The sequence below is a fragment of the Haliotis rufescens genome, unplaced genomic scaffold (genome assembly GCF_023055435.1).
Source record: "Haliotis rufescens isolate VD_foot unplaced genomic scaffold, xgHalRufe1.0.p SCAF_3, whole genome shotgun sequence".
NCBI lineage: Eukaryota > Metazoa > Mollusca > Gastropoda > Lepetellida > Haliotidae > Haliotis > Haliotis rufescens.
Genome location: NW_025964001.1, coordinates 62,464,604 through 62,608,782, shown reverse-complemented (window position 1 = coordinate 62,608,782; position 144,179 = coordinate 62,464,604). Strand labels below are relative to the sequence as shown.

General features: G+C 42.6%; 7 protein-coding genes across 8 annotated transcripts in view; 3 read left to right on the top strand and 4 right to left on the bottom strand.

Annotated features, from left to right (window-relative positions):
* LOC125384412 (putative nuclease HARBI1) overlaps positions 1–877 on the top strand; it is a 2,378-nt gene extending 1,501 nt beyond the window's left edge. Inside the window, exons 3-4 of the mRNA XM_048403472.1 lie at positions 61–195; positions 449–877. Of these exons, the coding sequence (XP_048259429.1) occupies positions 61–195; positions 449–671 (358 nt within the window). The 3' untranslated portion in view covers positions 672–877. The remainder of the gene's footprint in view (positions 1–60; positions 196–448) is intronic.
* A 144-nt stretch (positions 878–1,021) lies between these two features.
* On the bottom strand, positions 1,022–3,697 carry LOC124138061 (nuclear apoptosis-inducing factor 1-like). The gene is made up of 7 exons (XM_046504571.2): positions 3,244–3,697; positions 2,727–2,792; positions 2,416–2,512; positions 2,056–2,125; positions 1,641–1,775; positions 1,288–1,329; positions 1,022–1,127 (listed from the first exon to the last, which is right to left on the bottom strand). The coding sequence occupies exons 1-7, from the start codon at positions 3,417–3,419 to the stop codon at positions 1,045–1,047; spliced, it is 669 nt and encodes a 222-aa protein (XP_046360527.2). The 5' UTR covers positions 3,420–3,697; the 3' UTR covers positions 1,022–1,044.
* A 9,694-nt stretch (positions 3,698–13,391) lies between these two features.
* LOC124132358 (probable ATP-dependent RNA helicase DDX28) lies at positions 13,392–50,700 on the bottom strand. 2 transcript variants are annotated; one of them, XM_048403239.1, is made up of 15 exons: positions 50,274–50,700; positions 43,014–43,124; positions 39,759–40,034; positions 31,800–31,913; positions 30,474–30,531; positions 29,851–29,993; positions 27,838–27,909; positions 26,596–26,677; positions 24,541–24,647; positions 24,319–24,432; positions 23,236–23,332; positions 21,169–21,320; positions 17,856–17,948; positions 14,892–15,044; positions 13,392–13,782 (listed from the first exon to the last, which is right to left on the bottom strand). In XM_048403239.1, the coding sequence occupies exons 2-15, from the start codon at positions 43,074–43,076 to the stop codon at positions 13,678–13,680; spliced, it is 1,629 nt and encodes a 542-aa protein (XP_048259196.1). In that variant the 5' UTR covers positions 43,077–43,124; positions 50,274–50,700; the 3' UTR covers positions 13,392–13,677. The 2 variants fall into 2 exon arrangements, with proteins under 2 accessions (XP_048259196.1, XP_048259195.1); XM_048403238.1 differs by lacking the exon at positions 50,274–50,700 and adding an exon at positions 44,168–44,292.
* Positions 50,701–67,944: 17,244 nt separating this feature from the next.
* LOC124132427 (FMRFamide receptor-like) lies at positions 67,945–69,087 on the bottom strand. The gene has a single exon (XM_046496338.2). The coding sequence runs from the start codon at positions 69,085–69,087 to the stop codon at positions 67,945–67,947; it is 1,143 nt and encodes a 380-aa protein (XP_046352294.2).
* Positions 69,088–82,149: 13,062 nt separating this feature from the next.
* LOC124132357 (trafficking protein particle complex subunit 6b-like) lies at positions 82,150–93,205 on the bottom strand. The gene is made up of 6 exons (XM_046496243.2): positions 92,959–93,205; positions 91,423–91,484; positions 91,053–91,170; positions 90,358–90,441; positions 85,376–85,469; positions 82,150–83,797 (listed from the first exon to the last, which is right to left on the bottom strand). The coding sequence occupies exons 1-6, from the start codon at positions 93,121–93,123 to the stop codon at positions 83,766–83,768; spliced, it is 555 nt and encodes a 184-aa protein (XP_046352199.1). The 5' UTR covers positions 93,124–93,205; the 3' UTR covers positions 82,150–83,765.
* An 898-nt stretch (positions 93,206–94,103) lies between these two features.
* Positions 94,104–107,285, top strand: LOC124132356 (pinin-like). Its single transcript, XM_048403237.1, has 9 exons — positions 94,104–94,251; positions 96,152–96,220; positions 96,589–96,648; positions 97,528–97,603; positions 97,897–97,994; positions 98,272–98,347; positions 102,331–102,486; positions 103,510–103,648; positions 104,237–107,285. Exons 1-9 carry the CDS (start codon positions 94,130–94,132, stop codon positions 105,559–105,561), a joined length of 2,121 nt encoding a protein of 706 aa, XP_048259194.1. The 5' UTR covers positions 94,104–94,129; the 3' UTR covers positions 105,562–107,285.
* A 4,904-nt stretch (positions 107,286–112,189) lies between these two features.
* LOC124132354 (UPF0692 protein C19orf54 homolog) lies at positions 112,190–139,116 on the top strand. The gene is made up of 7 exons (XM_046496241.2): positions 112,190–112,327; positions 121,161–121,360; positions 129,085–129,162; positions 130,397–130,518; positions 131,602–131,722; positions 132,400–132,470; positions 135,562–139,116. The coding sequence occupies exons 2-7, from the start codon at positions 121,182–121,184 to the stop codon at positions 135,900–135,902; spliced, it is 912 nt and encodes a 303-aa protein (XP_046352197.2). The 5' UTR covers positions 112,190–112,327; positions 121,161–121,181; the 3' UTR covers positions 135,903–139,116.
* The last annotated feature ends 5,063 nt before the right edge of the window (positions 139,117–144,179 follow it).

The following is a 144,179-nucleotide window of genomic DNA, read 5'->3' as shown; positions in this document are numbered from 1 at the left end:
GTATTTCAATATTTAATGGTATGGTCAGTATGTTTAACAGATTTACAATTTTTCCATCAGATATGCATGTCGCCCATGGCTGCTTACGCCAATAGTTAACCCTACAACACCGTCTGAGGAATGTTACAACACTGCACACTGCAGAACACGCAACACTGTGGAGAGGGCCTTTGGACTCCTTAAATCCAGGTTCAGGCATGTATATGTTCATCCCTTATTCTACACAAGCATATAATATCATTTTTCAATATTTGAGACATTAGTATGGCATATGTTTGTGCTAATGACAGATTAAGATGTTATGCTTTAAGATAATACTCATACTTTAAAGTAAATCAGAGATATGGTCTTTTAAGAATATTTCAAGTTTTACACATCATAATGCGACTAGTCTATCTTATCTGCATTCTGAACAAAGGGTAATGTTTGTGTTTATATACATTATTAGGTGCCTACATAAATCAGGTGGCTGCCTGCCGTTCACCCCCCCAAAATGCCATCAAGTTGTGTATGCAACCTGTCAGCTGCATAACTTCTGCATCAGCCTAAGATTGCCAGCTCCTCCTACACAAGAAGACCTGATCCAAGAAGATGGGATAGCTTACCTGGGACCTCTCAATGACGGCCTCAAAGTCCGACAAGCTGTCGTCAATAACTGTTTCTCTAAATGATTGTATGATTAAGATAAACGACTTTTTGTAACCGATGATAAATGACAACAGAAGCTACATTATCAGTATGAATTTTTATATTTGGGAAAATTAATCAAAGTTTAAAGGAACTGAATAACTGGTGATACATTCAGTTGGCCAGAGTGGCCAGCTTCCAGAGAAATGATGTAGGCCAATTTCTGTTCTTCCACATGTAATCTCTTTTTTTCGAGGGGCGGTCGGGTAGCCTAGTGGTTAAAGCGTTCGCTCGTCACGCCGAAGACCCGGGTTCGATTCCCGACATGGGTAAAATGTGTGAAGCCCATTTCTGGTGTCCCCCGCCGTGATATTGCTGGAATATTGCTAAAAGCGGCGTAAAACCATACTCACTCACTCACTCACTCTTTTTTTCGACCTCAAGAAGCTCTTTCAGCACATTCAGTTTCTCCCTCTCTATGTTCAGAATGTTATCTTTGTCTGAAAGAAATTTTCATTTTACATAACACAAGTCTCACAGCAACAGTTATGTCTCCTCCATCTGTATACAAACTTTATCAAAACAAAAATCAGGGTTTCTTGAGTAAATTACATTTTTTCTCTTTCTATCATTTCAAATTTGATGTATTGCTGTACATACCACTGAGAGTCTTTGTGGCCTTAACATGTGAAACTGCATCAACTGTATTAAAGAAACAAATCATTTAACTGAGACATGTGAATGTTTTATTTAAAACATATCCACAGGAATATTAAGTAAACACCTCTCTCCCTATAATACATAATACATAAACACATACAGAGATTGGAGATACAATTAAAATCCATGAACTGTATTTCTAAGAACTGTGATGTTGTTTACATGATTTCATCTTATCTTGTGGTAGGTATACCTGCAATAAACTTTCACAGTTGCAAATCTCTCCCCACCCAGAACCTTGAAAGTTTTATTAAATTTATTGTGCAGTATTTCCATTATGTATATGGTAATACCTTGAGGAACATCATCTGCCGACATCACACTCTCTGAGTACATGATGTATGTTGGTGGCACAAAGGCCCCATCACAAGGCAAGTCCTGCAGGGCTTGAAGAGTCTCTGCAAAAACTGGAGTTGCTGGGGTAGTGTCTGTAAGTAATATGATACATGTAGTTCCAATTTACCAATTTCTCTGCAATGAAAAGAGGCAAAATCTACAAAAAGTATGGTTATTCATGGAACTATTAATCCAATTTCAAAATCAACTTTAAGTTTATACTTCATCTTTTATCTTACATGATCACAATTACCTTTACTGTATGAGATAATCTATAATATATCTGACATATGGTCATTAACATAAACTATGATACCGGTTAAGTAAACAACTGCACATACAGCCATTCACACAACCAATTACGCAACTTACTTTCATATTCTTCACTTTCAAGGCCACCCTCACAGCCTTGAATCGAGCAGGGAGGTATGAATGATACAACCTGAAATCAATATTTCTTTCAATGCATGTTACAATGTTAATGTTCTCTGTAATAAGGAATGAAGTACTTTACCTAATAACTTATTGGTCAAAAGATTACCTGTTTGTTATAATCACAATCTATCTGCTCCTTTAAGAGCTTTTCATATAAATTGTAAAATTACAATTCAACAGCAACTTTATTCATTTGTACTTGTTGAGTACTCAATATGCCCACATATAAGAAAAAAAACACACCCAATGATATAGCATTTATGAAATTCAAGATTGAAAAAGAAACTGTAGGCTCACCCGCTGTTCCATTTCAGTGAGGTTGGATGGTGGAGGCCCCCCACCAGTTCTCGTTGCCTCCCTCCTTCTTTCAGCTTCTTTTTTCCTTGTTTGACTCCTGATGGAACAAAATGTATAAATGAGCAAACACACCTCGTATTATCTATAAAAAAGTACCAGTATAAACAATTTTAATTTATATTTAATAACAGCTAAATATGAATGTTTCACAGAACATGTACATGTATGTCAGGACAAGCACATGTTTTATACCATGCAATGAGTAATTGTTTACATAAAATAATGTTATGTTCTAAATTGTATACACATACTTGTAGTCCATCCACTTCTTTTTAACATCTTTGGTCAGTCTCTTGACACCACTGTTTGCACTGATGCTGAAACAAGATCAGTAAACTTTAATAAATTGTCAAGAATACAAGTAATAGAGTGAAGGGTTAGAACTCTAAAATCCCAGCAACATAATGTACCGAGAATGTCTCGTCTAAAATACGGAGAGAGTGGTGTCCCTTTCTAAGTGACAAAATGGCTGCTCGTGACACTGCAGCGCTAGTTCCAGCTTATGTATATCCTTTGCATCAAGTTATTACCAAAGACGGGTTGATGAAGTAACACCCTGTTGACAGGTTGGTGAGATAGCCTACAGATATTTACCGCCAGAATGCTTTCCTCGCCCTGCAATATTCAACATAAAACATCGATGTATTACGTGATCATTTTTTACATATTTGTACTCCAGTTTATACCAGACATATGACCCCCCCTCTTCCACACACACACACACACACACACACACACACACACACACAATTTCATTGAATCACTCACCTCTGTGAAATGTCCTCCCATGCTTTCTTCTTCATTCTGTTCGTCAAATTGTTGGTAAATGACGAAAACAACACGTTTTTCTTCGACTGTACACCCTCTATTAGAAGGGCTAACTCACTGTTAGTCCAGTTCTTGCTCCTTTGGCGTTTCAATGTCAATGGTTGACTAGCATCCATGATCGCTTGATAATACGACTGGCGTCGTCTGCTAATACAGTGAAGGGATTCCCCTGTAAATTAATGACGTCATTGGGGAATCCCCCTATATTCTTACCTCCATCACAGGAGAGCGACAATCTTAATTTACGACAATGATCGTAAGACGATGAATTTACGAACGGATTAAGAACGCTTTGTGGATCGGTCGTAAATATTAGTAAAATTATCTTAATTTCAATCGTAAACTCTTACGATATGTGTAAGTTACGAAGGCTTTGTGGATCGGGGCCCTGTATTCTAAAGGTGCTCCCTGGCAACGTCGTCTCATAAGCATCAGGATGGTTGCCAAGGGAAGATTGTTCCACTCTTCAGTGAGAGTATTGCCGAGTTCCTGTAAAGTTTGCGGAAGGACGGCGTCGTGAGAGGGCGATTTGCAGCCCATTCCACAGTGTTCGATAGGGTTGAGGGCTGGTGACCCGGCTGATCACGCCGTTGGTATCCCGAAAGCTCCTCTATGCCGCACTCTGGCACGACGATCTAAAAGTATCTCAATTCATCAGTGGAGTACTGGAGCCAAGTCCTGGTCTGTCCAATTGACGTGGTGTTCAGCCCAATCCAAACGTGGCCGCCTGTGATGACGGGACAGTTGGATGCGAATGCATGCCTTCCGTGACCGAAGACCAGTAGCCTCACAGAGACGATTACGCACCGTCTCTAGATCTATTATCGGCAGCTTCGCTTATATATAAGCGCAAGCCGCTAAGAGGCATTTTTGAGCCATATATTAAGACCCAAAACATGAGCTGGACGTAAAAATTATGGTCTAAACCTCCGCCCCTATTGGGTTAGGTGGTTTTACGATAGAAATTCAAGCCGTATTCTCGTGGTGTCGACTTCGTTTTGTTTGTGGGCGGGACATAAATGACGTAAGACGTCACGTGTCTGATCATGTGATATTCCTTATATGGACTCGTTACTACGTAGTACTTTTCGCGGCTGGTAAGTCTTTCATTATTTGTCACATTGTATTAATTTTCAAGTATGTCTTACAGTAGGATTGTGTGTGATGAATTCTATGACTTTTGGACTGGTTAGAGGATGTAGGTGTCGCGGGTTCTGCCAACGATGTAATTGAGTGAACTGAGGCGATGAAAATGGGTTATAAAAGGATTTATTAACTGTAAAATGATATTATAAATGACATTAGTATGAATTGATGAGTCGAGGGAGAAAGATGGTCTTCGCTCGGTAATGGCGTGACAAAAAGTGGCATTTCAAAGTGTCCACGTCACACTCCAGGTATGTGCACGAGATACTGCTGGTAAGACAACCAGGAGTAAGAGTGAGAGATGAAGCGTCCGTTAAATGAAATAGAGATGACTTTTGGTTGGTTGTTTGTTTGTTGTTTAACGCCTCACTCAGCAATATTCCAGCTTTATGACGGCGGTCTGTAAGTAATCGAGTCTGGACCAGTCAATCCAGTGATTGACAACATGAGAATCGATCCACGCAATGACAGGCATCAACCAAGTCAGCGAGCCCGTTAGTCGCATGGGTTCCTGAAGACCTATTCTACCCCGGATCTTTACTGGTGGCACATCATCTTAAACGGTTAAACTATGAAACATCAAGTGACAAGTGACAAGTCTATTTGCATTTGAGGCCACATGGCCCATAGTGCTGCACATAAAAAAGACATACTAGTATGTAAAACATCGTAAAGATTGTTAACTCGATACTTCCTGCATACAAACCAGTGCAATGAATTAACAGTGTTTAATCATTTGTTTCACACGATACGGGGGACAAATTGCCTCAAGTTTAACTGAAATGAACGTTCGCTGCAGATGCTGGATATCCTTACATGTGATGGAAATAAAACTGCTTCGCCTCAGAAGACAGGGCCACTCGCACCCAAACTGCAGCCTTGATACGTTACTGTGTGCATGCGTCTTGCGCCATCAGACGGTGCACATCGACTGAGGCCACCTGCATCCATCCATGCAGCTCCAGAATATCACAATATATGCACTGAACATCCAACCATTTTTCATCACAAGAATGTTGGTTGCTTTGATACAAGAACTCGGCAAGTTACTGCAATAAGACTTACATGTACCTTCGTTCTAACACACACCCTTCACCCCTAGAATATAATGCGGCTTTAGACAACCCGCATTATATTCTAGGGGTGAAGGGAGTGTGTTATTCATCGAGGTCAACAGGCGAGTTCAAGCTGTTCTACCCTGTTAACTTGTATCTGTTTGATTGTTGTTTAACGCCGCACTCAGCAATATTCCAGCTATATGACGGCGGTACTTGTATCTAGATTTATGAGTTGGATACCAAGTCGAAAGTCTCATATAGATAAACACACTGTGAAGTAAAAAATATACCCCTCGGATGTTGGTGGGAACCCCGTTATAGCCACCCCACAGGTGTGACCTACATATCTATTAATATTATTTGGATTGGACTCGTCCAACTTTTCGCGCAGTCAGTACAGTTGAAACTCCAGCGCACAGACATTCAAATTCAAACAGGTCGGAACTACACGTGGATGTATCATGGACTTTTACAGAATGGTTGAGGCTGCAGATCGATGGTTATTGATGATCAGAGGTACGTGTGTGAATTATCATGTTGTCCAAACAAACAGGATTAGGCTTATTTCAAATGGCTTCATGCAGTTTTAGTGAAAAAAACACTAGGCGGGAAATTGACTACTACCTGATTCATTCATAAGTTAGGAACAATTAGCTGACGCAATGAGAAAACGGAAAGAGTCGTATGCTGAATTGGTTGAAATCATATGAATAAATCTCATTTTCTTAAGCGGTTGGTTGGTTGATTTGTTGTTTTACGCCGCACTCAGCAATATTCCAGCTATATAACGGCGGTCTGTAAATAATCGAGTCTGGACCAGACAATCCAGTGATTGAATTGAATCATGAGCATCGATCCACGCAATTGGGATCGATGACATGCTTCAACCAAGTCAACAAGCCTGACCACCCGTTTAAGTTAGTCGCCTCTTTGGCGGCAAATGTCAAAACACGATACCTTGTAATATGGGTATCGTATGACATCAAGCGATGGAGGTATTTAACCTGAATTAACATATATTCATAATTTGTTGTTTGTTGTTTAACGCCGCACTCAGCAATATTCCAGTTTTATGACGACAGTCTGTAAATAATCGAGTCTTGACCAGACAATCATGTGACTGACACCATGAGCATCGATCCACGCAATTGGGATCGATGGCATGCATCAACCAAGTCAGCGAGCCTGACCAACCGATCCGGTTAGTCGCGTCTTACGACAAGCATAGTCACCTTTTACAGCAAGCATGTGTTGCTGAAGACCTATTCTACCCCGGATCTTCACGGGTCATATGTATACATAAAGATTACACATTCAGTTGAAAAGTTTGCGCATGTCAGTGTTAAAACGAATCTGATTATCAGATTTGAGCTGTAAAGATAAAACTGTTTTATGAGTATTCTATTACATAGCCAGGCAGTGTATCCACAGCTTCATCAATGGCTATGTACATTCAAAACAAAGGGAGGAATTATGTTCATTTTTGAAGGTAAGTCTTTTTTGTTTGTCACTGTTGTTCTTAGAGAGAAAATACGATATTTGGGGGAACATAACGAACATGTATACAATGTGCAAACGTGCGAAATATGTTTTTTTTCTGTTAAAAAAACCATCAAAACATTTGACTCACATGTTTAAGTGTCATGTCTGATAGTTTGGGGGTAAATAAAGCAGGTGAGGTGAAATGGGGTTTAAAGTCGCGTCCAAGATAATTGCACTTATATAGCGACGTGCATGCAGGTGTGTGTGTGTGTGTGTGTGTGTGTGTGTGTGTGCTTGTGCCAGTGCGGACTGATGCCGATTTAAAGTGCTAGCCCGCTGAGATACCATGCCACAGTTTAACATGAATACTCGACTCAGATACAGTATACACAGTACTCCGAGCCGACCAGTCCTTGTTTTAGCCTCTTGATGTCGAGCGCCAGGGTAACAAGTGCCATGGTTTAACGGGTTTGTTTTGGTATGACGCGGCCGGAGATCGAACCTCGGACCTCTCGCTCTCCGGGCGGACGCTCTTCCACAAGACCACGGATACATTCAAATGCACAATCAACTGTGATGATATATGAATTTATTGATAACTAAACATTAATAATACTTATGCAAATATGGTCTACTAATACTAATACTATCATAATAAGACATATACTAGTATCTAATCACAACTTTGTACCCAACTAACGACTGTCCAAGACAAATCTGAGCAGATTGTTGTCGCCTGAGGTAATTGAAATAGTCCCGCCTGAAATTCACGTTATCTTTTTTACTACTATAATTTCTTTTAAAAGAATGAACGCATCTACACATTTCAAAATAAAATGTGTAAATAACACAATTTTGCCAGCAGAATTTGAATTTGAAATTTGTTTTAATTTTAAAATTTCATAAGAAAGTCATGGATTCCTCTTCAGCGCATGCACTTAACACCAACACACAGTAGATCGCCTGTAAAATAGAGGAGTTTTAAGTTTTGTGCTTTTACGAAAATCTGAACAAAGCTACTTTTGCCATTGAGTATAAGAACACATGATGTCACTGAAGATGAGTTCACCCCTCCAACGTTTCTGTCTGAAGTAAGCGAATCCCCCCTTGATAAAATGGAAAGTACGTCTCGGGACCCAATCTAAGTGATAGGGAGTAGATGGTACAAATAAGTCATACATCGAGACAGATTTCACTATGCATAAAATCCTATTTTTGCGATTTTCCATTCTCTCTTTTATTAAGAGGGAACGACCTTAATTAGAATGAATATGATTATGAATTGCCCAACTCATTTCGTTCCAATATATATAACAATAGTAATCAATAAGCATGTGTCTACATTTATTATTTTGAGTGATATATAAAATATGCCGTGTACCACAGTGGATGTTTTTAAAAAAAATAAAAAATGGTTTCATTGCGAGACAGATGCTCTCAAATAGACATATGATAGTTAATCTAGACTCAGATTAGAAGCCTCTGATTGGTTGTCCTGGGTGACGTCGGTTCGAGTCCGACCAGAGGGTGTATGACGAGTCTAGAATTTAATTATTTAATTACTGCAATAAGTTTACACGGTTCAATTAACATTGCATCCTCAAATATAATAACTACCTGCATATGGATTGAATTGAAGCTACGACTCTTAGTAAAAATGTGAATCCAAAATGTATGATGGGATACTGCAATACACTGAGGAAACATTTTTGTATCATAACAAAGAAGTTTACATACATAGGTTCTCTTCCCTGACAAAATACATGGAGAAAACTCAGCTTCCCTGTCAATTTATATGTTATATGTGACCTGACCAAGTAGATATTTTTATTTTTGGCGTTGCGGTTGGGAAAACGATATAGTTATGTCTTTAAGGTACGTAGGTCCATAAGGGACATGGAGTATGGTTTTCAATGATTACGTTAACAGTAGAGAGAGAGAGTTTTAGAGATTTTACGATCGCTTCAGCCATCGGCTATTTCGCAGTCCGTATACGGTATCACGATAACAGTAAGTGAAATATCAAAATATTGAAAAACATACTCCATGTCCCTTATGGGCCACCGTACTTTTCAGCGATACCCATAAGTTCTCTTCCCTAACGATATAGTTCATTTCCACCATGACCAAAACATTATCTTGAGTTGCACCCGACTCGCCTAAAACAATCTGACCCGACTCGCCTAAAAAATATTAATATTTTGGTATGCGTTTGGCAAATATAACTTAGGTTAGGCCTAATGATCACAATTACTAGTATATTCATACACAAGTATGTAAATAATATTAGAAAAACAACGTATCATCCATAGAATTTGTCTTCTGTCATATTTACATCTGCACTTCATGTTGAGTCAGTGAGTCAGGGCCCAGTCGGTTACGCTATTGGGACCGAGGCTACAACACTAACATTTAGGTACATTATGTGTATAAAATGCATTACTATATATTTCTGATAGTTACATACTTATTCTAAAATACAAAAATCGACCGTAGTTCGCTCAAAATCTTTTTAGGCGAGTCGGGTCAAAATCGGGTCCAAATAGAAGTTGGAATACTAAGTAAGCATAAGATATATGGATGAACAACTTCTTTATCACAATTAGGAGAGCGGTTTTATCATCTTGTTGTCACTTGTCTAAAAATATAGCAAGAGTGTGAAGTTGCATTTGATTGGTTAATAAACAGGTAATGTAAAAGTGTAGCGCCAGCGCCGCATACCCAGGGAACCAGGCTGAGTAGCGATTGGCAGTAAAGCGGGCAGTATGATCTGCGAGTTCCAAAGACAGGTATGTCAGCTTCAACTTACGAGGGGTGTTAAAGATTTCCCCTAAACCACTTAGGGTTATCATATTTGGTTGAAATTTCACATGTGTAATGATACATGTATCTATGGTTTATGTCTGAATTTGCGGCACCGAACTATTAATCTTACCACTTTTACAGGTGTTATGATCGAGTAGGGTGTGACAATGGAGCCAGTAGAATACCGAGCAGGTTTTTATATTTGAAAGGTCGCACACCAAAAGAAACTTTCGATGAAATGAAAGCAACTTATGGGGAAGATGCCCCATCATATGACGTTGTTAAACACTGGCATCGCCAGTTCAAGTGTGGTCGCAGTTCAAGTGTGGTCGGACATCTGTGGAAACAGCTGCCATTCCTGGTCGCCCCCATTCAGCCATTGATGAGGACACTATCTATCAAGTGGAGACCGCCAGTTTGGCAGACCGACGTATAACTGTTCGCCAGTTAGCACAAGATGTCAAGATCAGTGTAGTGGAAAAAATCATCCATGACAATTTGAACATGCATAATGTGTCTGCACGATGGATTCCCAGGTTGCTCACACCTTTCCAAAAGCAGGAACGAGTCAGTTGCTCAAAGGATCTTTTGGACATGTGCAAAAAAGACCAGGCAAACTTTTTTGACAGACTTATCACACAGGATGAAACATGGGTCCATCACTATGATCCTATGACTAAAGTTCAGTCGATGCAATGGAAGCATGTGGAGTCACCACCCCCAAAGAAGGCACGTGTCCAACCCTCTGCTGCCAAGGTCATGCTCACGGTGTTTTTGGACCAGCACGGAGTAGTGATGATGGATTTCTCGGCAAAGGGTACCACAATTACAGGAGCTTATTATGCTTCACTGCTGCGGAAAGAGGCGTGGCATGCTGACCAAGGGTGTCCGTCTCCTGCAAGACAATGCTCCAGTACACAACTCTCATGTTGCCCAGACAGAAGCGCGGTCCTGTGGCTATGAAATCCTTCCACATCCTCCTTACTCTCCTGACCTTGCACCATCTGACTTCCACCTCTTTCCAACCATGAAGTCATTTTTGAAGGGAAAACGTTTCACAGATGATGAAACACTGATTTCTGAAGTCAAGTCCTGGTTTGAGACGCAAAATGAGGGCTTTTACAAGCGAGGTCTCCATAGTTGCATAAAACGATGGGAGAAGTGTGTAACTCTTGGTGGTTCCTATGTGGAGAAAGACTAATACCTATGCCAAGTTTCATTCCACTAGGTCCATCGGAAGTGGGTCAGGGGAAACCTTTATGAACACCCCTCGTCTGTGTCAATAGTTTGTGTAATCGTACTCACATTATTGTAGGTAGCACTCTTAGAATATTTGTCATGTTATATTCCTATAACAGTGTAAGGAATGTTACGGTAATACAGACTAAAGGCGTTATATTCCACCATTTACTTATGTGGTCTACCCTAGGTGCACACCTATAACAGTGTAAGGAATGTTACGGTAATACGGACTAAAGGCATTATATTCCACCATTTACTTATGTGGTCTACCCAAACTGCACACCTATAACAGTGTAAGGAATGTTACTGTAATACGGACTAAAGGCATTATATTCCACCATTTACTTATGTGGTCTACCCAAAGTGCACACCTATAACAGTGTAAGGAATGTTACGGTAATACGGACTAAAGGCATTATATTCCACCATTTACTTATGTGGTCTACCCAAACTGCACACCTGCTGAGAAAATCATGTTCCCATTTCCTAGGCGATATCGACAATGAAAGGTAATTTAATAACACAGGTTGATCTGATACATGTGTACGGTTTCCACATTTTATATATACAGTCGCTTCTTGATCCATTTATATGGGTCTCATTTGAAGTGCTGCGTTTTTAGTAATCACTGTGTAGATCTTATGATTATGTACTGTTACGAATACCTATAACATGATTTTTGTGGGTTTTTTATGCTTTGTTATCAGTCATGAGCCAAGAGTGCAGTGGACCAGCCCCACCCTACAGCCCGACCATCACGATGGGCACGTTCCAGGCTCAGCTGACGGCTCAGGCCCAAGCTGTGCCCCAGGGGAATCAGCACCAGCCAGCACCCGACGACTACCCCCATGCCCCCCTCACTGAAAGAGATGAAATACTTCCGTCCTGTGTTGAGAAACCCAACCTCACTTCAGCATTCAAGTCTGCCTATGTGTTTGGTTGACCATCCTTGAAGACCTGGATGAAATATGTGTGATGAGGTCCAGATTGAGTGACCGCCCCTTAGGGTTCTTAGTTACCTTTTAGACGGTAACTAAATAACCACTGGGGCCTCTACTGTGTATAGAACATGTTCTTAAAGTGAAAACATTGCCCCTTCAGATGATGGTCTTATTACTAAAACTTAAAAACCCAAAGTTAAAGAACATTAAAGTTAAGTCTCCAAAGTTGACTCAAACTCAGCTTCATCAGGCCATATCCATGACAACCCAGCCACAGCATCCAGATGGAGAAAGTCAAAGCCCTCACCAGGAACCGCAAAGACTTCAAAATCAGGAAACTACACAAAGCCATCAACATCAAGACTCCAACCACCAATCAACTGTGATCAAGGCCATTACATACCCCCTGCTTACCATCAACTCATCAAAGACCCCAATCAGCCATAATCCTTTTGTTTATACTACTGGCTTCACCAGTTGAGATGTGTATCTTATATCACTCTTTTTGTGTACATAACAGGCTTCTCCACTCCAGTGTAAACACATCTTGATGTTGTTCCACTGGATGTTGTGGTCGGGGTGGGTTTGGGTGTCGTCGGAGATGGCTGATTTTGAGTCATATTTGTGTACTGAGGTCTTGTGTTCATTTATTCTAATGGGTAGGGGCCTGGATGTTGAACAGTGGAACATCAAGATCCTGGCCAACAATCAGCCAGACTACAAAATCAGAAAACTCCTAGAAGCCATCTACATCAAAAGTATCCAGCTAGCAATGAACAGAGATGTCCATTAGACAATTCACTGGCTCCCAATCATCCCAATCAGCTTCCGTGGTTGCTTACCCTGTCCCATTAGTCATCCACTGGCGCCCAATCATCTTAATCAGCTCTCTGTGTCCATTAATCAATTTACTGTATAAACATTGTTGTTAATAAGTATATATATCTATGTTGTTCAGCACTATCCATCACTTGCTTGATAAAGGTGTTAGGATCTACACTGAATTGTGATAAAGAAGTTGTTCATCCATAGAACTTGTCTTTCTCAACTTTTAACAGTGTTCCAGTCATAACACGGCGTGTCAGCTTAATGTGGGAGGAAAGCCCCAAGTGATGCAGGTCTTAGATGTTTACCACTTCGGTGAAACCCACGAGCAGGTATGGTGCTGACAAACCTAGAACCATAATCGGGGTGAACCAGGATTCGAACCCACAACAATAGGTTTATGGCGTGCCCAAGGGATGCAACTCAGCACAGCGAATCGCGGCGCCTTAGACGACTGTGCAACCCGTGCCCTTTCTTATCCAATGAGATACTGTGCCACAGTTTAACATAGATCTCCACTGAGACACAGCATAATGACAACAAGCCGTCCCATCCCTGTTTATATTTACACAAACATACAACAACATCATCACTGTATGCTAGGCTTTGCTAGCTCAGTTTTATTTACACTTACTAAACATGCTCTTAGCAATGATATCTGCACTCCAATAGCTTGTAAAATGTTTATTTTGATTAGTATGGATCATTGTTCATGCTTTCAGTCACTGGTTTGTGTGGTCCAGACTTGGTTATTTACAGGCCATCCTGATGTAGATGTGTATTGCTGGCTCTGGCACTGAACAACATTCACTCGCTCACTCTACACAGGACACGGTTCTGACTTTCTGACAGTGTCTAGATGAAGGTGGAGACTTCTAGTATACATCTCTATGTGGGAATTTCCGAGCTATAACAGATGATATCTTCCTCTTGATATTGGCATTGACATTGTGCAGGGCCTGGTGCTTCCTGGCGGCAGTCTGCAACAAGAGATGAAGACATAGAGGATATTTCATGAGTTTCATGTTTCCCTCATCAAGTGATGAGGGGGAAAGGAGATATTTTCTTGTGAAAATATCTCCTTTCCCAACCACAAGATGAAACAAACATGATATTTCACGAGATATATGAAATATCCTATTTATTATATATTTTTTGTGTAGGTGTCTTTCAGGAAAATTAAAGTATTTCATTACAAATGTAAAATCTTGAAATGTTGAATCTCCCCAGCCAACACACAGGGACAGTTCATCACCCCTTGTATTTTCGACTTAAAAGTAGTTCCATGTTTGCACAATCTTAAACAGTATAGACAAAATTATTTAGTATTTAGGTAAGTAGGGTCATGATGCATGAAATATAATAATGTGGCAAGGAATGATATCCAGTTATATATGACTGTTTAATAATCTCATACCAACTTTGACTGGAGTAGGTCCGATAGTTTTTCAGATATGGTAGTAAACGTCAGTACCTAAATTAACTTCCAGACTATAGCTGAGAACCTTTTTGTTGACAATTGATGAAATGAGTGTGTATACTGTATATTGAGAATAGATCTTCTGTGACAGAAGTGAATTCTTGTACATGTTACTGTAAATTATATCCTGCACTTCCAACAGTTAGTGAGTGAGTGAGTGAGTTTGGTTTAACACCGCTTTTAACAGTATTCCAGTTATCTCAGCGTGTCAGCTTAATGTGGGAGGAAAGCCCGAAGTGATGCAGGTCTCAGACGTTTACCACCTCGGTGAAACCCACAAGTATTGTCCTGACAAACCTAGAAACATAATGGGGGATTCGAACCCACAATCTTAGGTTTCTGGCGTGCCCAAGGGACGCAACTCTGCACAGTGCATCGCGGCACCTTAGACGACTGGGCCACCCGTGCCCCCTCACTTCCAATAGGTTAATCGTTTATCTATACCAACTAAACCAGCAGACTCAAAAATCTTTTTGTGAAATGCACTAATAAATACCGAGCTAAAAAAGTCATATTAAGGCTAGCCAAGCTAATAGGTAAGCAAAAAAATAAAATAAAATAAAGCCATGAAAGTATTGTGGCCTTATATTAATACAAGGCAAGTAATACCTCAATCTGCCACAGGAGGTCGACCTCCCACTTCTTGGTGATGAAGGTCGTGACTTGTCCCGGAGTGTGTGACCCCACCCGACCCACTCTCCCAGCACGGTGAATGTAGTCCGACACAAACGGGGGGAAGTCAAAGTTGATCACGTGATGCACCTGTAGATGAGGTGAAGTTATTTACTTCATAGGTATCTCCGTATTTCTTTACAAACAGATCATAAGTGTAAACTTTGTTCTCATCAGGTATGTTCTGTAATACTACCAACCCGGTTCTGGGAAACACAGGGACATACAACAAGCATGACATACAGTGTACTCATATGCCCATTGTGTCCAAGGCAAGAAATATTGTACGGTTTTCAAGAGCTACTCCGGAAACAAGCACTACCACTATTTTCAATCTCAGTCAAAGTCATTGCTATTGAAACTCAAAAAAATTTCTTTTTTAAATTCCAAAGTATCAACCAGTTTGCCACTAGACTTATCTATGTTTTAAGTTTGGTGAAGAAATATTGTTCACTTTTCAAGATCTTTACGGAGCACTACTGCCAGTCAAAGTCGTTGCTTTGGAAACTCAAAAATTCTTAAAAAATTCTTAAAAAATTCTTTAAAAATTCCAAACTATCAAAAGGCACCTGATCACCACTAGACCTATCCATGTGCCAAGTTTCATTAAGATATCTCTCACAGTTTTAGAGTTCTGCTCCGTAAACGAAATGTGACGGATGAACCCAGTGTATTACATCACCACTCTGGGGCGGTCGGGTAGCCTAGTGGTTAAAGCGTTTGCTCGACACCCCGAAGACCCGGGTTCGATTCCCGACATGGGTACAATGTGTGAAGCCCATTTCTGGTGTCCCCCGCCGTGATATTGCTGGAATATTGCTAAAAGCGGCGTAAAACCATACTCACTTACTCATCTCCACTGCCAAAATCAGTCCTCTTAACAGTTGAGGTGAGATGAGATGGGGTTCAACATCACATTCACGATTATTACACTTATTTAGCAACATGCATGGACATGAGTCTGTGGCTGCTTGAACTAGTCCAGACTAATGCCTGTGTCATGGTGCCAGCCCACAGATATACCATGCTGCAGTTTCACATGGACACACCATTCAGACACAGAATACTGACTCTGAGTCGACCAGTCCTCGTTATGTCCTCTTAGTGCCGAGCGCCTGGCAGGGTAACATTTGTTTGTTTTGTTTGTTTGTTTAACGCCGCACTCAGCAATAATCAAGCTATATGACGGTGGTCTGTAAATAATCGAGTCTGGACCAGACAATACACTGATTGACATCATGAGCATCAATCCAGGCTATTAGGACACAATGACATGCATCAACCAAGTCAGCGATTCTGACCACCTGATCCCGTTAGTCGCCTCTTACAACAAACATAGTTGCCTCATACGGCAAGCATGGGTTGCTGAAGACCAACTCTACCCCGGATCTTCACAGGTCTGGCGGGGTGAAAAAAGTACCATCTTTAAATGTCTTTTAGTATGACACAGCTTTCCTATCTCCAGCACCCTTGGGGCGCCCCATCCTAAAAATTTCACTGTTCTTTCATGTATTTTTACAAGTTGGCTTGTCTGGCTCAGTCACAAATACAACAGTGAACATACATATCTGCCAGGTGAAAGTCAAATATACGAGAGTCTTCTTGTTCAATAAAATATATCGACGGTTCACTTTACAAAGCGACAATTTAATTGTACATTTGTGCCAAAAATGTTGATTGGATAATTTTTTATATGTTGTTGATTTCAATTTTATTAGTGGGATGGAGAGCTGCAGAGGGTGACATTACTTACAAAATGAAGAGTGGTGGTATATGGGTCCAGGGTATTTAACTGAAAGGACTTAAAATACACTGGATAAAAGAGGATGACCTCCAACACAGGTGATATTACATCTGCTTATATACCAGTATGTTTCACTTCGGTCTACTTATATGTGACATTCTTATTATCACCAGTCCTTCATAATGGGATTAGAATTGGCTCCTAGCATCCCTTGGCTGAGGTAAGAGCCCGTATAATTAGAAATTGGGAGGAAATCTGGAAGAACTACTTTTCTTCCAAAAACTTAGGCTATACAAAATAATAGTCTTGGTTCTCACGCACCACCCGCATCATCACAAAGTTTGCTGCACGTTTCGTTTTTATTTCCATTTTTAAAAAAACAAAAAATCCTTAAATATTCCATTTCCAATGGTAGTCAAGTACTGTATTCCAGTAATTTATTCATTAAGGAATACATTTATGTAAGGAGCCTTTTCCCAGGTTGATTGTACACAACTGCTTATTTGGTCACACAACTGTTTATTTGGTCACATACTAGTTTGAACACCCCACCACCACCAAATAAAAAAAACACCGCCCACCTGCACTATATTTTAAAAAGCCATTGCCTGAAAACCAATTCTTTTATTTTTTTAAGCCTTTTATACATAAACTACTTGTCAAAACTAAGCTGTGGACAAGATGAAGTTAACTCTTTATATCAACCAATGGTCTCCATGCAACATTGGCCACTAGTTGGAAGCCTGAGTCTGGCAAAATGTTTGCCCACTATGTCTCCTAGCAGCCTATACCTTGACACAAAAATCTCTAAAATTGTTGTCAACAGACAAGTTCAGGCTGGTTGACTGACCTTGTGACACAGACTGATGGACTCTGACCACTACTTGATGACCCTTGAAGATCCGGGATAGGATAGGTCTTCAGCAACCAATGCTTGCTGTAAAAGGCAACTATGCTTGTCGTAAAAGGCTATTAACGGGATCGGGTGGTCAGGCTCGCTGACTTGGTTGATACATGTCATCGGTCCCAACTGCGTGGATCGATACTCATGATGTCAATCACTGGATTGTCTGGTCCGTTAAACAACAAACCAACCAAAACCAACTTGATTATCTACGGTTATTACTACGGTGAGATCACATCAACAGTGAGTTTACCCTGAGTAAGTCTAGACCCCTGGAGGCGATGTCTGTTGCCACCATGACATCCGTCTCTCCGCTCTGGAACCGGCTGAACAAACTGGACCGCCTCTGTAACAGATTGATACACATACAGTTGAGAGGATATAAACACCATGAGGTTCGTGTAGTCATCTTGGCTTGACGACAATTCAGTAAGAATCACCTCATAAAATCTGTACTATTTCTGCTGGCGTTTGTGTATTTGTTGTTCATCGCAATATTTGACTTATATGATGAAGGTCTGTAAGTAATCAAATCTGGACCAGTCAATCCATTGACTGACATCATGAGCATCGATCTATGCATTTGGGATACGATGACATGCATCCACCAAATCAATGAGCCTGACCACCTGATCCCTGAGTCGCCGCTTATGACTAGCAAGGGTTGCTGGAGACCAGTTCAAGCCCACAAAAACATTCCATCACACTTGGCTCAAACTTCCACCATACTGTCATCATACATGAATCCCCCACCCATCCCCCTGGCAGTGAACATTGATATCACATCAGGCACCCGTGAAGATCCGGGGTAGAATAGGTCTTCAGCAACCCATGCTTGCTGTAAAAGGCGACTATGCTTGTTGTAAGAGGCGACGAACGGGGTCGGGTAGGTCAGGCTCTATGACTTGGTTGAAGCATGTCATCGATACCAATTGCGTGGATCGATGCACATGATATCAATCACTGGACTGTCTGGTCCAGACTTGATTATTTACACACCGCCGTCATGTAGCTGGAATATTGCTGAGTACGGCGTAAAACAACAAACCAACCAACCAACCAAATCACATCAGGCAAATTTTTAAAAGAACAGAAGATACAGTTGTTTCTTTATACACTGAATATGTGTATTTCAATATTCCCTGTAGGGCTATGCATAGATGGGAATGACCTTTCAACTCATCATTTATTTAAAGGAATGGGGAGCTACGAGGATATTCTCTGACTTGAAACGCATCCCCTTTTTCAGACTTTGACAAAACATTCTCTTGTGGAAAAGAAGTCTTTGTAGTCAGTATATATTTAAAAATAGTTAATTTCTCACTGTTCTGTCATGTTTGTTTGTTGTTTAATGCCGCACTCAGCAGTATTCCAGCTACCATGACATGCATCAACCAAGTCAGCGAGCCTGACCACCCAATCCTGTTAGTCGCCTCTTACGACAAGCATAGTCGCGTTTTACGGCAAGCATGGGTTGCTGAAGACCTATTCTACCCGGATCTTCTCAGGTCGTTCTGTCATGTGTCGCCAGAGCTGAGTTTGACTGTGACACATCCTCAATCATTCAATTTGCTATAGTTAACATATATCCCCTTAAATTATTATCGTGAGTAAGCCAGTTTTTGTAGTCAGCTTACTTTACGTGAGCTATAAACAAGTAGGAACTTGGCCACACATGAACCTCACTGACAGTTTCAACCAGATGAAGCACCCATAAAATCTCCCAAAATTCACAAATTGCTGATGAGTTTGCTGATCTTCATGAACAATTGTGCTCATGCCAGGGATGTTTGTTTGACGTAGTCTAAGAAGGAAGATGCAATGTAATTTCTCCATTGCATCAGTCGTGATGCAGACAATTCAATCTTTCAAAATCAATAACTTGCACGATAACATCAGAATATCAAAATTTGACACAAATCCCATGACAGAAAAATCAAACTGATATCTGGTTTGTTTTTTGCTGAAAAACCCAATGTCTTAACACAGAACAGCCCCCTTGCAAGCTCTCACTGGAAACAGAACTAAGTTTCAACACTTGCCTAGTGGAGCGCTCGTATTTCCTAGATAGTAACAGAGGTCTTATAATAAATGTTCAGTCTGAATGGCTTCGTCATATGGAATTCCCACATCTATCAATGAAAGAAATATTATGTAACAAACTTTCAGGTCAAAGATATGCAGCATAATGCAGTACACATCGTCTTCCTGTTTAATGCTAACTAGTTTAAAAATTTGTCCATGACATAATACAACACTGACTAAATCTAGTTCCGAAATGTCATAGATGCCATTAAACAACAGTGAGTGAGTGAGTATGGTTTTATGCCGCTTTTAGCAATATTCGAGCAATATCACGGCGGGGGACACCAGAAATGGTCTTCACACATTGTACCCATGTCGGGAATCGAACCCGGGTCTTCCGCGTGACGTGTGAATGCTTTAACCACTAGGCTACCCGACTGCCCCCATTAAACAACAAATCTAATCACTTACCACTTGACTTCAGAAATGTATTACTCTCATGTTTTCAGGTCAATTGAATTTTGTTGGAAAAAATATAACACATAATTTATTGCGTACAGTACTGAGTCTAGGAAAGACATGTGAAAAAGTACAATATTATATAGCAGTTGCTTTACTTGTCTACATTAGGGCTGGGATGAGTCCAAATTTACTAGCCGGGTACCTGACCCCCTATTGCCCGACCCTTCCCTCATACCCACTGCAGGTCTCAAGAGTTGGGAACAAGATGTCTGATTAGGAATTTACCGCAGCCCTGGCCCAAACTATTTAGATACATGTATCAAACGATCAGATCATGTGTTCACTGAAGTTGACTGAAGCTTTATCTTTACTCAAACATATACAAGTCAAAGGAATGTGTGCATAGTCAGAAAAATGCAAACATTAGCGACTTGTAGTTTAACCACTGACCTATAGTGAGTTTTTGTCATTAAACACTATATCACGTGACTTTCCACGGGTCCAGGTAGTCCTGTGGGCACCCGGGTCCTACTCGGGAACCACCCAACCCGAGTACCCTCCGTCCCAGCCCTAGTCTACATCAATCTGTTATCCACAAATACAATAAAAAGTATGAGACAACAGATTAACAACTACATAGATGGTAGATAAATACCTGACCCGTCAAGGTCCAGGGTAGTATAGGTCTTCAGGAACCCATGCTTGCCGTAAAAGGCGACTATGCTTGTCATAAGAGGCGACTAACGGGATCGGGTTGTCAGGCTCGCTGACTTGGTTAATGCATGTCATCGTATCCCAATTGCGTGGCTCGATGCTCATGATATTAATCACTGGAATGACTGGTCCAGACACGATTATTTACAGGCCGCCGTCATATAGCTGGAATATTGCTGAGTGTGGCGTTAAACAACAAACCAAACCAAAAGATAAATACCTAAAACAGGATCCAAAAGCAGGATTAGTGGAATGAGGTAATATTCTGACATGAATGACTATCTTGCAAAACTGACCCCCAACAAAACGACGTAGGGAGTCATCATGAACCCCAGTTTAAGACGGAAAACCCGGCTCCTGTTTACCTTCTCCTGTATCACAGCATTCATCAGGACGTTAGACACGGCGTTCTCTCGCAGGAGTTCACTCAGCCAGAAGCAGGTCTCGCTCCTGTTGCTGAAGACGAGGGTTGGCAGGCCCTTCTGTTGGTTTGTGCGGGCCAGCTGCACAACTGTCTCTGTGGAGAGAGTCAGAAGTCAGTGTTACAGTCAGAAGTCACGGTCAGCTCAGAGATGAAGTCAGAAGTTACAGGCAGTCACAGGATTGTACAATCACTGCAGATGTCAGTCACTCAGTATTCTGACCTAAAGGTGCAGGAAAGTCCACAAAGGTCTGAATAATTACCTGCTTTCTGCGAGGGTTTCAGTTTGAGGAAGGTCTGAATAATTACCTGCTTTCTGCGAGGGTTTCAGTTAAAGAAAGGTCTGAATAATTACCTGCTTTCTGCGAGGGTTTCAGTTTGAGGAAGGTCTGAATAATTACCTGCTTTCTGCGAGGGTTTCAGTTAAAGGAAGGTCTGAATAATTACCTGCTTTCTGTGAGGGTTTCAGTTTGAGGAAGGTCTGAATAATTACCTGCTTTCTGCGAGGGTTTCAGTTAGAGGAAGGTCTGAATAATTACCTGCTTTCTGCGAGGGTTTCAGTTAAAGGAAGGTCTGAATAATTACCTGCTTTCTGCGAGGGTTTCAGTTAAAGGAAGGTCTGAATAATTACCTGCTTTCTGTGAGGGTTTCAGTTTGAGGAAGGTCTGAATAATTACCTGCTTTCTGCGAGGGTTTCAGTTAGAGGAAGGTCTGAATAATTACCTGCTTTCTGCGAGGGTTTCAGTTAAAGGAAGGTCTGAATAATTACCTGCTTTCTGCGAGGGTTTCAGTTAAAGGAAGGTCTGAATAATTACCTGCTTTCTGTGAGGGTTTCAGTTTGAGGAAGGTCTGAATAATTACCTGCTTTCTGCGAGGGTTTCAGTTAGAGGAAGGTCTGAATAATTACCTGCTTTCTGCGAGGGTTTCAGTTAAAGGAAGGTCTGAATAATTACCTGCTTTCTGCGAGGGTTTCAGTTAAAGGAAGGTCTGAATAATTACCTGCTTTCTGTGAGGGTTTCAGTCGTAGGAAGGTCTGAATAATTACCTGCTTTCTGCGAGGGTTTCAGTCGTAGGAAGGTCTGAATAATTACCTGCTTTCTGTGAGGGTTTCAGTCGTAGGAAGGTCTGAATAATTACCTGCTTTCTGTGAGGGTTTCAGTCGTAGGAAGGTCTGAATAATTACCTGCTTTCTGTGAGGGTTTCAGTTTGAGGAAGGTCTGAATAATTACCTGCTTTCTGCGAGGGTTTCAGTTAGAGGAAGGTCTGAATAATTACCTGCTTTCTGCGAGGGTTTCAGTTAAAGGAAGGTCTGAATAATTACCTGCTTTCTGCGAGGGTTTCAGTTAAAGGAAGGTCTGAATAATTACCTGCTTTCTGTGAGGGTTTCAGTTTGAGGAAGGTCTGAATAATTACCTGCTTTCTGCGAGGGTTTCAGTTTGAGGAAGGTCTGAATAATTACCTGCTTTCTGCGAGGGTTTCAGTTAAAGGAAGGTCTGAATAATTACCTGCTTTCTGTGAGGGTTTCAGTTTGAGGAAGGTCTGAATAATTACCTGCTTTCTGCGAGGGTTTCAGTTAGAGGAAGGTCTGAATAATTACCTGCTTTCTGCGAGGGTTTCAGTTAAAGGAAGGTCTGAATAATTACCTGCTTTCTGCGAGGGTTTCAGTTAAAGGAAGGTCTGAATAATTACCTGCTTTCTGTGAGGGTTTCAGTTTGAGGAAGGTCTGAATAATTACCTGCTTTCTGCGAGGGTTTCAGTTAGAGGAAGGTCTGAATAATTACCTGCTTTCTGCGAGGGTTTCAGTTAAAGGAAGGTCTGAATAATTACCTGCTTTCTGCGAGGGTTTCAGTTAAAGGAAGGTCTGAATAATTACCTGCTTTCTGTGAGGGTTTCAGTCGTAGGAAGGTCTGAATAATTACCTGCTTTCTGCGAGGGTTTCAGTCGTAGGAAGGTCTGAATAATTACCTGCTTTCTGTGAGGGTTTCAGTCGTAGGAAGGTCTGAATAATTACCTGCTTTCTGTGAGGGTTTCAGTCGTAGGAAGGTCTGAGGCACGTGAGGCATGAGGTGGTGGACGTGATCTGATGTCACTCTGTGAAGACTGTCGACCTGGTTGGGAGAAGCATGAACCATGTACCCAGTAGAACTGACACAAGAACCATTTACTCAGTAGAACTGACAAAAGAACCACCTACCCAGTAGAACTGACACAAGAACCATTTACTCAGTAGAACTGACACAAGAACCACCTACCCAGTAGAACTGACACAAGAACCACCTACCCAGTAGAACTGACACAAGAACCACCGACCCAGTAGAACTGACACAAGAACCACCGACCCAGTAGAACTGACACAAGAACCATTTACCCAGTAGAACTGACACAAGAACCACCGACCCAGTAGAACTGACACAAGAACCATTTACCCAGTAGAACTGACACAAGAACCACCTACCCAGTAGAACTGACACAAGAACCACCTACCCAGTAGAACTGACACAAGAACCACCTACCCAGTAGAACTGACACAAGAACCATTTACCCAGTAGAACTGACACAAGAACCATTTACCCAGTAGAACTGACACAAGAACCACCTACCCAGTAGAACTGACATGCCTCTAGACTAGAGGTCACAAGCCCCAAAGTCATGCATTTAGCTGAAAAGCAGTCACACAATTGTGTCTGCTTTCAACAAGATTTTATGCATGTCAGCAAAAATCCAAGCAACATCAAAGCAGCCTGTAAAAACTAGTGGTTGATAGCATGAATAATGATCCATGCTGACGTGTGGCAGGACAATAGCATAGGACACATCTTTCTCTCACAGGACACCACTGACTCTCACATAGGACACCACTCACTCTCAAACAGAACACCACTGACTCTCACAGGACACCACTGACTCTCACATAGGACACCACTGACTCTCACACAGGACACCACTGACTCTCACACAGGACACCACTGACTCTCACAGGACACCACTGACTCTCACACAGGACACCACTCTCACTCACACAGGACACAACTGACTCTCACATAGGACAGACACACTACTGACAGTTATTTCCATTTAAAAATAATGGACTCACTGCTATGGTGTCTCCAATCTTCTCCTCCAGGCCTCGGGGGATGGTGGCCCCCACAAGTGTGAACTGTGTCCCATCCATATGTCCAGCTGCTGCGTGACCACTGCTCGCGGTAACCTGGCAACAAGACACATCCTCAACATAATGAAGGCTTGAATTCTTCGGCAGTTTGGGAAGAGAATGGGGACATTCATGGGGTACATTCTAGATCTGGTCTACCCTTACCCTTAGTTTCTGCAGAATAGACAAGACTTCGGAAGAAAAACTATCATCCAGGAGAGAGTCGGCTTCATCCAGAATCACATGCTGTAGGAATCCAGATCTCATTAACCCTGCAAGGAGGACGTTGATCATAATCAGGGCATATAGGAAAATCACACTCACAATCAACAGATTCTAGGTGTTAGGGATCGCAACCCATTACCCTGGGTACCGAATCAGCGTTCCACACTGCTTAGGAGCAATGCGTGAGGCAAGGGCGTTTATTGACTATAGAAATATAGCTTTCGACCTTGCCGAACGAGGCTTGAATTTCTAAGCTTAATCGTAGAGCCACCAGTGGCTATTACCAGTTATGTCCCAAAAGGTAACTCTGGAATTCCAGCTAGTTCAGCAAGGGTGGACACTGGACATTTTTGGTGAGTAAACACGCTTGCCTCTTGAAGATGTAATTAATCAAACTGGGTCAGGTACACCTCCTTGGAATTATGACTCACAATCAAACAGTCCTACACTGTAACCAAATCTTCAATCAGCTTCATCAACAAGCCTGCTGGAGGCCTAAACTGCTCTCAATCTCAATAAAATCAGATCCTAGTTCTACCGCTAAACAAAGATCTAAGGACATCACATTACAGGTCATGTCAGACCGACCTTCCGCGAACTTTGACCGACCAATGGAATGACTGACAAGAAGTCAACATTTGCCAATCAGAAGGCTGTTTAATCGAGGTTAACGGCACAAGTTTCAAGTTGGTGACTACGCTTCAAAACATATTTTGACATATACTCCATTAAAAAATCAAAAACTGAACAAAAGAACATTCTGGAATGGCTAATAGATGGTCTGGATTGTATCAATACAGACATAAAGCCCATTACTGTCGTTCGGATTACCCGGTATGTCTTTTTATCCCGAGGTTGCGTGATCAAAAATCACATTCCAATTGTCACTTTCATGATCTGATAAGAGACGCTCTGATTGGTCATATGAATGGTCGGTCTGATGTGACCCGTAATGGGATGTCCTCAGATCTTTGTTTAGCGGTAGAACTAGCATCTGATTTTATTGAGATTGAGAGGAGTTAAGGCCTCCAGCAAGCTTGTTGATGAAGCTGATTGAAGATTTGGTTACTAAGATCTGATTTTAATGAGATTGAAACTGCTGCCAAGTCTAGATGATAGACAGACAATTCCCAGATAAACATCTTACACAGAGCGCCGGTTCAGGTGAGCTACAAAATCTGATATTCAGAACTGCTGTATTAATCTAACATTGACGAAAACGTTGGCCATAGATCTGTTGAACTTGGATGCTGTCATTGATGGACCATGTCGACAACTTGGATGCTGTCATTGATGGACCATGTGGACAACTTGGATGCTGTCATTGATGGACCATGTGGACAACTTGGATGTTGTCATTGATGGACCATGTGGACATCTTGGATGCTGTCATTGATGGACCATGTGGACAACTTGGATGCTGTCATTGATGGACCATGTCGACAACTTGGATGCTGTCATTGATGGACCATGTGGACAACTTGGATGCTGTCATTGATGGACCATGTGGACAACTTGGATGCTGTCATTGATGGACCATGTCGACAACTTGGATGTTGTCATTGATGGACCATGTCGACAACTTGGATGCTGTCATTGATGGACCATGTGGACAACTTGGATGCTGTCATTGATGGACCATGTCGACAACTTGGATGCTGTCATTGATGGACCATGTGGACAACTTGGATGCTGTCATTGATGGACCATGTGGACAACTTGGATGCTGTCATTGATGGACCATGTGGACAACTTGGATGTTGTCATTGATGGACCATGTGGACAACTTGGATGCTGTCATTGATGGACCATGTGGACAACTTGGATGCTGTCATTGATGGACCATGTCGACAACTTGGATGTTGTCATTGATGGACCATGTCGACAACTTGGATGCTGTCATTGATGGACCATGTGGACAACTTGGATGCTGTCATTGATGGACCATGTCGACAACTTGGATGCTGTCATTGATGGACCATGTCCACATCTTACCTGCACCCAGGAACTTCCGTAGAACACCTGGTGTTGCCATCAAGATATCCATGTTGGCCTTTTCACCCCAAGCCAATCGATGCTGGAATAAAGGAACTTAACATTTTTATCAATCACTTGCACTTTTTTTAATACATGCTGATGGGGATCCCAGAAAATATATAGAGCCCTGAACAAGGATATACATGTTTAACTGTTTTTTTCTCTCTAATTGCTTTAAATACGAACATTTTTTTTGTCATTACATACCTTTTATATTCTTAGCTTTTAAGGATTAAGCAAGTATTTGAAAATATACAATCATGTGTCACCATAGCCGAGGTCAACCATTAGATGTCCTCAAATCAAATAATAGGTCGTAGATCCCTGCTAACGACAAAATTTGAAATAATTCACTTGTCTTAACATGAGTGAGTGAGTGAGTTGGGTTTTACGCCGCTTTTAACAGTATTCCAGTTATATCACGGCGTGTCAGCTTAATGTGGGAGGAAAGCTCGAAGTGATGCAGGTCTCAGACGTTTACCACTTCGGTGAAACCCACGAGCACGGGTATGGTGCTGACAAACCTAGAAACATAATCGGGGAGAACCGGGATTCGAACCCACAATCATAGGTTTCTGGCATGCCCAAGGGACGCAACTCTGCACAGCGAAACGCGGCGCCTTAGACGACTGGGCCACCCGTGCCCCCTGTCTTAACATGAAAAAAATTAGTTCTGGCCATTCCAGGTGTAAATGAATTGAAATGCTGGTTCAGGTTAAAGTGTAACTGACAAACAACTCTCCATTTCTGAAAAATTATTGAGTGTTTCAACAATAGAATGACATCACAGAAGAGAATGTTTTGTCAAAGCGTAAAAGTTGGGATGTGTTTTAAGTTGGGGAATATCCTCGTAACTCTCCATATTGCATACCTCAGTTCTACACCCTCCACATGTTGCATATCTCAGTTCCACATATTGCATAACTCAGTTCCACATTTACATAATTCAGTTCCACATATTGCATAACTCAGTTCCACATATTGCATAAATCAGTTCCACATTTACATAACTCAGTTCCACATATTGCATAACTCAGTTCCACATATTGCATACCTCAGTTCTAAAGCCTCCACATATTACATGTCTCAATTCAAAACCTACCACATATTGCATTTCTCAGTTCCACATATTGCATACTTTAGTTCCAAACCCTCCACATATTGCATACCTTAGTTCCACGCCCTCCACATATTGCCTACCTTAGTTCCACGTCCTCCACATATTGCATAAGGCTGTATATCGGTGTATTCACACAATCTTTGGCAGACATCCTATAAATAGAACAATACATAAAAGAAAACGTTTTTACTATTAACCTTAAATAAATCAACAATTATATATTATTAGTAAAATCTAAATATTTTTTCCATTTGCATACTTATCCTGCATTTAATTACTCCTTAATGCATTCACTGCTTACATTACAACAACAACAACAACAAGAGTTTGCCACTAACGTGGCTATATCCCCCACCCCTGTTGCAGAATTTATGACATAATTAAATCTAAACAAACCCTAACCTTTTTTAACCAAGGTGGAACTTGTCATAGAAATTGTAAAAAAAAGGCACCAGTTCAGCATGTACCTGACAAACCTGCAAAGTTTGATGAAATAATATTGAACGGGTTATGAGTTATGCTCCGGAAACGAACCCTCCCCTCACAGAACCTAAGTCCATCTTGTTGCCATGGAAACATAAAAAATATAAATTTCTAAAATTTCTAAATAGCAAAAGGCACCAGTTCAGCATGTACCTGACAGACTTGCCAAGTTTGATGAAAAAATATTAAACGGTTTCTGAGTAAGGCTCCGGAAATGAAACGTGAAGGATGGACGGCGACGGAGCCCGTTTCTATATCCCCTGCCAACTTTGTTGGGCGGGGGATAAAAAGACAGCAGTGGTCTTGGGTGAAGAAATATAGTTGTTTCAAAGTTCCACTCCTGCTTTTTGCTTGGACCGTTGCCGCGGTCATGTGAAGTCACCTTCCTCACATCACTGCCTGTTGCCCGAGCTTTTAAAAAAATACTTTTGAGGTTTCTGAAGCCAAAGTGGGGATACATATCAGGATGTGGTCAGTGATTTTGGGATACATATCAGGATGTGGTCGGTGAGTTTGGGAAACATATCAGGATGTGGTCGGTGAGTTTGGGATACATACCAGGATCTGGTCGGTGAGTTTGGGAAACATATCAGGATGTGGTTGGTGAGTTTGGGATACATATCAGGAAGTGGTTGGTGAGTTTGGGATACATATCAGGATGTGGTCGGTGAGTTTGGGATACATATCAGGATGTGGTCGGTGAGTTTGGGATACATATCAGGATGTGGTCGGTGAGTTTGGGATACATATCAGGATGTGGTCGGTGAGTTTGGGATACATACCAGGATCTGGTCGGTGAGTTTGGGATACATATCAGGATGTGGTCGGTGAGTTTGGGATACATACCAGGATGTGGTCGGTGAGTTTGGGATACATATCAGGATGTGGTCGGTGAGTTTGGGATACATATCAGGATGTGGTCGGTGAGTTTGGGATACATATCAGGATGTGGTCGGTGAGTTTGGGATACATACCAGGATCTGGTCGGTGAGTTTGGGATACATATCAGGATGTGGTCGGTGAGTTTGGGATACATATCAGGATGTGGTCGGTGAGTTTGGGATACATATCAGGATGTGGTCAGTGAGTTTGGGATACATATCAGGATGTGGTCGGTGAGTTTGGGATACATAGCAGTGGTTGGTGAGTTTGGGATACATACCAGGATATGGTCGGTGAGTTTGGGATACATATCGGGATGTGGTCGGTGACTTTGGGATACATATCAGGATGTGGTCAGTGAGTTTGGGATACATACCAGGATCTGGTCGGTGAGTTTGGGATACATATCAGGATGTGGTCGGTGAGTTTGGGATACATATCAGGATGTGGTCGGTGAGTTTGGGATACATACCAGGATCTGGTCGGTGAGTTTGGGATACATATCAGGATGTGGTCGGTGAGTTTGGGATACATATCAGGAAGTGGTTGGTGAGTTTGGGATACATATCAGGATGTGGTCGGTGAGTTTGGGATACATATCAGGATGTGGTCAGTGAGTTTGGGATACATATCAGGATGTGGTCGGTGAGTTTGGGATACATACCAGGATCTGGTCGGTGAGTTTGGGATACATATCAGGATGTGGTCAGTGAGTTTGGGATACATACCAGGATCTGGTCGGTGAGTTCCCGGGAGGGGGTAAGGATGATGGCCCGTGGACAGTTGGGGGGGTGGTCTCCACTGAGTCTTTGCTTCTGGTGGTGGATCATCTCCAGGGCTGGCAGCAGGTAAGCCAGTGTCTTACCACTTCCTAAAACACAGGAGTTCAACAATGACTAACTCAGCATCTAGAGATATGCAGGCTAATACGGGGAACATATAATCCACTAACATTATGCAGGCCTCTCACAGCACTCCCTCTCCCCCCTCACAACCCTCCCTCTCCCCCCTCACAACCCTCCCTCTCCCCCCTCACAACACTCCCTCTCCCCCCTCACAACCCTCCCTCTCCCACCCCCATAGCATCACAACACTCCCTCTCCCACCCCCATAGCATCACAACACTCCCTCTCCCACCCCCACAGCATCACAACACTCCCTCTCCCACCCCCATAGCATCACAACCCTCCCTCTCCCCCTCACAACTCTCCCTCTCCCACCCTCACAACACTCCCTCTCCCACCCCCATAGCATCACAACTCTCCCCCTCACAACCCTCCCTCTCCCACCCTCACAACACTCCCACCCCCATAGCATCACAACACAGCAGACTGTCACACTGTCTATGTACCTGTCTCAGCAGCACACAGCACATCGTCACCTTCTAGGATGGCTGGAATTGTTTGGGACTGCAAGGAAACAAACATGGATGAAACCTACAGTCCAAAGACATTTCAAATGTTACAAGAAAATCTTATATATTCCTAGTTTATTAAGAGCAGGCCCCATGTGGACTCTGGGTTAGAATAGGTCCAAGCAATTGCAACTTAAGGGATTGATGACAAGGATCGTTGATTGTAATATCACTGGATTGTCTGGTGCAAACATTTAAACTTCCAGGTGCATGGAGACATAAAGACTAGGTTACACTTATCAATAATAGATTGCACTGGTGTGAGTTGTATATAGTTAAATCGAGCCTTGGTTATTCATAGCTTGAATATTGCTGAGTAAGGCATTAAACAACAACCATAATTAGATTCAGAAAACAAATATACATACTACCATGTGAACATGATCAGCTGTATCCTGACATCACCTGTATGTACCCTGACATCACCTGTATGCACCCTGACATCACCTGTATGTATCCTGACATCACCTGTGTGTACCCTGACATCACCTGTATGTACCCTGACATCACCTGTATGTATCCTGACATCACCTGTATGTACCCTGGCACACCTGTATGTATCCTGACATCACCTGTATGTACCCTGACACACCTGTATGTATCCTGACATCACCTGTATGTACCCCGACATCACCTGTATGTACCCTGACATCACCTGTATGTACCCTGACATCACCTGTGTGTACCCTGACATCACCTGTATGTACCCTGACATCACCTGTATGTATCCTGACATCACCTGTATGTACCCTGACACACCTGTATGTACCCTGACATCACCTGTAGGTACCCTGACATCACCTTTATGCACCCTGACATCACCTGTATGTATCCTGACATCGCCTGTGTGTACCCTGACATCACCTGTATGTACCTTGACATCACCTGTATGTATCCTGACATCACCTGTATGTACCCTGACATCACCTGTATGTACCCTGACATCACCTGTGTGTACCCTGACATCACCTGTATGTACCCTGACATCACCTGTATGTACCCTGACATCACCTGTATGTACCCCGACATCACCTGTATGTACCCTGACATCACCTGTATGTACCCCGACATCACCTGTATGTACCCCGACATCACCTGTATGTACCCCGACATCACCTGTATGTACCCTGACATCACCTGTATGTACCCCGACATCACCTGTATGTACCCCGACATCGCCTGTATCTACCCTGACATCACCTGTATGTACCCTGACATCACCTGTATGTACCCTGACATCACCTGTATGTACCCTGACATCACCTGTATGTGTGTGGGCTCTGTGTATCCCAGCTGATCAAGTCCCTCCTGGAGTCCAGCATGGAGTTCAAAGTCTGTGAAGTTTGGATGATGATTTCTTCCTTCAAGAGCAGGGTTCTGAAACAGAATGTTTATGAGAAGCTGTCTGAGCTGCCGTTTGAACATTGCTGATAATTGTGTTATAATATGACCCACATTCAAATTTCAGAAATATGGGTTTTTCAGATTAAAAACGATGTTTTATTGGTCTGTTTTCAGTCGTACAAATGGGTATCTCTCATACCCTCACGTCTAGTCGCATGTTTAGAGGAAGCCAGAAGCTGGAATGTAAACATTAAACTTGTTTCCGTCCGGTTGCGCACGCACCTCCCTATGACATGTCACAAATCTCGAAGAATAAGCCATCAAGCAGGACTGGACTGGATTACTTCCCTGTGGGGATGGCTGGGTGGGAACGTACGACTGAAAACAGACCAATAAAACATCGTTTTTAATCTGAAAAACCCACGTTTTAGTCTGTTTTCAGTCGTACAAATGGGTAGAATTCGACGGAACACTGGAAGGAGGGTCGGGAAAGTAATCAGGCAGTGACCACTTTCACGTCGAATGTACCAAGTTCCTCACCCCTGTAGTGACAATAGAACATTCGACCAGATGCACGGACGAGACAAGTTGTTTATCACGAACGCACAGCATGGTTAATGCTCTTCGACACACAACTAATTATCGATGCGACAGGCCAACTGCACGCGTCAGTTGAACTGCGATCGAAGTGTGGTCGACGAATAGTTTAGTTACAGAGCAACTCGCAGTATACAAGGTAACTAAAACAGCATGTTTAATGCTCTTCGACTCACAACTGATTATCGAAGCGACAGGACAACTGCACACGTCAGTTGAATTGCGATCGAAATGTGGTCAGCGTATAATTTAGTTACAGAACTCGACAAGGTAACTAAAATAGCATGGGTAATGCTCATCGACACACAACTAATTATCAATGCGACAGTACAACTGCACACGTCAGTTGAACCCGGATCGAAGTGATGTCGACGCATAATTTAGTTACAGAGCAACTCGCAGTATACAAAGTAACTAAAAAATACGAGCAGTACTATAATGTATGGGAAGACGATGCATACACCGAATAACCATAATAAAAAGCAGAAGTACTGCACGCAACAAAAAACCATAAGAATGCGTACATTCACCAACAGATTTTATTGTAACCTGTAGTATGTCACGAAGTGTCGAGCAAAAACTCCAAAGTGAATAAAACACAAATTCACTGTCTTTTCTGAGAGATCTGTTGTGCCACCACGAGTGGACCAAACTGTTTGAGTCCTTCAACCTCTTCTGTGGAGATATCTCTGAGATAATGCGAAGCAAACACTGAAGTAGATCTCCAAAAGCAGCCCACCATAATAACTTGTAGCGAACAATTACTGTGGAGTGCTAATGTTGAAGCGAAGGCTCGAACTTCGTGCGGATGAGATGAGGTGGGAGGTGCGAGTCCTTGCGCCTCGTAAGCTCTGAGAATTACCGCTCTCAACCAAAATGAGAGAGTATTACGTGTAATCTCTTTCTTTGCTTTGGTTGAGAGCGGTATGAACAGCCGTCGAAAATGTTGTCGTCGCTGTTCAGAACGCTGCAGGTAAATACGAAGCGCACGAACTGGGCACAAGGTGAGATCAGCGTGATCACGAGGGCCCATAATGGCAGACAAGGAAGGAATGTTGAACATTCTCGGATCTTGGCCAGGAAGTGAATTTTTCGCTAAAAAATCCCATCGGAGACCAAGATGGACGTTGCCATGGTTACGCTGATCGAACGTAATCCGACTGACATCAATGGCATGTATTTCCGTAATTCTCGCAGCCGTAGCCAGCGAGAGAAGGAAAAACCGTTTTCTGAGACAATAAGTCGAACGCGACCTTATCGAGAGGCTCGTAAGCCTGACTAGACAGGTTGCACAGAACGACATCGAGGTCCCAGGCCGGCGGTCGGAATTTACGTGACTGATCTTCAACCATGAAGGCACGTAGAATCTTCTGCAACTCCGGTACGTTAGTGAGCTTGTCGCCCGTAGGAGACGGCACTACTGAAGCCAAAGCTGCCAGATATGTCGAGATCGTCGACCCTTTCAGACGCCGAGATGACCGGAGAGAGACTAGGAATTCCGCCACCTGTGGTGGGGTCTCTACCGCCGGGTTGAAGCCATGAGACCTGGCGAAAATGGAGAAAGTGGTCCACTTGTCATCTTACAGCTTACGAGTCGTAACTCGATGTGCAGACGAGACAAGCGCTGCCGCTTTAGCCGAATAGCCTTTCTTCATTAACGAGGTCTGAAGCAAACCCAGGCGTGAAGCTGGAAGTTCTTTATCCCCGGATGCAAGTCGTCGGTGTGAGGATGAAGAAGGAGGTCGTCTCGATCTGGCAACGGGAACAGTGGTTGAACGATGATCTGAAGAAGTTCCGGGAACCATGTTCTGGCCGGCCAATAAGGCGAGACCAAAAGCAGACGTAGGTTGGCCGTTTGACGAACTTTCACCAGTTGCGATGGTAACAGCACCGTTGGTGGAAACGCGTAAGCGTCTAGACCCCCCACGATATCGCTAGAGCGTCGTGGTCCCATGCCCATGGGTCTGGAACCGGCGACACGAATCGAGGGAGGCGGTTGTTGTACGGGGCAGCAAAGAGATCTACTTGGGGCAACCAGAGTCGATCTGTCAGCAGATGAAAGACTGTCGGATGGATCATCCACTCCGTGGGAGACGGCCTGGATGGTCTCGACAGGGCGTCGGCAATCACATTCTTGGCCCCCGGGATGTGACGGGCGCGTACGCCCATGTCCAAGTCGTCGACGAGGGCGAAGAACCTGAATGTCCGGTCCAGAAGGGCCGCCGACTGAGTTGTTCCCTGTTTGTTGACGCAGTGGACGACTGTGGAGTTGTCCGACTGTATCATCAACCGTTTCCGACGGAGTCGAAGTTTCCAAAACTCGACCGCCCGAATCACTGCTTCCATCTCGAGGTAGTTGATGTGGAGGACCTTTTCTACTGGCGACCACCGCCCGGCCGCTTGGTCGTCCCCGAAGTGCGCTCCCCAGCCTTCCAATGACGCGTCTACGAATAGGTGTAGTATGAACGGAGGCTCGCTCATAAAGACGCCCTCGCAAACGTTCGACAACTGGAGCCACCACTCCAAATGACAACGTAACTGCGCCGGAAGTGGAACCAGGAGATTGGGAAACTCCAGGTGGGGGTACAGCAATCCCTGCAGCGGACGAAGTTGAAGATGACCTCGACGGGTCAAGTCTTGGGCCGATGTCAACAGACCGAGGACTTCCTGCCACGTGTGCACCGACGACGAGGCATGTAGACGTCCCGGAACGCTGCTGACAATCTTGTCCCAACGGTCTTGAGGTACCTGGACCAGATTGACTCCCGTCTGGAAGCGTATCCTAATGTACTGTAGAACCCGAGGTGGTACCAAGTCCGACTTTTGAAAGTTGACGATCCACCCGAGGTACCGTAGTAGACTCAGGGTGGTCGCCAACTCACCTTGAAGGGCTACTGTAAACTGGTGAGCTTGGAGCTCGTCGTCTAGGTAGAAGGCGACCCTGATCGCCTGCCGATGGAGCCATTCTACGACCGTCTTCATGATCCGTGTGAAAAAGCACGGGGCCGTAGAAATTCCAATCGGGAGGGCCGCCCACTGGTAATGAATACCTTGGCATTCGAATCGGAGGTACTTCTGGAACTCGGAAGCTATTGGTACATGTAGATACGCGTCCTGAAGGTCTAACGAGACGAGGAAGTCGTTCGGTAATATCATCCGACGCAGAGAGCTGAGGGATGTCAAGGTGAATGTGTCGGGTGGTTGGAGGTATGTTGCCTTGAGGAAAACCAACTTGTGGGCATAGTGACGAAGTCGCCCCCCTACCGGTAGCTCGTCTAAAGGTAGTGTCACCGGGGGAGACTCCAACCACGGCGACGGCGGGGGAAGGGACCTCACTTCCTCCCCCGCTGGTACTTTCCCCCTCTGGGAAACTTGGAAAAGGAGACCTGGCGACCTTACCTGTCTGAACCTCCCTTGCGGGACGGCTGTCGAGGCACGTCCCTACGGAAGGCCCGTTGCACATTCTCGTTTCGGTAACGTCGTCGTGGGGCGTTCGAAACCGGTGGCCGTCTGGACAGGCTGGGTGAAGCCGAAATGATGATGTCACGCTCGGCTTCCCTGGAGTACTTGTCCAGAACGTCGTTGGTACGACCGTCGAACAACTGTTGCGATGTCCACGGGGCCCGTAAGAGTGACCTGCCATGACGATAAGGTAGGTCAGTGCAGTCGATGTAACCATGGCGACGCGCCGTAGTAATCTGGCCCGATACATATCGGGACTGGGCGAGGACGTCCTAGATCCTCCTGTGGTCCTCGTCCTGGGGTTCTTTCACCTCAAAGTACACTGAGAGGGCCTTGATCGCTGTCGACAGCATAGCAAGCGTTTGCAGCTGGTGACGAACAGCAGTGCCCATGGATTCCAAATGTGGAGGGTGCTGGTCTCTTGAAGAGTAGCCCCCAGTCCAAATCCCTAGTCATGGGTGACGAAAACGGCATGCCATAGATCGGGTAACGAGATCGACCAGGCGGCTTGCAGAAGCTCTGCCCAGGCAGAGCAGAGCCAAAGTTCTGGTCCATATCGTGAGCCATGGCTCTGAAGACATCGGGAGGAGAAAACTGAAGAGACTGCGGTGTATCTCCGACCTTAAAGCCCGCACGCGTCGGGTTGTCATCGTTCTTTGCTGGCTGTCGTCACAATCCATCGTCGACGTTGAGTGTGGAGGCGTAGATGAAGGAGCTGCTGTACTAGTTGACGGGCCATGGACCCCTGACGTAGTCGTATCCTTCTTGGTCAACGCCGTCGAGGCGAGGACCGCCGCCGTGATCTGGGCTATCAAAGCCGGGTCGATATGAAAGTGAGACGAGGTCGTCGTTCTGTCACTATCTTCACTACGACGCTGAACCCCCAAACTCTCCCTGCGAGAACGTCGCACGTCCCCGTGGGGACAAGGGCTACGATCTCTAACTGTAGAAGTACTACGATCCCCATTGTAGAATAGTTGACGGGCCATGGACCCCTGATGTAGTCGTATCCTTCTTGGTCGACGCCGTCGAGGCGAGGACCGCCGCCGTGATCTGGGCTATCAAAGCCGGGTCGATATGAAAGTGAGACGAGGTCGTCGTTCTGTCACTATCTTCACTACGACGCTGAACCCCCAAACTCTCCCTGCGAGAACGTTGCACGTCCCCGTGGGGACGAGGGCTACAATCTCTAACTGTAGAAGTACTACGATCCCCATCGTAGTTATCGTCCGAATCGTACATTCGACGACCACGATGACGATGAACGCCCTCGTGTCGTGTACTGTCTCTCGACGAGGCACTCATCCTGTCGTCCCGACTTGAACGGGAACGACTTCTGTGTCCACTGTCGTCCCGCACGACGTCCCTATCGTCGTTGGTAGAACGAGATGCGGACCGACTTGGGACCATAGTCCCCTCATGGTCCTCGTCACCACCCGGTCCCGTCGTAACGGGGGAGGCTGAGTGATGCTCTCGATCAACTGAATGACGAAGACCAGTCGTGCGGGTAGTATCATCAGCAGGCGAACGGTCACGTGTCTTGTCGAAAACTGAAGTTGACTGAGGCGGGTCTTTTTCAACTGATTTCTGAGGTGTGGTCGACTCGCCACCCCCAGGGCCTGATGCTGAGGGTGCAGAGTCCAAGGATCCAACCAATGACCATCTCCGCTTGTAGCGCTGGTCAGCGGCCCGCTTCGCCAACGCACGAAGATACAAGTTAAAGTTTATTGAAGACAAGTTCTCACATATTTTACAACGTTTATTCCACGAATACGTTGAAAACCCGTCCTTAATGATGCAGGAAGGACAATACTTGTGAGGGTCTACTTTAGACAGTTTTCGTTGACACGAGGCACAAATGCCCGACATATTGCCACGTGTAGAATCACTGTCAAACAGCGAAACACGCGTTGAACACAAACAATGGATTACCAAGGATTACATTCCAGGAGTCTACAGGTAAGACATATTATGACTTTATTAGAACAACTGTAGATAAGCGATAAGTACTAGTAGAATACAAACTAGCAGTCTACCGCGAAAGACTTTCTCAAGCGACCAGCGCAGAGGCGCGCTGAGAGATTTGTGACATGTCATAGGGAGGTGCGTGCGCAACCGGACGGAAACAAGTTTAATGTTTACATTCCAGCTTCTGGCTTCCTCTAAACGTGCGACTAGACGTGAGGGTATGAGAGATACCCATTTGTACAACTGAAAACAGACTAAAACAAATCTTTTTAAACTACATTGGTATTACCAAACCTGATACCAATCTGGCCATGTCAGACCCTGTCACAGACACCTACCTGGCCATGTCAGACCCTGTCACAGACACTAACCTGGCTATGTCAGACCCTGTCACAGACACTAACCTGGCCATGTCAGACCCTGTCACAGACACTAACCTGGCCATGTCAGACCCTGTCACAGACACTAACCTGGCCATGTCAGACCCTGTCACAGACACTAACCTGGCTATAAGGGACCCTGTCAGCGACACTAACCTGGCTATAAGGAATCCTGTCACAGACACCTACCTGGCCATGTCAGACCCTGTCACAGACACTAACCTGGCTATGAGGAACCCTGTCACAGACACTAACCTGGCTATAAGGGATCCTGTCACAGACACCTACCTGGCCATGTCAGACCCTGTCACAGACACTAACCTGGCTATGAGGAACCCTGTCACAGACACTTACCTGGCTATAAGGGGCCCTGTCACAGACACCTACCTGGCCATGTCAGACCCTGTCACAGACACTAACCTGGCTATGAGGAACCCTGTCACAGACACTAACCTGGCCATGTTGGACCCTGTCACAGACACCTACCTGGCCATGTCAGACCCTGTCACAGACACTAACCTGGCTATGAGGAACCCTGTCACAGACACCTACCTGGCCATATCAGACCCTGTCACAGACACCTACCTGGCCATGTCAGACCCTGTCACAGACAGTAACCTGGCCATGTCAGACCCTGTCACAGACACTAACCTGGCTATAAGGGACCCTGTCACGGACACTAACCTGGCCATGTTGGACCCTGTCACAGACACTAACCTGGCTATAAGGGACCCTGTCACTGACACTAAATTGGCTATAAGGGACCCTGTCACAGACACTAACCTGGCTATAAGGAACTCTGTCACAGACACCTACCTGGTCATAAGGGACTCTGTCACAGACACTAACCTTGTTATAAGGAATCCTGTCACATACACTAAACTGGCTATAAAGAACCCTGTCACAGACACTAACCTGGCTATAAGGAACCCTATCACAGACACTAACCTGGCTATTAAGGACCTGTCACAGACACTAACCTGGCTATAAGGGACCCTGTCACAGACACTAACCTGGCCATGTCGGACCCTGTCACAGACACCTACCTGGCTATAAGGGACCCTGTCACAGACACTAACCTGGCTATAAGGAACCCTATCACAGACACTAACCTGGCTATTAAGGACCTGTCACAGACACTAACCTGGCCATGTTGGACCCTGTCACAGACACCTACCTGGCTATAAGGGACCCTGTCACAGACACTAACCTGGCTATAAGGAACCCTATCACAGACACTAACCTGGCTATTAAGGACCTGTCACAGACACTAACCTGGCTATAAGGAACCCTATCACAGACACTAACCTGGCTATTAAGGACCTGTCACAGACACTAACCTGGCTATAAGGAACCCTATCACAGACACTAACCTGGCTATTAAGGACCTGTCACAGACACTAACCTGGCTATAAGGGACCCTGTCACAGACACTAACCTGGCCATGTTGGACCCTGTCACAGACACTAACCTGGCTGTAGGGGACGAGGGTGAAGTGGTCTCCTGCCGACTGCTTATTCTTCCAGCCGTGGGATGCAAGTATCTTTGGATCAAACCCACTGTAAGTCTGGCCCTTGTGGTGATTAAACTGCTCTCTCTTGCATGATATCACCAGTGGGGACTTGAATGTTGATCGGCGCTTCTTTTGCAGTGCCAATAGTTCTTTTCGTTCTTTGGCTTTTTCAACCTTCTGGACCATTTTCTGGGGAAGTGTGATTCTTGGCAGGCTGTTATTGATGATATTGGTCTGAAAACAGAAAATGAGTCTCTGGTTCAATGTAATATTTTTTTAAGATAATTTATACCAGAACTTGCAGCGACAGTCATCTTCCCGAGGCAAGTGAGTTAACTGACTGTAAAAGTCCAGTTTCCACCCTTGCCAAACTGGGCTGGAATTTCTGGGATCGATCACAGCGCCACCAGTGGCTATTACAAGTTATGTCCCTTCTATGTCACTCCTAAGAGCCAATCAGATTACACCTCTCATATCACTTGCATTTGCTTCAAACAAAAGTGCAGCACCCAATCAAGACGAACTGATCGATACTCAAAATCGTTTTTGTAATATAAAGGGCCTTACTTCGCAGAGGGCATAAAATCACATGAGCACTTTGATTAAAAACATGAAAAGATTTGGAAAATATTTTGTTGACGCTGAGGTTGTGGTACAGATGCTTTGCAAATCCTGTAATTGTAAATCTGTGCAGTCAGTGTGTGAACCGGATGTCAACTTCATGACACAATTTTGATTGGAGTATGCATTTACTCTTCAGTCCAGCCAAAATTTAAATCCATAATACCAGCCTAGTTCGGCAAAGGTGAAAAACTAGACATTTATTGTCTGTTGACTCCCTTGCCTCGGGATGCGATACAATGAGTGAGGAGAATCAACAACACAGAGGAGTCCTGAGTAAACAAGATAAAAATAAGTAACTGATTCTGTATTTAGTGATGAAACATTGTAAAACATTGTAATCTTACATGAGACTCCACATATATAATTAAACTATTATGTTCAACATAAGGTCATGAGTGAGTGAGTGAGTTTGGTTTAACGCCACTCTTAACAGTATTTCAGTTTTATCACAGCGTGTCAGCTTAATGTGGGAGGAAAGCCGGAAGTGATGCAGGTCTCAGACGTTTACAACTTCGGTGAAACCCACGAGCACAGGTATGGTGCTGACAAACCTAGAAACATAATCGGGTCAAACCGGGATTCGAACCCACAATTATAGGTTTCTGGCGTGCAGAAGGGAGGCAACTCTGCACAGCGAATTGTGGCACCTTAGACGACTGGGACCCCGTGCCCCCCAGAAGGTCATGAAGAGTAGTAAGAAAATATATCCTGAAAAGAACACTTGTCCTCTCTTTACTGAGTGGCCCCATAAACTTGACATATTCATGAGTGTTTGCAACACTCCTGAACACTCCAACTTTGTCAGATGTTATGGCCAACGTCACTACTTTCATGTAAGGGAGGTTAAAATGGCTGTGGCTATAAATAAATATTGTGTCATAAAGACATTGCAATGGAGTGCTACATAGAAGCTTGTTGCTCTTGTTCTGTGGAGTAAAATACTTTTCGATCCCAACAAGTGTCCAAAATGTAATTAATCCATCTTGAAAGTTGCAGCCTGCATTTGTATTTACATGCTTGAGTAGAAATCATCATTTTCTCAGGTTTACAGATACATTCACAAAGGTAGCTCCTCCTCTTCAGGGTGTGGGACACACATCAATGTCCATCTTCCCGAGGCAAGAGAGTTAACTGACTTTAAAAGTCCAGTTTCACCCTTGCCGAACTAGACTGGAATTACTGGGCTCGATCGTAGCGACACCAGTGGCTATTACCAGATATGTCCCCTCTAGGCATCTCCTATGGACCAATCAGATTCCACCTGTCGTATCACTTGCGTTTGTTTCACACAAAATAGTGGCGCCCAGTCAAGACGATCTGATCGATAATCATCGAAATGCATCAAATCACGTGAGCACCTTGATCAAAAACATGAAAAGATTTGGAAAATATCTGCTGACAACAAGTTGGCGGTGCACATGCTTTGCAAATCCTCCAATCGATCAAAATCTGCACGACAGTTTTCGATGATTTCGATTTCGGTGCGCGATTTTGATTGGACTATGCAAAGACTCGTTAGTCCAGCCAAAATGTAACTCCATAATGCCAGCCTAGTTCGGCAAGGGTGGAAACTGGACTTTTATAGTCAGTTAACTCTCTTGAGTCGGGAAGATGATCAATGTCGGACTCAAAACTATCAGTATTAGTGGTGCAATCCTCATAGTCATAACTGACTTTAGCAGTAAGAACACTAAGTGCTGGAATTTGCCTGTCAGGCAGGCAGGAGCAAATGTAGGCAGATCCAGAGGGGGGTCCACCACCCCCCACACCCCCTTTTGAAAACCAAATGTAGTATGTTGTAGGCAGTAAAATTATCTGAGAGGGGATTTTGATATTTTGGACCCCTCCCTTTTAAAAATGCTGGATCCGCCCTTCTTGTTGACACTTGTGAACTCATATCAGCTGAAACTTGTGTCTCCATCTGCAGCTTTAGTAAACGAATCAATGTTCAGACTTATTCCAAGATCCAATCATATCAGTCCTGTCCCTACATTGGCTTCCAGTCTCCTTTCGTATAAAGATATGTATCATCACTCACGACTGCCTCAACAATAGCGACTACCCAGACTATCTCAAAGATCTTATATCCCTGTACTCTCCAGAGCGTGCTCTCCAATCCTCTGGTGGAACTCTACTGTATCAGCCTCTGTCTACTTCTGCTATGTCTGACCGTGCCTTCTCCTTTTGCAGTCCACAGTTATGGAACTCTTTGCCTTTGAATCTGAGAAACTCTGCTTCTAAGGAAACGTTTAAGTCTCTCCTCAAAACCCACTTCTTCACTTCAGCTTTTCAATAGATCTCCTGATTGTTGGCATATGTACATAGACATTACATTTTAACTTTGTCACAGCGCCAGTGAGCAACTGTCGATGGATATTAGGCGATTTACAAATCAATTATTATTATTATTATTATTGTTATTAAACTAATTTTTGCAAATTCAAGATAAACATGATGAAACATAAGCAGAACATTATCATATTTTTCAATATTTGATGGAAGGTAAACAAATGTGCGGGCCAGCTAAATAAAGTTTAGTTTAGTACTGTAATGACACCCTGGTTTAACCTTCTGTCATAGCATACTTACAGATGACAGTCTGTGACACCTGATGATCTGATCCAACACCCGGAACAGGTAGGATCTCTCCATGTTGCCGTAGTGCTGATGTGTATGCTGTTAGCTAATCACTGTTTTTATCTGAAAGAAAGAATATTCAGGATAATTGCATGTGATTACCCATTGGGAATCAAAAAAACCCTGTGCTTGTCGTAAGAGGCAACTAAATTGATTGGGTGGTCAGGCTCGGTGACTTGATTGACTGCATGTCAAACAGACATTTTGTACTGAACTCTTGAGACCTACTGTTGGTACTTGGGTAGGGTTGGCTAATAAGGGGTGGGGTACCCGGGTAGCATATTTGGATCGTCCTAGCCCTAATGTCATTGTACTGAGACGGCGTGGATTGCTGCTCACAATATCAATCACTGGCCTATACTTGATAGTAGTGGGAAGATACACCGATGGATCGCGATTATTTACTTCACGATAAAAGTGTCCATCACATGCAGTAGCACATGCACGTATCGCGATACTCACAGTTGGCGTATCATCCCAGCCTAACTTGATTGTGTTATAAAATTTAAAATTACTCAGATAACTTAAATCCTTAGCCATCACATACATAAAATATGAACAAATTCTTATTTCTTAGCACATGTACAGATGTATAGTCTCTAGTAAAGATATCAAAGAATATTCTAAATGTTCAATTAAACTTTGTTGTGTTTGTTGTTTAACGCCGCACTCAGCAGTATTCAATCTTTATGACGGGGGTCTGTAAATAATCGAGTCTGGACCAGACAATCCAGTGATTAATATCATGAGCATCGATCCACGCAATTGGGATCGATGACATGCATCAACTAAGTCAGCGCGCCTGACCACCCGATCCCGTTAGTCGCCTCTTACGACAAGCATAGTCGCCTTTTACGGGTTGTTGAAGACCTATTCTACCTCGGATCTTCACGGATAAATATATAATCGAGTCTGGACAATCCATTGATATTACGAGCATTGATCCACGAGACTGTGTGGCACTGGTCTCTGGCAGTAGCTACTCTGTACTCTGCATAGCGTAGTAGCACTAGTCGGAGAAACGTTATCGGAAATAATAAGAGCTTAATTGCTTCGGCTGTATCGATGAAATAGTGAAGAACAAACCGCGCAGAACGAAATATTACCTCATAACCTCTATCTTTAAACCACATTCATCCACATGTTGGTGTACAGGAACTCACAGTCACGAGCAGTGAGTTATTTATCCGTAAAAGTGCTTAGTAGGAATCGCATTGATCCGTGTATGGAGTTTGATCCGTGTATGAAAAACTCTTTACACCAAACGCAATGTTTGGAGTTTGCGAGCATCTGTAAAAGTGGAGTTTTTTCATTGACGTTGATGTACGTTGTATGTATATATTAGCGATAGGTCACGTTTTGGAGTTTGTAAAATGTGGACAGCGGTTGCAATATGTGCGAATCTCAGGTATGAATGAACAGTTAGTCAGGAACTTGCTGGGAGAATGATAAAACAAAATCGACAATAGCAGCGACACGTGTATGCATTTAATGTGTTGTGCTTTGGAGATGTGTATATGGTTTAAGATGAGTGCGCAAAAGAAATGCAGATATTTATTTTGGAAGTTTGTTTAGATTAGAAAAGAAACGCACAGGTAGATTTTTAGTAAATTTATTGTACCTAATAAAGTCGATATATTTTATTCAATATCATAGATACAAATATGAAATTTTGGAGCTCGATAGTGGTCACATGTTGTCGTTGTACAAAGACATTGAAAACTGTTCATTGTCATGTCACATAAGGCCACAAGGTTACGCTGAACTCAGTATCTCGTGTGACCTCCCTGGGCAGAAATCACGGCTCTGCATATCCCCGGCACTGACTGGATAAGTGTACGAATTCTGTCCTGTGGGAATGTCTGAGGCGTGTTCTGACGTTGACGTACACGTCGATCGAGTTCATCCCCGAGGTGTTCGATTGGGTTGAGATCTGGAGATCTCGACGGCCAGGGCAAGCCGTTGATGTTGGCACTGTGAAGGTAGTCTACCGTGACACAAGCTGTGTGCGGTGGAGCGTTGTCCTGTTGAAACAGCTCCCTCTGGCAGTCAATGATTGGAAGAAGGTGAGGTTGAAGAATTTGATTCATGTAGCGATTTGCTGTCGAATTTCCCTGAAGCTCAACCAAGTCAGATCTGGTGGTGTAGGATATGGCCCCCCACACCATGATACTACCGCCACCGGAATTGTCGAATTCACGTACACAATGTGGGGCAAAACGCTCATTCGACGACGATAAACACGTTGTCTTCCATCTCGCCGCTGAAGAAGAAATCACACTCGTCTCCAGTTTCACAAATTCCAAGGATGTAAGGTATGGCACCAACGCAAGCATCGCTGTAGTTGGATCTGTTGCAAAACAGGGACCATAACTGGTCTTCTGGGTCGGATTCCAGCCTCGCGTCCGATATCCTCCTCAAGCCAGGGATGCGTCCTGCAGTCTCCGTAGCTGTGACATTGCGATGAAGTAGGTGGAACAGCCGCATGTAGCGATCCTGAACAGGGGTGGTAACTCTTGGTCGGCCGGCTCTCGGACGGTCTGCAGTGGAATTGAACTATGTGTATCGGTCCCAAAGGCGGCAAATAGTGCTGTGATTGCCGTTGAAGTGGCTGCAACAGAAGACTGAGATTCCCCTCGTTGGATACGTCCTATGGCGATGTTCCGATCGGCAGCGCTGAGTCTCGGCATTTTCGAACATGAAATATGTCGACAATTGAATGACGAATTATTGACTTATGCTTGCCTTTTTATAGCCACAGTCACGAGTTACGGATGCCATAACTTGCACGTGCATTTTACTTTACTGATTTCCCCTATAACATTTTCTAACAAGTGTGAAAACAATGCTGTTTAAGACATTGCAACTCGACAATGGCTGAGTTTTGACGCACCGTTTGTCGAAAATCAGGCCACCAACATTTTCCAATGACATATATCCAATTAACATGCCGGATTTTTTGTGTAGTCAGGTTCAATGAACGACATACTACCTGTGCGTTTCTCTTTTGTTTTTTCCATATATAGATGACAATAAAACCGATCGCCCAAATGCATCAAGGCAACGTCAATGATAACCCGATGCACGTGAGTTCCGTGCAAATTGAAATGCACATGCGTTCCCCCATTTCTTGCCCTATAATAATCCATCCAGATCGGATAACATTCATTCGTTATTGAATTGCTACCACATGCCAAGATTGACACGAAATCAGCGACACCAAGCCCTTGGACGATTGCAAGCTGGACAAACCGCCCTGCAAGTAGCCAATGCATCCACGTAAGGATCATATACAGGCTCCAGCAACGGTACCAGACCACCAACACTACAGATGACCGACCACGTAGATCCAGCGTCAGGATCGTCAGATTCTTCGTCAGCATCTTCAAGATCGCTTTGTTACTGCTGCGGAAACTGCTCGACAGACCATTGGGGCACACCAGCGACACATTAGTGTGGTCACCGTGTGTCGGCGATTGACGAGCAGACACCTCCACTGCCACAGGCCACACCGAGGACCCATTCTGACACCACGTCATCGCCGGGGCCGTCATCAGTGGGCAACACAGCACCAGCATTGGCGCCACCAGCAGTGAAGAAGAGTCCTCTTCTCGGACGAGAACCATTACTGTATCAGGCGTTCCTCAGAGTGTGGGCTCAAGTGCCTATGGCCTTCATCAACCGCTTCATCTGTTCCATGTATCGACGATGCACGGCAGTCATCAATGCACATGGCGGACACACGAGGTACTGACTTGTGTTGTGTTTCACTTTAAGAACATTTGACACTTTAATTTCAACCTTGATGATCAGTTTCATCTTTTTAATATGTCTCAAAGTATGTTTACAGTGTTTGGACAAATAAGGTTTCTCATATATCTATCCATGATGACGTTTCTTTTGCGGTCCGGTATAAAAACCATCTTATGAAACTTACAATCCAAATTAACAGGTTCTTCTAACTGTTCATATGTCATCAATCGTTATGACCAAAGGAAAACTGAAACCCATTCATTCATTCATTCATTCATTCATTCATTCATTCATCGATCGATCGTTCGTTCGTTCGTTCGTTCGTTCGTTCGTTCGTTCGTTCGTTCGTTCGTTCGTTCGTTCGTTCATTCATTCATTCATTCATTCATTCATCGGTGTTGCCAGCCTTGCATAGTGACCACTTGGGATTTACTTATTCACTTTGTTAGGTGTGTGAGACAATAGTGACTGAGTGGTGTTGGGTTAGGTTGCCGAATTCGGATGATGTGAGATTGGGTTATTTTCAGATCTATATCAGGTGTGTTATTAAAGAAAAAAGGCATTCTTTTCATTTAGTTTGAGATTAGTTTCCTGCAATACAAACTTATGATGAAAGGTGAGGTGGAATGGGGTTAACCTCGCGTTCAAAATTATTGCACTTATATCAAAATGGAGTAGGGGGTCATACGACAAAGTCACAAAGTCAATAACGGGTATGACCACCCTGTGCGTGAATCACAGCAGTGCATCGGCGACGCATGGAGTCCACCAAATGGGCATGGAAGGCGCAGTCCAGGAATTGTCTGGGACGTCGTTACTGCCGTTTGGAACCTGTGTCGGAGATGTGTAACTCGAATCCATCTGTCCTGTCTTGGCGTCGTTACTCGGGGACGTCCTGAACGTGGGTGGTCGGCAACGTCATTTGTGTTCTGATAACGCCTCACCAATGCCGATATCGTGTTACGATGGCATTGGAAATGTGTTGCCACCTGTTGTTGCCTCATTCCCGCTCGGATCATTCCAATGGCTTCATGACGCTGTGCAGCTGTCAATCTTGGCATGATTTGCTTGTGATATGCTTGTGTCTGCGCCTGAGAAGTTTTGAATTTTTGAATGACCACAGATCATGCTTTCCAAAGTGACAGCGAATTTTGAGTTGCACATGCTGTGTACAGCTGCACAGGATGCACGTGCAGTAACACATTGCACGTCCATAGGCCCCCATCAATGACGTCATATCGCATGGCACGTGCATGAGCGTTTGAATGTCTCCAATAATTGCTGTGTTCAAACCTATATTTCATATATGGACGGTGTGCCCTTATATCTATATTTTCTCCGTGCACAGTTTCTTAATGTGGCTAGTATATATTGTGTACAGATGTAAAGTAACTGAAATCGACTGTCTTTTTAGAATATTTAAAAGAGAACTAGAAATACAATACAGTACAAAGCCCACTGGGATACCATGCCGCATTTTAACACGAATACCCCACTCAGTAACAGTATACTGACTCCGAGACGACAGTCCCTTGTATTAGCCCCTTAATGCCGAGCGCCAGACAGGGTAACAACAAGTACCATCTTTTAACGTATTTCGACGACTGGCATCAAGGCCCTTCAACTTGGTACCTTTTTTTGACCAAGTGGAGGACGTATGGGCCGACTCCATCATAGAGGGTCCTAAGTGTCCAAAGGGAGAACAAGTGGTCAAGTACATGGACCATATCACAACTACTTGGAATGAAGGTCCCTGGGGTCCCGGGAGATTTCAACCATGGAAAATACCAATTGTAAATAGGCATGTGGGAATAAACTCTATTAATCGTATGCTATCAACTCCCAGGTGGCAGCCGTGTGAAAAAAAGCTGTTTCTCGTGAATTCCAATTCAATATTTGACCATTGACATGTCAACTTGAAGTGGTTACAAAGTGAGAAAAAACAAATGGCTGTCGCAAATACTTGTAACAAATTGTAACAATAGATCTGTATCTTCATAAAATATTTCAACTGGTACATATGATATGATCGTACATTTTGACATTTTAATTGCTTTCAAATTGGAAATAAAATTACTCAAGATTTTATGCATTTTTCATAATAATTGTAATGCTTCGCCCTGAAAACATAGGTATATTCACCAAAATTATTTTCCTATCTCTAGTTTTAGCCAAGATATTAGTCCTGCACGATGACTGTGGAATATATTTTTTTTATGGAATAAAATTTAAAAACGTATACAAAAGCATGTCTAGCTAGCTCTGGCCAGCTATATTCCACATTTGAGATCTTAACAGCCATATACCTACTGTATATAGAATTTCCTAATGCAGTCATAGTCGACATAGTGGCAACATGGCTACCACAGCCGCAATGTTTTAAAGTTTGTGAGCTGCTTCAGGGGACATGAAACAAGTTCAGCTTCATAAGCCACTAGTTTCTGAGATGATGTCTAAAATGTTAATGTTGTCTACTTACCGCCAGTCGGGGGGTCTTACAACTCCCCAGTGATACACTGTATACGCTTATTCAAGAGGCCAGGAGCGAGTTCAAGAAAAACGGGGGATATTAACAATTGTTTTGTAAATAATTTTGCATGATAAATTGAAATGATAATTGTCACCTATCATAAGTAGGTGTCATATCAAACAATGATATTTAAATTCAGCTCCATGACAACTGTCTTTGGTGCATAATATATTATTTCACTGGGGTGAAAGGTTACAGCAAGGTCGCGGTACGATGGGTATGACGATACAGGTCGCACTACGATACACATATGTACGTCAAATCGCGGGTTAAGTTCTTGAGTATAAATACTTCAGAGCAAGTTCAAGAGGAAAAGGGGGCACGGCCGGCCCAGTCGTCTAAGGCACCGCGATTCGCTGTGCAGAGTTGCGTCCCTTTGGCACGCCAGAAACCTATGATTGTGGGTTCGAATCCCGGTTCGCCCCCATTATGTTTCTAGGTTTGTCAGCACCATACCCGTGCTCGTGGGTTTCACCGAAGTGGTAAACGCGTGAGACCTGCATCACTTCGGGCTTTCCTCCCACATTAAGCTGACACGCCGCGATATAACTGGAATACTGTTAAAAGCGGCGTTAAACCCAACTCACTCACTCACACACTCAAGAGGAAAAGCTAGCTGTAGACACATTCGTAGCGGCTATTTTAGTAGTGAACTTGAAACGCTAATTACATCACATTTTGAGATAGTTGACTGACAAAATTGCTGGACTGTCATTAAACGAGTATTAAGTAATTTATTTCAGCAAGTGTATCGTCTTGTATCGATACAGAAAAAACGTATCGTGTATTGTATCGTCGCATGAAAACTCAAAATCCACCGGTGCATCGTTTCACCCCTATCCTATATTCACACTATCATATTTCATATCCATGCAATATATTATTAATATTATAAACATGATAGTTTGTATCAAATAAACTGTACTCACCGTAATGTCACTGCTCTTCTTCCCAATACATGATGCTCCAGATAAATCTGATCCTGTTGGAAATAATGATTTCCTCCTGGCCGGTTTCTGTTCGCAATCCTCGTTCAGCAAGCGTTTCTTACTCTCTGATCCATGGGTATCATACAAACGGGACACAGTTTGACGGTATGAGGTTCTAAGTTTGTCAATGATATCCCTGGCTCTCCACAAGTGTAACTGACATTTTTTACAAACAATATTAGTTGAACACTCAATTGAAATATTTGCTTCAAGATACTTCTCAAATAGTAAACAAATGTCCGTTTTTGTGTCGCCTCTGAATAATCTCCTCCTGTAATTCACATCTGTGACATCATTCCAACAGACAAGGCAAACACTAGCTTTAGTCTTGGGTGAAATATTCACAGTTTTAGAAAGTTTGGTTGGAGTTCCTGAATCTTGTGGGGATAAAGCCATCAGGACATGTTACTGAGTAATAGAATAAGCCAGATAAATATAACAGCACAGCTCCAAAACCAATAGCAGTAAATTCACACAAAGGAACCATGTGGCCGTTCTTTGTGTGTCAGTGACATCTGATACCACCATGCCCTGCCCTCTACCCCCACCCCCACCACCCCCCTCCCCCACCCAGGACTGCTGTCCAGGGGAGTAATAAATACAGGAATGGAATCCATGTGGCGGGTAGATCCAGATCGGTTGATAAGGGGATCAGAGAATGTGCTTTAGAAAATTTATTTGGACACTTACATATGTCCAATTGACATTTCAAGATTGTTCTGATAGTCAGGCTCTCAAAATGTGTAGTTTCTGAAATCAGCATAGGGAAAGAAATATTTTATTTTTGGAGTCAAGAAGGGCACTGTGTAATATAACATTTCATAGACTAAAGATTTTTATTCCAAGGAGATGTTCAAAATTTGCAAGATTCTGCCCTATATTATGGTGGCCGAGAGGGGACATCGCTTTCTCGCTCTATCGCTTTCTCGCGGTATAGCAATATTCCCTCTTGGCCACGATATGGGTCGCATGCGTTACGTGTTTCTTTACGATAAAAAGTATATACGTAAAACAACATTAATGAAGGGGGGGGGGGGGGGGGCTGATGTGGGTTTTAATCGTAAAAGAGAGCTGAGATTTTTCCAGTCGCATTTCAAATTATACATATGGACGGAATGTTGAACTTTTCTCACTATCTACTTAAATATAATTTAACAGTACAGACATATGTGCTTTTATAACAATCCATGTATTTCTGCGTAAAAAAGAATTTGATTGATTTATGGCCCTGTTTAGCTATTGGATCCCCCGCCCCCAGGCCAAGTTATCAAAACAAATAGCAAATCACACCGCTCAATAGCGCTGAGTAGTACGTACTTCCTAAAAAGCAATAGTGTTTACCTAAAAACAACGCTTATATCAATGTTTATTCTGTTTGCGGAGTAGATGTGATCAAAGTGGAAGTCCTCACCCAAGCAATGGTAATACTACCGGATGTCCATTATGTAATTTCTAGTTTTTGGATGACATATTGTTCTCAGTAACCGTCATGTGGAAATAGATAGTTGATTGGTTTTATAATCAAGTTGGCCTTTCCGCTATTCAACGTGTTCAGTGAGGCCGTCTTATCAACAGTAATTTCTGAGACATAAATGCAAAGAATAATTACCGTTTTCGACGTAATAAGCGCCCCGCTCTAATAAACGCCCACGGCGATATTTGCATATATATTGGCTAGTGAACAATCCCAATTAGCACCCCTTCCGACTGATTAATGTACACAAGACTTATTTATTCGCGTATAATACGCACTCGTTATATGCACACTTAATTATGGGCAATTAAATTCGGGAAAAATATATCTGTCGTACATAAACATTTCAGACTGTCAGCATAAACCACGAAATTAATCTTTCAACTCAACGGTTTTTTCACCAAAATAATATTCTAATTTTGAGAGCGCCCTGGGCGCTTATTACGTCGAATACGGTAATTAAGTCTACGCTTATTTTTTGGCATTTATAATTAACTTGAACGTTAATTTCAAGATTTATAGTACATACTATTCAAAAGAAGTTAAAGAACACCCGATTCCTTCATATGACTATGGTTAGTCATTAGGGGAAGCGATAGAGCGATACAGCGATAGAGCGAGAAAGCGATAAAGCGATACAGCGATAGAGCGAGAAAGCGATAAAGCGATAGAGCGAGAAATTGATAGAGCGAGAAAGCGAGAAAGCGATAGAGCGAGAAAGCGATATTTCCCATAATGCCGTACATTAAAACGGTTTTTGCTGATATTTAGTGATCCTGTAATTCCCACCGCTATTTTGCCTCTTATGATTAGATTTTTTAAACATCTTGTAGTAGATTAATATGTAACAAAATACACACGTAATTTTTTCTCGTTTAGCTTGCATATTTTCTTGTAGTGTAATAAATAAGTAAGATTCACAGAATACAGATAGTCACTGTTCATATTTTCATTTTGTTCATAGTACCCCCCCCCCCCCCCCATTCCTCCATCAAACTTAAAACTTATAAAAAGGAGATCATATATTTCAGTTTTATTAGCCAGTTTGTATTGTTTGCAACGTCCAAAGAATTTTTTTTTTCGGTAATAAGATTTGGAATTGAAGCCGAATATGTGCTCGTCCGATTTCGGGATCACAATTATGTTCATTAAGTTGCATGTACATTATGCATACATGTACACAGTTATGTTTCCCTTACAAAATACAGATGAATTAGATATATGTCTCTACCTTAAGTCACATATAGGACTTTCGAGAGCGTCATTAACCCGTAACCCCATTCCTTGGATAATAGAAATGAAATTCGTTGTAAATATTTTTTTTAAACAACTCGTTTCTTTATGACTTTCGATCAAACTGTCTTTGGGAATTAAATTTAATGCTAAAGTGCTTGTAAAATAAAGTTTAACTTTCCCGCCAGGAGAGACTAGATATCCAATTATAGTATAGGCTCAGGCAGGAATATACATATTTATGTAATAATTCTCTATCCATTTGAACTTTATGGTTAACAATTGTGCGTTCTGATGCGAGTTATGTTGTTATCTACTACCTTTTTACACAGACAATGAGTCGGACACACACACACACACACACACACACACACACACACACACACACACACACACACACATATATATACATAATTTTGACAAAACTATACTTAAGATATACATAACATATCACAATGATAGCTGATTTAATATATGTTATAGATAATCATAGTAATGCATTTCATATTGTTATCAACCTTAACTATGTGACCACACTAATTATGTCTCTCCATATGTGTAGTTCACACAAGTACACATATCAACTGTGGTAACGCCACAGCGATGGGGGCAGTGGGGTAGCCTAGTGGTTAAAGCGTTCGTTCGATTCCCCACATGGGTACAATGTGTGAAGACCATTTCTGGTGTTACCCGTGATATTACTGGATTATTGTTATTTTAAAAGCGACGTGAAACCATTCTCACTCACTCACTCACTCACTCACAGCGGTGTTTACTAAATTACTATATGCAAGTACATATTTGTAGATTTGCACAAGACAAGAAACACAATTCAAGTTAAACATACATTAAATGTCAAAAAGAACATTAACGGACAACCTTATGACACACTGTAACATCATACACTACCGAAAACAAGTTATAGAACACCCACAATTATAAGATTGTATTTTTGCAAAACAATCAGCCATGACTAATTAACCATAGTCTTCTTAACTTCTTTTGAAAAGTATATATTTAGATTTTAACCTGATTAATTTAAAGCGTATTGCCATGATCTGCCACGCGCTTTCGGCGTGATGGTCACATACAACTGAATAGGGCCGTAAATCAATCAATAACATTTTACGCAAAAATCGGTGGATTGTTTTAAAATCACCTACGTCTGTACAGTTAAATTATGTTTAAAGTAAATAGTGAGAAAGGTTCAACATTACCTCCCAATTGCAGCAGATATCACATGCGGCCCCCGTAGGGGTCAAGAGGGGATATTGCTTAACCGCGAGAAAGCGATAAAGCGATAGAGCGATAAAGCGAGAGAGCGATAGAGCGAGAAAGCGATAAAGCGAGAAAGCGATAGAGCGATAAAGCGAGAAAGCGATGTCCCCTCTCGGCCACCATACAGACTATATTATTATCGCAGCCATATAGCCGGAATATTGCTGAGTGCGGCGTTAAACAACAAACAAACAAACGATGTGTGAGAAATTGATTTGTGCATCAAATCTGCAATACCGAACGAATTCATCTGTTGCTGTGTGTATTTCTTGAGGGGGTAGAACCGATGACCTTCAGCTCTCCAGGCAGACGCTGTATCCACTGCACCACTGGGATTTGAATATGACCCCAGCACTAATAACACGTCCAAATACAATATTGTGTTACATGCAGATTAAAGATGAAAACATTGCAGATTTAATTTTACAGACGAAAGCATCTCATCTGATCTTCCCGAGGCAAGAGAGTTCACTGACTATAAAAGTCCAGTTTCCACCCTTGCCGAACAAGGCTGGTATTATGGAGTTAGATTTTGGCTGGACTAATGAGTCTATGCATAGTCCAATCAAAATCGCGCACCGAAATCGAAATCCGGTTCGTCAACTGTCGTGCAGATTTCGGTCGATTGTAGGATTTGCACAGCATGTGCACTGCCAACTCGTTGTCAACAGATATTTTCGGAATCTTTTCAAGTTTTTAATCAAGGTGCTCACGTGTTTTGATGTACTTCGCGATGTAAGACCCGTTTTCTGCCAATATCGATCTTGATTATCGATCAGATCTCTTGACTGGGCGCCGCCATTTTGTTTGAAGCAAATGCAAGTGATACGAGAGGTGGAATCTGATTGGTCCATAGGAGGGACATAGAAGGGACTTAATTTGTCACAGCCACTGGTGGCGCTACGATCGAGCCAAGGAATTCCAGCCATGTTCGGCAAGGGTGGAAACTGGACTTTTAAAGTCAGTTAACAACCTTGCCTCGGGAAGATGGGTTGGTCTGTGAATCACGTTTGTTGGCACAGAAGCGGGCAAAGCGGTGCTTGACAGCAAGAGCATCCGTCAACGATATCACCCGATTGCCGAAGTAAAAATAGATAAATCTTGGCTACAGACTAATGCCTACCATTATCCATCTCAGAGGTACCGCATACAAACTGCCGTCAAATCAATTAGATATTCCTTTTAATGCACTCTAATCACCGATATATAACAGTGTAGATCGATCTCCCAAGTTGTGTGTCAAGTGTTGTCTATTCGGACAGATGTTGACATTGTTAGTTGCTAGCTCTCACTTCCGGGCCATTAACTGTGTGCATACACGGTTGTTGATTAATGTGAAGTGTCTGGTGATTGGTTCCGGGAACTTACCTATAGTGCACGAGACGACCCTGTTAGTTGTACACTTACTGCCATACTGCCACCAAGGCAAGTACGGTTCGATTTAATAATTGAGGATAAATAGCTGTTATTGTCAAATAATATGTCTTTCTCACCGAGTGACCTGACGACATTGATATTTTCGTAAGTATCACAGCTACGAGTGAAAATGTCAACTTTTTCAGGTCTCGAGATGAGATAAACATGATGTATTTCTCACAGCTCATGTCTTAGAGTGCAAATAATAGTGTCAAACACTGAAAGTAGTTCCGATAAGAAGAGGTATTTCAGTCGACCTGGAAATGGTATTTCACCTTGTTTTGTCTTCAGTGGACCAATTGACATGTTGTTTGTCTTCAGTGGACCATCTGACATGTTGTTTGTCTTCAGTGGCCATCTGACACACTGTTAGTCTTCGGTGGACCAACTGACCCACCGTCAGTTTTCAGTGGACCAATTGACATGTTGTCTGTCTTCAGTGGACCAATTGACATGTAGTTTGTCTTCAGTGGACCAACTGACACTTTGTTTGGCTTCAGTGGACCAACCAACAAGTTGTTTGTTTTCAGTGGACCAACTGACACACCGTTAGTCTTCATTGGACCAACTGACACATCGTTAGTCTTCAGTGGACAAATTGACACACCGTTAGTCTTCATTGGACCAACTGACACGCCGTTAGTCTTCAGTGGACCAATTGACACACCGTTAGTCTTCATTTGACCAACTGACACACCGTTAGTCTTCAGTGGACCAATTGACACACCGTTAGTCTTCAGTGGACCAACTGACACACCGTTTGTTATCAGTGGACCAACTGACACACCGTTAGTCTTCAGTGGACCAATTGACATGTTGTTTATCTTCAGGGTACCAATTGATATGTTGTTTGTCTTCAGTGGACCAACTGACACTTTGTTTAGCATCAGTGGACAAATCAACAAGTTGTTTGTCTTCAGTGGACCAAGTGACATGTTGTTTGTCTTCATTTGACCAAGTGACATGTCGTTTGTCTTCAGCGGACCAAGTGACATGTTGTTTGTCTTCAGTGGACCAAGTGACATGTTGTTTGTCTTCAGTGGACCAAGTGACATGTTGTTTGTCGTCAGTGAACCAAGTGACATGTTGTTTGTCGTCAGTGAACCAAGTGACATGTTGTTTGTCTTCAGTGGACCAAGTGACATGTTGTTTGTCTTCAGTGGACCAACTGACACTTTGTTTGTCTTCAGTGGATCAACCAACAGGTTGTTTGTCTTCAGGGGACCAACTGAAAGGTTGTTTATCTTCAGTGGACCAACTGACATGTTGTGTATCTTCAGTGGACCAACCGACACTTTGTCTTCAGTGGACCAACTGACACTTTGTTTGTCTTCAGCGGACCAATTGACACGTCATTTATCTTCAGTTGACCAATTGACATGCTGTTCGTCTTCATTGGTACCCGTGGGAATTCCGAGTTAAATAGGTCCCAATCAGTCCACGCCGGTCGATACAGGCTTCTAAATGAATCGGATGGTCAGGATCTTGGTGACTTGGTTGATGCATGTCATCGCATGTGTGGATCGATGTTCATGATGTCAGTCACTGTACTGTCTGACCAAGACTCGATTATTTGCAGGTCGTCCTAATAGAGATTGGATATTGCTGATAGCTTAAACAACACACAAACAAGTTTGTCCTTTCTGAACGGGAAACCACTCAAAGAAAACAAATCAGTATTGGCACGAGCTGGAAATGGTCGTTACGTCTCAAAGGCTCAGGAGGGGGTGGGGTAGCCTAGTGGCTAAAGCGTTTGCTCGTCACGCCGAAGACCGGGGTTCAATTCCCCACATGGGTACAATTTTCCGGTGTCCCCTGTCGTGATATCGCTGTAATATTGCTCAAAGCGGCGTAAAACCATACTCACTCACTCAAAGGCTCGGTCAATGTATCTAATGTAGACTTGATACGAGTCTTTTAAGTCGATGTAATTCGAAAGGAGTGCAACCCCACTGATATAAAATCCAATTTGGCCATATCTATTCTGAGTGTGTGAATATCGCGAACGTCGCTTTTAGCAGCGTTTGACCTATGTCAGGGCGGGGAGACCAAGAACGGGTTTCACATGAACTTGTAACCATGTGGGGTAAAGAACCAAGGTTTTCGGCGTGACGAACCAACGCTTAAACACATTTTGAGATAGTTGACTGATAAAATTACTGAGTATTAAGTAATAGATTTCAGCAAGTGTATCGTCTTGTATCGATACAGTAAAAACCTATCGTGTATTGTATCGTCGCATGAAAACTCGGTGCACCTATTCTATAGCCACACGATCATATTTCATGTCCGCGCAATATATTATTAATATGCAAGTTTTATTGCACCACAAACTCATGCCCATGTCGAACTGACAATCTTACACCGTCATGCCAAGGCAAGTGAGTAAACTGACGATAAACGTCTGGTCAGTTCGTTGCCCAGTTACCCTAATGGGATTTCTTCAGATCTTTATTTAGCGGTAGCGAGAACTAAGGTCTGATTATAATGAGACTGAATCAAACTCGCACTCAAACTGAACAGTGGATGATGTTATTTGTTTGCCCATTCTGTAAAGTGTTTTTATGCGTGTTTTTTTTGTGTTTTGTCAGTTTTTGTTTTTATTTGAGGGTGTGGTGTGGTGTGGTGTGGTGTGGTGTGTGTGTGTGTGTGTGTGTGTGTGTGTGTGCTACTATACTGCTACCATTACAACTGCTGCTGCTACTACTACTACTACTAATACTACTACTACTACTACTACTACAAGACCCGTGAAGATCCGGGGTGGAATAGGTCTTCAGCAACCCATGCTTGCCGTAAAAGGCGACTATGCTTGTCGTAAAAGGCGACTAACGGGATCGGGCGGTCAGGCTCGCTGCCTTGGTTGATACATGTCATCGATCCCAATTACGTGGATCGATGCTCATGATGTCAATCGGGGACACGGGTGGCCCAGTCGTCTAAGGCGCCGCGATTCGCTGTGCAGAGTTGCGTCCCTTGGGCACGCCAGAAACCTATGATTGTGGGTTCGAATCCCGGTTCGCCCCAATTATATTTCTAGGTTTGTCAGCACCATACCCGTGCTCGTGGGTTTCATCGAAGTGGTAAACGTCTTAGACCTGCATCATATCGGGCTTTCCTTCCACATTAAGCTGACACGCCGTGATATAAGTGGAATAATGTTAAAAGCGGCGTTAAACCCAACTCACTCACTCACTCCGGCATGATGTCAATCACTGGATTGTCTGATCCAGACTCGATTATTTACAGACCGTCGTTATATAGCTTGAATATTGCTGAGTACGGCGTAAAACAACAAACAAACAAACAAAACTACTACTACTACTTCTACTACCACTACTACTACTTCTACTGCTACTGCGACTTCAAGTCTTCACCAATGACAAGACATAATCCACTACTAATGTTTCTGCACCGAACGCTATAAGATCGTCCCCGGGAGTGTTGGCTTTGAAGAGTTGTGTGGGTGTCGCTATTCTTTTATCATCACGTGTAACTGCATGTGGAACTCGGGTACCACGGAGAACGGAAATAGGATATAACCATATATCGGGTGGCTGGTGCCGAGATAGGATGGTATTTCACGGACTGCATTCGCCGGCCCCGGAAGCCAATCACTGTCTGTTCCAATCCACATGTGTAAAAGCACGTATTATTGATTGGTCAGTAAGAATCGTTCGATGACTAAGATAGCGGTGCTGGGTGATCAAAATGACAGCATGAAATGTGTGACGATGGATGTTCCATGCGGGTTATGGGTCCTGTAATTTAATATGCCATTACTGTTATCGCTATCGATGAGAACGGATGTTTATGTTGGGTAAACTTTAATCTCACCCTCGTTGTTGTTAAGGGGCGATGGTTTAGGCATGTGGTTAAATACGTTCACTCGTCACAACGAAGGTCCGGGTTCGATTCTCAACAAGGGTACAATGCATGCAGATCATTTCTGGTGTCTCGCCATGAGTTGGTGTTCCATCTGCTGAAGTTGTTTATTGGCGCGATTATTTCTGTTTTCCTATTTGAAAATGTATGTTAACATTTCCACAAGAAGATTTTTGAGTATGTTTTGGGGATTGTCGTTAAACGTAAACAGTTAGTTTCATTATCCAAAATTTAACTTTTAAACTGATCCTTTGCACATACAATCTGACAGCTACCTTCTAAAATTATTAAAAGCTCTTTTTATCCAAATCGCCCGTTGTTGTACGAATTATATGTGGAGGGATCGGACGATTTACAGTGATGCGATATCGCTCGTCCGCTGCAGTATTATGTAAAGGTAACGTAGCTCGGGATGCTCCGCATCTTCCCGAGGCAAGGGAGTTAACTGACTCCTCCATTGCCGAACTAGGCTGGAATTTACAGGCTCGACAGTAGCGCCACTAGTTGCTATTAAGAGTCATGTCCCGTCTGTGCCCCACCTATTGACCAATCAGATTCCACCTCTCATATCACATGCATTTGGTTCAAGAAAAATGGCGGCGCCTAGTCAAGATCTGATCGACGATCAAGATATATATTGTAATAAAACGGGTCTTACCTCGCGAAGTGCATCAAATCACGTTAGCAACTAGATTAAAAACATGAAAAGATTTGGAAAATATCTGTCGACGCCCAGTTGACGGTACACATGCTTTGCAAATCCTGCAGTCGACCGAAATCTGCACGTTGAAGTCCATGTTGTTTACGAACCGGAAGTCGATGTCGTTCCGCGATTTTGATTGGATATAGAGGTTATCACGCGAGTGTGTTTGGGGATGGTAAATATCCTGCATTAGGAATAAACATTGTATTTAGCGAGCCTTGGCGAGCTAAATACATAGTGTTTATTCCTAATACAGGATATTTACCATCCCCAAACACACAAGCGTGATAACCTCTTTATCATATGATGTCATTCTTTAATTCTGTGCTTCAAAATCGCTTTCCCTCTCTCACAAACATTACCGAAACATTGCGAGTTTTCCTGGAATGCGCGCATTAATATTTATTACGTCACAGGGTAAGTGATGTGTCAGTCGGACAGTGACAGTAGCCAATATAGTTCCAACTGAAATCTGTTTCTTATACACTGGCGAAGCAACATATACGCAAAACAACAATTGTTTTTTATTGCCTTTCGCGGCAATCCATCGGTCTGTCCGCTAGAGTAACTGCCCTTTGTCAAAGGGAAGCTACTCTAACCCTAGTCTATGAGACGTCACGGCCACGGTCAGACGTTGTTGACAGTCGGTCTGTCCTGTCATTACAATAAGAAGTGTAGTCAGATGTACACACAGCGACAAAACGAAACAAGGTAATCAATTCAAACATATTTCCGCCAAATCCAACTATTTTAATTTGTGGAGGAGGTTTCAAGCCGCAGAGGTCTACAAGCACAGATATGGCTACTGATCCCGCTTGGCTAGGCCTCGTGCCCTCGCCAAATTGTTTCGAAATTTATATCTCCAAAGTTGACAAAACTTATAAAATGCCTTAGCTACGTCACAGTTAGACACAGATTTTCAGTATATTAGACTGTTCTTTTGATAATGATAGCAATTATCCCTGTAGTTTATCCAGATTCCCGATGGTTAATTCTGACTCGATCCCCGAATGACAAGGGCGACGCCATGTTTGTTTATAAACAGTGAAAGTAGTCCCTACTTGACCTTTGATATTTGCATCTCTATCCGCATATGACCCCAACGGATATCGTTTTTATCCGTTGGCTTTATCCTGCCGAGAAACCTACCCATTATATGATGAATGCAGAAACTCGTTAGTCGAGCCAAAATATAACTCCATAATTGGAGCCTGGTTCGACATGGATGGAAACTGGACTTTTTCAGTCAGTTTGCTCCCTTCCTTGTCTCGAGAAGATGGACGATACAGTACCCAAACGCGACCCCCACCCGTCCCCCTCCCCTACTCTCTGAGCAGCCACCAACATCCTCCTTCTGCATACTGATAGTACGACTGTAGCAACGAAACACAAATTCACAAACTGATACTAAATATTTTATTTGTGCCAAAGTTACAATGCGATACAACTCTTACTATGTACTGTAAAGATACAAGAAATGCATGTATTACAATGCAAACGTTTTATGCAAGTGTAAAACTAGATCACAAATATGCATTGGATTAACATATTATACACGGGTCCAGTCGTACAAACCTCTAATGCTGCATTTACATGACATTCAACTTTCAATACACATATCACACGAGGCACCTTTGCAATTGATTGGCTAACAAAGCAAATGTTTGTGCGTTAATGACTGGCTGAGATTTAGCAACATCTGTATGCTTAACTCACTATTATCCAGACTCATTATTATCAGATCTTGGAACTAAGATATGATTTTAATGAGATTAACGGTGGTTTCAAGGTTTCACTTTTCTCGTGAAATATTTTTGTTTTCCTGTAGACAACTACACAAAAAGTATATACGCCACTCGTGAAAATATCTCCTTTCGCCCCGTCACTCGATGAGGGAAACATGATATTTCACGCAAGTCATAAAATATCCTCCATATATTTCAACCACGGTATTACTGTGCTATTACAGCTGATGGAAAGCGAGGTGTAACGAATGGCAATACATCTTGACATCAAGATAGCACCTCATCCACGAGAACAAAGCCGCGCTATATCTACTTTACAACATATGGATGTTTACCCGTACCACTCTTATTTATTATACAAATATGCAGGAATATTTCACAGGGCCAGATCTCAACATAATACAGACTTCAAACAATTGTACGTATCTGAGCGGGACGAAAGATGCATGGAACTTTGGGCGCCACGGTCGGTTTTCTGGCAAGTTTAAATGTATCGATGTTCATTCATGACTTCATCTTGCTGTGTTGCAGTTAGACTACAATACACATAAGAATACATTAGCTACATGTCTAAATTCATCATCCCGAGACAAGGGAGTTAACTGACCTTAAAAGTCCATTTTTTTCACCCTTGCCGAACGAGGCTGGAATTTACAGGCTCGATCGCAGCACCACCAGTGGCTATTACGAGTTATATCCCTTCTATGTCCCTCCTACTGACCAATCAGATTTCATCTCTCATATCACTTGATTTATGCTTTAAGCAAAATGGCGGCTAACGAGATCGGCGATCAGGCTCGCTGACTCGGCTGATGCATGTCATTGTATCCCAATTGCGTAGATCGATGATCATGCTATCAGTCACTGGATTGTCTGGTCCAGACTCGATTATTTACAGACCGCCGTGATATACCAGGAATATTGATGAGTGCGGCGTTATACAACAACGAAAAAGACAAAAAAACAACAACCATATACCATGTACCATATACCCGTGCTCGTGAGTTTCATCAAAGTGGTAAGACCTGCATAACTGCCACATCAAGCCAACACGCCATAGTAGAGCTGCAATACTGTTCAACAGTGCAATAACCTCACTCCGTCTTGCACTTGTGCTACTCGTGAAACTAGCTACTTTTGTTTTTGTCGGGGCTTGAGATTCACGATAGCCATGTCGTTTGACAAGATTAGTCAACAATCATAAATATATTATGTTGCAAGTTCCAGAAACCCTCTTGAAAACTAGCGTCCGCCCGGAGAGCGGAAGGTCCGGGGTTCGATCCCCAGCCGCGTCATACCAAAAGACGTTAAAAGGTGGTACTTGTTGTAACCCTGTCTTGCGCTCGGCATTAAGGGGCTAAAACAAGGACTGGTCGGCTCGGAGTCAGTATACTGTGTCTGAGTGGTTAAACTGCGGCATAGTATCTCAGTGAGCTAGCACTATAAATCGGCATCAGTCCGGACTAGTACAAGCAGCCACACACACACACACACACACACACACACACACGTGCATGCACGTCGCTATATAAGTGCAATAATCTTGGACGCGACGTTAAACCCCATTTCACCTCACCTCACCTCTTGAAAACTTGGTCACAGATCTTTCGAATCCTATGCTTCAATACTTTGGAACAATCTACCAACAGAACTTAAACTCTCACCATCACTCCCATCCTTCAAGTCACATCTAGAGACCCACCTTTTCAAGCAACACTATTCAGTCTAAATTCAACACCCCTCGCCCCCAGCCTGGACATCGTCCTTGCTGTAGCATAACCTGCTTCAACGTACGTAGCGCCATGAGCATGAACTTGGTAAAACTGACTGCATTACATTTGAACTTCTGAATATGCGTGATTTTTTTTATCAAACTAGGTCAATGTTATGAATACGTTTCATAAATCAGAAATCATCTAACCATTACATTAATGACATTGAATGACATTTAGAAGTGATACATTTAGTGAGAATTTAAGGATGTCAATTTATTACTATGATGAACATTTTCGGATTATATGAGTGAGTGAGTGAGTTGGGTTTAACGCCGCTTTTAACAGTTTTCCAGTTATATCGCGGGGTGTCAGCTTAATGTGGGAGGAAAGCCCGAAGTGATGCAGGTCTCAGACGTTTACCACTTCGGTGAAACCCACGAGAACGGATATGGTGATAGGTGACTAGCAACGGAGAAATGGAAGCCAACTCAACTGGAGTGAGTGAGTGAGTTGTGTTTAACGCCGCTTTTAACAGTATTCCAGTAATATCGCGGTGTGTCAGCTTAATGTGGGAGGAAAGCCCGAAGTGATGCAGGTCTCAGACGTTTACCACTTCGGTGAAACCCACGAGCACGGGTATGGTGCTGACAAACCTAGAAACATAATCGGAGCGAACCGGGATTCGAACCCACAATCATAGGTTTCTGGCGTGCCCAGGGGACGTAACTCTGCACAGCGAATCGCGGCGCCTTAGATGATTGGGCCACCCGTGCCCCCTAACTCAACTGGAGTGAGTGAGTGAGTGAGTTAAAATTTTAAGTCACATCGGCAATATTTCAGCCATATCGTGACTATCAATAGTTAAATAGAATACATATATTGAAACGATTGTAAAAACCTGCCAACGAGGGACAGTAAAACAACTAGACTTATCACAGCAATAAATTTAAAACTAGTATGTAATAATAAAATCAATAGCACTATACATAACAATACATTATAAAAACGGGCTATAGATCGCCAACAACTGAAGGTAGATCACCATGCTAGGGTCCATGGGGACTTACAGTACTTTTGCTACCTGCATGGACCCCAGCCGGATTTACATCATCCCTTCAGGTGTTGGCAATTATTGACAAATTTAGCCAAATTAAAAGAACACATATTCTACGATTAAAACTGTAGTTGGAAAAACATACTTTGAATGATATGGACTTACGATACCCTCTCAGGGGGACAATGATTTTACACTACTTTAACCCCCTTTGAGGATACAGCCACGATCAATCACAGAGATTTATTTATTCCACTAATGCTAAAATTCATTTAATATATACAAAGCTAATTAACAAAATTTACTGAACAACTCTATTTCTTTTAAAAAGCCAATAATTAAATGAGAATTAATAGTGTTAAAAAGATCCTTCATAGAATTAACCTTGAAATAGTTATCCCTTGTGATGGAAAAATCAACACAGTCAAGCAGGACATGCTTTACCGTGATTTTTTCACCACAAGGGATGCAAAACGGAGGATCCTCACCTTTCAATAGCTATTCATTGGTGTAACGCGAATGGCCAATACGACATCGTCGTAAAATGACCTCTTCAAATCTGGACTGACAACCCAAGTAGGTGTAACCGATATTTGGTTTAATGTCATGTAATTTATTGATACCTACTTGGGTGTCCCACTTCTGTTGCATCAGATCTCGTATATATGATTCAATCACAGGCCTGTAATCAGTGTATGGAACAAGAAGTGGTGTCACAGATTTGTTGAGTGCAGCTTTAGCAGCAGCGTCGGCCATTGTGTTACCTTTGATGCCAACATGGCTTGGTAACCAGGAAAAAACGATGTCGCATTGGCCAGTGGCAAGTTCATTATATAATTCAAGTATTTCGATTAAAAGTGGATGTTTTGTAGATTGATTTGTAATTGCCTGAAGACAGGAAAGAGAGTCGGAAAATATAATAAATTGTTTATGCTTTGATTGTTTACGAATGTATTTTAGTGCTGTTAATATGGCGTTTGACTCGGCTGTAAAAATGGAACAGTTATCTGGTATTCTAGATGATATTGTCCTGGATCCAATGATGGTGGCGCTGGAAACTGCGTCACCATCCTTTGATCCGTCGGTAAATATAGATTGATAAGTATTATATTTGTTTCTTAACTGATTATACTCTTGTTGAAAAATTAGTTGATTGGTTTCAGATTTTTTAAATTTAGTTAAGGTTAGATCCACCTCTGGTTTCACTAACTGCCATGGAGGGGAAGTCAAAAGTTGGGTGGGGGCTTTATTTTCGAGATTTATTTGAGCAGCCAAAATAGACGATTGTATTCTTAGTCCAAGGGGTGGAGTGAGTGATGATTTTTTATTATATAGGTCTTCATAAAGAGGGTTAAAAACACAGTCATAGGCTGGATTGGAATTCAAAAAACGTAATTTAGAAACGTATTGTAAAGATAATTTAATGCGACGTTGTTTAAGTGAAGGCTCATCAGCCTCCACATACAAACTATGAATTGGAGAAGTTCGAAAGGCTCCAAGGCAAATCCTCAGGCCCTGATGATGAACAGAATCCAGTTTTTTCAAATTGCTTTTACATGCTCCACCATAGACGATGGAGCCGTAATCAAGTTTAGAGCGGATGAGGGCTCTGTACAATTGGAGGAGGGTTTTCTGATCCCCTCCCCATTTTGCGTTTGAAATTACTTTTATGATATCAAGAGCCTTCAGGCATTTAGTTTTTAAATAATTTATATGTGGCAGAAACGTCAAGTGATGGTCAAAAATAAGACCAAGAAACTTGGCCTCTTTGACAACTTTGATAGGAGCACCATCCAAAACTAAATCAGGGTCCTTATGTGGCTTATACTTTCTGCAAAAATGAATGCAGTTGGTCTTGGCTTTTGAAAATTTAAAGCCATTTTCCAGACACCATTTATTGATTTTGTTTAAACACAATTGAAGTTGTCTTTCAATGGTATGGATGTTTTTACCACGACAAGAAACATTAAAATCATCCACAAATAATGATCCATCAAGTGAATCGTTTAAAACCTTCGACAAACTGTTTATCTTTATGCTGAACAATGTTACAGACAAGATACTGCCTTGTGGGACACCCTGATCCTGATTGTAATGGTCAGACAGGGTTGAACCCACACGAACTTGAAATTGTCTATTTTTTAAAAACTGAGATATAAATAGAGGCAAACGGCCCCTTAAACCAAAATCATGTAGATCTTTTAAAATACCATACTTCCATGTAGTATCATACGCTTTTTCGAGATCGAAAAATATTGATACAGCATGTTGTTTATTTATTATGGAATTTTTAATAAAAGATTCTAAACGGACTAAGTGTTCGACAGTACTACGATTTTTGCGGAAACCACATTGAATGTTAGTAATGAGATTGTTGGTTTCCAAGTACCAAACTAAACGATTATTTATCATACGTTCCATAGTCTTACAAACACAGCTAGTGAGGGATATTGGTCTATAATTCGAGGGATCAGTATGATCACGACCAGGCTTAGGTATAGGAATGACAGTAGCATTTCGCCATGATGATGGAAAATTTCCAGAAGTCCAAATATTGTCAAAGATATTTAGCATAGTTTCTAAACACGATTCAGGTAAATGTTTAAGGAGCTGATAATGAATATTATCAGGCCCCGAAGCAGTATCGTGAGCTTGCCCAAGGGCGGTTTGGAGCTCATGAATGGAAAATACTTCATTATAATCCTCACCGTTATCTGCCAACTCAACTGGAAGCTGACGTATGAATTCTCTTCCTTAATATATCAATGAATCCGAAGTTCATCCGTCATAAAAAGCGAAGAACTATGTCACTCTGTTTCGAAATGCCACCAAGAGCTTTTTTCTTCAGCAAATATGTTCCATGTGTAGTAGTTTTTATCATAACCAGTTTTAAAGATAGAAAAGCTGTCACAGCTCATATGAACATTGATACTGTTGCACTAACAAATAGGGGTAACAAATAGTTATGTATCCTAGCATCACGTATCAGCTCATCCACGATAATTAACTCTAAAAGGCTTGAGATATAAAGATCTATGTAACATTGAGGATTAAGGGCTTCTGATAACATATCAGCGTCAATAGGATTGTCACACAACACCACTCGTCTTACTTTCGTGCCACGGTACCGTCTCGCTGTAGCGCAGGTGTAGTTCCAGTGTTAGACATTGCCTTAATGCATGAGAACATCTCCCTCGCCTCGGTTCTCACGTTGTCACCGGTGATGACGTAAAGGTAGAAGTTAATGGCGAAGTTGAGATCCCAAAGGAAGGCGGCAGGATCCACAGCTACACGGAGAAAACCCCAATCAGACCGGAGGGCGAGCAACAACGCCATCAGCGCGTTCGGCAAAACAAGAATGAAGAAGGTCAAGGACACCGTCACCAACATGGTAGTTACCCGGCTGACTTTGTCTTCGCGGTTTCCGGTTCCGGTTATTGCTTTGTTTTGACGTTTTAGTTGTATTATTATGACAGCATTTCCAAAGAGGATGAGAGCTAGGGGGAGCATGGTTACGAACGTCGTGGCCATGACGTAATGGATCATCATGTCTGGAATGTAGCGCATGACGCAACCAAGGTTTGGTAGGTACTTCGTGTTGAAGGGAATGTAGGACATCAACAGGAGGGGGAACAGGATGAGCAGGACGACGACCCTGCGGGAGATAAATGGCTTGCACAACTTGGTACCAGTCAAAGGAAAGATCACTATAATTACCCGCTCGTATGTGATGCAGACGACAGCCCAGGAGCAGACGACAGTGTTGACGGTGATGAAATATTCACTGATGATGCAGGCGGGGAGGTTTGTGAAAGTGATGAGCACAGGCGACCCTTGAAACTCCAGAAATAAGTTGACCCAGAAGAGTAACCGGACGAGGAGAGATATGGTATCACAGACTCCCAACAGCAACAGGTAGGAGCTGAAAGAATGGCGTCTCATCGCCGGCCGGGACATGACCAATATAGCCAGAATGTTTCCAACAATTCCAAGGAGCATGACAGGTGGTAGGCCGACAAGACGAATCCAGACACCAGCTGACGTAGATTGTTGAGATGTTGGTCTTTCTACAAAACTGGACCAATAATTCGCCAACCATATGACACCGGTTCCGTTATCGTCGTTGGTCCCATTAGTCACGAATAAGGCAGTCATCTCGGATACATTTGCCACCCCCAATGGCGAAGATGTTGTTGAAGGGACGGAGGCGTTCACATATTCTGTCATGTTCACTGTCGTGTTCACTGCCATGTTCGCTGTCATGTATTCTTGACGCCCTCCTTTACCCGCAGGCGAATCTTCAAGTCACCGTCAGTACCTACGATGGCCACAGATCCACTGGTCAATTGATGCTCCCTTCAGCTCTCTCAGTGCCTTATCTAAACACTGCACACTTCACGGGTAGCATAGCATGACATGTATATGGACAATCTTTAATGTACCGTCACGTTCTTTGTTGTCGGTCTGAGATTCCTAAGTCAAATAGAAAGCGGTAGGCGTTCCGAGGTACTGTAGCTCACCTGATCAGCAATATGAACAAATTCCGTAGCGTTTGTGGAAATATTCAGGCAAGTCAATACTTTAAAAAAAAATGTGTTTATGTTTTTTACAGTAAACTACGGTTATAACGAACTAAAATAGACCACTAATTTTAGTTCATTATAAACGTAGTTCCTTATAGGCACATATACACCCTACATACAGAAAATCGACGGGACCCAAAAAAGTTCGTTATGTCCGTCAGTTCGGTATAAGCGTGTTCGTTATAAAAAAAGTTATTGGTCTGTCGCGTGGCTAACCTGATGATGACCGACTAATGTGACCTCTTGGCCAAGGTGAGCTAACCAAATGGACATTCACTTCTTCATTTAACCTCATTATAGAAAGCCACTTATGTCTCGTTAATGAATGGACTACAATATCGGACCCGCCGTGATATTGCTGGAATATTGCTAAAAGCGGCGTAAAACCATACTCACTCACTACAATATCGGAAAGTACTAATGAAGGAAATCATTTGCGAATATAATGTATTAATAACCATAAACTGTTTATAATCGTTTTCTTTTTTCACATATAAATTATATTCCGCCTTTACACACTATCGATGCTCATCAATGCACTGTTCCAGCAAGTGTATATGTAGCGAATGACAAGGTTATCAACTGACAATTTACAAGCCATTTTTCTGCGTAAATCGTTACGAGACAAAGTCTACAAATTTGATTGTTATAAAGTTCCAATAAAACAAACAATCCTGCTTAATAAAAACTGTACGTCAGTAAATACATAAATACGTAAAAGTGAGACAATTAAAAAATCCTTTCATCTCTTCTGTTTGCAATCCGAAACGTTGACATTCAACGTAACAAATAAAACTTTCGAGTCAACTGAACTATTTTTGTGGAAAAAAATCGCTATTAAATCGATTTTTAGTGGAATGCGGGACGGTGTGCTACTGGGATTTATCGATGTTTCTTCAACATGCATGACACCCTGTTGTATACGTCAACGCTGTTCTACGTGCAAGAAACCCGTCTGTATACGTCAACGCCGTTCTACCTGCAAGACGCGCGGCTGTATAGGTCAACGCTGTTCTACAAGCAAGACACCCTTCTGTATACGTACACGCTGTTCTACATGCAAGATGCCCGGCTGTATAGGTCAACGCTGTTCTACATGCAAGACACTCTTCTGTATACGTCAACGCAGTTCTACAAGCAAGACACCAGTCTGTGCGTACGTCAACGCCGTTCTACATGCAAGACACCATTCTGTATACGAACACGCTGTTCTACATGCAAGACACACTGCAGTATACGTCAACGCCGTTCTACAAGCAAGACACCCTTCTGTATACGTACACGCTGTTCTACATGCAAGACACTCTTCTGTATACGTCAACGTAGTTCTACATGCAAGACACCAGTCTGTATGTACGTCAACGCCGTTCTACGTGCAAGACACCCTTCTGTATACGTACACGCAGTTCTACAAGCAAGACACTAGTCTGTATAGGTCAACGCTGTTCTACAAGCAAGACACCAGTCTGTATGTACGTCAACGCAGTTCTACAAGCAAGACACCCGGCTGTATACGTCAACACTGTTCTACAAGCAAGACACTAGTCTGCATGTACGTCAACGCAGTTCTACAAGCAAGACACCAGTCTGTATGTACGTCAACGCTGTTCTACAAGCAAGACACCCGGCTGTATACGTCAACACTGTTCTACAAGCAAGACACTAGTCTGTTTGTACGTCAACGCAGTTCTACAAGCAAGACACCCGGCTGTATAGGTCAACGCTGTTCTACAAGCAAGACACTAGTCTGTATGTACGTCAACGCAGTTCTACAAGCAAGACACCCGGCTGTATACGTCAACCCTGTTCTACAAGCAAGACACTAGTCTGTATGTACGTCAACGCAGTTCTACAAGCAAGACACCAGTCTGTATGTACGTCAACGCTGTTCTACAAGCAAGACACCCGGCTGTATACGTCAACACTGTTCTACAAGCAAGACACTAGTCTGTATGTACGTCAACGCAGTTCTCCAAGCAAGACACCCGGCTGTACACGTCAACACTGTTCTACAAGCAAGACACTAGTCTGTATGTACGTCAACGTTGTTCTACATGCAAGACGCCCTTCTGTATAGGTCAACGCTGTTCTACAAGAAAGACACCAGTCTGTATGTACGTCAACGCAGTTCTACAAGCAAGACACCCGGCTGTATACGTCAACACTGTTCTACAAGCAAGACACTAGTCTGTATGTACGTCAACGCAGTTCTACAAGCAAGACACCCGGCTGTATACGTCAACGCTGTTCTACAAGCAAGACACTAGTCTGTATGTACGTCAACGCAGTTCTACAAGCAAGACACCAGTCTGTATGTACGTCAACGCTGTTCTACAAGCAAGACACCACTCTGTATGTACGTCAACGTTGTTCTACATGCAAGACGCCCTTCTGTATACGTCAACGCTGTTCTACAAGCAAGACACCCGGCTGTATACGTCAACACTGTTCTACAAGCAAGACACTAGTCTGTTTGTACGTCAACGCAGTTCTACAAGCAAGACACCCGGCTGTATAGGTCAACGCTGTTCTACAAACAAGACACTAGTCTGTATGTACGTCAACGTTGTTCTACATGCAAGACGCCCTTCTGTATAGGTCAACGCTGTACTACAAGAAAGACACCAGGCTGTATAGGTCAACACTGTTCTATAAGCAAATCACCTTCTGTATAGGTCAACGCTGTTCAACAAGCAAGACACCCTTCTGTATACGTACACGGTTTCCTACATACAAGACACCCTGCTGTATACGTAAAAGCTATTCTACAAGCAAGACCACTGCTGTATACGTACACGCTGTTCTACAAGCAAGACACCCGACTGTATAGGTACACCCTGTTCTACATGCAAGACACCCGACTGTATACGTACACCCTGTTCTATATGCAAGCGACCTTCTGTATACGAACACGCTGTCCTACAAGCAAGATACCCTTCTGTATACGTACACGGTGTCCTACATGTAAGATACACTGGTGTATACTTCGTCAACGAAGTTCTACATGCAAGACACCCGGCAGTATACGTCAACGCTGTTCTACAAGCAAGACACCCTGCTGTATACGTCAACTTTGTTCTACATGCAAGAGACCAGTCGACATGTGTGACAAGTCCATATGCAGAGTTACCTACCCCTCACCTGTCAGGACGGAATCTAACCTTCACTCTGTTTCTGAGTGACCCTACCTGTCGAAAACACACACAAAGCAAGGACCGAGCCTACTACCATTACCCTTGCCAAAGGCGTCACAGTGCTTTTGTCGTCACAATCCAAATAATTTTTTAATTTGAAGTTTACACGATATACAGCTTTTCCATTGGACGATTTTACTTTTAAAAGTTGCTTGGTTGAATTTGTCATGTCAGAAAACATATTATTAGACACTAAAATCATGACTATCGGTCAATGTTATCTGTGTTTGTGAATTTCACCGACTGCCAAAAGTGCGTTGACCTTTCAACGTATTTGGCCACAGCTCCCCCATTTAAGGTTGGAAGTATAACAAACTAATATTTCTAGGTTCCTTATGAGTGGACGAGTAATTTGATATGTATATCGACACAGTTTTGAATTTTGACCCCTGTTTGACCTTTGTTGACCCTTCCCCAAAATGCCCGGGATTTTCAACCGGGCATCCCAAGTCAAAATTGTTCAGTATACATCAGGAAACTCAAAAACACTTTCAAACCTTTGTTTCCATGATTTGGTCACGGAACCTACAGGTTGGTCTTCTAGTATCAGACGGCCATGGTGAGCAGGCTGTAAATTTTCTGTACTTCCTGTTTGGCCGCCCAGCACCAGACACCGGGGATGTTAGAGAACAGATGCCCCATGGAGTGAAGTGTTAGAACACTGGACCTTTCCGGACTCGTCTGTCCTCGGTAATTGTGTTCTTTCTCCTACATACATGTACATGGGACGTCGCTGATGAAACGTTAAGTATTAGAGTAAAAGTAAACGTTTTGACATTGCCATGCCTAAGAAATATCGCTCCCGTTGCATGTATATACTGAGCTACAAGACCCGTGAAGATCCGGGGTAGAATAGGTCTTCAGCAACCCATGCTTGTCGTAAGAGGCGACTAACGGGATCGGGTGGTCAGGTTCGCTGACTTGGTTGATGCATGTCATCGTATCCCAATTATGTGGATCGATGCTCATGATGTAAATCGCTGGATTGTCTGGTCCATACTCGATGAGACCGCCTCCGTGGTCTTGTGGTAGAGCGTCCGCCCGGAGAGCGGAAGGTCCAGGGTTCGATCCCGGGCCGCGTCATACAAAAAGACGTTAAAAGATTGTACTTGTTGTTACCCTGTCTGGCGCTCGGCATTAAGGGGCTAAAACAAGGACTGGTCGGCTCGGAGTCAGTATACTGTGTCTGAGTGGGGTTTTCATGTTAAACTGCGGCATGGTATCTCAGTGAGCTAGCACTATAAATCGGCATCAGTCCGGACTAGTACAAGCAGCCACACACACACATACACGTGCATGCACGTCGCTATATAAGTGCAATAATCTTGGACGCGACGTTAAACCCAATTTCACCTCACCTCACCATACTCGATTATTTACTGACCGCCGTCACATAGCTGGAATATTGCTGAGTGCGGCGTTAAACAACAAACAAACAAAAAACTTAGCTACAACTAATTCATCGCAATGTGTTTTACATTCACATGGGAGGTGTGCATCCTATTGTTGAGTCGGGTTAAATCTCATAAACAGGGATGTTGTAATATCCCCGGGATTGTATATGATATCCCAGGCATAAATGCCATGTAATATGTTATAATATCCCGGGGATTTTATTAAAACAGGCACTCGTGAAGAGCAACGCTAGAGGGTAACGCTAATCTCTTCCCCCGTGTGGACCCGGGGTAGAATGTGTCCTCAGCACCCCATTGCTTGTCGTAAAAGGCGACCAAATTGGGCAACCTGTGTGCCGTGGGTTGCGTCCCTGAGTCGGCGGAGGACGGGAGTCTGGTAGTTGAGGGCACTGGTTCCTTTGCCCAACACACTACTTCGACCCTTACTTCGCCTAGACGTGTGGTAGGATGGGCCCGGTCTTATCAATCGGCTGGTCATGCCAAGCCCTGGCATACAACTAATATTGTATATGCACACCTGTGTTATATTTTAATGTGTATTTTGGTCTTGGTCATGCATTACTTGTATGAATTCAAAATTTTGGATGGAATAAATTGCCTAGAGTCTTACGTCAGAAGGCGGTGGCTCATGGGCCAATCTGGTGATGTTGACCTCTGCATTCTATACTCAACAACAAAAGTTCCTGTGACACCAATATTTTAGTGTATTTTTCAAACAAGTAAAGTTTGGTTTTCAATATTGTAGTACATGTATGGAATCAAGTCACAAAAACGCAACTGCTACAGAAAAGCATGCATTCCATGCAAAAGTTGACTTTTATGCAAGCCCCATGCATTTCACTACCCAAGAATTGGTATAAAAACATGTGCGTTAACGGGATTCCATATGCATTGTTAAGCATGGTGCTGACAACAACCACTCAGAAAAACAACAAAATTACGCAATTATTCAACATTACGAAATGCAACGCCTGCCCGAAAATGAGCGTCTGCGAGCCATTGGAATGCTTGATCCAGGATCGAGTCAACGTGATGTTGCAAGACAATTTAACGTCCACAGAAACACCATTTGGTGTTTATTGCAACGTTGGCAACAGACGAATGCAGTCAGAGACCATCCTCGGAGTGGCAGGCCACGCGTAACCAATAATCGACATGACAACTGGATTCGAACAACACACCTACGAAATCGATTCCAGCCAGCAACAGTGACTGCAAGAAGCATCCCTGGCCTTCGACGAATATCTTCACAAATCGTACGTCGCCACCTCAGATGTGCAGGGATTGTCGCCAGAAGACCCACCAGACGTCCCATTTTGACAGGAAACCACCGCCAAGCACGCCTACAGTGGTGCAGACAGCGTCTACGCTGGACGGCCATGCAGTGGGGACAACCATCATTCACTGACGAGTCTCGTTTTCACCTCAGCCACAGCGATGGACGGGTTCGAGTGTACCGACGTCGAGGTGAACGTGACGTCAATCATTGTGTCATGGAAGAAGATCGGTTCGGGGGCGGCAGCGTTATGGTATGGGGTGGGATTACAGCAAGACAGAGGACCCGTTTGATAGTGGTAGAGGGAAATCTCAATGGACAGCGCTACCGCGACGAGATCATCGGCCCTGTTGTTCTACCGTTTTTGCGTCGTCATGGCCCAGGCAATACCTTTCAACATGACAACGCCCGGCCTCATATTGCTCGACTTGTTCCGGATTCCCTTCAACAAAACAACGTGAATGTCACCCCTTGGCCGGCTCGCTCCCTTGATCTCTCACCAATCGATCACATGTGGGATGAGATGGATCGGCGCCTTCGACGTCAACCACGTGTTCCACAGACACTCCAGGAACTTCGAAACATGCTCCAGCAGATATGGACGGATATCCCACAGGACTTTGTGCGACTCCTGGTCCATTCCATGAGACGAAGATGTGTTACTTGCATCGCAACCAGAGGTGGACACACACGCTATTGATTTGTAAATTGACATTTTGGCATGTTCATGTTTTTTATGAAATCACGCATTTTCTGAAGTCAGTATAACAAATTAGACCATTTGAACACTTACAGGAGTAATTGTTTCAGATTTGGTAAAAAACATAACTTTGCGTTAAATCTTATTCAATGTCACAGGAACTTTTGTTATTCAGTATATATGTCTCCACTTTCTTGTCATGGACTGAGCCAGCCTGGCACTACATCTGGTGGACAAATATAGCTATTCACGTCATATTTGCTGGAGTATAACATCCCTGTATCCCTGGTGTTTGCATGCTGGAAATCCGATGCGCCATAACACTGTCCTTGTTGACACTCGATGGTGGGTGGGGAGCAGGTATGCTGAAACACTTTTCTTTCACCATGTCAACCCAACAACCTGGTTCAATTCGCAACGACAGAAAAAGACATCTTGAAGATGATGAATCTTGGAACATTCCCAACAACTACGATTCCTGGGCCCGATTCCTGGTGATCGAGGCTGCTGACAAACTACCTTTACAATTGAATCCGTTTGCTATTTCCAGAGCTATTAACGGACATTGTGGAGAAGTGAAAAATGTCACGCGTCTCCGTAGTGGTTCTATTCTTGTGAAGTGTCTGAAGAAACAGCAATCTCTAAATCTCTTGTCGATCAGTCAGTTTGCCAATGTTGAGGTCGCTGTTTCAGCACACAAGACTCTAAACTCAAGTCGAGGCATTGTTCGTGACAGAGCTCGATGCCTTTCTGACATTTCCCTACCATCCTTAAAACTGTTAACCCTACTGACCGTCCACTAACAACACGGAATTTTAAAAAGGCTGATTGGTCATTATATGAATTATTATCCACTGTAAATTTAACACCCGACATTTTTCAACATGTTGAAGTGTTTTGCAGTTGTTTTCGGACATGCTGAATAAAATTGCTGATGAAGCAATTCCAAAGTCTTCTGCAATTCCACATATTCGTAAACCATGGTTTAACAACGAATGCAAACAGGCACGAAAATATAGGAAGAAAGCGGTAAAGTAAATTTCCGCCGCCATCCTACAGTCCATAATCTAAATAAGGTTAGAATTACAAATGCCAAGGCACGACATGCTTTTAAACAAAATAAGCGTCAGTCTTGGAGGAACTATGTCTCCAAAATAAATTCCCGCACGCCCATATCCAAGGTGTGGAACATGATACAAAAAATAAAAGGCAAAGGTTCAAAATCATCTGTTCACCATCTTAAGGAAGGTGAAACGTTATTAACAGATAAAACTGATATTGCAAATTAGCTTGGAGAAACGTTAGCAAAACATTCTTCAACGTCTAATTATGTCCCGGAGTTTAAAGAAATTACGAAACAACAGGAAAAGATAAAAGTAAATTTCACTTCTGATAATGGTGAAGACTATAATGAAGTCTTCTCATTACATGAGCTACATACCGCCCTTGGGCAAGCTCATGACACAGCAACGGGAGCTGATAACATACACTACCAGCTTTTAAAACATTTACCTGAATCATGTCTGGAGACACTTTTAGATATATTTGATCAAATATGGATATCTGGGAATTTTCCTCCTTCATGGCATAATGCCATTGTAGTTCCAATACCAAAGCCTGGCCGGGATCATACAGATCCCTCTAACTATCGACCTATATATCCTTAACAAGCTGCGTGTGTAAAACCATGGAACGAATGGTGAATAACAGATTAATTTGGTATCTGGAAACCAATAATCTAATTTCAAATATGCAATGTGGTTTCCGAAAAAATCGAAGTTCTATCGACAATTTAGTACGATTAGAATCCTTTGTGAAAAATGCTATTGTAAACAAACAACATGTAGTGTCAGTCTTTTTCGATCTTGAGAAGGCCTACGATACTACCTGGAAGCATGGCATTCTAAAGGCTCTACATGATTTTGGTTTGGTTTAAGAGGCCGTTTGGCTCATTTTATATCACAGTTTTTAACGGACAGACAATTTCAAGTCCGAGTGGGTTCAACCCAGTCTGACCATTTTAATCACGATCAGGGTGTCCCACAAGGCAGTATTTTGTCTCTAACATTATTTAGTATCGACCTATATATCCTTAACAAGCTGCGTGTGTAAAACCATGGAACGAATGGTGAATAACAGATTAATTTGGTATCTGGAAACCAATAATCTAATTTCAAATATGCAATGTGGTTTCCGAAAAAATCGAAGTTCTATCGACAATTTAGTACGATTAGAATCCTTTGTGAAAAATGCTATTGTAAACAAACAACATGTAGTGTCAGTCTTTTTCGATCTTGAGAAGGCCTACGATACTACCTGGAAGCATGGCATTCTAAAGGCTCTACATGATTTTGGTTTGGTTTAAGAGGCCGTTTGGCTCATTTTATATCACAGTTTTTAACGGACAGACAATTTCAAGTCCGAGTGGGTTCAACCCAGTCTGACCATTTTAATCAGGATCAGGGTGTCCCACAAGGCAGTATTTTGTCTCTAACATTATTTAGTATCAAGATAAACAGTCTCTCTGAAGTTTTGAATGATTCAGTTGATGGGTCGTTATTTGTGGACGATTTTAACATTTCTTGTCCCGGGAAAAACATGTACACTATTAAGAGACAACTGCAGTTGTGTCTCAATAAAATCCAGAAATGGTCGCTTGCTAACGGCTTTAAATTTTCTAAAACAAAAACTAATTGTACACACTTCTGCAGGAAATATAGACAGCACAAGGACCCCGAACTATTTCTATCTGACACACCCATAAAGGTAGTTGAGGAGACCAAGTTCTTGAGGCTTATTGTTGACTGCCACCTGACATTTTTGCCACATATAAAATATCTAAAGGCAAAGTGTCTGAAAGCACTAGACTTGCTAAAAGTCGTATCACACTCTAAATGGGGTGGGGATCAGACAACCCTCCTCCATTTGTACAGATCTTTGATCCGCTCAAAATTGGACTACGGTTCCATCATTTATGGTGGAGCCTGTAAAAGTAACTTACAGAAACTAGATTCAATTCATCACCAGGGTCTGAGGCTTTGTCATGGAGCTTTCAGGACCTCTCCTGTCGATAGTCTGTATGTAGAGGCTGATGAGCCTCCGTTGAAACAACGTCGTTTAAAACTTGCATTACAGTATATCACAACATTAAAATCGAACCCGTCCAGTCCAGCATATAATTGTATTTTTAATCCTCTCTACGAGGAGGTATTCCAAACTAAACCAAAGCTGGTTCCACCTCTGGGGATCAGATTACGACCCCATGCAACAGCAGCTCATATTGACCTTGATATTATTGCACCCTACCGATTACTGCCCACGCCTCCTTAGCAATTAGTCAAACCAGAAGTAGATCTTACACTTACCAATTTTAAGAATTCTGATACAAACCAGTTATTCTTTCAGCAAGAATATGTCCAGTTACGCTCTAAATACAATTCTCACCGCTCCATCTTCACAGATGAATCCAAGGATGGCGGCAAAGTTGCCAGAGCCATCATCATTGGTTCAAAAACTGTTTGTTCCAGATTACCAGATTACCAGCTCAATATTTACTGTTGAAGCTAAGGCTATTCACACAGCCTTGACATATATTCAGAAACAATCTGTATGTAAACACTTCATCATTTTCTCCGATTCTTTATCATGCCTACAGGCACTTAAGACAGTCAACTCGAACCATCCGTTATTTCTTGATATTTTAGAACTTTATAATAATCTTGCTACTGGCCAATACGACATCGTCCTTTGTTGGTTGCCTAGTCATGTTGGTATTGCTGGTAACACACGAGCTGACGCTGCAGCTAAAGCAGCTCTTGATAAACCAATGTCCCATCTTACCATACCCTACAGTGATTTTAAACAAGGCATCAAGGAATAAATTCGTAGTTAGATGCAGAAAAGATGGGACATTCATTCAACTTCTTTAAAGGATATTTTTACAAATATAAATGCTCGTTTAATTTTCAGTTTTTTAAAAGAGATAGAATTATTTGATAAATTTTTAAATGTTTTAAATTAGTGTGATATCATTAACAAATGAGATTATTGGAGGCTGTGCCACTCAGGGGGTTAAACTAGTGTAAAATTATTGTACCCCTGACAGTGGTACGTAAGTTCATCTTTGTAGAAGTGTTTAATATCAACTAGTGTTGTAATGTATTGGCCCATTTCTGGTGACCCCCGCCGTGATATTGCTGGAATATTGCTAAAAGCGGTGTAAAACCATACTCACTCACTCACTCACTTTAATGTATTGATTGTGCGTGTATATTTTTAATATTGGTTAGCAATTCATACAACCACTCGTGACCAAAGTGATGGCATAAATCCTGCCGGGAATCATGCAGGAAGCAAAAGCACTAAGTCCTCATGATCCCCAGTTAGGTGGCCTAGCTTTGGTTGCTAGTGGTCTATAGCCTGGTTTTAATTTATAGGAAATAATCTGTTTAAAAATTCTTTGTTTTATTATTGCTTTGGTTTGTTTTATATCTAAACTGTGATATTTACCTTGCTGTTTTACTGTCCTTTGTCGACAGGTCTTTAATTATAGAAACTACCTTGTTCTCATCGCGATATGACTGCAATATTGCCGATGCGATGTAAAATTTTAACTCACTCACTCACTCACTTATTACTACAACTTCCGTTCAAATTGTTACAAATGTGAATGTTTCTTGCTGAATTTTCTTTTGCATTTGAATACAATGTAATGAAATGTCAAAATAAAATTACTTATGTTTTCTTTATATCCCCGAAAATCGAACACGCAACCATGGTATCTGTAGCCCAGGGAGTGTACTGGTAGGCTACAAAGGAGCCGATCAATCACAATGCTTTTAAGAATGTCTTTTTCAAGTAAGAGAACGCCAGCAACAGATATTTTACGCCCGTTAAGGTTCATGGAAAGTTTTGTTTTTTGATTCTCTTCAACAAAACAACGTGAATGTCATCCCATGGCCGGCTCGCTCCCCTGATCTCTCACTAATCGAGCACATGTGGGATGAGATGGATCGGCGCCTTCGTCAACCACGTGTTCCACAGACATTCCAGGAACTTCGAATTCGATTTATAGTGCTAGCCCATGGAGATACCATGCCGCAGTTTAACATGAATACCCAACTCAGACACAGAATACTGACTCCGAGCCGGCCTCTTTTAGCCCCTTAATGCAGGGTAACCATAGGTACCATCTTAATTTTTGGTATTACGCGGCCAGGTATCGAAACCCGGACCTTCCGCTCTCCAGGCGGATGCTCTACCTTCTAGACCACGGAGGCGGTCTAGTGAATAAAACGTCTGTCCAGAGATTGTCAGGTCGGGGGTTCGATTCCCGACCACATCATACCAAAAGACGTTAAAAGATGGCGCTCGGCAATAAGAGGACACAAGAAGGACTGGTCTGCTTGGATCAGTATACTGTGTCTGAGTGGGGTATCAATGTGAAACTGCTACATGGCGTCTCATTGGGCCAGCACTATAAACGGACATTATTCCGGACTAGTCAAGGCATCTACACTCACAAGCCTGCATGCACGTCACACTAAAAGTGTAATAAGCTTGAACGCCACGTTAATTGAGGACTACTTCACCTGGCCATCTGACCACCTGACCAGGTGAAAGACACCGGTTCTTACTGGCTTCATACTATCCATGAAAGTAGATAATTGTTGACACGGAAACCCTACAGTGTTGTAACCCAGGACATGAAGAACAACTATGCAAATCATATGTGAATTCGTTTAAATTAGGTGAGGATGTTTTAAGTCCAGTGTTAAAATATGGACGGACGGAAGGTCAGTTGGAGTGAGTGAGTTGTGTTTAACACCGCTTTTAACAATATGCCAGTTATATCACGGTTTGTCAGCCTAATGTGAAAGGAAAGCCCCAAGTGATGCAGGTCTTAGACTAGTAACTTCAGTGAAACTAATGATTTAATCACATTCCAAGTTTCTGGCGTGCTCAAGGGATGCAACTCTGCAAAAAGATTCTGGATAGTCTTATCCAGACTCACTTATTTACAGACGTCCGTCACATAGCTGGAAAATTGCTGAGTGTGGCGTTAAACAACAAACAGACAACAGAGTGAGTAAATACTGATGATGCCTCTCCCACGCAAGAGTATATCCATAACATGAGGGCGTCACAACTTATATACATCATTTATTGCACCACTGAGAAATATATACAATCACTGTGTTCATTCCTAGCAATGAATTAATTGAAACACCTTCAACTACGAGCAACTATTAGACGCATGAAAGTCAGAGAGAAGAGAGGGATGAAGGGTATGTGTGCCCAGTTCAACACAGTTGCGACAGGGTTCCCAGTTCCTCACAACTTCAGCAAAGATTGCCTGATCTTACATTTGCTGGGTGCCCTCACCATTCCTTACTGATAGTGACCTGTATTGGCGCCCTCTTGTATACCATCGACAGCATGTGTCTCCCCCCCCCCCCCCCCCCCAAATGTTTCTTCTTTCCTTACAGTGTCAGCCACTGTCAACTCACTCACTCACTCACTCACTCAGAGTGCTTATCAAGCTCTTTCACATAACACAAACAAGTGAACTCTTTCAAAAACACAACCATACCAACTGGTAAAAATTAAAACATTAAATAACAATTTTCAAACCAAACTAATATATGCCATGAACTGTTTTCTCACATGAAATTTATATATTATGATCTGTGCTGTATTTTGACATTTACATATGTGCATTAAAGAACACTTCAATGTAGAAACTGGTAAAGCATAACACTATTAAGATGATATAAGGGCACATCTTGTCGAAACATTTTGTCAAATTATATGATGCACCAGGCAAGGGAGTTAACTGACTATAAAAGTCCAGTTTCCACCTTTGCAAAACTCCGGAGTTACATTTTGGCAGGACTAACAAGTCCATGCATAGTCCAATCAAAATAGTGTATCGAACTAGACATCCGGTTCGCAAACAACATAGATTGCAGATTTCTGTCGACTGAAGGATTTGCAAAGCATGTGTACCGCCAACTGGGCGTAGACAGATATTTTGCAAATCTTTTCATGTTTTCAATCAAGGTGCACAACTCATTTGATGCACTTCGCAAGGTAAGGCCATTTGTATTCCAAAACAGATCTTGAATAAAGATCAGATGGTCTTGACTGGGCACCACCTTTTTGTTTGAAACAATCCCAAGTTATAGATGAGGTGGAATCTGATTGGTCAATGGGAGAGACAGAGAAGGGAAATAACTCGTAATAGCCACTGGTGGCGCTACGATCAACCTCGAAATTCCGGCCTAGTTTGGCAAGGGTGGAAACTGGACTTTCACACTCAGTTATCTCCCTTGCCTCAGGAAGAGTTTAACTGTAGAATCTGAAGGTCCCATAAAGTGCGTGCATACCTGTTTATGCAAGCTTTATAAATTCTTACTGTGGAGCACATCTCACATGACACAGATCTTGAGACCATATTCACTAACAACCATAAATCAAGAATTCAGCCGAAACTGATCTCAGAGGTTACCAACTAACCTCACAAATATCTGAAATAGGTCTGATCAAAATCTGAGACTGAGTTCATCAATAGCTGGACATATATGACCGGAAGTGAAACCTCAAGCTGCCACAGACCAGCTTCACAATGATGATGCTGATTGCCAGAAGACCTGGTAGAGATCTGCAGGCTGTGACATCACTGGTCACCTTCACCACCACATAAACTCCTCACAGTGTCCTTTTCAGCTATACTGTTGTCACAGTGTCCTATTTTTCACATCAGACCCTTTGAATCTGTATCTGGAATTTACCTGAAACAAGAGACAATTCCTTTGAATTATTTACCCTGTGCAGTAGATGGAAGTGACTGGATCAGAAGAGACAGTGAATGAGGGGACAACCCAGCTGTGTTTCTATTTCAGATATGACACCTGAAAGTTTCATTTGACACAAAACCTCTGAGGCTGGTTAAATTTAGAGGTTACATGCGATGATAGGATACACGATATGTTTATTTCTGCATCCACACAATACCATGCACTTGCTCAAATAAATTACTTACGCCTCGTTTAATGACCCCCCCCCCCCCCCACCCCTTTTAAACCTGCGCTGGAAAATTAACAGATTAGAGTCAAGACGTTTCCACGCGATTTGACTTAAATATGGGTATCGCAACATGCATCCTATTGTTACCTATTTATTGTGAAACATACTCCATCGTGACCTTGCTGTGTTTCAACGCTACTTTCAATGGCCTGCTAACTATGTTAATTGGCATGTGGTATCATGCCTTAATTAAATAAACAGTCAAGTCTCCTTAATCCAACACTCGTTAATCCGACTCCGACACACCTAATTTGCAACGAATTGCTGAAATCACTCATTAATCAGTCTTGTTAATCCGACACAGTGATCAGCGTATCTGTCCGCGAGTACACAGCCCTGTATTTTGAGAGTCGGCTGGTAGCTGCATTTTACAACGGCTGCAGAGATAAACTTGCTTAACAATAAACACGAGGACACCACTGAGGACATCTCATTACAGGTCACAACGACCTTTGAGAACTTTGACTGACCAATGAAATTACTAACAGGAAGTCGACATTAGCCACTAAGAAAGCAACGTTCTTAAGCATTGCGGCACTAGTTTCAAATTGGCGACTTCCATTCCAGACTATGCTTTAGAAAGTAGTTTTGAATCAGTCATACAGTCCGTAACAGTAGTTTTGTGTTAAACTTTAGAGGTTGCATGATTAGAAAACATATTCCGCTTACAATGTAACACAACAATATGAATATTTCCTTTTTCCTTTTTATATTACAACATGTCTGAATCGTTATCTATCATGTAGTTGTCCAATTTTCGATCACGAACGTTGATGCTACCTCATTTCGTTCATCCGACATACTCGTTAATCCGACATAATCACATGCAACGAACAATGTCGGATTAACGGGACTTGACTGTATATCTCTTGGTGCATAATTTCCCACATTTGGATTCCTGACTTTTCAGATGAGAATCATCACTTCCCCTTTTTACAATCAACATACAGTAAACTACGAATTGTATGATAGGCATTACTTAGAAGTTGACGGATGACATTAAAGAAGTTGTTATCCATATATTGTGTCTACTTTTACAGTAAACTATGTTTATAACGAACATGCTTATAACAAACTGACCAATATAACAAACCTGTTTTTAGTTCCGGCCATTTGTTGTATATATGCCGTATATAAATGCTTATAACGAACTAAGGTTATTACGAACTAATATTAGTGGTCCCCTTGTGTTCTTTATAACCATAGTTTACGGTAATTCTAAACATCACTGAACATGCTGATTGATATTATCAGAGGACATCTGATCATGCTAAGACACTCACATGCTGGCATAGCGCTGACGTCCGCAGTGACTATACAGTTGATTCCTAGGTTAGACAGAGCTCCTCGGATCAGCCCACAGGGAAAGGCCAGGTACTGAAACACAATGAAACAAATCAATAAAAAGTGTGGGAAAGTAAGGGGGTCACAAGGTTTGCAGCAAGTTTCTGAATATAGGGATCCTCAAAATCTTTAATATCTTGATATGAACACATAGTGACATTTAGAAAGTGGTCAAATGTAATAAATGTTATGTTTGTGTTAACACTTTCTTAGTAAAGTACAGATTCTCGTACTTTCTGGGGCTGAGTCTCATCCAGGATTGGAACCCACAATGCCAGAGTGAGGCACCTAATCGCCAGAATAAAAATCTGTACTTTTTGTTCAGTTGTCTATCAAAAGGACAATTGCTCCGCGTTTCATGACAAGTATAAGTTTTTACTTATCCAGCAATACTCCTTAACGCATCTGTATCGGATGGTTTTTGAGGTGGAGAAACCCTCAAAATACAGAAACCTCAATAATTCACACCCTAAAGGTATGACACCAATTGGTCGTTAAACTGTGAAGTGGATAAGTTCAGAAAAACGCCATTACGGTAGAGTTATTTCAATGTGAAAAACAATTGAACATAGGAATTAAAGAGTAGCTCCCCATACATCTTAGTAATAAAGACAAATAGCTCATCAGCCAAATCTTTACTTACTACAATATAGAGCCTTGTAGACAATCTATTGTCTAATATTCTTCCACTGGTGAAATCTGATTGACTGCACCGGAAATTGGAATGGCTCTGTTTAGGGCGAGTTCATTATTTGCGTCGAGGGTTGGTAACCAGCTGGGCTACAACCAACGGCCCAAAACTCTATACACCTTCAACGTCCTCGAGTGTCACATCGCGAAGATAATGACTGACGAAAACTGTGTCGGACCTCCAGAAACATCCTTCCATGATTGTTTTAATAGCACAATTGCTGTGTAAAGCCATGGTAGAGGCTAACGCCCTGATCTCATGAGGATTATTCGCTCTTGGCAGATCCAAATTGGCTATTGAATAATGATTGCGTGTAACCATAGAGATATGGTGTTGCGACTAACTTTGGTCGTGGACGTAATAGACACGGGTATAAATAACTGCTTCCTCGAACTACACCTAGTCTTGGAACGGCGGATGAAAATTCGCAGTTCCCGTACCGGACATAATAGAAGTCCACCCTCATCTTCGCTTCCCACGTTGAAGGAACGATCGGGTTGGCCTGGTAATTGATTCTTACCAATAAAATCCAGGCACCGCTCCATGCGTACCATGCTCAAACGAACCCAGGTGATATTGATTGCATGTAGTTCGCTCACCCGTGCCGCCATGGCTAATGCCAAGAGAAAAACTGTTTTCTTGGTGAGGTCATAAAATGAAGATGCATAGAGGGGTTCGAAGGGGGGGCCCTCGCAAACCTAGAAGTACCACATTCAAATCCCACGCAGGTGGGCAGAACTTCGCCTTCTGATCCTCAAGCCTGAATAGGGCCTGTAGTTCAGGACCTTAGCCATCTTGTCATTTTTCGGAACGGCCAACACTGAGGTAAGTGCAAGTAATGGTGCTACCTTTCAAGTGTCTTTAGGTACGCAAATGTAGGAGGTATTCATCTTAAATCTGTGATGAAGCAGTAGTATCGTCTTAACTTTGTGCCTTGCAAAACATTTCAAATAAAATCCACTTGTCATTGTATAGACCTCTGGTAGAAGGACGATGAGCTAACGTTATAGCTTTAGCTGCTCGTGCAGAATAGCCCTTTGCGTGCTTAACGCCTTTTTAAGACGAACCAAGCATGAAGACGAAACCTGTCTGGTGTTGGGTGAGGTAATTTGCTGTGAGGGTGGATAAGTAGGTTGGACCACTGTGGGAGGGATAGTTGATAGTCTTCTGCTAGATTTCTGACCTCGACGAACCAACCTCTCGCCTGCCACCAAGTTGCAACCAAAGACAGAGCAAGTCTCCTTGTCTCCTTGATCTTTTGTATTACCCTGGGAACTGGGAAGTAAGACTGGTGACGGAAAAGTGTACGCTTTTAGTCCTTCCCAAGGAATGCTGAAAGTATCCACCGCCCAAGCTTGCGGATCTGATAACAGGGAGACATACGTCATGAGTTGGTGATTTTGACAAGTTGCAAACAGGTCGATGTTTGGTTGCCCAAACTTCTGAAGCAGTAACTGGAACGGTTCTATGTGAAGTTTCCACTTGGTGGGTGCCACCCTGTCTGGACACGATAAGGCATCGGCCAGAGTGTTTCGACATTCGGGGCTGAACTATGAACTGTAGTTGCAGGCGATCCACAAGATGGAAAAATCTGAATGTCTGTTGAAGTAGAGAGTGGGAGTGCGTTGTGCCCTGATTGTGCAAACACCACACCACAGTGCTGTTGGCTGTGGATATTGTGAGTTGGGCTGACTGTAGCTGATTCTGCTAATGTGATCTGGCCAGAATTAAGGCTTCCAACTCCAAGTTGTTTATGTGCCACTTTCGATGAGCACCTGACCATAGCCCTGAGGCTGTCTGGCCTTGCAGGTAAGCACCCCATCCCTGAAGGGAGGCATCTATGAACAGGTGTAGATTCGGGGGTAACGCGGATAAAGAGACTCCTCCTAAGACATTCGACTCTACCCTCCACCAAATGAGGTAAGGCCTCAGATGAGCCGGTAGAATAATGGCCTTGAGTGGATCCTGACTCCTGTTCAGGAATTGTTGAATTGTTGAATTGTAATTGGCCTCTACTGGTAGATCCTGGGCTGAGGTGAGTAACCCTAACAACACTTGCCATTGGTGAAGGGTGCGTGGTTGATAAAGAGCAGGTGACAGGAGGCGTAAAATCTTGTGCCATCTGTCCCTTGGAACTGATAGGAGGTCCTGGTCTGTTTGGAACAGGTCTCCTATGAACTGGAGTCGAAAAGATGGAGTTAACTTGTTGATTATCCAGAATTGTAAACAAATTGACTACCTTAGCAGGCAAACAATTGTAACACAATTCAAAATGGCGCTGAACAAACAGCACATGGCGGGGAAAAAAAGACAGAGTCTTTTACACCTAAAAAAAATCACATAAAACTGCACAACATGGTGACAGTAATATGAAAAGAATACATCACCCGTCGCAGATGAATTTTAGAATTGTAGACAAAAACGGAGGGTCTAAACAAGGGGCCCATATTTACGCAATCATGACAAAATATACATTTGCATTGTACACGTCTATAATACTGCAAATATATTCCATATTTTGAATCTGTCAGCATTTAAAATGGGTGGATGGCAAATCTGACAGCTTGAACATGTATTTCTCTAGATAAAATGTAACATAAAAATCTGAACCGTTTCCATGTTATGCTCCAGGATAAATCATATTAAAGGTATTATTCTTTTCATAACAAACAAATGTATACAATGTATCTGTTTATTATAGGGTTGGGATAATATCGGTTTGTATGCTATGGTCAAGGTTCAAACTCCTTTGGGAGTGCCGGACGGATGAACAGAAGGGTCAGTCCTGGTAGCATATGTGCCTTCCTCTCATTATACTCTCAATTGTACAGACGGTTATACGGTGGGGATCTAAACTTTGTCCAAGTTATAAACTCTTTTTAGCCCCGACATCCCCTCCATTTCTCCAATTTAAATCCCCACCATTGTAGAATGTTTCCAACCAAATATGGTTCCAGAGAGGAAGTCGTTTAAAACAATCACGCCAAATTATTCCTATTTTGCCCCGCCCCTCAGCCCCTTTGGGGGGTCAGCCCCACCATTTGTACAATTTTGAATCCTCTCCACCAGAGAATGCTTCAAACCAAATATGGTTGATATCTATCTCTAAGTTCCAGTGAAGAAGTCGCTTAAAGAAAGCAATATAGCCAAATTACCCCTATCAGTCCCATCATTTGTACAATTTTGAATCCCCATCACCTAGGGATGCTTCCAGTCAAATTTAGTTAATTTCCTATTCGTGGTTCAGAAGAAGAAGTCGTTGACGTACGGACGATGAAAGGAGGACGGATGGACGACGGACACCACGGTATGGTGTCCTTCGGACCTGGTGAGCTCATAAAGCCAAAACAAGAGCTCCGCTGGTACACATCCATGCTGTAGCGCAACAGGCAGGGATGTGAAGAGGTGACCTAGGGTCACAGAGGTCACAGGACAGCGGCAGTGGGTGCGAGGAGTGGGACTTAGAACAGTTTATTAATTCTTCGCCCATGACCATCGTCGGTACGCTGTTCTGTTTCTTTGTCGCAAGGTAAGCAGTGAATGTATTGAGGAGTTATGCAGGATAAGTAAAAAATGTGAATAACACGAAAGGTATGTATTCTTTAGACAATGTTAGATAAGCTTGCAAAATTTCATTAATGTCACTTCAGTGGCTTCTGAGAAAACTTTCACTATTGCAGCTCTATGCACCAAACAAACAAAAACATAACATGGATCAAGGGCCGTAACTGTGTATGCACAAAATCTGAAAACATGTAGCAAGGGAGGTAACTCTGGAAAAACATAATTTATTGCACCAACTTATGAACGCAGTCTTCATAAGTATCCCTTAGATAAGCATGCAAACTTTCATTCATGTAACTTCAGTCCCTATTTCACTCTGTATGCACTGAGTTGAAAAGCACGGGGCAAGGGCCATAACTCCGTGCAAAATGAATTTAAGACACCAATTTTTGAACTCTTGACCAGTAACATCAGTGTGTAAAGTTTAAATAGTTAAACTTGAATAGTTTTTAAGAAAATTTGTCCCCACTGAGAAAGGGAAGGACAGATGGACGAACTCCGTTCCTATATCCCACGAAGTGGGGCAGGGATGATTATATTGTCCTTGACACAAGCATTATTTCACAGACTTTTATCTTTGTTGAACAATAATCAGCTGATATTTTTTCCTCACTGACAACCATAACATCAAACCACTGAAGCAACCATGATGACAAGGCTACTCACTTTGGGTGCTGCCTCCATGTACTGTTTACCATTAGACAGCTGGGTCAGGAACTTAAAGCGATTATCCTGCAGCACATACACTCCCTGTAAGATCAAAAAACCATAATGACAAGAAGTCCTGTTTGGTTATGACATACTGAAGGCCAGAAAAGACAACAATCCTCCATAGGTGAGGTGAAATGAGTTTGAGCATCAACTTCAAGATTATTTCACATATAGCGATATGTATGCATGTGCATGTATGATCATGATGATAGAGGTGGGACGATACACTGATGCATCGGTGGATCGCGATATTTTACTTCCTGATACAAGTATCGATCACAGTTCCACACTAAGTAAAAAATATTGATTCATACCTTAAACATTTACTTTAATGCCTGTTACACCAAACACTAATTAGTAGTGAAAATTATCAGTGAAAAAATAAATATTTTCATCCATTGCCCCATACTTGACACTGCCAACTGTAAATCGTCAAAGTGCCAGGTATTTGACTATCCTATCTATAAAAAAGATGGCTTACGAACCACAGATAAGAGCACATACAAGTATCGTGATATGTATCGGATCGTGAACACGGGATCGTGAACACGGTATCATGATACGTACCGGATTGCACAGATGTATGGCTGCTTGTCCAGACTATACTGCTTTTATCATGTTTATAGTGCTGGCCATAACTGTCCACTCACCTGATGATTTGTACGAAGATTATCCACCTGTTTCTTATATATGGCATTCCAGAATTCTTTACACATAAACTTCATGGTATCGAGTTCATCCTTAAATCTGGATGTCTCCTTAGTGAACCTGAAAAATTATAATATGGTTTAGTAAATAACTACCCTAGTTGTCTAAAGCATGTCAAGCACAATCCTTTCTGGGGGCTTGTCTCGCAAACGCTTTAACCTAGTAAATTTGTCAGAGTTTTGTTATCAGTGTCATACTAATGTTTTTATTAAAACATGCTAAAAAGAAAGCCTTGCTTGATGTAGTGGTAGACAAGCATACAGAAGTATACTTGAAAATTAGTCACAGGCTGTGAAGAGTACTCTATCTTACCTTTCAATGAGACTTTGTCCAACTCGAAAACCAAGTGACTCCAGTTTAGAAATGCAGTGATCCTAAACATAGGAGAAATACATATAACATATTTATGCTACACACCAAAGACATTTGTAAGGTTTGAAATGTGTTTGGTTCCATGTTTAAATGACATTTTATCCCATTCTTGGCATGGCAAACAACATATTAGGAGTTCAAAATTATTAGGATCACTCAAGGATAGATTTTTAACATCTTGGTGGATAACAAATGAAACTGCATAATTATCAAGGTGGTTTAAGCACTTGACTTTGACATCCCACAGACAGTAGGCAGTTTCACTGGTCATGAGGGCATATTATTACATGTATTAACTCTGTTGTCATATTTGTTGTTCTTTTGTCTGTTTCTTTTCAAAACTGCACTCAGCGTGCTCAGCAATATTCCAGCTATATGATGGCTGCCTTGTAAATAATTACATCGGAGCAAGACAAAACCAGAGATCAATATTGTGAACAACGATCAATTCCGTCGGGGGACAATGACACACAATCAACCAAGTCACAGGGCCTGACTCCCTGATGTGATGCAGGTCTTTGAGGACTACCAGTGAATAGCACTTTGTGAAACCTAAACGGGAATGGTTCTAACGAACCTAGCAGAAAAATCAGGATGGACCGTGATTCAAACCCACGATTATTGGGTTCTAGAAGGCCTAAGGGACAAACTTGCACAACTAATTGCAGCACCTTAATAGGGTAGAACAGCATGTAATGACTGCTTGATGACTTCCAGTAACATGTTTAGGTGCTATCTGTATGCAACCTTCATACATGACACCTCAAGATAATTAGAATTTCTTACCAATACTGAAGGGTTCTTGTTGAATAGGGTATATATATATTATATATGCAACCTTCATACATGACACCTCAAGATAATAAGAATTTCTTACTAATACTGAAGGGGTTCTTGTTGTATAGGGTACTAAAGACGTGTACAACAGGTACCTTTCTATATTGCCTAAATGTACCCAACCAAAATTGGAAGACACAAATGTACCCTAGCTTGGTAGTGTATGCTTGGCAAAAGTGGGAGACGGTCAAAACTGGTGAGAAAGTCTAGTCTATGAGGGAACCAACTAAGCAAGTTTACAAAGGAACATTGTTTTTTGCATTCTGGAATGTACTCATCCTGGCTTCAGTACCGTACATTGCCACGTTGGGTACATTTTATATTCTAATTTCGTTCACGGTCCCTGTCAGTGTACAGAAAGTTGCCTTGCGATCAGTACTACCCTATACAACGGCCTTTTGGGCCTTACAGACACAGTCATTGAGTGCAAAGTGAATATGCTACACAAACTATACAGAGAAGTGATAATGTTGATTTTACACTTGGCTAAAGACAAAAGGAAAACACAAATACAAATGTGTCAACATATTTCCGAATTGGTCTTCGTTTCTGCTTCTTCATAGGTTTAATACAAGGCTCTGGAATTTGCATATGTTCGCTATAAGCATGTGCATATAATGTATATTTGTGGTTTGTAACCTTTTCATCTTTTGAGGCTGTTCGGTATATGTGAGACACTAGTTCCATGTGAAGAAACTCAAATAACACTTCGTCTGCCATCGTCGCCATATTGACGCCCCTCTGTAAAAGTAGAACTACAGATTTGATACGAAATATGATTTTTACACGCAGCAATATTCTCATATATATAATGGTTAGTTGGAATTAACAGTAATCCTTATTAATATAAACCTAAAAGAAAAGCTGTTTAGTCATCCGAATTGTGACTAAGCTACCATATTACTATAATATTACTTTCGTTTTGAGATTTCATAAAAAGTTATTTTTTTATGGTCCGGGGTGGCATCCGGTTCTTAAGATTTCTATAAATTTTGGATCATTTTCTCCAAACGGACTAGGTTTGTTAATTTATAAGACTGTCAGCAATGTTTTCATTTTAACACACATCACATAGCAGTGTTGGGACTTCGGCTGACAAGATAATAGCTTTCTGAAATAAAAAAAACAACAACATTCGCCGAGTAGATTAAATGTAAATGGCTGGTCATTTATTAAATAAATACGAGGGTCATAAAAATAATACACATATTCGGAGAGGGTCATGATTAAATAGACAGTTTATCATCAAATACAATATGCTTTTTCATTTTGTGTTTTCAGGGAGGGTCATGAAAAAAATGTACAAGTAGATGGTAAGGGTCATCTAAAATATGACAAGTATAATGGGAGGGTAGAAACCGTAACTATTTTATTGTCTCAAGGACGGGTCATTAATTTCTGTAAAGTTGGGGAAGGGAGTTAATAAAAGGCAGATCTAATATAACTTTCTACTAAGTTTCAACAGAGACCATATAATAGATGGTCTCTGGTTTCAACACTTGTTTTTTCAGACTTAAAGAATTCATTTATGACTTTAAAATAAACCATCAAATTTATGCCATACCTTAGTATTCAATACCTTTAAAAAAAGCACATAATTTAATTAATTCATTATGATGCGTAATATATTTTATTTTACTCTCTCAATAATTTTCACAACCAAACCTGAACTTAAGGCTTGATTTGATGGCTTGTTCCGACATACAGTACATTCATATTTCGTTTTAGAAAAAAACTAGTTCCATTATTTAGCTTAGCATCAACATTCGGATTTTCCGTATTAAAGTTATCACTCACGCTTTCCTTCAAAATGGCCGATGGAATGAAAGGAGTCGATGCTTTGCAAGAAGAGCTTTTGCGAGCCAAAGACAAACTGAAAGATGTAAATGAAAATATAAAGAAACTGACAGGAAGAGATCTAGAAGAACAAAGGTGCAATGAAGCATAATTTAGTAATGTCAACCCACGTGTAGGAAGAATACTGACGCCCGAGTGACGGCAACAAAAAATCCCAAACCGGCTCAGACCAATCTCTTGAAACCAGGCCTAATTCTAAAAACCTTTTTATGTTCACACATCATCTATTAGACTAGGCAGTTGTAAAGAACCCAGTTTGCCGTGCACAGATGTCCGTTGTGTTCCATTTTGACTGACATTTGGCTTTTTTGTTTGTTTATTATCAATGATTCAGCTTTGTTGGTTGAATAGTAGAGTTTTCAATCTTCTATATTGCCCCTTTCACCCCTCAGTTAGGCATATCTTATGATTAGCAGCAGGTTTAATATGGGTTATGGGATCTTACTGAGAGTGATGCTCGAGTTGAAGCCATAGATGTTCACCTGAAATGTTTACAAGGTCAAAAAGTGGTAACATGAAACTGCACCAGACACAAATGACTTGGGTTCCACAATTGACAATGGATTTTGGGAAAAATATTGGTAGAAATTGATAACAAAGGCGTGAAAATTTGAAGCCATTGCTGCAATATAAATAGTTTTTGTATGACAAGTTTCCAAGTCAAGCAACATGAGATTGAAGGGACTAAATGCTATTACACATAATATCAATCACTGTCTGGTTTGGACTTGATTATTTACAGCATGTACAGGGCACCATCAACATGGCCATGATAACTGTAATATTGCAATACATGCCGAAAGTGGTGTGACTCCATCACTGGCGTATATTACATTTGAAAACAGGATTGATTGCTTGAATAAGGATATACTTTTCAATTAACGCATACAGTGTGATACCCAAGAGGGAATGTGCTGAATTGTATAGCATGTTTTGGCACATATGTTTTGACCATCTTGATAGTGTATCTATCACCATAGGACATTATCATGGTTATAAGATATTATCAAATGAATTATTGTCAGTTATTTCTGGTTTGCTCGAATGAAATCAATATCTAGGTGTTATCACTTCTGTAGCTACAACATGTTCCTTGAACATTGAATCAGGGTGATTGGTTAGCTTAGTGGTTAAGGTCTTCCCTCATCAGGTCAAAGGTTCGATTCCCAGCATAGGTACAATGTGTGAAACCCATAAGCATTAGAGACCCGTGAAGATCTGGGGTAGAATAGATCTTCAGCAACCCATTCTTGCCGTTAAAGGCGACTATGCTTGTCGTAAGAGGCGACCAATGGGATGGGGTGGTCAGACTCGCTGACTTGGTTGATCCATGTCATCGTATCCTAATAGCTGGCTCGCCGCGATATAACTGGAATACTGTTAAAAGCGGCGTTAAACTAAACTCACTCACTCACTCACCCAATAGCTGGACTGTCTGGTCCAGACTCGATTATATACAGACAGCCGTCATATAGCTGGAATATTGCTGAGTGCAGCGTTAAACAACAAACAAACAAACATAAGTATTAGACATTGGTACTAGTCCTATTGTCCTTACCAAACTGGGGGCACGGAACCTATGATTGTGAGTTCGAATCCCGGTTCGCCCCAATTATGTTTCTAGGTTTGTCAGCACCATACCCGTGCTCGTGGGTTTCACCGAAGTGGTAAAGGCGTGAAACCTGCATCACTTCGAGCTTTCCTCCAACATTAAGCTGACATGCTGTGGTAAAACTGGAATAATGTTAAAAGCGGCGTTAAACCCAACTCACTCTCTCACCATACCAAACTGCCCAATGGTTAAGATATCATAAGGACTAACTGGTAGAAGTTTGTCAATTTCAAGAGTTTTGCCGTATGTTGTAATTATAGGGACTAGTGGACTAACACTGTTAGTTTCTATCACTGCCCATTTCTTATAATTATTTTGATTAAAATGCATAATGACAGTGTTTTTTCTGTAATTGTTTTTCAGGAATTTTGGTCGCCGTGACTTTGCAAGTCCCGATGGAAGAGGTCGAGGAAGGTTCTCCAACCTTGTCCGGTGAGAAAACTGATGAGTTATCATAGCTGAATGAAGGAACAATACATATTTAGTTCCATTCGTACTGGGTGCACGTTAGGCCCAGTCAAAGACACTGCAATTCTCTGCAGAGTTGCATCCCTTAGGCTTGTCAGAAACCTATGATAAATCCCAGATTCGCCCTTATAATGATCACTTTTCTGTGCAATAAATGATATTAATAATACTGATTTAAGTAGTAATAGGACAAACTTGTACTAGAAGGGACATATTTCGTTACTTGCAGGTAAAGGCATATTGCAAACTACCCTGATGTCAGTTGTATCCAGCTAGTGTGGTTTTCATAACATGTTCAATGTTTTAACTTGTACAATATTCATCTGTTTCAGGCGTCGATCTGACGATGGCCCAGCGGCAAAAAGAAGAGGTCTTGGAGGAGCTTTTGCCAGGTTGGAACTATTAAGGAATAATGGTTTTCCGACATTGTCGTAGCAAACTATGAAAGTGGCACTAGTCCCAATAGTAATCTGCAGTGATTTGCACTGGTTAATAATAACATCATGGCTGGTTAGCCTACTTAACTGACAAATGGATTAACATGTTTAGCTTCATGCACTGGGTACTGAAAAGTCATTTGGACTTGTCCAGGTACCAGCAACATTTTGAGAACAGAGAAGCTATGTCAGCAATATAGAGAGCATGTCATCATATCCTGATGGTATGGATTGTTCTCATAATCAGCAGATGTCATCAGTCAGCAGTTTGGCTGGTCCATACTTGATTATTTACAGGCTGCCATCATTTTGATGGAGTTAAAAACAACCAAGGTCGATAGGCTGTGACATAAGACAACTTGACACTTGAAGCTGCATTCTGACATCAAACTGATGTAGATAACCTGGCTGTGGTGACATACAGGGTTCTATCGTACCATCGTTGTTGTTGATACAAGACTTCATAGACCCGTGAAGATGCGGGTTAGAAGAGGTCTTCAGCAACCCATGCTTATCGTAAAAGGCGACCATGCTTGTTGGAAGAGGCAACAAAAGGGATCGGGTGGTCAGGCTCGCTAACTTGGTTGATGCATGCCATCGTATCCCAATTGCTGGATTGTCTGGTCCAGCCTCGATTATACACAGACATTGTTATTCGTGGTTTGTCAGCGCCAATCCTACTTCCATGGGTTTCACCAAAGTGGTAAACATCTAAAACCTGAATCGCTTTGGGCTTATCTATGATATTAAGGTGACTTGATTGAAATACAGTTCAAAGCTGTATTAAATTCTCCTCAGTCTGCCGCAGTGTTGTAACATGTTTCTTGTCCTCAGACTGGGCCTGCCGGTGGGGATGGCACAGCGTCGACAGCAGGAGGACAGCGGGGAGGAGGACGACGGAGAGGACAAGGTAAGTCGGAGGTCCAGGGTCAGGGGACAAAGTTGGTCGGGAATCCAGTGGGGACAAGGTCAGTTTGGGGTCAGGGTGGACAACCATTATGAGACATTTGTTTTTTGTTTTGTTTTTTGTTTTGTACATGTGACATAAATTGAGATGACGTTGACATCATAGGATCAAAGATTGTACAACTTTTGAGTGATTTTATGCATGTTTTACTCTTGTTCATATTTGACTTCAACCCTTAAGCATGGTCGTAGGTATTGGGATGTGTGATAAACCTTGTGTTGATGATGGTGTTGTAGCCCGCAATTGCCTCAGCTGTTGTAGCTGCAGCCGGAGCCAAGAGATCTCGACGGGACATGATGCAGGAGCAGAGCCAGGACAGGCAGGGCATGGCCAGGTACAGGACCAGGACCACATCCTTGGGACATCTCTCATCTTTGCATGTGGTCTCCCTCATCCTTTACGCTTTGTTTCAACCACTGATATGCTCATTTGAAGACGATGTTTAATCGACCACAGATATTGTAGAAACAAAACAAAATCCTGTAGACTAAAAAGAAACTAAGAGCTTGAACAGCATTGGCATTGTCCCTCCCTCTATGCTGCTGTGTCCTGTGAGATGTGTGCTTGTAGCTGGCGTGTGAAATACCAGTGTTTGATTCTTCTGCTTTCAGAAACAAGAGGATGTTCGGCCTCCTCCTTGGAACACTGCAGAGGTTTAAACATGAAGCCAAGGAAAACAAGGACAAGGTGGGTGGAGAAACGTGGTGCTGATCACTGGCTGCTGTCAATGTGGTTGGAAGTTTGGCAGATAGAATCAGGGTTTTTTGTTCAGGGTAACTGAATCATTGATTGAGATTGATCATCAGAACATCAGTCTTCACATTGACACCTTCAATAATTAGATTCATTATGGTTATGATGAATACGTTATTAAATTAGATTTAACAATTATGAGTGGGTGTGCAGGGGGATTTTATGTTTGTATTTTATCAAAGTGTTCAAGGCTTCTGTGTACATAAACGTTTGATGGATGTGGCTTGCATGAATCGTTAATGTTTGATAGGACCAGGTATACAATGGTGTATTTCAACAAACACAAGCTCATACAGCCTTTTCCTTCATACTTGGGGACAATCAAATTGTGTGGTTTGGGATGTTTATCAGGGATAACAGACTGGAATTATTTCATTGTCAAATCATTCAATACAATGATTCAAATGTAAAAAATGGCCAATGCGTTCAGTACAACGCTCAAGTGTGTGTTGACTGTGATGTCTGATGTGTATCTGATACGATGTGTGATGGCTGATGTGTATCTGTCTGGGTCTGCCTGCCTGGCTGTCTGGCTGATGTCTGTCTCTGTGTGGCTGATGTGTGTCTGCCTGCCTGGCTGTCTGATGTCTGTCTCTGTGTGGCTGATGTGTGTCTGCCTGCCTGGCTGGCTGATGTGTGTGTGCCTGGCTGGCTGGCTGGCTGGCTGGCTGGCTGATGTGTGTGTGCCTGGCTGGCTGATGTGTGTGTGCCTGGCTGGCTGGCTGGCTGGCTGGCTGGCTGATGTGTGTGTGCCTGGCTGGCTGATGTGTGTGTGCCTGGCTGGCTGGCTGGCTGGCTGGCTGGCTGATGTGTGTGCCTGGCTGGCTGGCTGGCTGATGTGTGTGTGCCTGGCTGGCTGGCTGGCTGGCTGATGTGTGTGTGCCTGGCTGGCTGATGTGTGTGCCTGGCTGGCTAGCTGATGTGTGTGCCTGGCTGGCTGGCTGGCTGATGTATGTGTGCCTGGCTGGCTGGCTGATGTGTGTGTGCCTGGCTGGCTGGCTGATGTGTGTGCCTGGCTGGCTGGCTGGCTGATGTATGTGTGCCTGGCTGGCTAGCTGATGTGTGTGCCTGGCTGGCTGGCTGGCTGATGTGTGTGCCTGGCTGGCTGGCTGATGTGTGTGTGCCTGGCTGGCTGGCTGGCTGGCTGATGTGTGTGTGCCTGGCTGGCTAGCTGATGTGTGTGCCTGGCTGGCTGGCTGGCTGATGTATGTGTGCCTGGCTGGCTAGCTGATGTGTGTGCCTGGCTGGCTGGCTGGCTGATGTGTGTGCCTGGCTGGCTGGCTGATGTGTGTGTGCCTGGCTGGCTGGCTGGCTGGCTGATGTGTGTGTGCCTGGCTGGCTGGCTGGCTGATGTGTGTGTGCCTGGCTGGCTGGCTGGCTGGCTGATGTGTGTCTGCCTGGCTGGCTGGCTGGCTGATGTGTGTGCCTGGCTGGCGGGCTGATGTGTGTGTGCCTGGCTTGCTGGCTGGCTGGCTGGCTGGCTGATGTGTGTGGCTGGCTGGCTGGCTGGCTGGCTGGCTGATGTGTGTGCCTGGCTGGCTGGCTGATGTGTGTGTGCCTGGCTGGCTGGCTGGCTGGCTGGCTGATGTGTGTGCCTGGCTGGCTGGCTGATGTGTGTCTGTCTCTGTGTCTGATGTGTGTCTGTCTGGCTGGCTGGCTGTCTGTGTGGCTGATGTGTGTCTGCCTGGCTGGCTGTCTGGCTGGCTGATGTGTGTCTGTCTGGCTGGGTGATGTGTGTCTGGCTGGCTGGCTGATGTGTGTCTGTCTGGCTGGCTGATGTGTGTCTGTCTGGCTGGCTGGCTGATGTGTGTCTGTCTGGCTGGGTGATGTGTGTCTGGCTGGCTGGCTGATGTGTGTCTGCCTGGCTGGCTGATGTGTGTCTGTCTGGCTGGCTGATGTGTGTCTGCCTGGCTGGCTGATGTGTGTCTGCCTGGCTGGCTGATGTGTGGCTGTCTGGCTGGCTGATGTGTGGCTGTCTGGCTGGCTGATGTGTGTCTGTCTGGCTGGCTGATGTGTGTCTGGCTGGCTGGCTGATGTGTGTCTGCCTGGCTGGCTGATGTGTGTCTGTCTGGCTGGCTGATGTGTGTCTGCCTGGCTGGCTGATGTGTGTCTGTCTGGCTGGCTGATGTGTGTCTGTCTGGCTGGCTGATGTGTGTCTGGCTGGCTGGCTGATGTGTGTCTGCCTGGCTGGCTGATGTGTGTCTGCCTGGCTGGCTGATGTGTGTCTGTCTGGCTGGCTGATGTGTGTCTGCCTGGCTGGCTGATGTGTGTCTGCCTGGCTGGCTGATGTGTGTCTGTCTGGCTGGCTGATGTGTGTCTGCCTGGCTGGCTGATGTGTGTCTGTCTGGCTGGCTGATGTGTGTCTGTCTGGCTGGCTGATGTGTGTCTGTCTGGCTGGCTGATGTGTGTCTGCCTGGCTGGGTGATGTGTGTCTGTCTCTGTGTCTGATGTGTGTCTGTCTCTGTGTCTGATGTGTGTCTGGCTGGCTGGCTGATGTGTGTCTGTCTGGCTGGGTGATGTGTGTCTGTCTCTGTGTCTGATGTGTGTCTGTCTGGCTGGCTGATGTGTGTCTGCCTGGCTGGGTGATGTGTGTCTGGCTGGCTGGCTGATGTGTGTCTGTCTCTGTGTCTGATGTGTGTCTGGCTGGCTGGCTGATGTGTGTCTGTCTGGCTGGCTGATGTGTGTCTGTCTCTGTGTCTGATATGTGTCTGGCTGGCTGGCTGATGTGTGTCTGTCTGGCTGGCTGATGTGTGTCTGCCTGGCTGGCTGATGTGTGTCTGGCTGGCTGGCTGATGTGTGTCTGTCTGGCTGGCTGATGTGTGTCTGCCTGGCTGGCTGATGTGTGTCTGTCTGGCTGGGTGATGTGTGTCTGTCTCTGTGTCTGATGTGTGTCTGTCTGGCTGGCTGATGTGTGTCTGCCTGGCTGGGTGATGTGTGTCTGGCTGGCTGGCTGATGTGTGTCTGTCTCTGTGTCTGATGTGTGTCTGGCTGGCTGGCTGATGTGTGTCTGTCTGGCTGGCTGATGTGTGTCTGTCTCTGTGTCTGATATGTGTCTGGCTGGCTGGCTGATGTGTGTCTGTCTGGCTGGCTGATGTGTGTCTGCCTGGCTGGCTGATGTGTGTCTGTCTGGCTGGCTGATATGTGTCTGTCTGGCTGGCTGATGTGTGTCTGCCTGGCTGGCTGATGTGTGTCTGTCTGGCTGGCTGATGTGTGTCTGCCTGGCTGGCTGATGTGTGTCTGTCTGGCTGGCTGATGTGTGTCTGCCTGGCTGGCTGATGTGTGTCTGTCTGGCTGGCTGATGTGTGTCTGTCTGGCTGGCTGATGTGTGTCTGCCTGGCTGGCTGATGTGTGTCTGTCTGGCTGGCTGATGTGTGTCTGTCTCTGTGTCTGATGTGTGTCTGTCTGGCTGGCTGATGTGTGTCTGTCTCTGTGTCTGATGTGTGTCTGTCTGGCTGGCTGGCTGATGTGTGTCTGGCTGGCTGGCTGATGTGTGTCTGCCTGGCTGGCTGATGTGTGTCTGCCTGGCTGGGTGATGTGTGTCTGGCTGGCTGGCTGATGTGTGTCTGTCTCTGTGTCTGATGTGTGTCTGTCTGGCTGGCTGGCTGATGTGTGTCTGCCTGGCTGGCTGTCTGGCTGGCTGATGTGTGTCTGTCTGCCTGGCTGGCTGTCTGGCTGGCTGATGTGTGTCTGTCTGGCTGGCTGATGTGTGTCTGGCTTGCTGGGTGATGTGTGTCTGCCTGGCTGGGTGATGTGTGTCTGGCTTGCTGGCTGATGTGTGTCTGTCTCTGTGTCTGATGTGTGCCTAGCTCTGTGGCTGATGTGTGCCTAGCTCTGTGGCTGATGTGTGTCTGCCTGGCTGATGTGTGCCTGTCACACATTGATGTGTGTCTTGCTGATGTCTGCCTGTGTGTCTGCAGGAGGAGCAGAGGAAGAAGATTGAGGAGAAACTGGAGTCGAAGGCCAAGCAGGAGAAGGCCCGACTTGTCCAGGAGAAGAAACAGCTGGTGCAGGAATTTGAGCAGGAGCAGGCAAAGATACATCGACTTGAACAGAAGATGGAGCTGGTCAGACAGGTGTGTATCCCACCCTTCGTCGGGATGCTGGGTAGCCCTAGGCATGCTTGGATCAGGTTGCAATGGGTTCAAATCCCAGATTAGCCGTTACTATGATCCTTGGTCTGTCTGCACCATATCTGGTCTCCTAGGATTCATGATGTTGATAAACATCTGCGGCACAAAGGGCTAGCACGTCGTTTAATACCGGTCACAGATTAGTGGACACTTATCTACTGTGTGTTTGTTTTAATGTACATATGTTAAGTAGTATTGATCCAACATGACAGGAAAGATCCTGTCTATGATCACAAACCTCTGTCAGATTGTGTGGGGGGAGACAAACGAGGTCTGCTGGGAAGTGTGTTAACTTGTCTCACAGATTGTCCATGTCTTCCCCCCTTGTGGGCAAAGCTGTAGACCTGTGAAGATCTGGATTAGAATAGGCCTTCAGTAACCCATGCTTGTTGTAAGAGGCGACCATGCTCTTCGTAAGAGGCGACCATGATCTTCGAAAGAGGCGACCATGCTCTTTGTAAGTGGCGACAAACGGGATCGGGTGGTCAGGCTAACCGACGTGGTTGATGCATGTCATTGACACCATGATCCATGCATTAGGGTACAATCATTGTACAGGCCCCCATCATGTAGCTAGAATATTGCTTAGTGCGGCTCTAAACAACAAACTACAAACAAACAAAGAACAGCTGTGAAGTACATTGTTAGTTTGTCACTGATGTATCTAAGAGTGGTGAGAACGTGGCTCACTTGCTCTAGCCTGGTGGGCTTGTGACTGCCTCCCTGGTGCAGTGGATAGAGCCTCTGTCTGGAGAGTGGAATGTTGGTGGTTTGTTCCCTGTGATACCAAAAGATGTTAAAAGATGGTACTTGTTGTTACCCTTCTTGGTGCTAGGCATTAAGGGGATAAAACAAGGACTGGATTGAAATCAGTGTACTGTGTATATGTAGTTGAGTAGCCATTGTTAAACTGGTATGGTATCTCGATGGACAGCCAGTGTTGTTACAGGAGAGGTTTTGTTTCAGCATGACAACTGGGCCATGGAGACCAAGAAGTTGGAGAACTTCATCTGCACCAAGACCAAACCTCAGATATTTTACCTGCCCAGAGGTCTGATCAGCTCCACTGAGACCAAGCTGAAGGAAACCAAAGCTGTTGTAGACAGTGAGTGTGTTACGTCATTCATCAATACACATGGGACAGGGCTATGGTAAAGTCTGATGGTTAATGGGGCTTGGATCAGTCCGGTCTGTCCGTGTGGGTCCTTATGGCCGGCCGTGTCTGTTTATTTGTCACAATAAGCTGCAGTTTTTCAAATGAGGGCTTAATAAGTTTATTCATGGCCTGCAGCTTCTAAAGTCTGTGGGTCCTGATAGCAGCCTGGCAATATTTTTATTTCAAACACTGGCTTGGATCATACGCAAAATCACAATACAATATGTAGCTCAGCACAGAACATGCAGAAAGAGTTTCTTACTCGTGCATAGTCTAATACATTAAGCTTTCATCCACATCACTATAAAACCGGCATTATTCGGACGAGTATAAGGAGACACATTGCTCTATATAAGTGCACTAAACTTGAACATATTGTTGAATTCCATTTCACCCCACCTGCTTCACATGTTGAATATAGAAAAGTTACATGTTTCAAGGTAAAGGGACTCCCCTTACTATTGCAATAATAAAGTGGTTCCACTATGTCATGCTATATATATGGAATGGTTCTGATTGTGGAGTTCCTTTTTTCAGAGATGATTAAGGACAGACGAGCCAAGTTGGAGGAGGAGATCGAGGACATGATGACGCGCGAGATTGAGAGGGAGGAGAGACTGAGGGCACGCAGGGAGAGTGGGGAGGGAGTGAGGGGAGGGGCGCGACGACAGGAAGAAGAACAGGAGGACCTGGAGGAGGACGAGGACGACCAGGATAAGTTTGATCAGATTGAAGAGAATGAGGTGGTGCTGGAGGAGAGGAAGAATGGTGAGGGGGAAGTTGGGGCCGGTGATGAAAGGAGGGTGGATGTGAGGCAGGTGGTGGCTGCAGCAGCAGAGGAGGGAGGGGGTGACGGTGACGGAGAGGAGGCGAAGATGGAAGGAGTGAAGGAAGGGGAGGAGGAGAATGAGGAGGGGGAGATTGAGTCAGAGAAGGAAAGTGGTGAGTTGGAGAAGGAAAGAAGGCGTGTGAAGAGTGGTGAGGATGGAGAGAAGAAAGGGGTGGAAAGGAAGTCAAAGGATGGACAGAAAAACAGTAGGTCCACGGATGGAGAGAAAGTTAGTAGCAGGTCAAGTGATGGAGAGAAAGACATAAGTAGGGCAAAGGATGGAGAGAAAGACATAGTTAGGCCAAGTGACAATGAGAAAGCTAGAAATAGGTCAAGTGATGGCGAGAAAGCTAGAAGTAGGTCAAGTGATGATGAAAAAGCTAGAAGTAGGTCAAGGGATGGAGAGAAAGCTAGAAGTAGGTCGAAGGATGGGAAAGACAGAAGTAGTTCAAGGGATGGGAAAGCTAGAAGTAGGTCAAAGGATCGGAAAGCCAGAAGTAGGTCGAGGGATGGGAAAGACAAAAATGTGTCTAAAGATGATAAAGAACAGACTCAGTCAACCAAGGACAGAAGTAAATCAACAGAGGGAAAAGATAAGAGTAGTGAGAGGGAGAGGAGAAAGAGTGGTGCAAAGGAGAGAGAAAGGCGGCGGTCCAGAAGTAGAAGTCGTAGCAGAGACCGTGAGAGGAAGAGAGAAAGGCGGAGTGATAAGGATGGAGAGAAGGAGAATAGGAAAAGCAAGCATGATGAGGACCGCAGCAAGAGGAGAAGTGAGAGGAAGGAGAGGAGGAGGAGGAGTTCCGAGAGGGACAGAAGCAGGGATAGGACGGACGAGAAAAAGAGAAAGGTGGATGAGGAAACTAGACACGCTAAGGACGATAAGGGCAGGCGATTGAGTGATCCACGAGATGATGATAAGAGTAAAGATGGAGGGGCTAAAGATGGGGAGGTCAAGGACTTGGAGGAGGGGGAGGTGGAGGAGGAGCGACGGACAGTTGACCAGGAGACCAGGCAGGAGAAGCCATCGGATTGAACCACCTCCCAGAGCAGGGTGCACTTGTAGATACCGCGGAGCCAAGGATGTTGCATATTTTTAAATTAAGCATGTTAGTTTTTGTAGAAAGTGTGTCCACAGAAATGGCTGAATGATAAATTCACAGAATAGATTCTGTTGATCGGTGAATGAATTTGTGTCAAGATGTTTCTCTCAAACATGTTTTAGGGTTGAGAGTTTTCAAATGTCTCTGAAGATTTAAATATTGAATGGACGATTCTGAGATTTGACAGGAATCATGAACATTCTTGCATCAGGAACCACTTTATTGGAGTATATTTTAATCAGCTTGTTTCACTGATATCAGCTCATTAATATGGAAATCAGTGGACATTAACTGAGACACTTGTGGACTGAGTGTATGTTAGCTGTTTTAGAATCAGGTTATTAACTCATACACGTTGTTCTGCATCTTACTGGATCATCTTCATCAGAATCATGCATTCATCTAGTAGACATGAACCTTGGTTACCTACCATTCACACTGTTAACATGGACATCAAGCCAACATCTGGTTACTTTTCAGGTATGAATCAAATTACTGGAGGTTGGTTTGGGCAGGCAGATGTTTACAAACTGTGTAATGAACATAGATCCCATCCTCTGTGTTGACTTGGACAGTATGGATGCTGACTGACGGACGGACGGACGGAGGGACCGACTGACCGACATCTGTGACCGGGACCTAGATCACTGTAGGCTGACTTGAACCAACTGCCCATCACATTAACATCAATGGACATCCCAGATCTTAGATGATTATCAGTAGATGTGTTACATAGTGACATCTTAAGGTCACCTTCCACATCTTTGGCATCTCCTATACTTTAACCTCTTCAACTACTTTACACAAAGGTCTGTGTACTCCTGTCTACCATTCTCCAAGTAGTGAATAGATTAGTTTTCATGCTGTGATATGTTCCACTGTCCTCTGTTGATAACTACATACAGCATGGGTACTGTGGGGTGGAAGATGGGATTATCCAAGTGGTGTCTGGCTGTCCATGCGGGGATACGTGTAGCGTCTACTGGAGATAGAGTAGCATGTAAAGTGCTGAATGGGATGTCCGCGTACATTTCAATGAATATTGCATTTGAAGGAAAGTAACTTTGATATGTTAACGAGAACTGATTGGTTGTGATCAGTTATTCAACCAAATACGTCAAGTATAATAAACCAAGTTTAAGTAAGTTCATTTAGTGCATTTTTGGAAGTGTTTTATGAATGTGTTAAGGACTGCCTTTAAAGCCTTCAGGATTGAATATGAGTATTCATGTTTCATACTGAATTGGCAGTATTGTCCACTTACAAAAGTCTTCATAAATATAATTCCGGTCCTGCCCAAATGTAATTTAGATGTAGATATTGTTAGGAAAAGATGAGCATAAAAATGATATTGCATATAGTCCTTTTGTATTTTCATAGTGTTCTATAATATATCAAGGTATAAGTTTGTCAGTAATGAAGTGATGAATTCATTCCCAGTTAGATGTTTCTCGGAAACATATCATTTGCTTGTTCACGTTCAGCTTGTTCCTCTTGTAGTGATTGTCCAGTGAAGCTTATGTTCTCAGGCTTAATCGCAATGGTTTGTAACTTGTGTTTTTGGCATAATGTCTTATTTTCGTTCATTTTCACCTTTTCATTTCTCAGATATGTATTAACGCGCCAAATTTATAAGAAATAAATATGTAAGAATAGATTCCATGGGTTTGTATTTTTTACTAAGAAAAGATCAAATATGCCCTTTCAGTTCAGCCTGAGGACCAAACCATGAGGGTTGTTTTGTCTATGAATATGCATGTATTTCACTGAAAGGTTCTTGTGGTTCACACTATCAACCACTGGTTTATTCCGCAGGATAAAGTCATATTGCCAGAACCATGTTGGTTATGGTGTATAACAACATTCATGTACACCCACAATCTCGTTGCCATGGTTTCATTTGTTTTAACTTGAGGGGCATTGGCCATACAAGACTCCTTTCATAATACCCCTACACTTGTCACATGTTGTTTTACAATTCAGACTGTGACTTTAAGTTTATTATATTATATTTAACTGGCCCCAATTTGCTTAACTGGAGCATGTCGTCATATAGCTTGAAAAGTGTTGTGAGTGGTGTTAATCAACAACAAACAATACATATACATTCCAGACTAGAATTATTAAAATCAAAGGCAAAAGAATGTAACCTCTCCATTTGTGTTATGTATGTGCACGCTCTCTGAACTTGCTGATAGTCAACAGTAGTGTGTATGGATATTTTATGTCCGTTTCAGTTACTTTTGTTAACGTCTATAAATGCATATCACATTACCTTTAAAAGGTAAATACATATTGACTCCTGCTTGGAGTAGGGGGGGAGTTAGTTACACCACATATCCCTTGGTATATTGGTACAAACGACTCCGAAAGATATGGGTATAACTTTCTTACCCACTGATTGCTCCCACATCGAGTTTGTTTGTTTGTTGTTTAACACCGCACTCAGCAATATTCCGGCTATATGACGGCGGTCTGTGAATAATCGAGTCCGAACCAGACAACCCAGTGATCGATGTCATGAGCATCGATCAACGCAATTGGGATACGATGACATGCATCAACCAAGTCAGCGAGCCGGACAACCCGATTCCGCAAGTCGCCTCTTACCACAAGCATAGTCGCGATTCAGAATAGGTCCACAATACCGGTGATGTTTGCTGGAACAGTTTGAACAGTGAAATCTCCTGCTAACATTTGGACAGTTACACCATTATTGACATCTCTATTAGTAAAGGAAATCTTTCAGTTTTCGATTCTTACAACAAATGCATGGTTTGCACACCTCATGGTGCGTGGGTTGCCATGTGGTCAGAGGTACTGCGATATGCAATGCAGAGTTAGGACCATTAGATGTGCCAGCATCCACTGGTCGTGGGGTCGAATCCAGATTTGGCTCGGATATTACCTTTGGTGTGTCAGCGTTTCTTCCAAACGTGGTAACCATCTCGGAGTGGCCTTCGGCCTCGTCTGCGAGTTTGTTATTATAAGTTAATGGTCCTGTGACTCACTCAAGTTAGTTTAGTGTTTCTTAGTCCAGATCATGTCTTTTCGCATGTATATGATGTTCGCCCACTAAATGACAGCAAACTGGGTGTGGAACCAGTTCTTTGTGTCCATGGCGTGTTACTGTGAAACGCGACCCCCTTGTCGCCATATTCTAGTTATTCTACTGTCCTTCCTTGACAGCTTTTTTTTCAGTTTAAATGTATGTATCATAAATGTATCATAAATGTATCATAAATGTAACTTCACGTCACGATATGGCTGAAATATTGCCCATGTGACGTTAAATAATAACTCACTCACTCACCCTTGTCGCCATTCTCCAATTAGGGGCAGTGGCGGGTCACCGGGGATACAAGTTAACCATGTTCAGTCTCTTGCATGATGATAAGGAAGACGTCTTATCCACCAGGAGCTGAATAACTGGCTCATCAGACCACAGGTGGAATCTTATCTAGAGTTTCAGGAGATCGCGGATAACGGACAAGTTCATACTTCCTTGATCCCCGTTAACTGAGGCATGTGACGGTTTCTTATGCTTGGGCCAGGGCACCGCGCGCTGTATGGATGAAATCTTCCTTTTGTAAGTAAAGGGGAGCTGGGCTCGGATCAATTTACAAGCCCAAGCAAGTTGAATAAAAGTATTCGAAAACCATTATGTCTGTTTATTTAACATGTGTTGACAGGCATTTAATGATTGCCATATTTCTCAGGCAATGTCGTGACGACCGTCTACGTGGTCTAGTGGATAGAGCGTCTGCCCGGAGAGCGGAATTAGGTCGGTGTTTTAACCACATGGTGACCCGTGAAGATCCGAGTTAGAACTGGTTTTCAGCAACCCATGCTTGCATGCCGGAACAGGCGACTATGCTTTTAAGGGGCGACTAACGGGATCGGGTGGTCAGGCTCGCTTTTTTGGTTGATGCATGTCATCGTATCACAATTGCATGGATCGATGCTCATGATATCAGTCACCAGATGATCTGGTCCAGACTCGATTATTTACAGACTACCGTCATATAGCGTCCCGGTGGGTCATTTAAGGGATGAACACACGTTCGCATTAGCATTACAGTGATAAGTGATTCAGTGTCGTTTAATGCCGCTTAAGCAATAACATCAGAGGACCTTAGAAATGCGCTTCACACAATGTACCCATGTTGGGAATCGAACCCAGGCCTTCGGCGTGAAGAGCGAACGCTTTAACCACTGGACTACCCTACTGCACAACCACCATAAGAAGCAGCTTGCGTTCTGTTGATCTCAGTTCAGTCACCACAGACATCAGGTCATACATATAGGCAATGACGTTCGTTTGCTATGGTAACGACGTCATCAGCTTTGCTGCGTCAGTTCTGTTCTCAGATGAGTGCAATCATTCCATCCATTGATGGCCGTAGGCGGGTTTTCAGTCGGCGCCTGGAGTGTTGTGGGGATGCTGCAGTCGTGTCGCCTAATCGTTATGGTGACTTCCACTATGGTCTGGTGGTACTACCGCCACTGCAAGGACACAGTGACACGTTGTGGTGTGGAACCGCAATGCACCTGGGTACCGTTTCACAAAGCAGTCGTAAGTCTTACGAGCGTGTAAATTTACGACTGCTTTGTGAAACGGTACCCTGGTGGAGATTCTAGGTTAGAGTGAGTAAGTGAGTTTGGTTTTACGCCGCTTTTTAGCAATATTCCAGCAATATCATGGTGGGGGACACCAGAAATGGGCTTCACACATTGTACCCATGTCGGGAATCGAACCCGGGTCTTCGGCGTGACGAGCGAACGCATTAACCACTAGGCTGCCCGACCACCCATCCAGGTTAGATTTGGTCACCAGCAATCTATATGCTGGTTGTTAGAGGCGACCAAAGGATCGGATGCAAGGTCGGGCGCGGTGACCTTGATAATTGCGTGTCATCGTAACCCGATGGCGTGGATCGTTGCTCACAATATCGATCACTGGATGGGATTTACAGGCCGCGTCATCGTCATATAGCCGGAATATTGCCCAGTGTGGATTTAAAACAAACAATCAGCTCACGACCTTACAATCCAACCACTGGCTGCCTACTGCCTGTGTCGCTTTTTTGGTTTGAATTTGGAACTAACACTCAGTATATTCATTTTCAACCAATATGTCTTTATTACTTTTGGAAATTGATATTATGCGGAGGTGACCCTTCAACAGCTGAGTATAGATATGCGCCAGAAGCTGCCAACCCATGCATATGAGTGGATTGAATTACGAAAGGGAGCGGTTCATATTCAAGATTTACAATGACTGAAATACTGCATGGGCACGGACATCTCACCAACATGTGTATGTACCCACTTATTATAGTATGTACCAATTTATTATTCTAGCGAATGAGCCCCCCCCCCCGCCCAAAAATAAATAAATTAATAAATAAATAAAAATAAATAAATAATAATAATAAATAAATAAAATAAACAAAAATAATAATAATAATAATAAAAATAAATAAATAATAAATAAATAAATAAATAAAATGATTGTAAATAAAAATAAAATAAAATTTAAAAAATAATGAATTGCTATGGTAACGACGTCATCAGCATTGCTGCGTCATTTCTGTTGTCAGATGAGTGCAATCATTCCTTCCATGATGACCGTAGGTGGGTTTTCAGTAAAATAAAAAAACAAAAAACAATATGGAATTTGACGACTAAATAAATGGTTTATAAATGTTCTCTGCTAATTAATATAGAAGCCGATATTCCCATCAAAGGTCAATATTGTTCAGTGATGGATCTATTTTGTATTACATTTAAGTTGATTTGTTTATCGTCTCTCTATATTTGCAAGATGTTTATCCTGTAATAAGGGGCTAGCTGCCTGTTTTAGAAGTGTGGAAAGAAGATCAACACATTTAGGAACTTCGTGATTTAGACAGACTGCCAATTTGTTATTGTTCGAGACGAAAAAAGAGGAGATCGGGAGAACGACTTTTATCTGCGCACTTTTCCTGGCCTGTGGGATAGGAACCCGACCGTGCGTGAACGTATTCCAAAGATGCATTACGGGGCAAAATGCCAAGAAAAATATTACAAACAAATTGCTTTGATGCGAGGTAAATATTAGAGAGGATTTCAAATATACTTGTGTTGATCAGACAGATTATGTAAATCTTTACAAGTGTTCTCGAAACACAAAATTGAAGATATCAAAATATTTAAAAACATGTAACAGCTTTACAGGTGCATGAGTAGATATGTAAAACGCTGGTAAATTATAATCACAGATTTCCTGAAAATTGGGGCTTCGAAACCCTGACAAAAAAATTATTTTTCCAGAAGCATGTGAAAAAAACCGTTTGATAAGCAAACATCCAATCCTCTTGTCCCAATGAAACAGATGTTAACGTGCAACTTAATTAGTTCGACTAACAGTCCAGGTATTCCTGGAATTGATGGGAGTCTAAGGGAGTTAGTCTTCTCAACTGGCACTGTAAGAACTAACCCTAAGGTCGCTGAGAACTCGAGCGATAAGCAAGCCAACAGCTGGCGCGCGCCTGTTAGCCTCGATAGGGTGCGTATGGTTTGGTCGGTAGAGGGCGCGCGCCTCTGTAGGTCACGTTAGCTACGGCAGACGATTTCCGTGTTGTTTATGAATCCTCGTGCTGCACGTGGAGCTGTGACAAGCAAGAATTACATGCCGGGATGTGATCTAACTTACTCGTAAGTGATATTTTCAATGCTTGGCATAATTTTTCGTCATTTGTTTCAAAATACATCGCTCATTATTTGTACAGTTACAGTTTCCGTAAACTCAACGTACTGTATCTCAAAGAGGGATGGTATAATGAGGGTATATCCCATCAATGATATAATACTTCCATTTACTGTCTGACGTATATCATAATATATGACATATCATATGACACTCTAATGAGTAGATCTACCCATGGCAACAGAAAAAGTGCTTCGCTAAATTGTCTGGGCTGATTGTTTTTCTCTTCAGGTCAAAGATATAAGTATTTGTTGATTTGGTTAGTGCCAATAATATGCATAAGAAACAATGTTTTTTTCAGTTTTCATTGCATACATATCAAATCGCCATTATCGCACACAAACACCCAGAACTACAGGAGGAGCATTTTAATTCAGATTATATTCTACCAACTAGTCCTTGATTTATTCATGACAGCAGGTAGAAATAAAAATGATATACCGTATTCGACGTAATAAGCGCCCACGGCGATGTTTGTTAATATATTGGCTAGTAAACAATCTCAATTAGCACCCCTTCCAATTGATTAATGTACACAAGACTTATTTATTTGTGTATAATACGCACTCATATGTTATATGCACCCTTAATTATGGGAAATTAAACTCTGGAAAAATATATCTGTCGTATATAAACATTTCAGGCTGTCAGCATAAACCATGAAATTTACGATCTTTCAACTCAAAATAATGTTCTTGTAAGAGCCCCCTATTTCTATTTTGAGAGCGCCCTGGGCGCTTATTACGTCGAATACGGTACATGTTGTCATATGTATATATGTTTATTCCTGTAGTATTTGAATTAAGGGACTCTCTAAACTTTCAACCATTAACATATATGGTAATTACACTCAAAAGTACCCCTTGACTTTAAGATTAATTTCTAGCATAGTTCCGTACTGTTTGAAACTTGGGGGAGAGAGTTTGTCCTTGCTAAGACTTCTTGAAACAAACTTAATTTATTGCTCAATTCTCAAACTCAGTCTATTTTGAGAAATGAAATGTGCATCTGAGATGTTTGAGGTTTTCATTTAAAATGTATTTATATTTAATTCCTTGGAACCCCTGAACATATCTGCACCTGATTTTTGACGAGTTATGACAACATTTCAAAATTAGAGCTGATTTTACCAGAGACCATATGGTCTCTGATTTTACTTTTTACAAACAATGGGGCGGTTGGGTAGCCTAGTGATTAAAGCGTTCGATCGTCACGCCGATGACTCGGGTTCAATTCCCAACATGGGTTCAATGTGTGAAGCCCATTTCTGGTGTCCCTCCCCATCCCCGTGATATTGCTGGAATATTGCTAAAAGCGGCGTAAAACCAAAGTCACTCACCCACTCACTATTACAAACAAGTCCTAGCTATTCTGGTGGCGACAAGACTGTCTTGTTAATAAGGTTTTTGCCCACATTCTGTGTGGTTCTGATGGATTCTGATGGAGTATTTCGTGATGGCGAGGGTGGTGAATGCACCTCCGATACCATCTCCAAGGTACGTGACTACCTGATTGAGTCTGTGGTCACATAGAGGTAAGAGACACCCATGTTAGTGTAACTTCACAGAAATCTGTTAATGACCAAGACATATATAATAAGTAGTGTCAGAACAGCTTGTAAACAATCCTGGTCATAGCTTCTGGTTGACAGAATGTATCATGTTCATGTGCACATATGAAATACATGTTGTTTCTGTAAGCTTACCTGGCTGAAATACACATTATGTATCACTCTTTTTGTGCAAGAACTGTCGTGTTGTGTAATAGTATCACAGATGATGTGAGGCTGAAGTGGCATCAATCACCACCACAGCTGTACCAGTTTGGCAGTCACAGATCTAAATGCATTGCAAGTGATGTTGATCCATGTGTCTTCAATAAGTTCATATGTAACTGCTATTACCTGTAAGTGTTCAATCTTTTGATCAAGGGGCCCAGTCGAGTTGCGTTCCTTGGGCACGCCAGAAAACAATGGTAGTGGGTTTGAATCCCAGTTCGCCTTATTATGTTTCTAGGTTTGTTAGCACCATACCGGTGCTCGTGAGTTTCACCAAAGTGGTAAATGTCTGAGACATGCATCACTGCGGGCTTTCCTCCCACATTAAGCCGACACGCCGTGATATAACTGGAATAGTGTTAAAAGCAGTGTTAAACCCGACTCACTCAATTTTGATCAAACTTTGAATGTTTCTTATTATACTTTTGGATTAATCCCTGAATGCATTGAATTCATTGGAAAGAAATAATATCTTTTATTTTCAATACAACCATTGATTTTAATTAACTTGAAAAAAAAGGATTTTCTCTTCTATAAGTTATAACTATTTTCACCTCTGAAGCTTCATGAGATTATATTTTTTCCCATTCAGAAGTCTGAATTTATCAAAAACCAAAACTGAGTTTAGTTATGATTAGGTACTTGTGACCATGTTTACAGAAGGATTAGATGTGATTATAGCTAGTGTCCATGGTGTCCGCAGTTGGAACAGATCACAATTTGGAACCACTTGTGTGACTCTCGTTACACAGGTATACTTTATCGTAGAATACAGTATAAGAGGCAGATTCTTTGTGTCCATAGAATTTTGTCAGCAAGTCCAAATGTTGTCATTTGGGACCTTTCTCCGATAAACAAGATACCGGTTACAATGTAACTTGAGAATACTCAATACAATGAACAAACAAATATATACAGGCAACACACCCATCCTGGTCATGTGTAGACAAGCTGGGCTGATGTTCTCCAGCCAGGAGGGAAGTATTACTGTGTATCATCTACATGGTGTATATGGTACTGCCTTTACCTGGCCTGTCTCTGGGGATTAACCTGCCCCACAGACATAGGGCAGAATGACATCTGGATGCACTTTTAGTGTCAGGTTACCTTGGTGATACATGCACAGGGTAGATACAGGGCTCACAGCTTGCTGCGTTCTTTATGTAAGTAATGTTTTTTTATAATTATCACTTCAGGTATTGTTTTTTTTATCCAAAGAAAATTCACTGTAGAAACAGTGTCAAGTCACTAAGATTTTATGTGAGCATATTTTGCTATATATAATGATTGTGCAGTTGGTTTTAGTGGTCAATCAATTCTACAAATGGAGGAAGCATTTTAACCTGAAGCTGATTGTGAAGTTATTTCTCAGGAGATAATTACAGTTTTGTTTTTTTAAGGTTTGGGTGACTGGGAAAGTAATTCCAACACTACATCATCTTGAGGATGATTCCTAACAATGGATTGGAGGAGAGCTTGGCAGCAGTTAGCTATTCTAGGAATGTCAAATATATTCAGAGAAGTTAAAAAAATAAAGTATAAATTAAGCTTGTATAGGTCACCTTAGTACCTGAATGGGGTAAACTGAAATATTACATCATATTATTAACAGTTTAAGAATGTTTCTATATTTCTATCAGAAGCCAGTATGCATTAGGCATGTGGTATACTGACTACCAGATGTTATTTTAAACATGGATGCCACTGCAGCCATCTTACAAGGCCATGTTTGCCATTACTGAGCTGTGTGACCTTGGGTGATAATAGTATGCAGGGTAATAGACGTTAGGACTGACCATTTCATGTCTTTGGGAGGATGGTGGTGAAAAAAATTAATCTATTCCTTAATGATGAAAAAAAAGTTGCGTTCAGATTTTATGATTTACATGAATAAATCTTTCACTAGACGAACTTGTTTATATGAGGTGTTGGTGTATGTTGATTTTTGACATTGCTATGATCATGATGACCTTTTACTTTCATGTTTGAAACTAAGATTAGTTGTGTTTGTACATGGTGGAGATTTGAGTTCTAAAGTAGGTGAGTGGGTTTGGTCTAATGCCGCTTAGAACAGTATTTTAGGTGAGTCGGAGCCTGTCAACTCGTATGTGGGAGGAAATCCCAAAGTGATGCAGATTAGGGCTAGAACGGGTAACTCGGGGACTCGGGTCGGGTGGGTACTGAGTAGAACCCGGGTACCCACGGATCTACCCAGACCCGTGGTTAGTCACGTGATATATTGTTTCATGACAAAAATTCACTGTATAACTACATGGTTACACGACAATTTTAAGTCTCCAATGTTTGCATTTCTTCATGACTATGAACACGTTCCTTCTGACTTAATATGTTTGGAACAAAGCTAAAACTTCAGTCAACTGTATGCATGACCACATCGTTTTATACATGTATCTAAATACATTCTGATAAGGCTACTGTCAAACTATTCCCAAGCGGACATTTTGTACCTATCTCTTGACACCAACAACGGGTACCCGGGTAGGGTCGGGTAATAGGGGTGTGGGTACCCGGGTAGTAAATTTGGACTCGTCCAAGCCCTACTGCAAATCAAAGAACTTTACCACATTGGAGACTCCAACGTGCTGAACGTGCACAGGTATGGTGCTGACAAACCAAGTTACATAATCTGTGTAAATCTGGTGTTCTTGATTAACCTAGTGGTTAGAGTATTTGCTTGTTACACAGAAGGCCTGGATTCAATTCCTCACATGGGTACAATTTTTGAAGCCCATTTCTGGTGTAACCTGCCGTGATATTGCTTGAATGTTGCTAAATGCAGCTTAAAACTACACAGTCATTCACTCTAACACCATTTCCAAACCTTTTTAACATAAATGAATTTTTTTTAAATTTTCCTCACTAAATGTTCATCTGTAAAATAAGAGCAGAATGTAGGTTTGGACTTACCCCTCAAATATTTCAATACCTGTAGGTCAGTAAAACTTGGATTCCATATGCATGTATTTCGTGATGTGTATAGAATACTTTAGACTTAATTTAAAGATATCTTTCCATGTGCCCTTACTGCGTAGTACATTATCCGAAGTTAGCAATCAGTAATGCCTAGAATGCTCATGACCATTTGAACTTGAGTCACACAGCTATTATGTACATGAAAGTGGGGAATACCCTGGGTTTTTCCCCACATTCAGTCGTAAAGAACTAAAATCATGCCTGCATTAGTATTTATTTCACGCCCACATGGACACAGCCAATACGGATCACGATTACACATGGACTATGTGCACATGGAATTCTAGCTTTATTGTATTGCTTCCTGATCCATGCATGCCGAACATGAAAGGGACCTGTGAAGACCCGAGTTAGAATAGGTCTTCATCATCCCATGCTTTCTGTAAAAAAACGATAATCCTTATTGTAAGAGGCGACTAACAGGATCAGGTGGTCAGGCTTGCTGACTGGGTTGATGCATGTCATCGTATCCCAATTGTGTGGATTGATGCTCATGATGTCAAACACTGGAGTGTCTGGTCCAGACTTGACTATTTACAGACCGCTGTCATATACCTGGACTATTGCCGAGTGTGGCGTTTAACAACAAACAAACAAAAACGAACATGAGAGGAGTTAGAATACTGCATTCAACCTGCTGTATGCGGGGCTATCACTTGTCGTTATAAGTCACCTTATCATGTTTATCACACTCGTAAGAAAGTCCTAGGTGCTGCCAGTACATATTGTGAGAATGCATGGCAGCATATGTTTGTGTGCACTGCAAGTACCACTATGTTTCCCGAACATTTTTTAGCTGCTGAGTCTGAGCAGCATGAAGCAAGTCTGTCAGCTGTCAAGGGTATTTTTTACTTCAACACTGCAGGCCCCATATGCTCTGTGTTGCACTTCAATCATTAGACCTGTGCTTGGGTTTGCCAGTGAAACTGCTGTTAAGATACCCTTTTCCCCTTGCCAAACCAGCCATATTTTTGTACCATAACCAAGACTTGACAGACGTGATGAAAAATATTCCTCCTTCCCTACCAAATGGACTTTCCATGACATTAATCTACAGTGGAGGGCTAGCTGGCACTTGACATTTTCAAAGCTTTGAAATCAGTCAAACATTACCTTAAACATATTTAACTAGCCCAAAGCTGGAAATGTAGTCATTAGTGCTAGAAATTGGCACTAGTCCCATAGTCCATGCCAAACTGCTCCAAAGTTAAGGTATACTAAGGGCTGGTCGAAATTTGGCCTTTTTAAGGGTTTTGCTATATGTATAATCATATAGAGACTAGTGCCCATAAAACTGTGAGTTTGTATCACTGAGTCAGTATTATGTTAAGCTAGTGAAGTTTGTTACTAATATCACATTGAAAAGAATAACATCTGTCAAAACTCTTGTCAAAATACCAGTTCCTCCAGTGTCTGTATAATGGCACATAGTGTCACACCACACTCTGACAATGTGCACAGTGTGGTACTCTGGTCTACAGGTGTGTCTCAATGTGCCCACCTCGCGTATCAGTACATATCCTCATGCTTACACGGCAACTTCTGTGATAATAATATTCTCTCAGATTTAGCATGTTATTTCATGATCATGATGATAGGCGGTATGTTTTAGGTAACTCTAGCCCTAGTAGCTTGGTTTGAAAAACGGGGGATATAGCAATCAGCATGTCTGTCTGTCTGTCCGTCTGTCCTCCATTTGTTTTCCGTTTCCAGAGCAGAACCCAGAGTTCCCGTTTAATGGTAATTACCAGTTTTTTTACCGGTAAAATTAGGCCTGTACCAGTAATTCATGTGACTGCCAATCCTTGTGGACCGGCAAATAAAGTACCTTATAAATCTGTGATATTCATATAAGTATATTTTTCAAACAAAGTCAGCTTGTCTATTACCATCAGGGTTTCCCCTTATAAATTTTTAGTGCAAGGAAATGTCATTTTGCTTTGCTCAAGGTTAAAAATATATTTGTCATGTTTGTAGTGACTTTGTCTTGAAATTTAAAAAAAAAAAGAAGAGAAAATTGTGACTGAACTTTGTGTGAATGATGTGTAGATCTAAGTTACCTCAGAGATGACGTCATTGCATTGAACATGATGTCGAAAGAATTAGAACCAGGTAATTTACATATGTTTTTTTATTTGTTGAAAGTTGGGACTGACAAATATTAGAGTGGACTGGTAATTTTTAGAGTTACCAGTCGTGGCAGTTTCAAGATCCAGCGGGAACACTGAGGACCCCTACACCGTTGAATATTTCTTGTTGAAACGCAGCTATCCAGCATGATACAGATCAGTTTGGTTGGGAACTGGTGCCTTTTGATGATGTTGGATGTTGAAAGATACTGAGCAGCATTTTATACCCTGAAGGTAGCCAATGGCAGTGAACCGAAAGTGGGATGTGAGTAGCCAAACTCCATTTCTGAATTGCACCAGATTGGGGGATATGTCATCTCCTGATGACTCTTGTTATAAGTGAGACAGAACTATAATATGTTTTGATACATGAGTAGGTATATAAAGAAAGCAAACTATGATATTGTATCATCAGGCATATATTCTCATCCCATGGATACATTCGCGAATGAAAACACACTGTTTTGTGGTTTCATCAGATTCAACCTTATAAATAGGAATCATTTCCAAAGGACCCGTGAAGATCCGGGGTAGAATAGGTCTTCAGCAACCCATGCTTGCCGTAAAAGGCGACTATGCTTGTCGTAAGAGGCGACTAATGGATCGGGTGGTCAAGTTCGCTCACATGGTTGATGCATGCCATCGTATCCCAATTGCGTGGCTTGATGCTCATGATGTCAATCACTGGATTGTCTGGTCCAGACTCGATTATTTACAGACCATCGTCATATAGCTGGAATATTGCTGAGTGCGGCGTTAAACAACAAACATTTCCAAAGTATGTGAATATACCGGTACCCAAAAAGCTAAAGACAGGTATATGCCTATGGTCCACATATTCATTGCAGTGTTGAGTTGTGTGTCATAGGATACCTGGTAGCTATACATGTTTATCACACGGCACACTCATCACACATGAGCTCTTGATATCACACAGATCTCCCCACTGGGATGATGGTTGAGTTGTCATCTGTTTTGTCTATCACCACAAGGAATGCTTAGATTGTTGAGATTAAGTGCATCCCATCGAGCTTGGAGGCTGGATCAAAGAAGCCGCCTCTCACCTTCATGCACAATAGATGGTGCCGCCTGTTGTCCGGTGCATCTTGCCTTCACTTGAATGTCTACACAGGATAATGCTTCAAATATTTTATCTTCCAAGATTTATGCATTCAACAGGATTAAAGAATGATCACTGAAATAAAATCATGTCGAATGAATGGTAGTCAGGTGTCTGATATCAAGTAAGTCGGTCAATAGTAGGTCTCATGACTAAGGTAATTTGACACGAGCGTTTTCTGGTAAATAATATTCAATAAATATATACAGACGACAAGTTTGATAATCAGTTATTAACAAGGTCAAATGTCACACATGATGATTACAAACTGATCTGTCTCGGGTGCCTGGAGTACAGGCAGTAGAAACTAACAGTTTTAGCCCACTAGCAAAACCCTTATAAATGGAAAATTTCTGCTAGTCCTTATGATACCTTAACTACTAGGCAGTTTGGCAAGGAAAACAGGACTAGTGACAATTTCTAACCCTGATATACTCACAAACTTACTAATCTGAGCACCATTTCACAAAGTGATCCTAGCTCTAAAATGATCATTAGTCTGTTAAAGTATAGGAGTTACGATGCTATGATCACTTTGTGAAATGGTACAGTGTACTCAGTTGTTTAAGTACCTGTCATTCACCTGTGTAAATATGGGCGAGACTTATTGTCAACATTTTCAAGCAATGACACATCACTCATAACATCTGCTAAAACAAAATGCTAACATGGTAAGTTTCAAATTATTTAGAGGTTTCAAATCATTATATGACGTGAATGTACTGTTAAAGTCAAAGTTAATTGATCTGTTCTTATTGCAGATGAATGCCTGACCCCTTACTATGAAAGGATGTGAGACTCCGCCAGCGCCCCCTCCCCCACCCCCGCCGCCTCCTCCCCCACTGAGGGTGGCGCCTGAGGCGGAGGAGCCAGGGGCCATCGTGTGCTCGGACCATGTCTGCCAGTCGCCTGAACACCTGGGAAGGGAGGCCTACCACAACTTCCTCAATCATCCCAACACGTAAGACATTTCTAACATCTATACACTGCTATACACTGTCAGGTTAACTAGGAATGGATATTAAACAATCAAACCCAGAAAGTATTTTCATCAACTCTGAAAACATTTTCCATTATCTGATTTCTCCAGATTGAGAGTTGTAAGTTTTGAGTCAAGTTACTGTGAAACTAAAGCTGGATTTCTTACTTCATTCAGTGGTCATGTGACAAAGGACACCCTAGAGGACAAAAACTGGCTACTGTCAAATTCATCATGGAGTGGCTTAGAGAAATATGTCCCCTCAGTTCTGTTTATCATGGCAACAACTCAGTATTAAAGTTTTGAAGTCTTCATTCCCCGATTGGGAGTCAGAATGTCTGCTACAGAATGGAGGCCATCTTGTACGGATGGCATGTTCTTTATCACATGATTAGCAACAATTAGACTTTTAGGAGGTTTTGTGAACCGGAATATGGACAACTTGCCAGGTATCAGGACCAATGTTGCTCAGAAATTGGAATCCTGATAGTTCTTTCTGGAGTAAATGACCCAATGTCGGTCTGACGCAATGCTTGCCATGAGCATACATACATGCTGTCTGTGACTTTGGTCACTAGTCCTAAGTGCCAGTCTAGTAAAATTTTGTTCGGTCTTGTCAGCTAGTCCATATAATAAGGCTAAAATCTTTGAAATTAATGCCAAGATCCAAGTTCTGGCTGGTAGTATCAAATGTTGTACACAATAGCTTATGGGTACGGTAAGTAGTTTTAACAAGAAGGCCTTTTTCTGTGCATGATAATCTGATATCGTTCACCATTTTATTCGCAGAATACTTGTAATGTTTTTACCACTGACTGTATTTCACCAAGGCAAGGTTGTATTGAGCCAGGTTTAATGCATTATCCCTGTGTCAGGAGATGCTCTGGAGAACTAGACTCACCTTGGTGCACAAACAATTCAAGGTGACTGGTGCTGTCAGTTAACACCTCAATGTGGAGGGAGATCCTACCATGCTAGGCTCCTCTGCAGAATCAAGGCAACACTCCCCTGCAGGTACACGTTACCATCACAATGGGATCAGTATGATGTCCTGCCAATGAAGATAGTATTATAACTAAGGCCACAATCATATTACTTGTGTTTCAGGCAGCACAAATGACCCACTGTTTCACTTGCAACTTTTTATCACACCTGGAAACAGGCGTAAAGAAACCCATACTTGACCATGTTGACATTTTGATTTTTTTGTGTGTATGTGTATTTTAGTTGCTGTAGCTATTTTGATTTACAAATTTAAGAAACATTGCAACTAAGATCAGTTCTAAACAAGACATCTGTGTTAAGCTTAATTAAGAAAATATTAAGTGAAAAAACTACCAACCTACCGATCCATACTTGTCCATGTTACCTGAAACGAGTATTTCTTTCTTGGCCTCCTTTCTTTCTTATGTCATGTTATATTTTTTTCTGTTAGCGAATAATGTGTTAGTAATGATGAAAAACACGGCAGTTTAGAAGTTAATAGTGTGTTGATACAACTCGTGCGTCAAGTAGGCTCTACTTAACTGGAAAATTGTGATGACATATTTATTTCCAAAGAGTGTGAAAGTAGATAGGTACACATAAATTGCTTATTTAAATACCGCTGAACAAAATTATTCATACATCTAATATGAAATATGATAACAACAGTGTGCATTGTTAAATGAATTGGAATGTGTGCTGCAATCTGTTTGGTGGGATTGGAACAAGGTGTTTTCTGAACTTCTTACTTTTTACTTGATAATTTAAGTTGCTTGCTTGACAACGGTATAAGGATCTATACCAAAACGTCACCTTTACAGTATTAAAGAAGTTGTTATCCATAAATTGTATCTACTTTGTCATCCATCAACTTCTAAGTAATGCCTATCAAACAATTCAATTTATGTTTTCATCTTAATCCAAAATAAGAAAAAAAACCATTGTATTCAGCTTGGCAAAATGGAAACCGCATTAATGATATGTTAATTAGGGCTGGGACGGGTCCAAATATACTACCAGGGTACTAGGGCTGGGACGGGTAACTCGGGTACTCGGGTCGGGTGGGTACTGAGTAGGACCCACAGGACTACCCGGACCCGTGGTTAGTCACATGATATATTGTTTGATGACAAAAATTATCTAAAACTGTGTTTAAACTACAAGTCACTAATGTTTGCAGTACTTCCTGACCACTACGCCCATTCCTTCTGACTTTTATGTGTTCAAAAAAACCTTCAGTCAACTTCAGTGTATACACCAGATCGTTTCATACATGTATCTAATCACATTTTTACCAGAGCTACCGTCAAACTTTTCCCAGTCGGGCAGTATGTACCTACCTCTTGAGACCTACATCGGGTACCCGGGAAGGGTCGGGTAATAGAGGGGTGGGGACCCGGGTAGTAAATTTGGACTCGTCCCAGCCCTACTGGGTACCCAACTCCCTATTACCCGACCCTACCCAGTTTTACTGAAGCCCTGGCAATAACTCTTCAGATACACATACATATAAAACGATCTGATCATGCATACACTGAAGTTGACTGAAGCTTTATCTTTTCTCAAACATATAACCATGATAACAGTCAGAACGAATGTTTGCATAGAAATGAGAACTTTAGCGAATTGTAGTTTAACAATGGAGTTATATTGTTATTGTTGTTAGATGATATCTAATGTGACTAACTACGGGTCCAGGTAGTCCCGTGAGAACGCGGGTCCAGGTAGTCCCGTGAGAACGCGGGTCCAGGTAGTCCCGTGAGAACTCGGGTCCAGGTAGTCCCGTGAGAACACGGGTCCAGGTAGTCCCGTGAGAACACGGGTCCTACTTAGCACAGAATTGACTCGAGTACCAGAGCTACCTGTCCCAGCCTGAATATTGATCAATATTTATCAGAGCAAACTTTGATTTAGTTCTTTCTCGGCTTGGCTGTTCAGTTGTCATGGAAGCATATTACAACATTGTCCATTGTGTCATGCATTCCAGAGTGATGTCATTTTGGACTTACAGCTTTGAGAGTTCACTTAGAGAGACAGTGATACAGACAATTACCGACAACTTTTCTAGTTTACACCATCGATAAACATCATTGTTTTTAGATATGGGAGTGTTATTGAGTATTGGAGGTGCTGACATATCAACATCTGAAACTTCCAGCTTATGTTTATCTCCTGAAATGAAGCATATGCCTTTAACTCACTACAGCAACATTGTGTGACAATATGATTGGTCAGTTATTGTGGCTCTGTTTGGGGCGTCAACTGATAAATATAAGTTTTTGATTTGTGTTTGGCTAGTTCTTTGTGTATCATTTGATGCTTCAAAAGTCTGGACAACTAGGTTTGGTTATGTTTAGCTCGGCAGGAAATCAATAATGGATATACCAGCATGATCAAACCTGTGACAGATCACAATCTGTTTATCAATGTATTAATGTGTCAATGTTTTTAGCATGTGCCATTCTTTTACAGTTAACTAACTGAAAGGGACGACTAATTTTGTTTGTGATAACCATAGTTTGTTAGAAGCATATATATATACACGATAAACCACAAAGAACAATGAAAAACAAAATGTGGTATATTTCATGATAAAACATTTTGAAGATTCGAACATGTGCTCACAACTTGATGCTGTCATGTATTGGACAACGCTATTTTCGAGAGGGTAGTGTTCTAGAGAGTTGTTCCCCATAGATGTAGCTAGGCAACGCAGATGAACACTGGCCGAACGATCGCATACAGAAGTGGGAGAGATAATTATGACAATGGGTATTGGGAGAAAAGGTACAGATAATCGAGGATTGTGAGAATATGCGGGAAATACCAAACTTAACCTTCCAGTTCTTAAAATGAACTTGTCTGATATTTCCAAGGTCAGATTCTTTTCAGGGAGTCAACCTTATTAAAAGTAAGGTAACTATTTTGGAAGCTGGAACATTTTATCAACATCCTTAAAGGGGAAGTGTACACGCAAAAATCACTTTCTTTCTTTTTGTAAACAAAACGCAATTTTAGAATTAGTTAATATCTGTGTTTGAAAATGTAAACTCATTTTTTTCACAGTGAAAGTAGGAAGCTCACAATAGTGTGAAAATGATATGCCGTTATGAGGCCTTCGTTTTTCGAGCTAAACAGGCCTGAGTTATCCCCCTTAGATTATGACGTAATTGGTGCCAATTCAACTGGGTCCCTGTCTATTCTGAACGCAAAAGATATCAAGTACAAGTTTTCGGTAAAACAACATGGCCTACGACACACTCCGGCGCAGTAGTGACTCAGCATAACACAATTCTGGCTGGCATCTGAGACGCTAGAATCACAAAACTGTACCTACACCACGTGAAGCGGCTCTAACAAAGCATGATGACGTCATAATGTTTATCAATTGGCACCAATGACGTCATATTGCAAGGGGCATAACTCATGGTGTTTTTGTTATGGAAATAGAACACTTGGTAAATGTGAAAAATATAAATCGTTTTAATGCAAAAAATATGTTAATTAAGTATGATGTTTTTATATTTTTGTCTATGACACTTCTATCATGTCTATGTTAACACTTTTAATGTGGAAAAAGTACAAGAAAAATTGGTTCATTTCCGTGTGAACTTGCCCTTTAAAGAGGCTGCACTTAATGTTGATATATGATATGGTTTTGCCCCTCATGTTTTTTTCTCCATGCAGTGTTTTATTGAAAAATTGACAGTGACCATGAGTCGTATATTTCTTAAATACAGCTTACACTATATGTCTGGGACAAAACAGTTTGTTATATCCGTCAGTTTGTTGTAAGCGTGTTTGTCACAAACGTAGATTCTTGTATAAGGTCTCACTATTTATGAAACATGTACATTCCTAGAAGTTTATTTAAAACAGTCAGACCACAAAACATTGCATCATGAGATGGTTATCCAGGCCATGACTCACCATGAAGTCCCAGCAAAGCCTGGCCCATCCTGTAGCAGCATCAGGTGCTGCGTGCAAGGCTTGATCCAGTGCCAAGCTGCCTGTGATGTCACCTTCACCCACCCACCCACCTAATGCCCATGAAAACTCAAAACAACAGCAGTAGTTAAGGTGCGACTACAATCCTTCTCCATATTTGCTCAAATACGGGTGATCATCCCTTAGGAATGTTGTACTCATTATTTCAGTCATCTATAGAGAAGGCTGTGCCTGGAGAACCATTCATTAAATATTTTAGATTGAGATGGATTTTGAAAGATTGAACATTTATGTGGAGGAAATAAAAGAACATGTATGCTCATGGTTTGGAGAAACTCAGTAATAAACTTGTACATGCTACCTGTGTATACCCGTCTTACAGTCAAAGCTACATGTAGGAACGTTAAGTTGAACATGTCATAATCATGATGATGACTCGAGGTTCAAAATTGATAACCATCCAACCAATTGTGTTACAGGTAACCCGACTGATACATTGTTTCACTTGTGAATATCAAGTAAAACAAAAACTACCTCCCGACCCATAATTGTTGGGTCAGTGTTGCCTGAAACACTAGGTGATTATGCAACAGTTAATGCTTGTGAATCTCCTAGGCAAAACTTCTCTCAGGGCATAATTTAGAGTAGGTTTATAGCAATTATTACATATTATATGACTACGGCTTAGCATACTAGACCGAACAAAAGTTTACTAGATTCAGGCTTCAGACTTATGTGGAAGGTGTCACACCCTGATGGGTGGATGGTGTCATGCCCTGATGGGTGGATGGTGTCACACACTGATGGGGTCATGCCCTGATGGGTGGATGGTGTCACACACTGATGGGGTCATGCCCTGATGGGTGGATGGTGTCACACCCTGATGGTTGGATGGTGTCATGCCCTGATGGGGTTGATGGTGTCATGCCCTGATGGGGTGGATGGTGTCATGCCCTGATGGGTGGATGGTGTCACACCCTGATGGGTGGATGGTGTCATGCCCTGATGGGGTGGATGGTGTCATGCCCTGATGGGGTGGATGGTGTCATGCCCTGATGGGTGGATGGTGTCATGCCCTGATGGGGTGGATGGTGTCATGCCCTGATGGGTGGATGGTGTCATGCCCTGATGGGTGGATGGTGTCATGCCCTGATGGGGTGGATGGTGTCATGCCCTGATGGGTGGATGGTGTCATGCCCTGATGGGGTGGATGGTGTCATGCCCTGATGGGTGGATGGTGTCATGCCCTGATGGGGTGGATGGTGTCATGCCCTGATGGGTGGATGTTGTCAAACACTGATGCTGTCATGCCCTGATGGGTGGATGGTGTCATACCCTGATGGGTGGATGGTGTCATTCCCTGATGGGTGGATGCTGTCATGCCCTGATGGGTGGATGGTGTCATGCCCTGATGGGTGGATGGTGTCATACCCTGATGGGTGGATGTGTCATGCCCTGATGGGGTGGATGGTGTCATACCCTGATGGGTGGATGTGTCATGCCCTGATTGGTGGATGGTGTCATGCCCCTATGGGTGGATGGTGTCACACCCTGATGGGGTCATGCCCTGAAGGGTGGATGGTGTCATACCCTGATGGGGTGGATGGTGTCACACCCTGATGGGTGAATGGTGTCATGCCCTGATAGGGTGGATGGTGTCACACCCTCATGGGGTCATGCCCTGATGGGTGGATGGTGTCACACCCTGATGGGGTCATGCCCTGATGGGGTCATGCCCTGATGGGTGGATGGTGTCATGCCCTGATGGGTGGATGGTGTCATGCCCTGATGGGTGGATGGTGTCATGCCCTGATAGGTTGGGTGGTGTCACACCATGATTGGGTCATGCCCTGATGGGATGGATGGTGTCACACCATGATGGGTGGATGGTGTCATGCCCTGATAGGGTGGATGGTGTCACACCCTGATGGGGTGGATGGTGTCATGCCCTGATGGGTGGATGGTGTCACACCATGATGGGGTCATGCCCTGATGGGTGGATGGTGTCACACCCTGATGGGTGGATGGTGTCATGCCCTGATGGGTGGATGGTGTCACACCCTGATGGGTGGATGGTGTCATGCCCTGATGGGTGGATGGTGTCATGCCCTGATAGGGTGGATGGTGTCACACCCTGATGGGGTCATGCCCTGATGGGTGGATGGTGTCATGCCCTGATGGGTGGATGGGGTCATGCCCTGATGGGTGGATGGTGTCACACCCTGATGGGTGGATGGTGTCATACCCTGATGGGTGGATGGGGTCATGCCCTGATGGGTGGATGGTGTCATGCCCTGATGGGTGGATGGTGTCATGCCCTGATGGGTGGATGGTGTCACACCCTGATGGGTGGATGGTGTCATGCCCTGATGGGGTGGATGGTGTCATGCCCTGATAGGGTGGATGGTGTCACACCATGATGGGGTCATGCCCTGATGGGTGGATGGTGTCATACCCTGATGGGGTCATGCCCTGATGGGTGGATGGTGTCGTGCCCTGATAGGGTGGATGGTGTCACACCCTGATGGGGTGGATGGTGTCATGCCCTGATGGGTGGATGGTGTCATGCCCTGATGGGTGGATGGTGTCATGCCCTGATGGGTGGATGCTGTCACACCCTGATGGGGTGGATGGTGTCATGCCCTGATGGGTGGATGGTGTCATGCCCTGATGGGTGGATGCTGTCACACCCTGATGGGGTGGATGGTGTCATACCCTACTGGGATGGATGGTACGTCACATGTCAGGGATAACCATATGTACTTTCTCTTCAGAATTGCCAAGTACCTGGAGGGGCAGTGTTACCTGTCGTTGTACCGCCCCGTGCAGCCGATGATACAGAAGGGGCCGCTGTGAGTAGCATGCCTTGACGGACCATTCAGTTAACTGTAGGGCTGGGGAGAGTTGAGAGGGACAATAGATTACAAAATTGGGGAGGGGATGGGGGGAGCAAGAAAATATTGTTGTCATTCTACTGTTGAGGTAACTGGTATATTTTGGTCCTGGAACTGTTTGATGGCTGTTGCAGAATTGCATTGCTTCAGTTGAAATATTGCCATTCTAACCTACTTGTAATTTATATGATATATTAAAGGTGATCAGAATAAATATGACAGATTAAGGGTGAGAGTTTTTGAAAGAAAAAAGCAGGTTTTGTGTGTCGTGTGTATGTGTGTGTGTATCTTGTGGTGAAGTATTGAGAACAATGGTGTACTTTCAACAAACTATAAGTTGCCATGCACGTGGGGAGGATCCCCTATTTTAACTCTCATAGATGAAACTGTCTCTACACCAGCCTCTAAGATTAATGAATGGTGCCTTGACTCTCAGTTTAGGAGATGTAAATGCCCAGTTTGATTATCACATAAAGAATTTCTTTGTTGAAAAAAGTCTCATGGATGTGTTGCCCTGAAAACTCAATTCTTTATCTGCTTCACTTGCTTGATTATCTGCAAGTTTCAGTCGAAATGTTTCAGATAGTATGTTGTGGTGATGTATACAATTTAGAAAATCCTAATTGAGAAAAACACAGAAACGTATACTGTAACAATAAATCTCCAGTCTTATGTTCATGGATGGGCTTTTGTTTATTCAAGGGAAGTAACTCATATCGGCAGGGTTCGAAAAGAATATATTTTCACTTGTCCCCAATAATTGATCTGTTGCAGAGTTGCCATCTCCCTGTTGGTAGAAGTGGTAGTCCACAATGAAATGGCCCTTCCTGAGTTTCACTAGTCTAGATTTGGATCTCTGATCTGTTGTCTTTAACATGTGCATCACTTTTTACCAATAATAACTTGCAGATTTGCAGTTTGTGTAAAGTGTCCAAATATTTTCACCAGTAAGCCAAATTATTACTCTTATCTTTAATGTCGAGGAATTTCATGGGAATTCGTCATAGGAGCATGTGATAAGTTGGATGTTGAAAAAACAGTAATAAAAACAGTAAACATAAACATATTGAAATTCATTCCAAACATTGGGGAATAAATATGTCTCGAATGCACACAAGAACATGTGTTTAATGTTATCACATGTCATGGTTAGTTAAGTATTAAAGCTGACCTCTGCCCTTTTATCTCCCAGATGCGGGATGGTGGCACTGGCAATGGCTGCCCACCTCCTCTCTAAACAGGATGTTTCAGCAGAAAGTATCTTGGAGAAAAGCAAGAGTAAAAAATACTCTCACCAAGGAGAACTATTTTCGGGTGAGTCATTGAAAATTGGCAATTGTAGAGCATTTGAAGAGAGGTTACTTCTTTAAGTTATCTAAATGTGGATGTCTGGCATTTAAAGTGTGAACTGTGTTACATTGTAGGTGAAGCATGCTGAGATCATATTGTTTGTTTTAGCTTTACATGGAAGAATATATGATTTGTTGCTAGTGAGCATCTATTGCCTGAAAATCAATTTTGCATTCCAAATTTATTTGACTTTTACGTGCAATGGCCTATAAATATTTTGTCACTGTTTGGTTTGGTGTGTTCCTCAGATACAGAAAGCCTTGGATCTGGAGATATGACTTAAAGTCTGTTGGTTTTACAATTGAAAGACTAAAATAACATTCACTCCTCCACCTTACATGGATTTTTAGATTTTATCCATATGTATAAAAAGATTTGAGGCGACTGTGCTTGTCGTAAGATTCAACTAACGGGATCGGTAGGCCAGGCTTGCTGACTTAGTAGATTCATGTCATCATATCCCAATTGCGTGGATCGATGCTCATGTTGTCAATCACTGGATTGTCTGGTCCAAACTTGATCACTTACAGACTGCCGTCATATAGCTGGAATATTGCTGAGTGTGGCGTTAAACAACAAATAATGTCAAATAAAAAGTATAAAAAGATGTGAGGCTTGAGGCTGTGTATCTCTCAATAGTCTTATCTTGTATGTTTAAAACAACTGTACAAGGTATCTGTGTACATGAAGTTTGAATGTTTAGAAGGACTTTGAATACGGTTTACTAAATCATGTAAAGAAAGAGGATTATTGTGAACTGTAGGTACTTGGGTTACACTAAAATGATTCAGATTTAAGTCTGGGTGTTTTTTAAGTGAGACGTGCAGATGAAAATCTTATCATTAATTCATTACAGCCAAATAACTGTATATACTTCTGGAAATAATAATGAACATGACATACTCTCTTCATGTTTTTTTATAACAAGTAAGGTAAAATAATCGTATCTTTTCGTCTTTATGTACTTATTTGAAGTCAAAATATTACCTAACTGACTACAGTTTACATCTAGGCGATGACACAGGTTTTGTGGTGTTTATATTTTAGCGGACTGGGTGATCCATCTAGCTCGGGACATGCTGAGGTGTGATGCTGAGCAGCTGGAGATGACGGAGGGGCGTGGCGCTGTGGTGTGGAAGATGCTGCGGGGGTCGCTGCTGCTGGTGCCGTATCCTTACTCACAAGCTAGGGGGACTACTTTACAAAGATAGCAAAATTAGACTCCACTTGAAAAAGTATAAAGTGACTGGTAGTTTTTAAGAAAAAACCTCCCTAGTGCACCCCCACTCCCTAGTGCACCCTGGCACCCCCCTCTGGTGCACCCCCACTCCCTAGTGCACTCCTGCACCTCAACTCCCTAGTGCAGCCCTGCACCCCAACTCCCTAGTGTAGCCCTGCACCCCCACTCCCTAGTGCACCCCTGCACCCCACTCCCTAGTGCACTCCTGCACCCCCACTCCCTAGTGCACCCCTGCACCCAACTCCCTAGTGCAGCCCTGCACCCCCACTCCCTAGTGCACCCCTGCACCCCACTCCCTAGTGCACCCCTGCACCCAACTCCCTAGTGCAGCCCTGCACCCCCACTCCCTAGTGCACCCCTGCACCCCACTCCCTAGTGAACCCCTGCACTCCACTCTCTAGTGCACCCCTGCACCCCTACTCCCTAGTGCACCCCTGCACTCCACTCCCTAGTGCACCCTGGCACACCCCTCTGGTGCACCCCCGCTCCCTAGTGATCTACGTATGGGTATGAATGATTTTGTCTTCCTGTCTTCATTGAAAGGCAGTAGCTGAACATGAGTGAGAGATGTGTCTGCCTACCTTGGTTTGCCTTGACCTGTGAAGTTATGATGCTGACAAGAATCACTACCCCTGTCTGAAGAAAGGTCACAAGGCTCACTGGGCCCTTATCACAGGTCAGTCAGTGTCCATGAAGGGCAACCAGGTGCCTCAAGTAAGCATTAAATGGCACTAAACACAAATACGGGTGTCAAGCCTGTGCTGAATCTAACAGTAAGTGGTCCCTGGTAAGCGCGTCCGTGAGTTGAGACGTCTGTATAATAAGTAAAACATATTATATCCATTGTAGTGAAATGGGCTGGGTACCTCTCTAGAGTGTTTATAACATCCAATTACAATATATAGAATAGGCGGAAAGAAGGTAAAGAGAGGCACAGTATTAATGTTATGACTACATGTATGTATGTTATGACAAAGTATTTTTAAGTGGAAGCAATCAGCATAGTTTTCCCATGTCTTGGTTAGTATTCTTTGTCAAAAATAGTTGCTTTGACATTATGTTAACCCTATACATTGTAATTGTCAGAGAGGTTGCTAGAGAAGGCTTTATAGAACTTCCCATGCATATATCTGAGAAGTGCTTTCACAAGTGCCTTGTAAGTCATCACCTACAAGTAGGTCAGGCCAGTCATGTAAGTCATCACCTACAAGTAGGTCGGCCAGTCATGTAAGTCAGGCAAGTCATGTAAGTTAGGCCAGTCATGTAAGTCAGGCCAGTCATGTAAGTCAGGCCAGTCATGTAAGTCAGGCAAGTCATGTAAGTCAGGCAAGTCATGTAAGTTAGGCCAGTCATGTAAGTTAGGCCAGTAGTGTAAGTTAGGCCAGTCATGTAAGTTAGGCCAGTCATGTAAGTCAGGCAAGTCATATAAGTTAGGCCAGTCAAGTAAGTTAGGCAAGTCATGTAAGTTAGGCAAGTCATGTAAGTCAGGCCAGTCAAGTTAGTTAGGCCAGTCATGTAAGTTAGGCAAGTCATGTAAGTTAGGCAAGTCATGTAAGTCAGGCAAGTCATGTAAGTTAGGCAAGTCATGTAAGTTAGGCAAGTCATGTAAGTCAGGCAAGTCAAGTAAGTTAGTCCAGTCAGGTAAGTTAGGCAAGTCATGTAAGTTATGCCAGTCATGTAAGTTAGGCCAGTCAAGTAATTTAGGCCAGTCAAGTTAGTTAGGCAAGTCATGTAAGTCAGGCAAGTCCTGTAAGTTAGGCCAGTCATGTAAGTCAGGCCAGTCATGTAAGTTAGGCCAGTCATGTAAGTTATGCTAGTCAAGTAAGTTAGGCCAGTCATGTAAGTCAGGCCAGTCAAGTAAGTTTGGTCAGTCATGTAAGTCAGCCAAGTCATGTAAGTTAGGCCAGTCATGTAAGTTATGCCAGTCATGTTAGTCAGGCAAGTCATGTCAGTTAGGCCAGTCAAGTAAGTTAGGCCAGTCATGTAAGTCAGGCAAGTCATGTAAGTTAGGCCAGTCATGTAAGTCAGGCAAGTCATGTAAGTTAGGCAAGTCATGTAAGTTAGGCCAGTCAAGTAAGTTAGTCCAGTCATGTAAGTTAGGCCAGTCATGTAAGTCAGGCAAGTCATGTAAGTCAGGCAAGTCATGTAAGTCAGGCAAGTCATGTAAGTCAGGCAAGTCATGTAAGTTAGGCCAGTCAAGTAAGTCAGGCAAGTCATGTAAGTCAGGCCAGTCAAGTAAGTTAGGCAAGTCATGTAAGTTAGGCTAGTCATGTAAGTTAGGCCAGTCAAGTAAGTTAGGCCAGTCAAGTAAGTTAGGCTAGTCATGTAAGTTAGGCCAGTCATGTAAGTTAGGCAAGTCATGTAAGTTAGGCTAGTCATGTAAGTTAGGCCAGTCATGTCAGTTAGGCAAGTCATGTAAGTTATGCTAGTCATGTAAGTCAGGTCAATCATGTTAGTCAGGCAAGTCATGTAAGTTAGGCCAGTCATGTAAGTTAGGCTAGTCATGTAAGTTAGGCCAGTCAAGTAAGTTAGGCCAGTCAAGTAAGTCATGTCAGTTGGATTGGTTGTTGTCAGTTCATGTTCACCCTTGATCCTTGTCCTGTTTAAGGGGAGATAATCAGGTGTCTACCCTATTGGATATACCCGACACTCATGTTTGCTTGCCATGGTTACTTGTTTTGACCAACCCTGTGGGGATTCCAGGTCCCAATCAACTTATGATGGTTGTTAGAGGCGACTTTATGGATCCCAGGGGGGTCAGACATGATGACTTGGTTGATTGCGTGTCATTGTTGCTCACAATATCAGTCACTGGATTGTCTAGTCCAGATTTGATTATTTACAGGCTGCTGTCATATGACGGCATTAAACAACAAACAAACAAATGTTTTTACCATATGGTTACTCTCTCCCTTTAGGTATTCAAGGTAGCCAAGCAAGTAATTCACTTCTTGTCTACTCAATAGGGGGGGGCACGGGTGGCCCAGTCGTCTAAGGCGCCGCAATTCGCTGTGCAGAGTTGCGTCCCTTGGGCATGTCAGAAACCTATGATTGTGGGTTTGAATCCTGGTTCGCCCCGATTATGTTTCTAGATTTGTCAGCACCATACCCGTGCTCGTGGATTTCACAGAAGTGGTAAACGTCTGAGACCTGCATGACTTCGGGCTTTCCTCCCACATTAAGCTGACACACCGTGATATAACTGGAATACTGTTAAAAGTGGCGTTAAACCCAACTCACTCACTCACTCACTACTCAATAGGGCTGGCTGAAAAGATTGATAATTGGAATTGAGAAAATTGTGTCATCGATAATATCTTACTTAAACTATTGTGATAAGGTTTTTAGTTACCAAAGCAGACTTGTTTTTGTCCATTGCTAAAGATGGAAAGCAACTGATTTTGTTACATCTTAAATGTCCAGAAAGTAATCTATACATACATGTATAGCCACTCACCAGTGACGTGAAATATGTTGTGTTGTCACTAAGCTTGTTCATATTTGCTCAAAGTTACTTCTCCGATATATATTGATAATTGATCGATATTATCGATTATCATTCTCTATGAGCTATATTGATAATATTGATATTGATCAATCTGTCTCTCTGTCTCAGTTGCACACATGGCAGACAAGACGAGACCCATACCAGGGCCATGTGACAGTGGAGCATAGGTCCCCCCCCCCCAGTCAAGGTCAGGATCATAACTGTTCACAGTTCACATATCTACAAGTTACTGCTGCAACTGACCACCAATATGTTGCAGGATTCTTCGTGGTGCTGGACAAGGCCCTTGAGAAGACCCTGAAGGACTACCTGCCCCCGGACCCGGAGGTGCCCAACTTGTACCACTGCAAGGACCCCCGGCAGCTGGTGGTGGTGCAGCATCAGATCGTCAAGTCCTGCAAGATCGTGCACGTGTACGGACACCAGGGCAAGAGCAAGTACCCTGGCATTTGGCCCCTGGATGATCTCCTCGCCAGTAACGCCAATCTGCGCGAGATCGACCCCGAGAGGGTCAAGGACATACAGGACTACGTTGTCCCCGGGGGTGGCATAAGGGCAGGACTGTGCGGCAGGATTGTGACAGTCACAGCCAAGAAATGACATTACTGCTGCATTATTTGCCTCAACAATATTGTGATTCTTCAAATTAAGGATCAGCTTATGTTGAAAAGTTTGTAGTTATTGCTTTATCACAAATTATTTTGAGATATTTGAAATGAATGACATTTTTGCAGTGATAGAGAATAAAGGGGTCATTGAGGTGCTTCTTCACCCATGGACCCCGTGAATTTCTAACTTTATCATTTGGGTTATGACAAGGACCACTTCTATATTTCTTAAACAGTTTTGTATTTCCTTGATAGAATTATGAATAACATGCATTTAAGAACTAAGAGGTAAGGTCAGGTACTTGAAACCTCATGTATTTATGCTTTTGTGAGTTGTGGGTATAGTCTGCAGGGTAAAGCTGTCACCTCCTGGATGCCCCATTGTTTGCAATTGGTACAGCTACCAGGGTGGCCTTTACCCATTCGTTGTCAGAATAGAGGAGGCAACCTCTCTCATTCTACCTTATAGTATATACTATATATTAAAGATAAGATTAGGTATATAACAAGTAAAAGGTTGCAGTGCTAAAAGATGTATTAACACAGCGGGTACAGAAGAAGTGGGCTGGCCAGTGTAGCATGGATTAAAAACATGATGTCCATGTCAGTTAATATTGGTTATTGTGGGATTGGCCTTTCCACATGAAGTTAGGTACTTGATGGCTGAAGTTGAGGGGGAGGTCCCAGGTGGACCAATACCGTCTCGTTACCAATGCTCTGGTTGGTCGGATGAAAGGTCATTCTGACGTGACCTGTAACAGAAGTCCTGTAGCAGTAGCGATCACTAAGATCTTATTTCAGTGAGATTGGATACCCCCTTATATGCAGTAACTGTAAATTATACTTGTTTCAACAAATGGTACACTATGTATCACAACACATGTAAAGATACAAGAGCATTGTGCAGTATGTATCAAATAGACAATGGTTGAACGTGCACAGTGCATATATGGCTGTATTTATGGAAGATGGAACCAATGGAAGAAACCTGTGAAATCCTGTAGGCCCCTGTCCTTGTTGCCAGTGCAATGTGTTGTATCACGGTGGAGTATCACGGTGGAGTATCACGGTGAAGTATCATAATATATTGCTGTGTATGATGAGTATGCAGCACACAATAATCTCATTTCACACAGTTTCCATGAATTTTAGGTAACTATTTTCCTAACTATTTTTGCATGATGGATATTGTGGCTATAAGATACTCCAGATTACTGTCTTGCAAACCTTGCTGTATTGGCGATGTTGGTATGGTTACATATATATGTGAGAAAGCGGATATTGCAGTGTATTCATTTGTTCTGTGTGCTGCAAGAGGCTGAATCTGTTCATATTTTATGAGTGCATCCTTTAAATTGCAAAAATATTTAATGGCAATGCAGGGGGTTGTTTAGTGATGTGGTTGTGCTGTGGTGCAGGGTGTTTTAGTGACACAGGATGTTGTAGTGTTGCAGGGGGTGGGGGGTGGGTTATTGCGCTGCTGGGGTGTTATAGCCAGATGATGTAGTCATGCAGGGGTGTTTAGCAGGATGTTATTATCAAGCAGGGGTGTTAAAGTGATTCAGGGCAGTTTCAGCAAGATGTTATAGCAATGCATGTGGTGTTATAGGGAGATGTTATGACCTTGCAGGGGTGTTATAGCGATGCATTGGTCTTATTGCGATGCAGGGGTGTTATAGCGATTCATTGATCTTATTGCGATGCAGGGGTGTTATAGCGATGCATTGGTCTTATTGCAATGCAGGGGTGTTATAGCGATGAAGGGGTCTTATTGCAGTATGTTATGACCACTATCCTGAGGTGTTATTGGTGTTATAACCATGCTGGGATGTTATAGCGATGCAGGGATGTGATAACGATGCAGGGGTGTTATAACAAGGAAGGTGGTAACATGAGCTGAATGTAACAAATTTGATTCTCAGACTGACCAATGCCAATGATCAGTCATATCCCCAACAGATTCCAGCACATGTGTAATATGCTGGTGTCAGTTGAGATGCATGTAGGTGTGCACGATGTAGAGTGTGGATGCTACCTGCATGCATCGTGGTACATCCCCATTCTGGCCCTCCTCCATGTTACTGGTGTTATACATGTATGTTTTATCGGAGGATATCCATACCATTCCCTAAGATACAATTGTAAATTATGTCTGAGTTTAATTAACGTTATTAAGGGATACGAGTAACCTCACAACTTTGTGTATAAACAATACATAAGTTGAAGTCCACGTGTCTCCCTAATAGTCTGAGAGTCGAAAAGATGTGAAAATAATGTGAGAGTTTGATTTTTGCCTGTAACCAGGGAGTGTACATAAGTCTTTCAATGTTATACTGCTGTGCAAAGTATTTGTCTGGCAGAGTGAGCTGTGAGAAACAGGTAAGACAAATGTGAATCTCAGTTTAGACAAGTGTGAGACTGTTTAGACAAGTGTGAGTCAGTTTAGACAAGTGTGAGACAGTTTAGACAGTCGAGCTGTGAGATGCAGCTCAGATCAGTGTAGTAGATTCCATTCCTTCCCCAAGTACATTCAAAATCTTCTCAACATTTCCTACTGAAGGCGAAGAGGTGATATACTAACATAAACTCATGGTCTAAGATAGGAAACACATAGTTATGAATCCTTGAATACTAATATTTGAGGGACCATGTTAGATTAAGTTTCAGTTGCAGAAAGCTTTCTGATGAATATGTTGCTATTGTAGATTCAGAAATTTGATTTGTTTTTTGATGACAGTAATTTATACCATTTGAAATGTGTAACCTGCACTACAATTTCTGTGAACTTTAGACATTACAAGGAAAGGCTACAACATAACATTGAATGTAGCCAAATGAAATCATCTTCCAAAGATGGTTGTGACATCATAACCAAGTGACGCCAGAGTTCCCTCCCTTGGATCGTGTTCACTCTGGAATTCACAGGATTAATTCACATTATGTTAATCAGATGTATGGCTGTTTCATGAAATGAAAAATAACCAATAATTGCATATCTGAATTTTTAAAAGCTTTTTTGTGCTAGCGATGCATACTATTTATATATGTTTTGTTTTAACATGAAGATGACGTGGAGATTCTGTGTATTGCCAGACTGGGCTACTGTAGACAAACACTGCTGCATGCCGTCACCGCTGTTGTTGATTTTATTGTTTTTCAGGCCTTTTTCTCCCGCGATAATGCATGAAAATAAAGTTTGATACATATGTCTTTACTCACTCTTTCTTAAACTTGAACTGGCGGAATAAGTATTGAAGTTGCAGCCCCAACACTGAGTGAGTTATGAAGGAGTCTGTGTTGTGTCATGGCAGCCTGTAAATAATCGAGTGTTGGTCAGGCAAATTAGTGGTTGACAGCATGAGCGATGAGCTACTTTAATCGACTTTTACCACAGGCATAGATACAACACATTTTGTTCGCAAACACAGCAGGATATGAATTTGATTAGATTTAATGTGAACTGTGTTAATTGTTTGCGATGAAGTCAAGTAAAATATCAGAACACATGGGGCTTGTCTGTGTGTTGTCATTTTCTAATTTATGAATTTAGCTCTCAGCTCTTTTAAGACTTACAGACCGATGAAGATTCCGGGGTAGAATAGGTCTTCAGCAATCCATGCTTGACGTACAAGGCGACTAACGGGATCGGGTGGTAAGGCTCGCTGACTTGGTTGATGCATGTCATCGATCCCAATTGCGTGGATCGATGCTCATGATATCAATCGCTGGATTGTCTGGTCCAGACTCGATTATTTACAGACCGCAGTCATACAGCTGGAATATTGCTGAGTACGGCGTTAAACAACAAACCAAGCAACCAATTTAAGACTTACAATTTGACTTGGTTGTTTACTTGGTGTTACCAAGCATCCCTCCTATTTAAACCCACACAGTACCAAAATGGTTAACGCCATCACCTGCATCACTTTGGGCTTGCTCCTCACACTAATATCACTGTCATAAGAGGAGTTAAGCTAAACTATCCCTCCAAAGGAAGGCTTCGTGTCTTGGCATGGCATAATCTTTGAAGCGACTGTAAAATACCTTCAGTCTAGAAGTTGAAAAATAACTTGCTTACAGTTATATAGCTTTTCAATGTCTTCTAAGTCGCTGCATAGAGCAGTACTCAAAACTGTAACACTTTCTCAAGTCGTATATCCATTAACATGTGCCAGTCTATGACACGCTTGCGCAATCACCTCGGTTGTTAAAATATACACACCATAAACTATATATGTGATACAATTTAGCGACGAAAAAGATCTTAAGAGCAGCAATAGGCATTAATTTTCAAACAAACTGTCTAAGGCATCCGTGTACGTTATCTATGGACAGGTGCGATTCACAAGATTACGTTTGTGGCGTGTTTCGCCAAATGAAAGAAGGGCACGGGAGAGCGATTTTCTGTAAGTATTTCGGAACCAATGATGAGACGGAGGTGATGAGGCGGGCGGGGATGATAATGAGTAATACTCTCATCTGTTAATACACATTGTAACTTCATGGCATAGAACGGTGAATCGCTGAACGGCAGATTTGGAGAACACCCTCCATTTTCAACGGATTACATAATAATGGTGTCAATTTGCTTGACACTCATGCAGGTTAAATTAACACAATTAGGTCGACAGCATGGTATGTAATGTTCACGATTTCTTACACATGACCATTAATATTAACTTTACTGTATACTGTGATGATATCTATCATTTCTGTGTAATTTAAGGTTAAGTTACCTTAAAATTGAGCAAAATATTCACCGAAATTCGACATCATCTTTACCTCATTCAAACAGACACGTCGACACGATAAAACTCGATTTGTTCTCAGGAAGTAGCTATTGGGATGGAAAGACCTTAAATACGAGTTGAACGAATTAGATCATTTACATTTTAAGCGATTGAAAGAATTATACATTGAACGATGATTTCATTATTTTAACGGGGCGGTCGGGTAGCCTGGTGGTTAAAGCGTTCGCTGGTTACGCCGAAGACCTGTGTACGATTCCCGACATGGATACAATGTGTGAAGCCCATTTCTGGTGTTCCCCGCCGTGATAATGCTGGGATATTGTTAAAAGCGGCGTAAAAATCAAACTCACTCATTATTTTAACGAAAAATCTACAAAATACGATTTCTTTTCATTTTTTAAGAGTAATATTGAACCATTAATGACAGATTTCAAATGCTACTACTATCATCTTAGCATCGATACCTTATAAACCACACAAGACTGGTAGACATTCTCTTGATCCCGATACTGGAAAGCAAATGCACGGAGTTTAGAATTACATCTACATTCCATATGCATGCAATACACAGCTCTAGACAAACGTACAGTGGGAGACAAATTGGTTTTGCAAGTTTTACAAGTAGGCAGCATTGGAGATCTTACCAATGAGGATCTATTGCATCAAATTGAAATAAAGATAAGAGTTTATAATATATATGTGTGTCTCCTTGCCTTTATCAGTGATATCAGTAACTTTGAAATTGGCTTTTTGGGCTCAATTTCTTATTGCCTGATTTCTAATTAATCGATCCCGGACTTCATTAACATTTTGTGCCTGCCGAAACCTGTTCCAAAGTCCACAAATCACAGACGAGACACGTTAAACATATTGCTACATCTGAGTTCTACCAGTTGTAAGCAGGCGGATAGCCCATCACGTTGTAGACGACGCATCTGATAACAAATACTGCATTCAAGCAGCAGTAGAGATCGTACGTGGTACTGCGGATAATGAAAATCAACACTGCTAATGGCTTAGAGTGAGTTGGCGTCCTTTCACTGAAGTGTCAATATCAAGAATGACCCCTACCCACGCACACACAGGAATTGCAAGGTCCACGTGCAATAGTTCGGGTATCATTTTTCAAAGATGATCTTTCTTCTGACGAGAGGTCATAACATTTATATTCATTCAAACAGTGGAACCCCACCCTTTATTCAGACCCTAAAAATATCCGTACGCAAGAAGAGAAATAACCACGCTCTCAAGAACGCATACGGATGAATTCGATTGTATTCAAATAATTACGTTCAAACAAGTATTTTAAAATAATTTACTTAAGAGTGTAATTCGTTCAATATCCATAGTGGGTCACGGGTGGCCCAGTCGTCTTTGGCGCCGCGATTCGTCGGCAGAGTTGCGTCCCTTGGGCACGCCAGAAACCTATGATTGTGGGTTCGAATCCCGGTTCGCCCCGATTATGTTTCTAGGTTTGTCAGCACCATACCCGTGCTTGTGGGTTTCACCGAAGTGGTAAACGTCTGAGACCTGCATCACTTCGGGCTTTCCTCCCACATTAAGGTGACACGCCCTGATATAACTGGAATACTGTTAAAAGCGGCGTTAAACCCAACTCACTCACTCACTCAATACCCATAGCGTAAATCCGTTCAACAGTATTGTGGGGTTGCTGACTTTCGGGTCCCTCATTTCAACGTTAAGGATAATCAAGACAAAAGATTTAGTTAAATCAATGCAGTGAACATAGAAACTATCTAAATGGAGAATACTTGTCCAAAATGTATTTTGACTGTGATATTATCAAAACAACAATTTGAATTTTTCGCAGTGAACAGTGAATCATAAGTATAACCAGTTTAATGTGTACAGATTTTGGTGTGATGGTACATTACGCACATATGCAGTGTGAACATTGTAAGTGGTATATTCTGCTATTTTTATACTAAAATTATGAAAGTTTCTCTTAACGCGCGCACTTGTTTATTTTATTTTCTGGTGTAATCCGTTCAAAATGGAGGGGACCGACTCCGTGGTCTAGTGGTAGAGCGTCCGCCTAGAGAGCGGAAGGTCGGGGTTCGATCCCCGACCGCGTCATACCAAAAGACGTTAAAAGATGTTACTTGTTGCTACCCTGTCTGGCGCTCGGCATTAAGGGGCTAAAACAAGGACTGGTCGGCTCGGAGTCAGTATACTGTGTCTGAGTGGGGTATTCATGTTAAACTGCGGCATGGTATCTCAGTGAGCTAGCACTATAAATGGGCATCAGTCCGGACTAGTACAAAGCAGCCACACAAACACACACACGTACATACACGTCGCTATATAAGTGCAATAATCTAGGACGCGACGTTAAACCCCATTTCACCTCAAAATGGAGGGTGTCGTTGTTGATCTGCCGATTTCATACCGTGACTTGTGTGAAGCACAAGTAAGCACAGGCACAATGAATATATCAGTCAATCGTAGGTACATTAGCGTCATCATTGGGTACCGCCTTGCCACCGTATTGCTCTTTCTCATCCATACAACATCAAACGTTAGGAAAACATGGAAATACAGTTCACGTGACAGGACTACCGTAATACCTTGAATGGGTGAGGTTGAGGCGAGGCGAAATTAGGTTTAATGTTCAAGATTACTGCACTATTATAGTAGCGCGCGCGCGTGTGTGTGTGTGTGTGTGTGCGCGCGCTTGGGTGTGTGCCAGTTTTATTGTGCAAGCCCACCGCTATACCATGCAGTTTTACAGGGATACCCCTCTCAGATAAAGTAATCTGTCTACGAACCAACCAGTCCTTATTTTGTCCCTTTCATGCCAGGCAGGGTAACAACAAGTACCATCTATTGACACTTTTTGGTATAACGTGGTCGGGGATCGAACCACCGAACCACGCTCTGTTGACTAGACGGAGGCGGTCGGATGGGTCAGTCGGTAGAGAATCTAAGGCACATGTGTGGTCTCGTTTTACCTCGCAGTCAAGAATTATAAAGCCGAAAAGTGAGTTGAGTTGAGTGCCGCTTTGAACAATATTTCAGTTATGTTACGTTTCAGCCGAAAGTGATTTCAGTCCTCTTTCGACTTTTAACATATGTCCCCGTGTTTATTTTGCAGGTCAGCGATTGACTTGCCTTTGCATTTGTTTGTTACGGGTGCCACCGGTGGGGCAGGATACGCTGTCTTTCGCGAACACCTGGTATCATTACTCACACATAGTGATTCCTACACACATGCTTATAATATACTAGTAGTTGGAATCGTACAATGGGCCTGTTTTTAGCGGATATTTCTCATGATCAGGAAAGGGTTGTGCCTTTTAGACGTTCAACAATTTGGTGAACAAACGAGCACAGGCATGGTGCTGACAAACCCGTAATCTTAGGTTTCGGGCTCAGTTGGTGACGCATCACAGTGAATTGCGATGCCTTATATGACTCCCGTGTTCCCAACCAGCATATATATGTAGCTGTTCGAGTCTGTCCGTGAGTCTGTCCAGTGGTTGATATTAAGATCACGC

Excerpts from the sequence above, each read along its gene's own strand:
- LOC124138061 (XM_046504571.2), bottom strand. The coding sequence starts at position 3,419 with ATGGATGCTAGTCAACCATTGACATTGAAACGCCAAAGGAGCAAGAAC. Across the intron at positions 1,776-2,055 it reads TGAAAGTGAAGAATATGAAA|ACACTACCCCAGCAACTCCA; the intron begins GTAAGTTGCGTA and ends TATTACTTACAG. Across the intron at positions 1,330-1,640 it reads GGCAGATGATGTTCCTCAAG|TTGATGCAGTTTCACATGTT; the intron begins GTATTACCATAT and ends TCTTTAATACAG.
- LOC124132358 (XM_048403239.1), bottom strand. The coding sequence starts at position 43,076 with ATGGAGAGATCCTACCTGTTCCGGGTGTTGGATCAGATCATCAGGTGT. Across the intron at positions 26,678-27,837 it reads GTGGAGGACGTGGAACTAAG|CATCGATTGGCTTGGGGTGA; the intron begins GTAGGCAATATG and ends CCTTTATTCCAG. Across the intron at positions 13,783-14,891 it reads ACCTCCTGTGGCAGATTGAG|ACTGCCGCCAGGAAGCACCA; the intron begins GTATTACTTGCC and ends CTCTTGTTGCAG.
- LOC124132427 (XM_046496338.2), bottom strand. The coding sequence starts at position 69,087 with ATGGCAGTGAACACGACAGTGAACATGACAGAATATGTGAACGCCTCC.
- LOC124132357 (XM_046496243.2), bottom strand. The coding sequence starts at position 93,123 with ATGAGAATATTGCTGCGTGTAAAAATCATATTTCGTATCAAATCTGTA. Across the intron at positions 91,171-91,422 it reads GGACAAAGTCTCATTGAAAG|GTTCACTAAGGAGACATCCA; the intron begins GTAAGATAGAGT and ends ATAATTTTTCAG. Across the intron at positions 90,442-91,052 it reads ATCTTCGTACAAATCATCAG|GGAGTGTATGTGCTGCAGGA; the intron begins GTGAGTGGACAG and ends TTGATCTTACAG.
- LOC124132356 (XM_048403237.1), top strand. The coding sequence starts at position 94,130 with ATGGCCGATGGAATGAAAGGAGTCGATGCTTTGCAAGAAGAGCTTTTG. Across the intron at positions 97,604-97,896 it reads AGGACGACGGAGAGGACAAG|CCCGCAATTGCCTCAGCTGT; the intron begins GTAAGTCGGAGG and ends ATGGTGTTGTAG. Across the intron at positions 97,995-98,271 it reads GACAGGCAGGGCATGGCCAG|AAACAAGAGGATGTTCGGCC; the intron begins GTACAGGACCAG and ends TTCTGCTTTCAG.
- LOC124132354 (XM_046496241.2), top strand. The coding sequence starts at position 121,182 with ATGAAAGGATGTGAGACTCCGCCAGCGCCCCCTCCCCCACCCCCGCCG. Across the intron at positions 121,361-129,084 it reads TTCCTCAATCATCCCAACAC|AATTGCCAAGTACCTGGAGG; the intron begins GTAAGACATTTC and ends CTTTCTCTTCAG. Across the intron at positions 130,519-131,601 it reads CCAAGGAGAACTATTTTCGG|CGGACTGGGTGATCCATCTA; the intron begins GTGAGTCATTGA and ends TTTATATTTTAG.